Here is a 143,408-nt window from a genome sequence, read left to right on the forward strand (position 1 = left end):
CTTTGGGACTCTGTATTCAGATAGGTATATCTTCCCTTTTCTGTTTTGCCTTTCACTTCTCTTCTTTTTTCAGCTGTTTGTAAGTAAGTATGTGTTAGTCGCTCAGTCATGCCAGACTCTTTGTGACCCCATGGACTGCAGCCCACCAGGCTCCTGTGTCCCTGAGATTTTCCAGGCAAGGATCCTGGAGTGGGTTGCCATTTCCTTCTCCAGGGGATCTTTCTGACCCAGGGATTGAACCAGGGTCTCCTGCACTGCAGGCAGATTCCTTACCGACTGAACTATAAGGGAAGCCCTACAGGGAAGCTGTTTGTAAGACCGCCTCAGACAACCATTTTGCCTTTTTGCATTTCTTTTTCTTGGGGACAGTCTTGATCACTGCCTCCTGTACAATGTCCTGAACCTCTGTCCATAGTTCTTCAGGTACATAGTAGGTGCTCATTTTTGGTGACTCTCTCATATGGATGACCCCACCTTCCAGCAGGGTTGAAATTGCCTGTTTCTTAAGACCAGAGAAAGGAGTGAATGTTCCCTGTGAATAGAGGGTGGTGAAAGCCAAGCCTTCCACGTGGAGCTGTCCACTGCTATGTCCTCTCTCAGTGCCACTGGACTCTCGGACACATTTGCACTGCCTCACAGACTGGCACCAAGAGACGCTCATCTCATGACCTTCCTTCTGGTTTCCCAGCTGCACCTGCTGTCCCCTCCCCAGGGTTCCCAGAGGTTCCCCTGAACTCTCTGGATGTCCCCCCAAACACCTCCCTCTTCACTTTCACAACTGACTCCTTTCTGTGACAAAGGGAACAGAGGTAAGACTCCACCCCTCGTGCCTTCTCACCTGCAGAGGGACTGCGCTCTGGTCCTGCCCATTTCCTTCACCCCTTCTCCAGCCCGAGGCTCATTCCTCCTCACATACTCTGGATTCCTGCTCTTTCTTCCTGTAGTGGGACTTGTGTCATTCAAGCTTGGAGCTCCCTTTCCTGCCCACCCCCACCTTCCCTTCTGGCTGCTCCAGGACCTGGTCTCCTGGGGGAGGGGCTGACTCCAGTCTGGGCAGGATATGCATGAGACAAGCTTCCTAGGACCGTGGTCACCCTGGAAGACAAAGTGCCTGGGTCACATCAGAAGGACCCAGGAGTCAGTTAGAAGAGGCTCCCACTGGCCAAGGAGTGGCCAGTGTGGTCCAGTGAGAGTCAGGGAGGAGAGTAACAAAGGGAGTGCATGCAAACACAGCGACTGTGGCTCCACCCACTAATGCTGAGCGTGAAAACGCAGAGCACAAAAAACTCACGGCTCACTTTTGAAGAATACTAGAAAATCAGCTCATTATTTGGACCACTGATGAATATGGAATTTCACCTTTATCCTTTCCTATATGAACTGTGCCTCAGAGTTAACTGAATAATTGAATGACTGATGAGGGCACATTTCTCTTTATATATATATATATGTAGCACAGCACATTTATATAATTTTATTTATGTATTGTTTACTGTGCTGGGTCTTCGTTGCTGCCCAGGCTTTCTCTAGCCGTGCTGAGTAGGGGTTACTCTTCATTGCAGTACATGGGCTTAGTGCAGTGGCTTCTCTTACTGCAGAGCACAGGCTCTAGGGCACGCAGGCTTCAGTAGCTGTGGCTCACAGGCTCATTAGTTGTGGTTCCTGGGCTCTAGAGTGCGGGCTCAGTAGTCTTGGCACATAGGCTTAGTTGCTCCACAGTATATGGGATCTTCCTAGACCAGGGATTGAACCCATGTCTCCTGCATTGGCAGTCAGATTATTTACCACTGAGCCACCAGGGAAACCCCAGAGGGGATGTTTCTTTTTATAAAAGTATGCTAGCAAATAAAAAAGAAACAATGGAATTCTGATGTCGGCATCTCGCAAGTATGGATTCTATCTCTAATGAAGTAATGAATTTAGGTGCTGCTGCTGCTGCTAAGTCGCTTCAGTCGTGTCTGACTCTGTGTGACCCCATAGACGGCAGCCCACCAGGCTCCCCTGTCCCTGGGATTCTCCAGGCAAGAACACTGGAGTGGGTTGCCATTGCCTTCTCCAATGCATGAAAATGAAAAGTGAAAGTGAAGTCGCTCAGTCGTGTCCCGACTCTCCACGACCCCATGGACTGTAGCCCACCAGACTTCTCCATCCATGGGATTTTCCAGGCAAGAGTACTGGAGTGGGGTGCCATTGCCGTCTCCGGAATTTAGGTGAGGCATGTCTAATACCACAGAGGATGACCCGATGCTTGGTGCCTCTCTGCCTTGAATCAACCAGAATATGATCAGACCTCGAGACCTCATTGCCAGTTTCAGGAAATACAAAGGAAATGCGCAAAGAATGAGTTTGATTATGTCATAAAGAAAGAGTCAGCATAGCACACAGTGTAGGAAACTCCACAAGAAGAAGGGCCCGGCCTCCGTGATGACAGCGACAAATGGCTCGGGACAAAGACAGAGGGGAATCTCCAGACGGAGAGACCTAGGAGACATGTCAGACAATACGCTAACATGGGCTGTTCGTGTCCCCACCTGAAAGTGAACTCAGAGCATGAGGCCACTTACAGGACACGCAGGGGAGTGAAAACATGGGCTGGGGAGTTGATGCTGCTATGGGATTATTCTTGCTTGGGGGAGCCATGATGATGGTAAAATGGTTATGCTTAAAAATGTATCTTTTAGAAATACACATGAAATTGTATAGGTGAAATATAATGTCTGGGATTTTCTGCAAAATAATCCTGGGACAGGAAGTGAGTCAATACAGGAAACAAAACTGGCCATACACTGATCATTGACGAAGGCTGGTGTTGGGTCCCTGGGGCTTTGTTATGTTATCTCTATTTTCATCTATGCTTGAAAATGTCCACACATTTAAAACATATCCCTTCTCCTCCCTAAGTCCCTCTCCAGCGTTGGGCCTTTCCTTTCTTAGTACAGCCAACCTTCCTGGAATGGTTTTCTGCTCCATGTTGTCTCCTTTTCCACACCCACCCCACCCCACACCCATGGAAACTTCAGTCATCCCCTTCCAGGTGAAGTCAGTAGACCCTGACTTCTTTGCAGCCCCCAGTGTCTCCCTCGGGTTCCTGGACATCACAGTCTTCTGGCTTTTCCCTCTGCTCCATCCTCAGCTTCCAGCCCATCTCCCTGCGTGGCCCATAGGTGTTGGCAAGCTTTCTTCCCTCCTGGTCGTCTACACCCACATCCCTCACCAGCCTAGGGTTCTTCCACAGACTCCAGACACACATGTCCAACTCCAGTCAACATCCCCACTGAATGGTCCTTCAGGAACCGATCGCTCAACAAATATAAACTAATTCCCTGTCCCTGCCTCCGCCCCTCGAGTCTGTTTGTCCTCTGTTTGTTCCCTGTCTCTGTGAAGACGCCACCATCCACGTAACTGCCCAGGTCCAACAGTTGGGTGTCTACCCTCTTCCTCCTCATTTGCCTCCTTTCTGTCACCTCTTAGACCTTCCTTCCATCTGCACTCCCAGACAACAGTCAGATTGCTGCCAGAGTCCTCAGCCTTGCCCTCTCACTCACCCCGCTCCATCCCCACTCCCCAATCAGCCTGTCTCGGAGGCTTTTGTACCTGCAGTGCTCCCTCTGCACAGACTTCTCTTCTCCAAGCTTTAGGCCAACTCCTAGTGTACTCCTGACATGTCACCTCCTGTGACCATCAAGTCTGGGTCAGGCAACCCTCTTTGGCACCCATGTCCCCTATTGGACTTCCCAGGTGGTACAGTGTTAAAGAATCTGCCCACCAATGCAGGAGACTCAGGTTCGATCCCTGGGTCAGGAAGATCCCCTGGAGGAGGAAATGGGAACCCACTCCAGTATTCTTGCCTGGGAAATCCCATGGACAGAGGAGTCTGGTGGGCTACAGTCTATGGGGTCACAAAGAGTCCAACAAGACTTATCAACTAAACAACAACAGTGTCTCCTATTATAACGAGAGTTGGTGTTGTGATCGCTGGTGACTTGACACCTCCGCTAGCTGGAAGCTCTTGGCAAGGAAAGGACCACATCTGTCCAGCGCTGCACTGTGTCCAAGGGATTCCCCTGGCCTCTGCCCCCTCCTAGGTCAGGCAGTGGGAGGTCTGGAGCAGAGATGGGGCTGTGGATTCCCTGAATCTTTCCCCCGCTACTCCTCTGCTAAAGTCCCTCTCAGTCCAACAGGTCCCTCTGCAGCCTCAGCGCCCTGGATCCCAGTGACAGCCCACTCCCCTGACTTCCGTGGACCTCAGGTGCCAACTTCCTGATGCTGCTCACCTGGGAGTGCCCTCCCTAGTACTGTTCAGGCTTATACAGAACCTTAAAGCCTTGTTCTGTGTTAAATAATGTTCCCCTCCTGCCCTGCCCCACCCCACAAATTCATGTTCTTCCCTGAAGCTCTGAATGTGGCCTTAGTGGAAATGGGATCACTGCAGATATAATGAGTTTAGTTATAGTTATATATATAGATAGATAGATAGATAGATAGATATAGATATAGATATAGATATATGCTCCCTCTTGGCATTGGGAGCATATATCCAGCATAACTGGTGTCCTTATCAGAGGGAAACAGAGATACAGACAGAGGGAGAAAAGACAATATGAATGCAGACAATCCAGGGGAAGGTAAATACAGAGGCTGATTAGAGCCATGTAGCTACAAGAAGGCAATGGCAGCCCACTCCAGTAATCTTGCCTGGAGAATCCCATGGACAGAGGAAACTGGAAGGCTACAGTCTATGGGGTTGCAAAGAGTTGGACACGACTGAGCAGCTAACACACACACACACACACCCCGACAAGGTCAAAAGCACCCGGGATGGCCAGTGACATCAGAAGCTGAGAGAAAGATGTGAAACAGAAACTTCCCTGGAGACTTTGGAGGGAGCACAGCCCTGCCAACATCTTTTTTTTTATTAGTTTTTTTTTTTTTCTTAATATGGGCCATTTTTAAAGTCTTTATTGAATTTGTTGCAATATTGGTTTTGTTTTTATGTTTTTGTTTTAGTTTTTTTTGGCTGAGACGCATGTGTGATCTTAGCTCCCTGGCCAGGAATCAAGCCTGCACCCATGCACTGAGAGGTGAAGTCATAACCACTGGACTGGAGGGAAGTCCCCTGCCCATGTCTTGGCCTCCAGAACTGAGAGACCGTAAATGTCTATTATCTTAAGTCACCCAGTTTGAGGTCCTTTGTTATGGTTACCCCAGGAAATGAACCTGAGTCCTCCCTCATGCTCACATCAGTTTCCCTCTGAGAGGACCAGCCTGTTCCTGCCACACGCCTTTGCTCTATGAATCCTGCGAAAGCAAGGCCCCTGTTGACTGAGGCCTCCGTGCCTGGCTCAGGGCTGGCTCCGGTAGGCACCCAAGACATGTCTGTTGGATCAGAGTGTTTGTACCTCTCATTGGGTCTGTTCCTCTTTTCTGAAATAAAATCAAAATAAATTTGAACTCAACATGGAAGTTTGAGGTTAAAGCCGAGGGCCACCCAGGCAGGTGTGTTCAGAGGCAGCCCCAGGTCTGGGCACCCTGGGCTCATCTCTCTGGAAGCCCGGCCGTCGGCTTTGGCACCAGCAGCCCGCGGGCACTGCTGTGCTGACCGACATGCTTCGTCATGAGCTTGAAATGCTGGATATGAAATGTCAACTGGGCTGGAAATTTATTTGTTGATTCGCATAAGAAATGTCAACATAACAAGTTGAAAAAAAAGAGTGTCAGATTCTTAAATATAATTTCAACTTTTGGGAAATGTGTGTGATTGTAAGAAAGACTTTCAGGTGATCATCTACTTTAACCAAGAAAGTGTCCCCGTGGTAACATCGCAGCTGTCTCCCGTCCTGAGCTTACGTGCACCCACGTCAAGCATGAGACCTGGTATGTCCACTGGAGCAATTACTTGTTTTCATTCCAAAATGTGAACTGTTTTATTTGGAAATTTCATACAAATTTACTGTCTCCCTAATACTTTTCAAATATTTCTTACAATCAATCATACAAAATAATAACGTAAAAACTGTATTTTGTAAAATATTACTATTTTAATCTTTGTAAAATTAATAGGGGCTTCCCTGGAGGCTCAGTGGTAAGAATCTGCCTGCCAGTGCAGGAGATGCAGGAGTTGTAGGTTCGATCCCTGGGCTTGGAAGATCCCCCAGCGAAGGAAATGGCAACCAGCTCCCGTATTCTTGCCTGGGCAATTCCATGGACAGAGGAACCTGGTGGGCCACAGTCCATGGAGTCACAAGAGTTAGACAGGACTGAGTGGATAAAACAACAACAGCAAAATTAATAGATGGATGTTTTTGGCAAATATTATACAGACCAGCTCAGGTTCCTCTGGTTTCCCCGGTGTGCCACACAAGTATCATCTCTTTCTAGGTGAGGAATGGTGTAGAAACGGAGGGGCTCCCTGTGCTGAGTTCCCCCGCATCTTTTCGTGCTGTTGGCAAACATGGATGAGGCCTTCTGAGTTGGGCAGGACCCTGAGAATCCCTTGGTCCCAGGCTAGGGGTCAGGAGACAGGTTTAGAAATAACCAGTACTAGTTCATTGTGATAGTTAAGTCAGGACCCAGAGGTTCCTGTAGCGCCCTGGGAAAGCAGTAAACCAACAAATACTTGACCTGGGTCTTGAAGTTTGAGCTCACTAGAAAAGGCTGGCCTGGAGGCCCAGGGCAGAGATAGCAACCTGACGTGTGAGAAAGTCTTGGAAACTGAAGAACGGTCTGAGCTTTGGTCCTGAAGTCATGAGTGGGTTTGGATCTTGCTTTCTAGCTAGTAAGGACTGGGGCTCATTCCTGATCTAAAGGGGGGTCTTGAAAGGTTTCCTCAGGAACGCCAGGGTCCAGTCTGCTTTGGGAGGGCAGTTTGAGGTGCTGGAGAAGTGGATTTGGGGAGGGAGGGCTTGCTTGGAGGCTGGGAGCCTGAGGAGCCCTGAGCAGAGCCCTGGGCAGGTGAGAGTGCAGGTTGACTTGGAGGGACAGGGAAGCCAGGCTGGGCAGGCTTGAATCCACAGGAATGGAGAGTTAGGGAAGGGAGGAGAACTGTCTGAGAGAGGAGGTCTGGGGAAAGAGACCTCACCCAGGGGAGGCAGAAATCAGGAGACGGGCCGCCTCCCTTACAGGGTGAGCAGCAGCCGTCCTTCGGCTCAACCTCCGGCTTCAGTGAAGTAGCAGTTCTCCTTCCCACATGGAGGAGGCGTCTCAAAAGCCAACAGAGGTGGGGTATTTGACACCCAGTTCAGCCAGCAGGAAAGAATGGCAAGGTGTTCTCCAGGCACAGCAGGGCCCCCGAGACCCTGGGTGGGTCTCCCGAGACCCAGGTGGGTGCCTGCCCAGAGGCCACAGGGCCCTCTGTCTCCTACAGACCTCTGGGGCATTTACAGCCAGGCGTTGAATTTGTTTTAGCTTCAAGCGATGGTTTAATCGTGCGGACACTTCTGCCTGGAGTTTCTTTTCTGTCTCATGGGCCCTTCCCGGGAGCTGCTTTCCTGGGAGCAGGCACCTGGGCTGGGTTTGGATGCCATGTGTCCACCCTGGGTGCTCTGCAGGTCCCGAGGAAAATAATCAGGCTTGGGCGGGGAGGGGGTGGTGCCAAGGGTCTGGATTAGGAGAGGGGATGTCTAACTGCACAGGGGAGGTTGGTCTAGAGCAGGTGATTGAGAGCAGGTGAGGTGAGCCGCGTGTCACACTTACACAGGTGTGATCAAAGATGGGTCAACACAGTTATCATGGGCCCCATTTTCATTTAATACAACGTCAGTCTAAGTCTGACCCCTGAGAGGAGGCAATAGGAATAATGTTGGGGGCAGGTGGCAGCGGCAAGGCTGCCCCTTTAGTGCCATCCTTTCTCGGAAGCCGCGCTCTGGGTAGGACCTGCCTTGAGGACTAAGCGTCCTTGGGGAACGCCTCTTCGGTCAGTGGGAACTCAAGCCCGGGCGCGCACAGGCAGGTGCTGCCGGGACCTGGGGCCGCGGGGAGGACTCCTGCGCGGCGATGCCCCGGGCTCCGCGTGGGGGCGCCCCGCCCGCCGTCCCCAGGCTGTCAGGGCCCCCGGGCGGCTCCGGGGCCGGGGGAGGACGGGAGGAGGATGAGCCGGAGGGGAGGGGCCCGAGCCGGCGCCCCGCGGTCGCTGAAAGTGAAAGGGCCGCCGGGGCCTCCGCGCCGCCCCAGGAAGTCGCGACAGGAAGCGCCCGCGGCGGCGGGGCCGGGCGGCGGGGCGCGGGCCTTGGGGCGCAGGTGAGGCGTGGGGACCTGGACGGGGCGGGGAGAGGGCTTGCGATGCGCGGACCCCTGCCCACCGCCCGCGCCGGCCGGGCCTGGGAACCAGGGCGCCGGGGCCGAGCGACACCTGCCAGCGCTGGCGACGCGCGGGGAGCCGGGTCCCTGCGCCGGGCGCGCGTCTTTGTGCTGGTCCGGGGCCGGGCGACCACCGGGCCCAAGGGGGCGGATGCAGCCGGGCGCGGGTGGGTCTACGGGATCACCCGGGCGCCCCGGGACCCGGGAGCGGAGGCGCGGAGCCGGTGCCGGGCCGGCATCCGCCCATCGGAGCTCCGGGCGCTGGCGAGCCGAGCCGTCCTCCCGGGCCCCTCCCGGGCCGCCGGGCCGCGGTGACAGCTATGCCGGGGGTCGGGCGGGGAGCAGGGTGCGGGGCCATCGCGCGGCTGAGACGGGGGCGTGCCCGCCTGTCCTCCTCCGGGACCGACAGCGGGGAGGAGCCGGCGCCCGCACCCGGGGCCTTCGGGTTGTTTGTCTCTGAGTGGCTGGTCCCCAGAGCCTGGAGCCTCCGGGAGTGATTTACAGGACCCAGAGCCCCGGAAAGTCACCCGGCCTCGGGGCAACCCCAGTCTGGCTTATTTTTCCTCCTGCCCGCACCCTCCTGCCGTCCCAGCCTCCGCAGCCACCCTGCTGATCCCCGTGACCTGGCGACCCGTGACTGCGACCCCAGTGCTGGAGGCCCCTCGCCCCACCTTCAGGTTTGAATTTCTCTAGCCCGTCTTTCCTTTCCTCTCCCTGAGCTGCCCTCCTGGACAGTGCCCACCTGCCCTTGAATTTCAATCCTCTGAGGATGTCTGAGTTGGTAACTAGATTAAATTTCCCCATTGCTCTTTCTTTAAGGCCTTTTAAAATGAACCTTGAGAACCCAGGACTGGAGACCCCCAGAGTCTTACCACATGGTTTTGGAAGTGCCTTTACAGGTTCTGTGTTGTGCACACCACCTGGGGTGCTGATTGTTGGTGGGAGAAAGCGATGGAGATGGAGGGTTTGCATTTGTACTGAAGCCCAGGAAAGAGATACTGGCTATTGTCATTAATCTTTAATATTGCTAACAGCCTAAAGCACAGACCATAGAAAGTGTTTTCTCTGGAAAGCAAGTTTCCCTCACTCATTATCTTTCTCTCCCTCATAAAAGAAAAATGTATGAAAACTTGTTTGTCTTAAAATAAGACCCAGCTTAAAAGCTTTGCCTTTAGGTAGATTATTTAAGGTATGCATGGGATTGCTTTGACTACTGACAACAGAGCTTCAGTTGTGGGAAGACCCTTTCTGTGTTATTCTCTTCATTGCTTGCCTTTGAGTCTCTTTTTCACCTCCAGTGAGTACACAGGACTCTTCCGCAAGTGGTGAGGCCAAAGGTGGAGCTCCAGAATTCATATTGCCTTCAGGTCATTCCATTTCAAAGTTTTACAGTTTATAGACTAAGTTGGGCTCTTTCACATGATGGGTATAAAAACGTGCTTTGTGGATTGTAACAGAGATGCTGTGGTGGGGTGCTTCTGAAGTTGTTATCTTTGAAACTGGATATTCTTACACTTTTCCCTCCTGTGGTGCTGTGAGTTCCAGGTGTCTATTAAGAGCCATTTTTTAAAAAGTGCATGTTCTTTTTATGTACTTGGGTTATGTGTCAAAAACAAGGCTTAAACCAAGTGATCAGCTCCAGTTCTGCTGTTCTCTCTTTGGAGGGGACCTGCCCAGAGGAAGCAAGGGCGGGGAGGGGACTGAGGGAAACTGGACCAACCTGAATTTGCCCCAGGTGTCCAGCGCCCCGGGCCAGCCTCTGGGCCAGCCGTGGGGCTGGCAGGAGAGCACAGAATTGTCAGCCGTGTCCTCGGAGTTCTTAACCAGCCCCTTGCTGGAATGGTCAGTGGTCACCCGTCAGACTTTGGAGGAAAGGGCCTAATTAAATCGAGCTCTTAACGTCCAACATGTAAAATCAGTATGTTTACACATCTTAACTGCACCAACGGTGAGAATTTATAGCACTGGAGTTCACCCATTTTATAGGAGGAGGAAGAACCGTAGTTTTCAAAGGAAATCGAGATTTTTTTTTTTTCCTGCTGATTTTTCCAATGTCTTCTGGATTTTGTTTTAAAGTTCCAAGTTTTACCAGCCTTGTATTGAGGTTGACTGATGAGTTGGTGTGTTCGTGTGTGCTTAGTAGCTCAGTCATATGTGAGTCTTTGCGACCCTTTGGACTGTAGCCCGCTCAGCTCCTCTGTCCATGGGATTCTCCAGGCAAGAATACTGGAGTGAGTTGCCATTTCCCCCTTCAGGGGATCTTCCCAACCCAAGGACTGAACCCGAGTCTCCTGCACTGCAGGCAGATTCTTTGCCTCTGAGCCACCAGGGCAGTCCCTTAGTGGGTGTAGTAGATGCAGTTGGATACTTCCAGATAAACTGTACCTAGAGAAGCAGTGTCTGGATGGAGGAGGACATTTGCTTCTGACCATCCATTCCCAGGTGCTGTAAAATTCAGACCAAATCCTTTACTTTAAAGTCAGCACCCAAAAATTGTTTCTCAACATATGGGTGCAGTCACTTCAGTTGTGTCCAACCCTTTGCGACGCTATGGACCATAGCCTGCCCGGCTTCTCTGTCCATGGGATTCTCCAGGCAAGAATACTGGAGTGGGTTGCCATGCCCTTCTCCAGGGGATCTTTCCAACCCAGGGTTGGAGGCCTGGTCTCTTATGTCTCCTACATTGGCAGGTGAGTTCTTCACCTCTAGCACCACCTGAGAAGCCCCTTCTCAAAGTATGTTTAGGCCCACTCATTTTGAGCAGAATTTTAATAAAATCTTTTTAAAATCTAGAGATATGAGCAACAACAGTGTTGAAACGCTTGTGGAGCTTAATTCCACACGTCTCCTGGGCGCTGGCTCTGTGCTAGACCAGGGAATGGGGGCTGGGTGGTCGCCTGCAGTCCCTTGATGCCTCTCGTGATGTCTGCTGAGAACAGAACCAGCTCCTCCTGACTGGGCATCTCCTCCACACCAGGCTCTGTGCTCAGGGCTGTCCACAGATCGCACATCTCATTTTTAATAGCAACCCAAAAATGTAGATGCCACCATCCCTGTTTTTTAGCTGGGGCAAGTGAGGGAACAGTAAGTTTGTGACATGCCTGGGATTACCCAGCCCAGGGCCAGCCACGAGGGCAGGTGGCACTCCAGGCAGGATGATGAGCTGGGAGGAGCAAAGGTGTAGTTCTCCTGGCTGAAGCAGAAGGAGGGGCCTCGTTGCCTCTCTGAGAGGAGATGGGGTCAGGGGACAGGTATGACAGCTTGTTGTTCAGCATCGCAGCAGTCATGTCTGACTCTTTGCAACCCCATGGACTGCAGCACACCAGACTTCCTTGTCCTTCACTATCTCCCTGAGTTTGCTCAAACTCATGTCCATTGAGTTGGTGATGCCATCCAACTATTTCATCCTCTGTCACCCCCTTTTCCTGTCCTCTATCTTTCCCAGCATCAGGGTCTTTTCCAACGAGTTGGCTGTTCCCATCAGGTGGCCAAAGTATTGGAGCTTCAGCTTCAGCATCAGTCCTTCCAATGAATATTCAGGACTGATTTCCTTCAGGATTAACTGGTTTGATCTCCTTGCAGTCCAAGGGTCTCTCAAGAGTCTTCTTCAGCACCAAAAGCATCAATTCCTCAGCACTCAACCGTCTTTGTGGTCCAACTCTCACATTCGTACATGACTACTGAAAAAATCCGTAGCTTTGACTACACATACCTGTGTTGGCAAAGTGATGTCTTTGCTTTTTAATATGCTGTCTAGGTTTGTCATAGCTTTTCTTCTAAGGAGCAAGCATCTTGTGTGATGGCTTGCCAAGGTGCATTTTGAAAGCTCACTCTAGAGGGAAGGCAGGTGTGAACATGGGGATCCTGAGGCCCATTTTAGATCCTCTAACTTAGAACTGTTGGCTGTTACTTGTCTGTTATCTCAGGGAAGTTGTTTAAAGACATTGAATACATTTCTAAGCTTTAAATCAAAATCAATGTTCCATCAAAACTAGCCTTCTTTAAAAACACCGTATAACCTGTGACTTTTCCATAAGTGCTAAGATGGAACCGTACATGCTCCCGAGGGCGTGGTGTGCTCTGTAAGGTAATGCATGGGTCCCCAAGATTCCTCCTCACCCAGCGAACATAGGAGAAAAACTGGAAGACAGCACGCGTGGTGAGGTTGGCTTTGGAATGGGCGGCCAGGCCTCCCTGCCGCTTTCTTCCTGTCTTGCTCAGAAAGGGGCCATTTTCCAAGGCCCCTGCAGTGACCACAGGAGTGAGAAATGAGGAGGCTGATTCGAGGTGTTTATCCCCATGGCATTACATGTATTTAGACTCCATTGCAAAGCCACAGTCAAATGATGGGTTTGATAACTCACCACCTGGTCCAGGCCTACGTTCCTCTCTGTTACTGTAGCTCAGATGTGGCCTGGCCCCCAGCGGGGGAATCAGGACCGGCTGGTTGGTGGCTCTCTGGTGACTGAGCACCTGGTGTGACCTCTGGGCTCCTGCTGGTCTCCTGTGAGTATGAACGTCAGCTCTGCAGAGTGTGGTGGTGAAGAGTGAGCAGTTGATCTCTGGATGCCTTCCGGATGGAGATAAATTCAGCCGTTCTCTCTTCATTGCACCCTCAGAACATCATGTGAAGTTCCTTTCAGTGATGGTTGAATAAGCTGCCCCCGCAGGGCACACACTCCACCCCCACCAGGTGGCTGTTATGGTGGGAGTGCCCTATCGCGTCTGGCTCTGCTCTGGGCTGGGTGACCACACTGCGTGTAGTTACTTCCGCCAGGGCCTCTGACGACGCCTGACCTTTCCACCTCTCCTTCTCCTTGTAGACAGCTGAGCCTCTCCTGGAGGAAAGAGAGGAGGCGAGGCCCCACGAGCATCCTTACTCGCTTCCTGGGATTAAGAACCTATTTATGAAGCATCTTATTTTATGACCGAAGCTCCACATCCAGGGAGGCGTCAATGGCCCAGCTTCCCCCTGGCATTCGCTTCATCATCTCGTTCTCCAGGGATCAGTGGTAAGTCGGGGGCACTGTGCCACCCTGCAGCCAGCAGATCCCCCACCCCCAGTTTCCTGATAAGACACATGTGGATGCCCGCCCTCCCCATAACTGTTGAATGGTTTATCCATGGTGGAAGTGGTGACCAGGAACGCTGCTGAGTTGTCCACCTTTGCTTCTGCAGTGACAGACAGACTGAAAACCTCTGGGGTTCTCAGTGGTTTCTAGTCCACTGAATATCATCTTGGTAGGATGAGTAGGCTGCAGTCCATGGGGTCGCTAAGGGTTGGACATGACTGAGCAACTTCACTTTCATGCATTGGAGAAGGAAATGGCAACCCACTCCAGTGTTCTTGCCTGGAGAATCCCAGGGACGGGAGAGCCTGGTGGGCTGCCGTCTATGGGGTCGCACAGAGTTGGACACAACTGAAGCAACTTAGCAGCAGCAGCAGGATGAGTAAATGGCTCTGGGTGAAATAAGTATATTAACTCTGAACTTAACGAGTGGCCTCGCTGAGCTGGGACTTTGGAAGAGAAAATGAAATCTGAACAAGTTAAACACAGACCAAAACACCCCTTTCTCTTCCGAGAGCACCTTGTGGGCTCTCTGAGAGTCCTCCTAGGAGACTTGTGAATCCCACACGCACTCCTTGGAGGAGGCTGAAGGTGAGGGCGGAGTCTAGAGCTGGGATGTCTCGTCTCTAAGCCACACTCTCTCCTGCTGATCTCTGTCAGGAAGAGTTTTCCCTCTACCCTGTTAGGTTGAATGACTGGGGGCATGTGAATTAAACTGACAAAAGACAGATGCACAAGAGAGAAGACAGATTTAGCCACATGTGTGTGGGAGTTCACAGAAAAAGGTGACTCCTGGGGGCCTTAGAATTTGGGGTGTATATACCACCTTAGTAGGGGAAGAGGAGGAGGGCATGTTTGGGAAAGCAAATGACTTTTTGGAAAGGTAAACGGGCCCTTGGGAGACTGGCAGGGGGCCAGGATACAGTTGTGACAGAGTCACAGGGTGTGAGGTGGGTGCTTCCCGCCTCTGGTACTAAGACTCAGTCTCTCCTAGTTGCTCGCAGGGAGGATTGATGACAGTTGAGTTGTTTTGGAGGCTCTGTTTTTAGGCAGATGAGAGATTTCAAAAACTCAAACACCTTCTGCTCACAGTAATGTTTATGCCACAGCGTGTGTTCTGGGTCCCTTAGGCTCCATCTCCCAGCCATGTGCCGCCTACACATCCTTTGCAGCTTCTCTGGCCCAGGCTGGTGGCTGGTGTGCCCACGGGGTCTCAGAAGTGACTTCAGACATCTGGCTCTTCCTAGAACAGTTAGCTTGTCGATTCATTTCCCATCTAGTGCTAGTCTAGACAGAAGTAGTTCAACACTTACCTTTTTTTAGTGGGTATTTATTTTCGTTTTCTTTTGTAACTTTATTTGGATACAATTTTTCAAACTCACAGGAGAAAATGATAAGAATGTTACATAGAACTCCTATAATCACAAATCCACCCCCCCGCTCCCGCCTTTTTTTAGGTTAAACCCTTAGAGATAGAGCATTGCTTCTTACACTGTAATGTGCATGGGAATCATTCAAAACTTGTTAAAATGCAGATCCTGACTCAGCAGACCTGGGGTGGCATCTGAGAACCTCCATTTCCCAGGTGATGTGATACTGTGGGTCCACAGACCATTCTTTGAGTAGCACAGAGATGGCATATTTGTCTTCATTTCTGTTCCATCTCTACCTCAAACTTGCTCTTTGACCTTGAAAGGTTATTTAACCTTTCTAGACCTCAGCTTCCTTGGCTGTGAGAGAATCAGTGTCAACATTCCTGCGAAGGACATTTATTAATATATATTTTTAGCAGCACTCTGATCTTTGGGGAGCTGACTTCCCTCCCTTGTGTGCAGCTGTGATCAGCAGGGGAGTCTCAGGATCTTCTGTCCCCTTACAGAAGCCAGTAGAGACCCCTGAGGCTCCATCCCACTGACCTTCTGCTGTAGCCCAGGTCCAGCAGGAGGCAGGAGAGGGCCTAAGGTGGGCGAACCAGCCTCTCTGTCCTGGGACTTTGAATCTCAAGTAGAGTGAGCCTAGGGCAGAGCAAATGGTGAGGTGTGTCTGGTCTAGCTCTGCCATGTGCTAAGTCATGTCCGATTCTTTTGTGACCCCATGGACTATAGCCCATCAGGCTCCTCTGTCCATGGGATTCTCCAGGCAAGAATACTGAAGCAGGTTGCCATGCACTTTTCCAGGGGAGCTTCCCAACCCATGGATCAAACCCACATCTCCTGTTGAATTGCCTGCATTGCAGGAGGATTTCTTTACTACTGAGCCACCAGCGCAGCCCAGCTGTGGGGCCAGGCTCAATGGTCAGATTCTTAACATTCATCCTCATTTGCTTCTCCCTTCACCTTCTTTCATCTGTGTGTGTGTGTGCAGATGTATATACATACACACACACACACACACACACTCACACACACTTTTTCATGAACCATTTGAGAGCAAGTTGCAGACATTATACCCTTTTATTTCTAAATACGTTAGTATGTATTTCCTGTAAATAAGATATTCTCGTGTAACTGCTTCCCTGGTAGCTCAGATGGTAAAGAATCCGCCCTCAATGGGGGAGAGCTGGGTTCTATCCCTGGGTTATAGAGATCCCCTTGGAGGAGGGCATGGCAACCCACTCCAGTATTCTTGCCTGGAGAATCCCCATGGACAGAGGAGCCTGGTGGGCTATAGTCCATGGGGTCGCAAAGAGTCAGACACAACTTAGCAACTAAGCATAGCACATATAACTGCACACAAAGATCAAGATCAGGAAGTTTAACATGGGTGTAATGCTATTATCTAATCCACAGTCTATGTTCAAATGTCCAATAATGTCTTTTATAGATTTTTATATAGACTTTTGAAATCTTTCTATAGATTTTTATTTTTCTTTTTCTTTTATGGATTTTCCCCTGGGCCAGGATCTAGTGTGTGGGCACACTCGGCATTTACTCATCCTGTGTGTTTCATTTCCTTTAATTTGGAACCATATCTTGGCCTTTCTTTGTCTCCTGTAAGCTTGTCATTTTTGGAGGGTACAAGCCATTTATTTTATAGACTTTCTTCTTTTGAATGTGTCTGTTGTTTCCTCATGGTTAGATTCAGATTACGCATTGTTGTCAGATATAACACAGAAAGGAGACAGCTTCTCCCTAACGGTAATGGAGTTACAGATATCGGTGGGGCTGAGGGGACTGGATGAATCGTGTGGTGCTGGGTTGAAATGAAAGATATCAGGAAAAACTGGAGAGCAGGTAAGCAGAGAAGTATGTGTGTGTGATGTGTGTGTATGTGTGTGTGTGTGTGTGTGTGTGTATGTGTTGTGGGTGCAGGTGTCTTCTCTCGGCTGGAGATAGGCCCTGGAAACAGCAGCATCCCAGCAGCAGTGAGCACCCCTGGTGCTAACTCTTGGTTTCTGTGTACCGTTTCCTATTGAAGGAGCCAGGCAGGCATCCTTGGAGACTGGGATGGTGTCATCACTGGGCCAAGGAAAGTGAGATGAGCTGGGAATATCTGGTGTCAAAAAATAAGACAGTGCTTAAAAATGAAGTGGCTCTCACTGGCCAAATATGAGATGAGATTTTTTTTTTTTTTTTGGCTGTGCTGGGTCTTCTTTGCAACCCACCGGCTCTCCATGGCTGCATGCAGCCTTTCTCTAGTTGCAGCGGGTGGGGCTGCTTTCTAGTCATGGTTCACAGGCTTCTCACTGCTGCAGCTGCTCTTGTCTCGGGGCTCCGGAGCACACAGGCTTCCAAAGTTGCAGTGAGTGGGTTTAGTTGCGCCGTGACATGTGGGATCTTAGTTCCCAGACCAGAGATTGAACCCATATTCCCTGCATTGGCAAGTAGATTCTTAACCACTGGACCACCAGGGAAGTCCCTGGGATAATATTTTAAATAAACAATACTAGTAATGAATTATAGCCCATTGACAGAAACAAGTCCATGCTCCTATAACCAAATAAGCATAAATGGGAGGAGGGAAAGCTCTTTCCCACAGTGGGATGCCAGCCACTGAGTATAGCGCAGGAGTGTCCAAGCTGGAATGTCACCTTCTGAAACCATCAGGAATGCTTGGTTTAGGTAAGGAGCATCAGTAGACACACAAAATTGGGAGAAAGTTGGGTAAACAACTGGGTTAGCTACCTAACCTCAGAGTGTTTTCCCACAAATTGGTTATTAATTACTAGAGAGAAAATGGTATCTTCTCTGACGGGCAATGAGGCAGAGAGCCCCCAAACCAGGTGCTCAGTACTTAACATCACTGACGTCATGGCCCCTTTAGGGTGCTCTGGAAGGACTCCTGTCACGGTATGCATGGTTTCCTTGTTCCTAAAGTAAGATGTCTTCTCACTCATTTCTGTGCCAGGTCATTACTGTTCAGGTATTCTCATCTAAAGCATTTTTTTTTTAACTTCTTATTTGCCTATTACCTAGATAAATAACACTCAAGGAAGGAAGCTGTATTCTCCCCTGAGTCTCTGAACTGGGAGCAGGCTGCCGTTTATCTGGGAATGCAGGCAGCATCTAGGACATTTCTGAGGATGCTTCGAAGGTGCATTGCTGGGAGAGGCTTTCATGGCTAGAAACTTGTGCTTAACCCAAATGCTGCTGCTGCTGCTGCTAAGTTGCTTCAGTCGTGTCCGACTCTGTGCGATCCCATAGAGGGCAGCCCACCAGGCTTCCTCATCCCTGGGATTCCCCAGGCAAGAACACTGGAGTGGGTTGCCATGTCCTTCTCCAATGCATGAAAGTGAAAAGTGAAAGTGAAGTCACTCAGTCATGTCCAACTCTTAGCGACCCCATAGACTGCAGCCTACCAGGCTCCTCTGCCCATGGGATTTTCCAGGCAAGAGTACTGGAGTGGGGTGCCATTGCCTTCTCCGAACCCAAATGCTAGTCTTGTAGTATTGCTAGATACAAAGAATGCACCTATTGTCAGACATAACTACAGAAAGTAAGTGGAACACCGATGAAGTTAAGGATCAAATTATTCACTTTTAATTGTATTTGCTTAATATTCACAAGCCTAAATGTAACACAAAACAGGAATCAAAGTATTGGATTATATTAGTTTCCTGGAGGTGCTGTAACAAGTCCACAAGCTGGGTGGCTTAAGAGAATAGAAATAATTTCTCATAGATCTGGAAGGAGGAGTCTGAGATCCATGTGTCACAGGGCTGTGCTCTCACAGAAGGCTTGAGGGAAGAACACCTTCTCACCTCTTCCCATTTCTGGTGGCTGCTGGCTGTTCATGGCAGTATCTGTCCTGCTCTGCCCTCATTGCCACGTGACCTTTCCTCCCTGTCTATCTCTGTCTCCCCATGGCCTTCTATGGAGTCCCATAGCTGGACTTAGGATCTCAGTGGATTTGACGTCATATGCGAGTTACATGACATCATATGCATGCTAAGTTGCTTCAGTCATGTCTCTTTATGACCCCATGGACCATGGCTGGCTAGGCTCCTCTGTCAATGGGATTTCCCAAACAAGAATACTGGAGTGGGTTGCCATTTCCTCCCTCAGAGGATCTTCCCCACCCAGGGACTGAACCTGCATCTCTTAGGTCTCCTGCATTGGCCAGAGGGTTCTTACCACTAGTACCACCTGGAGTTGAGTATTCAGTTCAGTTCAGTTGCTCAGTGGTGTCTGACTTTGTGACCCCATGGACTGCAGCATGCCAGGCTTCCCTGTCCATCACCAACTCCCAGAGCCTACTCAAACTCATGTCCATCATGTCGGTTGCCGGGGTCCAGCCCCGGCTGATCCAGGGTATTCGAAGCGGGGACGGCGTCGGCGACCTATTTATATTTATTTATTCATCAAAGATTCAAAGAGTAATAGAATGAGGATAGCTCAGTGAAGAAATTCAGTGGAGAAAAGCGGCTGAAATAAGGATAGCTCAGTAGGAAAATTCAGTGGAGAAAAGAAGCTGAGTGGCTTGGTTTACGCGGAAAATCAATATAACCCGTGACACCAGGTTAGCTCTGACCACGGAGGCCGCAGGCGCCCTCTCGAATAGCGGAAGGTGCCCCACCTTAGACACCTTCTCGAGTGGGTCTTAGAAGCCCAGGCAAATAAATGGTCGCAGAGGACATCCACGCTCCAGATGGACGCTCAGCCGGAAGTTAAAGGGAAGAATGACATGGGGAGACCAAGTTTCAGTGAACAAGGCCCGCACTTTATTTTCCAAAGTAGTTTTTATACCTTAAGTTATGCATAGAGGATAATGGGGGAAGGGGTAGAGTCATGCAGCAAGCCAGGCTTTCTTCCTGCAAACTTATCATATGCAAAAGTTCAGGTGATTGACATCATCTTCTGGCCCGGAGGCCTGTTAACATTTTAAGAAACTTATCTTTCTCTAAAGGTGATTATTCCAAAGTCAGGCGCCAGCCTTCCAAAAAGCATTGGACAAAGCGGCATTTTACATTTCTATACACCCATTATATCAATCAATACACTGTCAAGGACACAGTAGGTAAGGAGTATGGAGACTTAGCAGCAAACATTGGCCCAACAAGTGAAAAACCCTTCACCAATACATTTTCTAATCAATCTTTTAACTACTCAAAGGAATCTGTGTTTAGGCAGTTTAGAACATCTCCTGCCTCTCACAGTTGGGAGGCTCTGAACAATCACATGTGGCCGGAAAAACCCATTCAGGCAGGCTAGAGGATTTCCAAAGGAGTTTGTAGGTTGAAACACTGTCACATCCAGGAATTATTAACTGGAGCTGTGAGCTAACTCTTTTTTCAGAGAGAGGTAGTGGGGGACAGCCCCCCGTAAAGTCAGAGGTGTAGGTGAAAGCACAAAGCAGAAAGTAGGCAGACTCTGGTTTTGGGGGTAGATGCTCGAGAATTTCCAGGGGGACTCCTGAGGCTCGATCCCGCCTTTGCGTATGCCGAGCCTCTTTCCTCATGACCTTTGTCATGGGTGGAGTGCCGCACGCTGGCTCTCAGCAGTGATAGAATTCCAGTTGAGCTATTCCAGATCCTCACTCAATATGCAATATGCCGGCTCCCAGCATCTCCCCCTTTTTTATTTCTTAAAACAGCCAGAGGCAGCTCAGTCGCGAGCTTCTGAATGTTCTGCCGAAGAATCCTGACAATACAAGGAAGAATGAATATGAGAAGCAAAATTAAAGCACCAGCAGCGATGTATCTAAGGATATTAGACAGAATGTTTTTTCCTGAAATGAAAGTTAGAGAAGGTGTGAAAAAAGTCATTAGCTGCGGTAAAATCCAGTCGAGAGTGTTTCAGGGTCTAGATTTGATTATGAAGTTTCCCTAAGTCCAGGCCAATGTCAGGGCTGTTCCAAACACCTGAGATATGATTTTTGATTTTTTCCCATTCATAATCTGTCTCATTTATCTTTAAAGATGTCACGCATATCCACCGGTAATCAGCGTGGCAAGACAAAGCCATTTTCACTTTTAAAGCCTGTAAATCAGTCCCAATATGCATTATTGTCTCTTCTAAGGCGTCTACTCTCATCTCTAATTTCCTATCTATAGCTTCCTGTGTTGTTAGAGTTAGTGAAACATTTTTAAACATGGTATCAACATATTGGGCAGTATGCACTTGTTGAGTCAATGATATTGCTGCCACAGTAACAGAAGTAATTGCGGTTATTAAAGCTGATATTCCTAAAATAAGTAAGCCCACAAATCGTCGCAATCACATTAAATCCTGAAGTTGTTGTAATACAGCAAGACTATAGTTATATCAATAAGTGGTTACATTATAAGATAAGGTGGACATTGTAACACTACAAAGGAGCAAACATTATATTGAGGGTTTAAACAAGATGAGAGCATACATTGTTCACAGGTCACTACATTGGGTCCACCAGTTTAAAGTCACATGTACATTAAGTTTTCCAGAATCATTGGTAAAGAGAAAAACATAAGAAGAGGGTAGACAAGCCAAAACAGAATAAGTAGAATTATTTTCTGGTTGGAGTTCGCGCTGCAGCAGCCTCGTCAGTCTCGCCGGGACCTCGATGTTTATCTTGCCTCCCCTTCTGGCGGCTCCTCTTTTGTGATCGAAGCAATGGGTGAACTGGATGTCTGGGGGTCTGCAACATGGTGAATCAGCCTGTCTAAATTGGAGAATCTGCATCCTGTGGAAAAATACAAGCACATCCTCGACCGATAGTTAATAATGGGTCAGGACCCTTCCATTGTCCTGAGAGGGCCTTCCATTGACTAATGGTTTTGCATTTAATTGCTCTGGGCACCAATGAGGAAGCATTGCAGTAGTTCCAGCCAGATCAGTATTTAGAATATTTATTATGAAAAGAGCATATTGCAAGATTTGATGGGGAGAGCTATACTTAAACTCCCCTTCTTTTAATTTTTGAATTTGGATTTTTAATGTTTGATGTGTTTTTTTCACAATGGCTTGTCCCTGTGGATAATAAGGGATGCCTGTATTATGTTTAATTTGAAACTTTATACAAAATTTCTGAAAAGACTTAGAAGTGTAAGCAGGAGCACTGTCAGTTTTCAAAACTTTTGGCAGGCCCAAATATGAAAAACAAGTAAAGAGATGTTGTATTACATCTTTACCTGTCTCTCCAGTACGAGCAGTTGTAATAATAACGTGATAAAAGGTATCTACAGTTACATGAACAAAGGACAGTTTTTCAAATGAAGAGACATGAGTTACATCTGTCTGCCAGAGTACGTTAGGTTTGAGACCATGAGGATTAACTCCCATAGGTAGATTATTATAAACAGTGGGGCAGTGTAAGCAAGAACGCACAATCTCTCGAGCAGTCTCTCTGGGAATTTGGAATTGATGTCTTAAAGCAGTAGCGTATTGATGATGAAGTGAGTGAGAGGCTCTGGCCTCCTCAATCACAGTAGCCACAGTATTTCTGGTTAACAAGTCAGCCAAATCATTAAAGGCATTTAAAGGGCCAGGCAATCTGGAATGAGCCCGAATGTGTCCAATGAAAAATATTTTTTTTTTTTCCAAATTTGTTGTTGTAACTTAGTTAACAAATGAAATATGGTGGTTTTATTTTCAGGCAAAACCGCAGTTTCAATGTGTGGAATCAGCCTGACCACATACTGAGAATCAGAGTAAAGATTAAATTCTTCATCTGCAAACATAGCAAAAGCCTCTATGACTGCTGTTATTTCAGCTCTTTGAGCTGAAGTTTTTTGTGTTTTTAAAACTTTTTGGTGATTTTTAGTAACTATGGAGGCTTTACCGTTTGTTGTCTATCAGTAAAAACTATTTGAACATTTGGAACAGGAGATTGTTTATATCTGACAGGAAAATTAACTGGATGTCTGGATATAAAATTCAACAAAACATGTGAAGGTAAATGATGCAAAAATTTTGACCAAAATAGTTTCCTATAGCAATCTGCCAATTTTCAAACATTAGAAGCACATCAAGTTGTTCTTTATTATATGGAATTACAATTTCTGATGGCTCTTTACCAAATAATTCAATGTTCCGCTTTTTTCCTTTAATATCAAAGTAGCTATCAATCTTGGATAAGAAGCCGCTACTTTTTTAGTTTGAGCGGGAAGATGGACCCACTCTAGGGAGCCGTTTTGCCATAAAACCAATTTTTTGTCTGGCTTCCCCAATTACACCTATGGGGGTTTTATGGCAAAGGAATTGTCAAGCAGTTGTCAATTTAATTTTTTAATTTTTAAAATTTACATTTTAACAACATGAATTTAAAGATATGTTAATTTAGGTCTAACGTTTAGTTTAGGTCTTTGTATAAATTTAAAAAATAAACGTATAACCTCCTTATCTCATTTTAGTATACAGATATACCTAAATGCAAAATGTATTTATATAGTTTATACTTGTTACCATATAATATATATAAATCGATATACTTGAATTAATCTTTATAATTAATATATTAATATATATATTACAGCAATACAATACGTACACAGCTAATACCAACCAACACAAACCAATGCACTGCAATAATACATGTCACACATATATAATAATACAGTATATAGAACATATATCACAGTACATCAATCCATACCAATTAATATCAGCCATTCACACATTATATTACTGTAATATATATTCAATTATACAGTATATATATAATATGCATATATAGTATACATATTAATTTATATACAAATTAATTAAGTATAGATCTATAAATAGAATTAGGTATACCTTCATTATATTTTATTTATACCCATACCTAACTAGGCAAACTGTAATTATGTAAATATATTTATATTATGTATTTATAACAACATATAAAGTATTGTTAATTGTACCGCCTGTTGATGACTAAGAAATTGAGAAAACCCTTTTCTGAGTATCTCTTATTTGAGACAGCACGTCCCTCCCCCATAGGGTAAAGGGGAGCATAGGAACTACATAGGGTTGGAAAGTTCCACAGGTATCTTCAAACTTTCAATCTAACATTTTTGAACTTTTAACTACTGTGGGGGCTTGAGGGCAAATGAAACAAAATTTGACTCCTGAAATCTATCAGGGCAACTTGCCAATCATCACTATTTTGTAAAAGACTTGCAGTTGATCCTTATTAAGTGAAACTATTATATTTGCTACTTCTTTTTTAAAAAGTTCTACACTTCTTATTTCTTCCTTTTATAATTAATTGTGTCACCAAGCTGGGAAAAGATAAAACTATTTTTCTTGGGGTCACTGGTCACAAGCACTCTGTAGGTGTATGTTCTGTGGCAAGAATAATTTAATCTCATCTTTTGGTAATATTAATCTTAATTAACTGATCATTTAAAGTCTCATCTACTTTAACAAGAGCCGTCTGTCTCATTTAGTCAACTTTCTCTTAGAACTGGAATTAGGATTGCTTTTTAAGTAATCAAAGGCTTTAAATCTGCAGTAGTCAGTTTTAAATGTGGGCGTATCCAATTACTGTCCCCTAATAACCCCTAATAATTTTTGGAAATCATTTAAAGTTAGTAAACAGTCTCTCTGCAGCTTCAAATGGGCATTATCAATTTTTAAAACTTTTGGCACCTAAATATGAGAAGCAAGTAAAGAGGTGCTGCACAACATCTTTATAAGCTTCTCCAATTATCATTTTGTAAACTAAATCTGGTCTATAGCTTTTTATATGACAAGTAACCATCTAACTTTGCTTGAATACTTCCAGCAACGGGGAACTCACTACTCTTCAAGGTTTTAAACTCTCCCTCACCTTTTTCTCTATAGCATTCTCACTCCACTTTTTCTAATCTCACCAACTCATTTTCAGTAGTATGTGTTGGCCAGGAACTGGGTCAGTCTTTTCCAGAAATGTTAAGAGACGTCTGTTCTTGTGTCTAATAGCCCTGACATTTTATTTTCTTGAATTAAAAGATCTTTTAAAGGCCTTGGAGCTGTAATTTCCTGGCACCCAAAAGGCTAGATCACTAGATCTAAATGTTTTGTGGCTCTTAGCTTGAGAAGTCAAATTTTTTCCTGTCTGATAAGGTAAAAGCAAAAACTGTGTTCTTTTTTGACCTTTATTAATTTGTACAGTTTTGGTAGGCGGCAAGATCAAAACTTTAATTTTTCCAATATAATCAGAATCTACCACACCATACACCACCGAAATTTTCTTTTTCTTTTTTTTTTCTTTTTTTTTTTTTTTTTTTTTTTTTTTTTTTTAAGAAAGCGAGCTACGCCCTAGCACAAGTCCTACAATGTCCTCAGGTAGGGGCCAGCCACTCTCATTGGAATTGGAGTAACCAGCTCGTCAAGGGTTAATATTGTTGCTAAATCCCCTTACCGTTTTTCTCTTAGCCTGGGTGAGACCCCCCTGAGGGGGTTTTCTCCAAGGAGCACGCTCCGCATATTGTGCAGTCTGTTTTAAAAGCTCCACTGTTTAAAAACTTTTTATCTTCTTCAGGCTTAGGCAACACTTTGAGAGGCTTTGGGGGCAAAGCGGGGAACTCTTGGGCCCTGAAAAGCGCAAACGGAGGCGGCGGCGATGGCCTTAAATCATAAAGTGGTGGATAAGTTTTTTGTTTTTTGTTTTTTAAAGGTTTGTGCAGAGCGGGAGGGAGCTTGCCAGGGCACCTGGTCACAGCGTCTCTTACTGTCTTTTTCTCTCTCTTCCTGCCTTTCTCACTTTTTTCTCACCCTTCTTTTTTTGCTACCCTTCTTTCTTTCGTTTTTTTCTCTTTACCCTCTTTTCTTCCTTAATTTTTTTTTTCTATCTTTTTCTCTGTATCTCTTTTTTTAACTTCCTTTTTCTATCTTGTTGCGTTCTCTAATACTTTTCTGTTCCTCTTTTTCACTCTTTAGCTCTTTCTCTATCTTTACATCTTTCTCTATTCTTTCCTTTTTCACTTTTTTTTTTTCTTTTTTTCTTTTTTTCTTTTTTTTTTTTTTTTTTTTTTATTTTTGCTTGGGTGAGGCCCCCCGAGGGGTTTTTGTGCAATGAGCAGGCTCTGTATATTGTGTATTCTTTAAAAGCTCCTTTGTTTTAAAAAAAAAATCTTTTTTATCTTTTTCAGCTTTAGGCAATGTTCTGGGAGACTTTGGATGTAAACTGGGGAATTTTTAGGCCCTGGGAGGTGCAAGCGGAGGTGGGGTAGTTGCCTTAAATCAGAAATTGTTGGATAAATTTTTAAAGGTTTGTGTAGAGGGGGAGGGGGCTCGCCAGGGCGCCCGGCCGCAGCGTCCTGTAAGCCCTCTCCTTTTTCGGGAGGTAGAGCACAGTCTCCCTCCTTTCTTTTGTCAATGGCAGAAAATATGATCTGCGCAGAAGGTGGAGACCCACTACCATCCACCGCTATAGCTTCTCCCATAGGCTATCCCACAGCCTCATGAGGAGGGTCCAGAACATTTTTAATCATATTTATAGGATAAGTTTTTAGTTGTTTTTTACCTTCACCCAAGTATCTAAATTAACAGTAGCCTCTTTATCAGTTTGAAGATTACTTGTATAAAGAGTTGCCATTCTTAGTTTCAGTGCTACCCATGTCAGAAAATTAAGTGTAATAGAAGATAAAGCTTTTAGCTTTTAAAAGATCAGGCTTTTTTTTGGCCTTTTAACTTCAGAAACCGTTTTTTCTCTCTAACTCTTTAACACTTTCAACACTTCCCACTCTTACTCGCCCTGTCTATCCTACAGGGGGGTCCGCGGCACCCTGAGTGGGGTCCTATCCGTCCCTAAAATTTAACACTTGGGGAAAGGGTTGGGGACCTACCTTCGAATGTCCCCTGTTCGGGCGCCACCTGCCGGGGTCCAGCCCCGGCTGATCCAGGGTATTCGAAGCGGGGACGGCGTCGGCGACCTATTTATATTTATTTATTCATCAAAGATTCAAAGAGTAATAGAATGAGGATAGCTCAGTGAAGAAATTCAGTGGAGAAAAGCGGCTGAAATAAGGATAGCTCAGTAGGAAAATTCAGTGGAGAAAAGAAGCTGAGTGGCTTGGTTTACGCGGAAAATCAATATAACCCGTGACACCAGGTTAGCTCTGACCACGGAGGCCGCAGGCGCCCTCTCGAATAGCGGAAGGTGCCCCACCTTAGACACCTTCTCGAGTGGGTCTTAGAAGCCCAGGCAAATAAATGGTCGCAGAGGACATCCACGCTCCAGATGGACGCTCAGCCGGAAGTTAAAGGGAAGAATGACATGGGGAGACCAAGTTTCAGTGAACAAGGCCCGCACTTTATTTTCCAAAGTAGTTTTTATACCTTAAGTTATGCATAGAGGATAATGGGGGAAGGGGTAGAGTCATGCAGCAAGCCAGGCTTTCTTCCTGCAAACTTATCATATGCAAAAGTTCAGGTGATTGACATCATCTTCTGGCCCGGAGGCCTGTTAACATTTTAAGAAACTTATCTTTCTCTAAAGGTGATTATTCCAAAGTCAGGCGCCAGTCTTCCAAAAAGCATTGGACAAAGCGGCATTTTACATTTCTATACACCCATTATATCAATCAATACACTGTCAAGGACACAGTAGGTAAGGAGTATGGAGACTTAGCAGCAAACATTGGCCCAACAAGTGAAAAACCCTTCACCAATACATTTTCTAATCAATCTTTTAACTACTCAAAGGAATCTGTGTTTAGGCAGTTTAGAACATCTCCTGCCTCTCACAGTTGGGAGGCTCTGAACAATCACATGTGGCCGGAAAAACCCATTCAGGCAGGCTAGAGGATTTCCAAAGGAGTTTGTAGGTTGAAACACTGTCACATCCAGGAATTATTAACTGGAGCTGTGAGCTAACTCTTTTTTCAGAGAGAGGTAGTGGGGGACAGCCCCCCGTAAAGTCAGAGGTGTAGGTGAAAGCACAAAGCAGAAAGTAGGCAGACTCTGGTTTTGGGGGTAGATGCTCGAGAATTTCCAGGGGGACTCCTGAGGCTCGATCCCGCCTTTGCGTATGCCGAGCCTCTTTCCTCATGACCTTTGTCATGGGTGGAGTGCCGCACGCTGGCTCTCAGCAGTGATAGAATTCCAGTTGAGCTATTCCAGATCCTCACTCAATATGCAATATGCCGGCTCCCAGCAGTCGGTGATGCCATCCAACCATCTCATCCTCTGCCATCCCATTCTCCTCCCACCTTCAATCTTTCCCAGCATCAGCATCTTTTCCAATGAGTCGGTTCTTCACATCAAGTAGCCAAAATATTGGAGCTTCAGCTTCAGCATCAGTCCTTCCAATGAATATTCAGGACTGATTTCCTTTAGGACTGACTGGTTGGATCTTCTTGCAGTCCAAAGGACTCTCAAGAGTCTTCTCCAATACCACAGTTCATAAGCATCAATTCTTCAGCACTCAACTTTCTTTATAGGAGTTGAGTATGACCTCAGCTAATTACCTCTGCAAGACCTGATTTCCAAAATAAGGTCACATTCTAAGATTTATAATGGACATCAGTTTGGGGAGTCACAAAGAATCAGACACGACTGAGCAACTTTCACTTTCAGTTTTGGGGAAACAGCATTAAACCCACTGCAAGATGGATAAAACAAATATTATCCAAAATCCTTACTTCGTAAATGACAAAGGAAGAAAGTAGGTGAGGATAGAATTACAAAATGGGAAAGAACTTCCAGAGGGCTATTTAGGCCTTTCATCCCCATAATCCAGGATAACCCCCAGAAGTGAGAAGTCTGCTTGCCTTCCAGGACAAGGGTGTTGCCATGGCCACTAGGAAGGTACCAACCCCACAGCGTGGCTGCTGTAATTTAAAAGTGACCAGTGGGGCCATGGTCAGACCTTCTGGAAGGGAAAACTCAACCTCTAGTGGCCGGCCTTTCCCATCTCCCCAGGGTTCTACGTAAGAAGATGCGGAAAGAGGGAGAAAGGATAGACTTGGAAACAGAGAGAATAGAGTTGATCTGATGGTTTCTAAATAAATGATAGAGGTTCCTCTTCTGGAGACACTTAATTCCGTCTCTAGGAAATGCCTGGTGTGCAGTGTAAGTTGACCTTTGCCCTGATTCTGCAGGGCAGGTTGCCTCCGAGTTCCCTGCTAAGGTCATGGAGCAAGTGGCAAAGTCTGATGGGCCTCCTGAGAGCTGGTGCTATCAGCTGGGCTTACAAGCATCCCCTGATCTTCCTAGACAATATTGGGCCACCTCAGGTGGTAAAGAAACTGCCTGCAATGCGGGAGACCTGGGATCCCTGGGTTGGGAAGATCCCCTGGAAGAGGGAACTGCTACCCACTCCAGTATTCTTGCGTAGAGAATTCCATGGACAGAGGAGCCTGACAGACTACAATCCATGGGGTCGCAAAGGGTCAGACACAACTGAGGGACTCTCACTTTCACTTTCTAGTGCTCTTGGGGCTTCCCAGGTGGCGCTAGTGGTAAAGAACCCACCTGCTAATGCAGGAGACATAAGAGACTCAGGTTCAATCCCTGGGTCAGGAAGACCCCCTGGGGGAGGGCATGGCAACCCACTCCTGTATTGTTGCCTGGAGAATCCCATGGACAGAGGAGCCTGTCAGGCTACAGTTCATGGAGTTCAAAGTCAGATATGACTGAAGCGACTTAGCATGGCAGGCACGGCTTGTACTCTTCCCAGAGGGGCTGATTCATTAGGGTGTTTCACTTCCACATAAAACTGAACTGAAAACATCCAGAGACAAGTTCTCCACTCTGTAGTCCCCAATGACTGTGCTCCGGTCCACATCACCATGCATGGGGCAGTCCTGGGACCTCCATCCACCCTGCAGGCTCTGTGCAAGTGAGCTTCACTTGCAGAACCACCCACGAGAGAAGGAGGCAGGGGTCCTAGAGAAGGAGGCAGGGGTCCCAGGAAGGAGAAAGGGGTCCCAAGGAAGGAGGCAGAGGCCCCATAGAAGGAGGCAGGGGCCCCAGAGAAAGAGGCAGGGGCCCTGGAGAAGCAAGCAGGGGCCCGGGATGACTGGCTAGTTTTCAGTAACCTGTATAGCTGAGACAGCCTAAATATGAATGCAGGTGTATTAGGGCCGCAGGGCCTTTTAGACCTGGACACAAGACAAACTCTCTGTTTCTGGGTTTATTTATTCTATTTAATAGATATATTAAATATATTTTAATATTAATATTTATATTTTAAACATTCTTAATAAAACTAGAATGTTTATAAGTGGGAAGTTCTGGGTAGAGAGTGGCGAACATGAGCCCAAGGCCCATTTAAGTAGAGCCGCTCGCTCCACATCCTTCTGGGCTAGGTGATGATGAGATTCTCCTGGTGGGTAGCACACCTGTAAGCCAGTGGTACATAGCATCCCTGAGGGCTCCGGATCTTTCTCTCAGACTCTGGTTCTGGAGGGGCTGGAGGTGACTCAGTCTGAGAACATTTTCTTACTCCTTGTGGAGGTGAGAAAAGGGAACTCTGCATTCAAATGGGGGCTGACCGAGGTCGCCCCTAGCCTACATCAGCCCTAGCAAGTAGTCATCTGAGTGACCAGTGGATCTAGCTGTGGGTTGGAGAGTCAAGTGTTGAAAGTTCCAGTGGTCCAGAATGTTTGTAAGTTAGCACAGAGGAGCAGTGGGTGGGATCATGGAGAGATACCAGCAAAGAAGTGAGAGCCCCCCACTCCTACCAGGATGACAACTTTCAGAAATATAAGGACAAAGGCTGGATTTTGGTCACCAATCCACTGAACTTGCAGTCTGTATTCTTTGAGGTAGATGACACAGTCATTTTGTTATAGTTGCACATTTTTCCTGTCTGCTCATTGATAGGGACTTGAAGAGCAAAGAAGCCTAGGAAACTCATCAGCAAGCATTTCCTTGCTGAGGAATAGAGCCTGGGGGCATTCATTTTACAAGTGTTTATTGAATAGCTGGTAAGTTGGTGTGGTGCGTACTCGCTGAGCACAGGTGTTCCAGAGGTTGAAGTTTTGAGTCCTATTGTACTACCAAGTCTTTTTTCCCCCATCTGAAATATGACATTTTTTTTTTTAATCTGGAAATATTCAACTCCTACCTTTTCTGGAGTCAGGGCTTCCCTGGTGGTTCACATGGTAAAGTGTCTGCCTGCAAAGCAGGAGACCCAGGTTTGATCCCTGGGTCAGGAAAATCCCCTGGAGAAGGACATGGCAACCCACCCCAGTATTCTTGCCTGGAGAATCCCATGGACAGAGGAGCCTGGCATGCTACAGTCCATGGGGTCGAGAAGTCTCAGACATGATTGAGCAACTTCACTTACTTACTTTTCTGGTGGCCAGAGAGGCAGATACCCCTAGGAGTCTTTATGTTAGTGAAGGAAGCTGACCTTGAGAACTAAATCACAACACTGGAAACGTGGGTAGAGATAGGAGGAAGTTGTTGTTCAGTAGCTAAGTCATGTCTGACTCTTTGAGACCCCATGGACTACAGCATGCCAGTCTCCCAGGGTTTACTTGGATTCATGTCCATTGAGTCGGTGATGCTATCCAACCATCTCTTCCTCTGCCACCCATTTCTCCCAAGGGTCCTTCCATATCGAGGGCCTTAGAATGAGCCGCCCTCCTGGGGTTGTGGCTCCCCTGCAGAGAAAGAGAGAGGTGGCCCCTCCGGGTTCTGTGGCCTCTGCCTTCACCTTGGTTAATGACCAAGTGAAGCCTGCATGCAGTTTGAAGGTCATTGGCATTTCCAGAACAGAACAGAATGGATTCTTCAGGGTTGGGAGCTGGGCCTCAAGACGCAGAGGGCCTGCCTTCCTGGCTGGAGCCCCTTGTCATCTCTTGCCAAGGACTTTTTCCTCCTGACCTGTTTTCTTCCCTGAAGGGTTGTTTTTCTATAGCATGGTTCAAACATTCAGACTAGAATAAACTTTCATCTTCTTGCTAGAGCATCTTGTCTGTCGCTCCATACAGCTCAGCTCTTCCTCTCAAACTGCTTTTCTCGTAAACCCAGGCTCTCGGCCAATAGTTTTTATGTCATTGACCTTATTCATAGCTTGTTGGCATCACTGAGTTGTTCTCACTGAGGTCAGTGAAATATTTATATTTCTTTATTTCTTGTGTCCTTCTAAAAAGTTGCAGAGAAGCTAAAAAGTAAAAAAAAATAAATACGATCTTAAATGCCCAGGATAGCAGGCTTGTAAGTCACTTGCAGTTAATTTTGTTACAAATTAAATAATCTTTTTTTTTGTCTACTTTTTAAACACGTGTGCATCTGGGTCCTAGATTCCTCTTTGATTAGTTTTTCCCATGGATGTTTAATTTCAATTTACAAAGTAAAAATGGCACATGTTTTAAATATTCTATTGTAGTGATATGATATATAGGATTCATCTTTGATATAGGACTGAATCAATAGCATACAGCATAAGGAAATTTAAGAATACAGTTGCAATGTATTCTTAATGCATCTTTTATTATGTTGTTGAAGTATAGTTTATTATGTTGTTGAAGTATAGTTGATTTACAATGTTGCATTTAATTTCTGCTGTCCAGCAAAGTGATATACATATTTATGTTCATTTTCATATTCTTATCCATTCTGGTTTATCATGGGATATTAAGTACAGTTCCCTGTGCTATACGGTGGGACGTTGTTGTTTATCCATTCTGTATGCGATAGTCTGTGTCTGGTAGTCCCAAGCCCCCACTCTGTCTCTCCCCCTTGTGGTTACTGCCATGGCAACCCCAGCTCTGTCCTCTCTGTCTGTGAGTCTGTCTGCATTTTGTAGATGAGCTCATTTGTGTCAGATTCCATGTATAAGTGATGTTATGAGTATTTGTCTTCCTCTTTCTGACCTATTTTGCTTCGTATGATATATCTGGGTCCGTCTGTGTTGCTGCAAATGGCATTATTTCCTTCTTTTTAATGGTTGAGTAATACTCCACTGTGTGTGTGTGTGTGTGTGTGTGTGTGTGTGTGTGTACACACACACACCGCACCTTCTTTATCCATTCATCTGTCGATGGATGTGTACGTTGTTTCCATGCCTTGGTTTTTGTGAATGGTGCTGCTGCGAACACAGGGGAGCATGGGCCTTTGTGAACTCTACTTTTGCCTGGGCATGTGCCCAGGAGTGGGATTGCTGTCTCATCTGGCATCTGATATTATTTTATGTCATCCCTGCCACTGTTTTGTGTTTCAGGTACAGAGCCTTCATTTTTATTTTGACATTTTTGCTGTATGCAAGTTTTCACTTATCTCGAAAGCCTATCAGCATAGTTAAGGTAAGAAATCATTCAAAGCACTCGGTTCATTTCCTGCCTGTAATCTCTATAAGGAACAAGTTACTTTAAGAGCCACTTGTGGGGGAGGGGAGTGTGAGGGAGAGTCGTGAGATAAATGGAGAAAATGGATTGTTTGAGAAGCAAGCTATTTTGCTGCTCTGCTTTTTGGTTTCTCTTTCTCCCGAATCTAAAATCTCTAAACTGGTTTTAGGATTTATAATTTCAGTGGTAGTATATTTTCAGTTATATTCATTGACCGTTCCAGAATTCTAGATCTTGGTTAAATATCTATTCTGTCTTATATGAATTTTCTCTCCAAATATATCTGACCTAAATTGCTCCCCAAATTGCTTCCGCGGTCATTAGGTTTTCATTCTAAGTCTGACAATGGTTCTGCTTCTTCATTATTCTTAGAACACTGGGTTTCTGTGTGAATGATGGGTGGGCAGGAGTTATTAAGCAGGCATTTAACTTGACTTGAAGAAAAGGAGATTAAAGTAGACATTCCTACATAATAGCCAATTATAACTTGGGGGAAAAGCAGGAATCGGAATGACATCATTTTGCCTGCAGACTGTCAGCAGGCTTGAATGACTTTTGACTCTTTATTATAGAATGACGAGGAACTCATCCAGGGCCAAAGAGAGTTCATTTACAGCTCAACTGCCCCCCTCTGCCCCGCAACCCACCAGCCCCCCCACCCCCACTTTCTCCTCGCTGGCGGGGCTCTGGTCCAGGACTGTAATTCCTCTGACCTTTGTGGTCCTGGATCCTCTGCTCCCCCAGGGGCCCGAGTGCTGGACAGCTGCCTTCGTGGCCTACAGGCCAGTGGCAGCGCCAAGGCTGGAGCTTCTCTGGACAGTTCTGTGCTCCCTGCACTCTAGCAATTCCCACTGGATGTGAAACATAGTCCATTCACCCCAAGGAATCTGCCATTCCTCCTTGAGCTCTAGTAAGCAGGAATTTCCCCAGCCCTTCAAGTCACTTTTAATAGTCTCCCTTTTTTTGATATGCCAAGTTTTAATAACTATGGAAATATTTGCAGACCTTAAAATGTGGTTTTCAAAAGAGAGAAAGGGACAGGGCAAGAGATGGTGGGCCTTTATCCACTCTACCAGCATCTTTAAAACCAGTACCAAGGACCAACCGCCCCTGGAAAGTTAAATACAACTCCTTCCTGTCTTCCTGGTTAGGGAAATAAACATATGACTCAAGAAAGGCAAGTTATGAAAATGGGAGAGATGGTTGAAGGGGCCTTAGTGAGTGCTGTGGAACTGAAGGAGCTAGAGAGGTCTGGAGCTTTCCTGAGGTTCAGGATCCAACCTAAAAGGCTGGGTTTGGATCCTGGGGCCAGCGCCCGATGTGCTAGGTGGAGGGTGGCTGTCACCCTGCAGCAGCAGCCTGACAAGTGAAGGGCCTGTGTTTGGACTGGGGTGGCAGCCCACTCCAGTACTCTTGCCTGGCAAATCCCATGGACGGAGGACCCTGGTAGGCTGCAGTCCATGGGGTCACGAAGAGTCGGACACAACTGAGCAGCGACTTCCCTTTCACTTTTCACTTTCATGCATTGGAGGAGGAAATGGCAACCCACTCCAGTGTTCTTGCCTGGAGAATCCCAGGGAGCGGGGAGCCTGGTGGGCTGTCGTCTATGGGGTCACACAGAGTTGGACACGACTGAAGTGACTTAGCAGCAGCAGCCCACAGGTGAGCTGGACACCAGAGGGTCTCCTTCTGATGGTCATGTGCATCCCCTTGTAGCCAGGGCCACTCTCCTGGCTTCCCTGATGGGGGCTTGGGGCTTAATGATGAGACGGTCCTGTGAGCAGCTTAGTTGAGTTTTCATCAGTCACAGTAACTGTGGCTGAGCCCCCAGCCTGACCAGGTGCATGAGTCCCTTGTTTAATATCATCATCACAGTTGTCCTGAGAGTGTCCCTTTGAGGAAATTGAGACTCTGGAGCCTAATTCCTCCATGAAGGCTGGGACCACGCCACGTGAATTCCATGACTTCAGGGTCCCTGCCCTTAACCTCACTGGCTCAGGGTCTCTGTTGTCCAGTTGCTCAGTTTTGCCTGACTTTTTGCGACCCCATGGACTGTAGCACACCAGGCTTCCCTGTCCTTCACCATCTCCCAGAGCTTGCTCAAGCTCATGTCCATTGAGTGGGTGATGCCATCCAACCATTTCATCTTCTGTTGCCCTCAATCTTTCCCAGCATCAGGGTCTTTTCCAGTGCGTCAGTTCTTCCCATCAGGTGGCCAAAATATTAGAGCTTCACTTTCAGCCTCAGTCCTTCCAATGAACATTCAGGGTTTCAGGGCCTCTAGGATAGGTTTAAGTACCTAAGTACATTCACAGCATCACCCCTAGATTTTCCTCAACACACATATGGTCTGACTCAGCACCTTCAATGTGCCTGGTTGTGGATTAGCCTCATCAGAACCCAGGAGCTTCTTGACCTTCTGAGATGGATGACATGGCCCACTACATGTGATACCTTCCTTTGTAATGCCTTACAAGGCTTTCACATGCCTGACTTAGCTCATCTTATGTATAAACCTAGAAGATCCTGTTGACCCACGGGACAGTTTGAATTATCTCTCACCCATATTTATTAAAACATTATGAATAAATAAAAATATATTTGCTTCCCTAGAATTGATCACCAGGGGCGGTAACTTATATAGCGATTCACATTCTTTCATGTCATTTATAGTGACCTGACATGTCATGTCAGCATGAGGCTACTTTGTTTATACTTACTGCTGATATCTGTCATTTTCTCTGATTTTAGTAGATAGCAAAAAGGAAAAATAAGTGATAAAGATGAAAACAGGTCTGGGAGGAGGTGGGGTTACAACCTCGTTCTCTTTTCAGCTGCTCTAGATCTAGCCCCGCCTCCTACCTAGAGGCTGGAGGGACACTCGGTGAGGAAGTCTTCCCTGCCGCCCCCTGCCCTGGGCTGGGCCAGAACAAAAGCCTGAAAGTAGGGGATTCGGAAAGCTGCTGGGATCCAGGTTCTCCGGGGGGCAGAGACCACTCTGAGTGTGAATGTTCAGCTCTCTCTGCACACACGGGACCAGGAGAAGAAAGCTCTGAAGTCCAGAGGCGGACAGAAAACAAAGCCTGAGGGACTGGAAGTGCTCACCTTGGCTTTGGAGGGAAACTTGCTATCTGGAAAGTTCCACTCTTCCTAAGTATTTGTATTTAAATAGGATGCAACTCCAATGAAAATCTCAGCAGTGTCTTTGTTAATTGAATTAAATAACCTTTTATATGGACTTCCCAGGTGGCACTAGTGGTAAAGAACCTGCCTGCCAGCGCAGGGGATGTAAGAGACTCGGGTTCAAGCGCCCTGGGGCGAGAGGATCCCCTGGAGGAGGCACAGCAGCCCACTCCTCTATGAAAAGAATGTCCAAGAATTAATTACCAAATTGTGAAAAAGATAACATTTTTAAGCCCCTATAATCAAATGATTATGGTATTGCATGAAAGGAAACAAGGAGGTCAGTAGAATAGCATAAAAAATACTGTAGAAGCACAGTCGAATGGCGACAGGTGATGGGAAAAGGATAACTCGTCTAATAAGCAGTGATTCATCTGGAAGCTTCATAATATTGAACCTCTATCATATAAAACAAATGGATGAATTAAAGATTTAAATGTGAAGAATGAAAAGTACAAATCCAAGAACAAGATCATGTCCATTTTAGGGGTGTAAAGTGGGGAAACCCAGAGCAACGATGGGCGGAGGCGCTGAAGAGGCAGTTCTCGGGCAAGGGATCCGAATTTCAGGAGCTGCACTGACTGTGTGCAAGCTTGCTGATATCTGCAAGTGCAAGTTCAAGTAACAATGTGTCACTTTATACCCACTAATGGGCAGAGCATATAAGACAGTGACAGCCCTTGCCAGATGCGAAGGCTTTACAACCTTCTGGAAAGTGTCTGGGTAACACCTGTTGACATTAAAAATGCTTGTCCTTCAGTTCCTGCTTCTGGGAACTTTGTCCATAAAGATAAAAGCACTTAGGAATATCCGCATAAGCATCTTATTGCATCTTTATTGTAGCCTTATTGGCAATTAAAAAAAAAGGGAAAAGGGGAGAGGAAAAACCCTGGCTATTATGGGAACTTAATCAGCAGGTGAAAGGTTGAATAAATTACAGTAAATTCATATTCTGATATGTACAACTACTTTAAAAGTTAATTAGAGCACAATCAGTTGATGCAGAAAAATTCCTCGGAGGTATTTTTGAGTAAAAAGAGTGAAAGTGTACATAAGTCCATGTAGAATGATCCCATTAAAAAATAGACAGTGACCCCAAGGCCTCCGGGTGTATTTCTGAACGCCTGTGTAAGTGGGCGTGTGTCCGCATATGCAGGTGTGTGTCTTCATGCGGCGCCTGTGACACAGACGAGCTGACCACCAGCAGGTGCTGCCGTAAGTGGGGCACCGCTTGTCTCTTCCCCCTGCTCTGAGCACTATCTTGTTCACTCTTGCTGCTGTAACAAAACCCCACAGACTGGATGGCTGTAAACAGCAGACGTTCTTGCTCATGGTCCTGGAGCCTGGACTTGCCCAGTCATGGTGGCAGCATCGTCAGTTTCTTCCAGCCTGCAGGCAGCCACCTCGTGTCTTCATATGCTAGAAGGCTGAGGAGCTCTCTGGGGTCCTTTTTTTTTTTTTTAATCTTATTTATTTATAATTGAAAGATAACTACTTTACAATATTTTGTTGGTTTCTGCCTGTATCAACATGAATCAGAGATATGTTCCCTCCCTCTTGAACCTCCCTCCACCTCCAATATCCCACCTTTCCAGGTTGTCACAGAGCACTGGTTTGAGCTCCATGAGTCATACAGCAAATTCCCACTGGTTGTCTACTTTACATAGGGCAATGTATATGTTTCCATGCTAGAGTAGCACGCAGGTCCCTTTAAAAGGGCACTTAGCAGTGGCCACAGGACTGGAAAAGGTCAGTTTTCATTCCAATCCCAAAGAAAGGCAATTCCAAAGAATGCTCAAACTACCGCACAATTGCACTCATCTCACATTCTAGTAAAGTAATGCTCAAAATTCTGCAAGCCAGGCTTCAGCAATACGTGAACCGTGAACTTCCAGATGTTCAAGCTGGTTTTTGAAAAGGCAGAGGAACCAGAGATCAAATCGCCAACATCCACTGGATCATGGAAAAAGCATGAGAGTTCCAAAAAAACACCTATTTCTGCTTTACTGACTATACCAAAGCCTTTGACTGTGTGGATCACAATAAACTGGAAATTCTGAAAGAGATGGGAATACCAGACCACCTGAACTGCCTCTTGGGAAACCTATATGCAGGTCAGGAAGCAACAGTTAGAACTGGACATGGAAAAACAGACTGGTTCCAAATAGGAAAAGGAGTACGTCAAGGCTGTATATTGTCACCCTGCTTATTTAACTTCTATGCAGAGTACATCATGAGAAACACTGGGCTGGAAGAAGCACAAACTGGAATCAAGATTGCCGGGAGAAATATCAATAACCTCAGAGATGCAGATAACACCACCCTTATGACAGAAAGTGAAGAAGAACTAAAGAGCCTCTTGATGAAAGTGAAAGAGGAGAGTGAAAAAGTTGGCTTAAAGCTCAACATTCAGAAAACTAAGATCGTGGCATCTTAGTCCCATCACTTCATGGGAAATAGATGGGGAAACAGTGGAAACAGTGGTTGACTTTATTTTTTGGGGCTCCAAAATCACTGCAGATGGTGATTGCAGCCATGAAATTAAAAGATGCTTACTCATTGGAAGGAAAGTTATGACCAATCTAGATAGCATATTCAAAAGCAGAGACATTACTTTGCCAACAAAGGTCCATCTAGTCAAGGCTATGGTTTTTCCAGTGGTTATGTATGGATGTGAGAGTTGAACTGTGAAGAAAGCTGAGTGCCAAAGAATTGATGCTTTTGAACTGTGGTGTTGGAGAAGACTCTTGAGAGTCCCTTGGAGTGCAAGGAGATCAAATCAATCCATTCTAAAGGAAATCAGTCCTGGGTGTTCTTTGGAAGGACTGATGCTAAAGCTGAAACTCCAATACTTTGGCCACCTCATGTGAAGAGTTGACTCATTGGAAAAGACCCTGATGCAGGGAGGGATTGGGGGTAGGAGGAGAAGGGGATGACAGAGGATGAGATGGCTGGATGGCATCACCAACTCGATGGATATGAGTTTGAGTGAACCCCGGGAGCTGGTGATGGACAGGGAGGCCTGGCATGCTGCAGTTCATGGGGTCACAAAGCGTCAGACATGACTGAGCGACTGAACTGAACTGAACCCCATTTATGGACTTTCCTGGTGGCTCCAACAGTAAAGCGTCTGTCTACAATGTGGGAGACCAGGGTTCGATCCCTGGGTTGGGAAGATGCCCTGGAGAAGGAAATGGCAATCCACTTCAGTACTATTGCCTGGAAAATCCTATGGACAGAGGAGCCTGGTAGGCTACAGTCCATGGGGTCGCCAAGAGTCGGACATGACTAAAGGACTTCACTATCTATAACCCCACTTATGAGGGCTCTACCCTCATGACCTAATCACCTCCTACAGTCCTCCTGTCCTAACACTATCACCTCAGGGGTTAGGTTTCAACATATGAATTTGGTGGGACACCACTACTCAGAGCACAGCAGGCACCAGAACTTTCACTTTTCTTCTAGAACTGCTTTTGCATGTTGCTTCCAAGAGTTCTCTTAACCCAGAGCTTTATAAAAGGAGCGTGAAGGACTAGTTAGAATAAATGGCCCCACACAACCTAACAAGCACTAGAAAGTTTTCTAAACATATGCACTTGGTATGGAGGATGTCATACTTGTATGTGCACATGCGTGCATCTATGTACACGCACACACTAAACTCCACATGTGACCCAAAGGTGGAATGAAGCAGACACAACCCCATCCTCCTGATGAGGCCTGAGTCCCCCGCTTGATTCCTGCTCCCCCACCCCATTGTCACCTGTCAGCATCTTCTGGACCCCTTCCTGATTCCCCCTGGGTTATCTCCTCCATTAGAATGAGCAGCTTCGATGAGGCCTTGGCCAGAGAACCCAAGAGCAAACCCATATTTTTGGAACGAATGAGCAAATAGAGTTTCTCAGCGTATAGTTGTTCAGGTTCAGAGTTTAGAGCATAGGGTCTTCATTAATGTACATTTATATAAAAGACAATTATGCCTAAGTGGCTGATGGGCAAGTGCGTGCGCACCCACCTTGTCCCCGCCCCTCCCCCGCACACAGTGCTGCGTGATGTCATGGCTGTTCTCTGCCTCCTTCCGTCATGCTGATAACCTGTCTTCTCTTGCTCCCCACCCCCCACCTGCCAATCATTGTGGCAGTTCATTTTGTTTTGTGGTTTATTTCGCTGTTCCCATTCCATTGTGTATCACACAGACATTTATTAAACCGTCATGAGCCCTGAGTACCAAGAAGCTTCCATTCTGCTCCTCCTCCCTTGGCATCTCACAACTTTTATTTCTCAGCTGCCACATTGTCTCCTGATTGATTGACTTTTAATAACTGCCTGCTGTGTTTTGATTAATTTCGTGTGTAAAAAATTTGCAAAGGAGACTGCCTTTATGAAAACAGAAGGCTAGCTACCCCCCCAAAATGATTTTATAATATGATAAGAATCAGTTCACCTGGTGAGTTTGTTTTGTTTTTACAAACTAAGATAATCTTAGTTTTATTAATCCTTATCTTCCTGCAAACACCAAGTTTCAGGAATATCCTCAGAACTCATTATACTCAAGTAATCTTCAATCTTTTATTGCTTTTGCTGCAGCCTTTCCATGGGGTGGGGTGGAGATTGCATTTCTCATGTGAAAGAGCCGGGGGAGAAGGGGGCTGAATAAGAGGAGGGGCAGCTGGAGGCGTCAGGGTGCCTCAGTGTGGCTGGACCCCAAACTCACAGCTTAGCCAGTTTCTGAGTGCTTCTGAGGACTGAGCACCCCAGGAGGAGCTCTCCACATACACCTCCACGTGCTCACCTTTACAGCAGCTCTGGGGTGGGCTGCACTGTGCTGGCTCCGTAACGGACGGTGGGAGCTTACCTCCCGTGACTTGGCCGAGGCTGGAAGCCAGAACAGCGGCACCCAGATCCTGGCTCAGAGGCTGTGCCCCTGACCAGCAACACCAAACCAAAACAGGAACCCTCTCCTGCTTGTTGATGAAACAAAAATGGGTGCTTTCTAATCCTTTCCATCCCCTGTGGATGGTGAAAGAGGGTGTGGACCTGCCGTGGGAGCTGCATCTACAATGGTCCTCTTCGCAGACTTCCGTGAGAGGCAGGTGTTAGGAACCCCACATCAGCCTTGCTCACAGGTTTCCGTGCCCCACCCCCAACACACAGCCTACAGGGTCCTCGCATCCTGCCGGGGGCTCCTTCAGTGAAGGGTGAATAGACAACATCAGTGGCACCTCTGGGCCTGGCCCTGATGGCTTCCGAGAGAAGCATCAGGGGAAGGTGGGCAAACACACCCAGCTCCTGAGGGCAAAGACAGGAGATGCTTGCATCAGGTGGGTGGGGAGGTGCTGAAATCCAGCTTCATGGAGAAGGACAGGGCTGCAGGCTCCCCGGGCCCTGTCCTGAGTTCACAGTCATGCCCTCAGCTTCTCAAGTGGCCCGAGGGGGCCCGAGGACACCAAGGTGGTGGCGCCCCACCCCACGACCAGGCAGATGAGCTCAGCTAAGGAAAGCTCTTTGCTGAGTGTTACCTTCAGTTTGGAAACCAGAACCTTGGCTAGTTTTAGGGCCATGTTTATGTTATAGCAAGACAGCCCAGTGATGACGACAAAGCCATGTGACCAGAGTCGCTGGGTCCTGTGTGCCAGGCCAGGTCTCAGGGGTGTGAGTCTGTGTAAAATCAAGAGATGTCCACTCTAGCTAACCACGGCCCTGGCCAGGCGGCCTCTTAAAGGACATCAGCCTCTTTGGTGACTCCCTTCTGAAGAGACAGGGTGTCCACAAAGCACAGGTGGTGGACAGGCCTCCTGGCTGTCCCCACCTTGCAGACTGGGGTCCACTCCACTGCAGTCCTGCTGCTGTGCGTCTTGACCCCGGGGTAGACGCCCCCCCTTCCTGACATCCGCCCAGGCCTGGCCCCTTCAGGCTTCTGCTCCCCCTGAGGGACACCTCCCTTCTACCCTCACTCATACCAGACTGATTGGTTCATCTGAGCCATGTGTAGCAAAAACCCCAGAAAGCCCACAGCAGGAAAGAAGTGGGAGCCGGGGGCCATCTGGGGAGGGACACTGTGTGACCCCCAGGCTGCCTGGGCAGATGCATGCAGTCCTGTCTGCCACTTCTTGTGTTTCAAGGAACAAGTCACCTGTTTCAGGTCCCCATACCATGATGGCCCGGGCTGCCATATGGCACTTTTCAAACGTGCGTGTTCCTCCCTAAGGAGCACCCTGAACTGGTTTTAGGCATGTTTTTGAGATACAATTAGCACAAAGTAAAGTCCACAGACCTCAGTGTCTGGCCTGGCAAATATTTGAGGTCTGGCCCCTGTCCAGCTCTCGAGAGCGCCCTGTGCCTGGCCCCTGTCGTTACCCCACCGTCGCTAGGTGACCACGATCCTCTCAGTGTCACCTGGATTCTTTTCCCTCCTCTTGAGCTCGTGAGCAGAGTCCTCCCACGTGTGCTCCTCTGTGGAAGGCTTATTTTGAGATTCAGCCTCGTGTGGACCTGAAACTTGTTTCAATGATATAAATACAGCAAGATGGATCCATGCATCTGTTTTGGGCACGTGGTCCTGGGTGCAGCCCGGCTGCTCTGAGCAGTGGTCTCTGGGTGGCCGTATGGGCTGTGCTGGCCGTATCTGTGCTCAGGAGGGGCCCGGCGCTGTGGAGCTCAGGAAAGGTCCTCATCAGCAGACATGCAGTGGGTCCTGCAGAGACACTGCCCCAGGAGTGCCTTATCCCCTGAGAACACAGTCACCCTAGGATGGCTGCCCCCACACTGCACCCCTGAACCCCACTGAGTTCTCTCTCTCTCTCTGGCTTCTGTCCACCCCACGGGTGTCCCAGGGTGAATTGCACAGCTACTGCACGGCTTCAAATGATGGGAAAGTCAGATTCAGCAGCCAGAGCCAAAAAGCTAGAGATGCCCCTGCTCACCAGCTCCCAGACAATGGGACCGACTGCGGCTGGGCCCCGTTTGGTGAGTTCTCTGTCTGTTCCCAGCCCCCACCCCCGCCCCTGTGCTCACCCCAAAGCCTTCCTCCACAGGTGGAGACCCCAGAGCTGGCTGGCTGGCCTGGCTCCCCTGGCCCAGCTGATCTTAGCAGCGGTAACAATGCCCTTGGATAGATGCAGCCACGCCTCCGGTTGCAAACTGGTCCCTCCTCCCAGCAAACCAGCCTCCCGCCTTCAGCTGCTGCTGTGTCTCCAGTGCCCTTGTGAAGGGTTGTCCCTTAGCGCAGGGGTTCCCAGCCCCCAGGATCTACTGCCTGGTGATCAGAGGAGCTGATATAATAATAATAATAGAGACAAAGGGCACAATAAATGTAATGCGCTTGAATCATCCTGAAACCATTCCCCCATCCTGGTCCGTGGGGAAATTATCTTGCATGAAACCAGTCCCAGGTACCCAGAAGGTTGGGGAACGCTGGGTTAGTAATTAGATCTACTGAAGTTTGGGCTTCACAGGTGGCGCTAGTGGTAAAGAACCTTCCTGCAAAGCAGGAGACATAATGAGATATGGAATCGATCACTGGGTTGGGAAGATCCCCTGGAGGAGGGCTTGGCTACCCACATCAGTATTCTTTCTTGCCTGGAGAATCCCATGGACAGAGAAGCCTGGCGGTCCATAGGGTTGCCAAGAGTCAGACACAACTGAAGCAGCTTAGCATGCATGCACTACTGAAGGTCATTTGCAGGTTGCATTTGTCCAAGCTGGAAGTCAGGACCGAAAGGGCATAAGCTGTGGGCGGAAACAAGAAAGCTGTGCTGCGGGGCTGGCTGGGGCAGGACTGGGGGGTGATGGTGCTGAAGCAAAGCCAGGGTAACCGTGAAACAGAACGAATAAACTGCAGGCTCACCCCAGTGATTGGGATTTGACCTGATGGGAGGATATTTATGCAGCGATAATTTGCAACGTGGCGACTTTATTTCCCATTGCTGCATTTTCTGTGCTACCATCTGAGGACACCACCCAGCCCTAGTGAGCAGAAGTCAGGATTTCACTGCCCCTTTCCTGGACGTACGCTGACACTTAGTGAAGGCTAAGCAGCACTCTGGCTCTCCCATTGCTTCTCGACCCATGTAGATCAGGACAACTATCAACAGCTGCTCGGAGCCCTGGACTACTCCTTCCTGTGCGCGTACGCCATCGGCATGTACCTGAGGTAGGTCTAACTGGGACTGCAAGACCGAGCTGGTCCGCTGGGTGCAGAGGGAGGCTCAGGCATGCTGAAGATGCGGCCCGGTCCACAGGTAGTGGTCCTCTCGTCTCTTCTCAGAGATGAGGTGAGGTGGGAGCCAGCGCACGCCCCAGGTGTCCTGCTGACCAGGCAGGCTGTCCTCAGATGACTTATCCTGGCCCGGGGTTAGACGCATGGTGAACCCTGCAGGGACCTGGTCACTCTGGAGCAGGGTGCTGGCAGCTCCCCACTCAGCGAGCCCAGCAGAGCGCCCTCTCCTCTGGTTTCAAGGGCTGTCGTCTGTTTACTAACCTGCCTGGCATCCGAGCAGTTCACACGGGGTGTGCCTGGCGTGTTCACTGGATGCCCAGGTTAGCCAGACCAGTGCCTCCCCTGCCTGCCAGAGGCCATCCTACCTGGCCGTTGGGGGTGTGGACTCCAGGGACACGTTGCTGGAATTTGATCCTGGCTTTCTTTGACTACTCACTCAGGTGGCTTTGGACAAGTCACTGCACCTCCTCGGGCCTCGGTTTCCCCTTTACTAAACTGGGAAACCAGTAGTTCTTAACTCAAAGAGGTGTGATGAGAGTTAAATAAGTTAGTATATATAGGATGCTCAGAAGAGGGCCCATCTGTGTTCCCAGCATCTGTTGCATATGATCATCATTACCCCGTTCTTGATCCAGTTCTGAAGTGGCCTAAGAAGGTGGTTAAATGTTAGCGGGTATAGGATATGTGATTGGCCAAAAAATGGCTATTGTGTCAGTCCAACCAGGTTTAACAAAAAAAAAGAAAAGGCTTATAGGGACCAAGGCCTTTAGTCCAAAGAGACTTTTGTTCAGAGAGAGAGATTTTAGAGCTTTGAGGATCTCTGCTTTCCCTATAAATGTTTACCTTCTTTGCTGAGACCCACCCGGACTGTGTTATTATCCAGCCCTGGGCCCCACCTCCCCAGCTCAGGACCCTGTGGGTGGCTGGGTGTCTGGTGCCCAGACAGGCAGTTTCTGCTGAAACCCCGTGTTGAACTTGCACATCTGTAGAGCAGCAGGGCTTGTCTGAGCGCAGCTCAAATAGTAGCAGACGCAGGACAGAACTCGAGCCCAGCCTCAGAGAAGGACGGGGTAAGCCTCAGGCTCCCGAGGGCCTCGACCGTAACCAGCCAACCAGCCATATCCTACCCTGGGGTCGAATGTTTATGATCTACAGACTACAGTTTTCCTGGACACCAATAATGAATAATATAAAAAGACCCAAAGGTTGAGTGTGTTTTTCTGTTACTGGAAAGCAGTGTTTAAATGTGGTTCTCAGCTGGGAGTGACTGGAGCCATTCCTGGTTTTCTCAGCTGGAGAAGGGGAGCGCTGCTGGCATCGAGTGGGCAGAGACCCGAGTGCCGCTAAGGGTGGGACAGGACCCAGGACAGCCCCTCACCACAAAGAATTACCCACCCAAGGCGCCAGGGGTGCTGAGGCTTAGAAGCCTGGTTTGAATAAAGTGGTTTTTTCATGGCTTATTTATTGGCAAAGATGGTTCTTCATGCACTTCGCCAACAAAGGCTATTATGAAATAATATTACTTTATTATGAAATACTGTAGCACTGTGAAATTCACAGTAGACTTGTGACTCGAGGGTTTACCTGCTTCCTTGTGTGGCCTTTCAGTGACCCCATGGCACATGGCTAGTGATGTGGACGGTGCTGGTTTAATAGATACATCAGACACAGTGGCACCCGCATTGACCCAGCTCAATGCTGGCAGCTTCAAGCATGAATGGTGTGGCTTTCATTACCTGTAGGAGCCTGATAAAATGTGGAATGCTGCCCCTTCTGTTAGGTCTTTTCTTTAAATACTTTTAAACGGAGACCAGATTGAGGCTTAGTATTATCTAGCAAGACTGGAGGACATTTGAAAGCCCAGCAATGGCAGTAACTCTCTGGAGGCCCATCTGACTCTACACTTGCTCTGTGACCTTGGACACCTCAGCCAGCGCCCCACCAGGGACATGGCTCCTCTTCTCTGAAGTGAGCAAGATGAAGTAGATAATTCCTTTAGCTCTAGGGTGCTCTTGAGTTTGTACGTGATCAGGTTTCTACTCAGCTTGAAATTTGACCTGAATGCTGTTTATAATTTTAAATCACTTTCTCTGTTTTTGTGTTTAAAAGGTCACTTACATGATACTGGGTAGATCTTTTTTTTTTTTGTAAATTCAGAAGGAAGAGCTCTCTAGGGTATTGGTTCTTGAGATGAAAGACCAGAATTTTGGAGTTTGTTCCCAGGGGAGGCAGGTGTCATTCTTCATTACGTTTCATATTTATCTGACTCATAGAATGATTGCATGGAGGAAAATGAGACCCATAAGGTTGAGTGCAAGAGGCTCATAATCGTTAATGATTGTTCTCCAGCTTTTTTATTCACTTAATAAGTGACACCATCAGGCTGTTCCATGGTGACATTTCCTATAGGGAAGTAATAAAGAGTGTTTCCTATGGCATTGGGCAGCGTGGTGTGATGGTGGTAAAAACCTGTTAAATATATATGCCCTGGTATGAAATTTTCACCCTCCCCAGAAGCACCAGAGCTATTTTATTGCTCACCCACCACCTGCCAGGTGCTTAACCAAATTTACTTGTCTGAGCACCTAGGCAACTCTAGGAAGCAGTTCTCTCGAAAGATTAGCTCTTTATTGAGTCATCCTGTTGTTTAGAAGGAGGATGGAGCATGGAGGCTCTGCCCCCGTGTTTCAGGCTTTGCCTTAAAGAAAAGGCTCTGTCGGTCTTTAAACCAGATCACGGTGGTTGAGGCAAGAGGGTCATCAGCAGAGCCCCTTTCGCTGCTCACGCACAGCTCAAGGTCACAGGTGGTCCCTTTTCCTGCCACCTGTCTACAATCCAACAGTCGGAACTTTAAGACACTATATATTCCCTGGCTATTGTTTTTATATAAAACAGGATTAAGCCAGCAGGACAAGTTTTTTGCTTTTTTTCATTGGCAGTCATCCTTTCTGTCAGAGTGTTTGAATTTTATGATTTGACAGTTCCTTCTACTCTAAATAGAAAGTCTTAAAGGATGTCTCTGATTTCTGGTAAATAAATGCTCCATTGAGAAATAATTGTGATTGAAACTTCCTGGAAATTGGAGTGCTTTCAAGTTCTAAAAGCTCAGAGAACAGCCTGAAAGCATCCGGAAAGCAATGGCCGGGTTGTTTACGTTGTGGGTGTGTGCATTTTCTCTTGTTTGTGTTTCTTTTTTCTCGTCCTCAGTGGCATAATAGGAGAGCGCCTCCCCATCCGGTGTTACCTAACCTTCGGGATGCTGGCCAGCGGCGCCTTCACTGCCCTGTTTGGGGTAGGGTACTTCTACAACATCCACAGTTTTGGGTTCTACGTGATAACTCAGGTGAGGTCCGGTTCATGGCTCACCACATGTTGGGTTTCCACCATGAGCTGGATGGGGTGTTCATGTCACCTCTGCCAAGAGAGTAGATGGCGGAGGATGGGAGAGGCGGCAGAGCTGTGTCCTGTCTGAAGTCAGGATCAGCACTGGACCACACGGCCTCTTCTCTCTCCTCTGCTCTGAGATGCCAGCAGCCACGAAGTGTTTCTTAGTGTCAGGAGTTGCCACTTAAAGAATCCTATCTGTTTTTACCCCAGCAGGGGGATTGGAGCATGAAGCCCTATGAGTCCTTCTGCCTTCGTTTGGATGCGTTTGAGATGCTCTGTCCTGTCCCAGACTTGACTGCTCCAGAGTTGGGGGATGTGGGTGTGGCAGGGGCAGGAGAGGGTTGAGGGGCCTTGGGGGCAGTCGGTGGGGATGAAAAGTGAGGGCCTGACAGAGCTGCAGGGGATCGAGGGCCAGACGGGCCTGCGGCCGGCCCCTTCTAGCGGGCCCAGTGCTGCCTGGGACGCTCGGCTCTGCCCCTGCCAGCAGCCCTGTGGGTAATACTGACTGGACATGCAAGAGGACTCAAAGCAATGATGCTCAACTTCTGAGGCTCTCCAGACAGTCCAGGAGGATGTTCTAAGATCATGGGGCAAATTATATGTAATTTGCTCGTACAACTTTCGCCACAGGACTTCAAAAAGTTTGGCCATTTTTGGATTGTCATTTCCTTCTCCAATATATATATATACATATATATAGGGCTTCCCTGGAGGCTCAGTGGTAAAGAATGTGCCTGTAATGCAGGAGACCTGAGTTCATTTCCTAGGTTGGGAAGACCCCCTGGAGTAGGAAATGTCAAACCCATTCCAGTATTCTTGCCTGGGAAATCCCATGGACAGAGGAGCCTGGCAGACTACAGTCCATGAGGTCACAAACAGTCGGACATGATTGAGCAACTGAGCACACACATACATATATATAGTTAAAATGCACGTTTGGCTATGGAAGCTCCCACTGAATGGGCTTCTGCCCCTTCTTCCTGTGAGGTCCCTGCTGTGCACCCAAGCCCTGAGCATGGGCTCCCTCCGTGTGCGTGTCCCCCTCAGTGGTCCTCTCCTTTGCCCTCTGTTGCAGATCATCAATGGGCTTGTGCAGACCACCGGCTGGCCCAGCGTTGTCACGTGCCTTGGGAACTGGTTTGGAAAAGGCAGGTGAGGAAGGCAGACTGTTTCCAGCAGCTTTCATTCTTCTGATGAAAACTAGACCACTTTATTTTTAGTTTTTCTTCAGATTGATTACAGAAAAAATCACCTTAGTCTACTCTATGAGATAAGATGCTTGAAACCTCTGGGACTTGGGGGTCTGAAATTCAGATGGGCCTTGGTCCCAGGAGATGCCCCCCATTGCAGGCAAGAAGGAGTCTGAGTCACCCTCTCAAGCCCACCAGCAGCCTGGGCTTTACCCGGCCTCCCGGGAACCTGGAAGAAATGAGTCAGGGCCTCGCCGCAGGCCTTTGGAAGCAGAAGCTCCATATTCACAGACTGGAAGGTACAGGCAAGTGTTGGCAGGTCCTGTCGAGGTCACCCAGCACCTGGTAGCAAAGCTGTACTCACCTCTGGACCTGACTGGAGTCAGAGGCCATCCCAAAGTTCGTGTGACACACAGCACAGCCAGGACCACGATTAGAAAGTGGTTGGAGATGCTGGACAACATAGGGAAGCTAAAACAGGAAACCCACTCATCCAGCTTTATTTAGCCATGTTCATCTGGCGGGTTCATCAGCATGAACTTTTGTTAACAAGATGTTTCATCAGATGATTGTATTCAGATTGCATGCTTGCTAAGTTGCTCGGTCATGTCCAGTGCTTTGTGACCTTATGGACTGTAGCCCTGGGGGCTCCTCTGTCCATGCGGATTCTCCATGCGAGAATACTGGAGTGGGTTGCCATGCCCAATTCCGGGGGACCTTTGCCATGCAGGGATCTAACCCACGTCTTTTATGTCTCCTGCATTGCAAGGGGGTTCTTTACCACTAGCACCACCGGGGAAGTAAAGTGAAGTGAAGTAAAAATCGCTCAGTCGTGTCCAACTCTTTGCAATCCCATGGACTATAGAGTTCATGGAATTCTCCAGGCCAGAACACTGGAGTGGGCAGCCTTTCCCTTCTCTAGGGGATCTTCCCAACCCAGGGAAGATCCCAACCCTGGGATCTTCCTAACCCAGGTCTCCCACATTGCAGGTGGATTCTTTACCAGCTGAGCCACAAGGGAAGCCCTGTATTTAGATTGCAAAGGCACAAATTTAAATTTCAGGCTTTCCAAGAATTTCAGGAAAAGGCCTCTTTCCTCTTTTAATCATAAAATGAATAAGCTAAGAGAGATGTAATTATACAGCCAGAGTAAGTGAAGATACAGCCGTCTTATAAACACCCCAGTCCCGAGCCTTGCAGAGATGGTGTATGCACCGCCTGTTTATTTCTGGGTGAGTGCTCAGTCACTAAGTCATGTCTGACTCTTTGTGACCTCATGGACAGTAGCCTTCCAGGTTCCTCTATCCATGGGATTTCCAAGGCAAGAATATTAGAGTGGGTTGCCATTCCCTTCTCCAGGGGATCTTTCTGACCCAGAAATCAAACCTGCATCTCCTGCATTGGCAGGTGGATTCTTTACCACTGAGCCACCTGGGAAGCTCCTTTTATTTCTACTTTTATTTATATTTTATACTACTTTTATATTTATTTATTTATACTTTTATTTCTATCAGCTCGTGCACTGTGCAGGCACTGTTGTGAGCTCCCGTGCTGACCCACTGAATCCCTGAGACCTCACATGCCATCTCTTGCTGTGTTGCAGGCGAGGTTTGATTATGGGAGTCTGGAACTCTCACACGTCCGTGGGCAACATCCTGGGCTCCTTGATCGCTGGCTACTGGGTGTCCACGTGCTGGGGCCTGTCCTTCATCGTGCCCGGGGCCATCGTGGCTGCCATGGGGATCCTGTGCTTTCTGTTTCTTATCGAACGTAAGTACCATGGATGATGCCCCTCCCCAGGGTGGGTGGTGGCTTCTGGGGGATGAGTTTAGAAGAGGCTGTTGTGGCTTCATCCCGGGCAGGCATGGGGTTGCCTGGCTCTCCCAGGCCAGGCAGACTTCCTTCTTAGGTACAGGCTTCCCTGATGAGCTGTTGTTCTCCTGGTCTGGTTGGATTTTCTGTTGTTTCCTGATTTCTGGAGTAAACTGATGCTGAAACTCCTCCTGCCCTGTCCCCCCACTCTGCAGCATCAGGAGTACGTGGTCTATCTCCGCCGGCCACGTTGCTCACTGCCCAGCCCATGCGGCTGTGCCCACTCACCCCAGTCTTGCTGCCACAAACCGAAACGGTCCTTGCCAGTTGTTTGCTCTCTGATAAGATATATCCTTGACAATGTTTTAAAACCATGGCCTGACTTAAGCTCATGTATCTTAATTAGACAAGAGTGTTCTACCAGAAAATCCAATCCTTTGTTCCATCCTGGACTCAATACCAGACTTCTGTTTTAACTGCATGTGAAAGTAATTTTTAAAATCATGATTGGCAGGACAAGGATCCTAACAGTTACACTAACCGTAGAGAAGCAGGGGCTGCTTTAGCTGTTACATGTCAGGGTGTTCTAATCCCACAAGCTATTCTGATGGGTTGTATTTGGCATTTACATCTTTAATTTGGTGTAAAGCTAAATAAAATCATATGGTACTAGACAGCGCCCCACTGTCAGCTCCCAGGTAGAGATGCTCCGGAGTCAAATGACTTCATCCCTGTGCAACATTAATTGCAGCCTCAGCTTTGCATTCGGAGCAGTTTCATCATCCAAGAGATTAAGGCATATGACGTTTCTCACTTCTTTTTTCTTGTTTCTAACGGTAAGCTTTGCGTTTTTAAGATAACTACCCATTTAGTGGTGCACACAGGAGGCTCTCAGGCCAACAGTTGTCCTGTCAGTGAGGACAGAAAGTTAGATGAGGAATTACCGCCCTGCAGCACCCAACCCTAGCCGCCACCCACCCACCCCATGCAAACAGGGGGGGCGCTGCTCACCTCCCAGTTTCACCGCTTCCTCAAGGGGCTGAGTAAGCTTTTAGCAGCATCTCGAAATGGCCCAAACAAGTGAATTGTTAAACAGCTTATGGGCGGGGAAGCTTCCTTGCAGACCTGTGGAATCAGCTATAGCTTGCGTGTCACCGAAGTTCCGGGAAAGCCACCACGTCACCTGTTTTCCTCCAGGCTGTCTCCCCAGCACCTGGTGCTGGGTCATCTGGACTCTCCCGGGACTCCTTCCACTCCGTCACCTGACTCACAGGCACCCCCCACCCTCTCCGTGAGTCACTCTGCCCAGTGTCCAGAGTCCACAGTGGCTTTTATTCTCCTCCTTAACTGACAAAGGGTCGGTTCTGGGGGAAAGAGGCAAGGTGATGAGGGACGGAGTGTGTGGCAGTGGACAGGAGCTTGTTTGCTGGCCTGGCTGGGGCTCAGTCATCCAGAGTGGGACAAGTTTTCCAGGAACAAGGAAGTCCTGATTTCATCTTTTGTAATAAAATGAGAGCATCCTCCCCAGAGCCACAGCTTCTGTGGTTTCTGAGGGGCGATGCTGAGAGGGTCTGTGTGGCAGTGACTGGGGGAGGGGGTTCTCCCAGAGGTACTTTCCTACCTATGCACCATCCTCTCACCCCCTCTCCTGTTTCCGTGGTGACCCGGGGCTTTGCATCCCTTCCCGCCTCCCACCCCCGGCCCACTCTGGGATGAAATGCACCTGCCCAGGTCCCCCCTAAGGTGTTGCTGGGAGATGTATTGACACTGACTTGGGGCACGCTGAGCACTCATGTCCCCCCTCCTTGGCCTGGGGGGAGACGGCCCTCAGTGGGCCCTGAAGACTAACAGGGGTCTTGGGGTGCTGCAGGCTGGGGGGAGGGTGCTGTGGGGCTGAAGTCCCAGCCACAGAGGCCCCTCCCCTCCTTTCATCACATTCGTGTGGTCAATGCCAGGTCTCCTTACATGCCGTCTCAGCCTTTCGCCGTTACCGGTAAATATGGTCAAGGTTGTGCAAGGCCATCCACTGAGTTCCTGATCCCTGTTCTTCACAAGGCCCCCAGGAATGTCCTCTCACTGCTCCTCCTCCTCTGCCCCACACCTGCCCCCTCCCCTGCACTCCTCCCGGCTGGGGCAGGGGTCTCTGCACACTCTGGTCCCCCCCTCCCCTCGAGCATCGCTCAGGCACCCACTCCTGCCCTCTCTGCCTTGGGCAGCTCCTCTCTCCACAGGACTGGCCGTGCTTGTCTAGAGACCACCCTCGGTGGCTCCCTCTGTCCTCGCCTGGCCTCCGCCAAGGTCTCCAGGGCCTAGCTCATGGGGGTGTGCACGCCTGCTGGGCGTGGTGTTTCCCCACCTTCCCACTGACTGTCTTCCTCTTGAGATCGAGCTCTAGAGCCGCTGCTCTATGCACACGGCTTTGACAGGATGCCAGTTGGTTGTGCTCCTGACACCTCCCCCTGGGCAGCCCCTGTAGCCAGCCTCATGGGAGGAGGCACTTCTGTGGCCCCTGACCATGCCCCCGCCCCCAGCGCTGGGACCACGAGTCACAACAAAGAGAGAAACAGGTGGGCAGGCTCGACCCGAGCCAGGTGCTCACGAATGAGTCTTTTCCTCCTGGCCCCCATGTCACCTGTGAGCCGAGTCCACTGTTGACACTGTCACTCTGACAGGCCGCTGGTCGTCCTCTGCAGCAGAACAGAAGACCACGGGGTCCTTTCTGTCAAAGGGATCGATCCTGTATTCTTCCCCATAACAAGGACATGGCATTTGTGTGAATGGCAGGAGGCAGCTGTAAGCACATCCTGTGTCTAAGGGCAGACCACCTGCAGAGAGGAAAGATCAGGTCCACGTGCATCTTGGTGATTTATTTCTGCTCCCTCATCGTCCCTGATCCCTGACTCTGGGGTGGGTGGCAAAGCTGCAGCTGTGCCCCTTCTTGTGACCAGCAGTGAGGGACAGGCCATCCCTGCTCGTCCTTCCTGCCCAGGGCTGAGCCCAAGGACCCCGTGGGCACCCTGTCCTCTGGTCCCACTAGGGCTGTCTGGGAAGGTGTCCTCAGACATATCCCAACCAAGGGGTCACATGTGCCAATGTCCTACAGGTGAAAGCCCAGGAAAAAACACATCCTGGGGACTGGCCATGCCCATAAGGATGAGCCATTGGGACTGCCCCAGGGGCTTCCATTATGGGCGTGGGAAAGCTAGGGGTTGAGGGGAGCTGATGTCAGTGCATATCCCCAGAGCCACCAGGCCCACCAGGGCTCCCTGGGCCTACCCTCAGCAGAGGGTGAGCCAAGAGGAGCCTGCAGCCCAGGATCACATGTGGTCCAGGGACCCCTATACTATGTCCCCCTCTGTGTCTTGCAGGAGGGAACTCCGCTGTGGGAAGTTTAAAGTCCTGTGGCTCAGTTTGTGTTTCAAGGCAATGAAACTGTCTCACCATCTTTTTATAAAAAGACCCAGGTTCTAAGTGGTGGTGGGGGAGCAGAGCTGTTGAAAGGTGGTTTTCTGGATTCTCAAGAAGTGGGGTTTGCTTCCCAAGGCTGCTGCTGCTGCTGCTAAGTCGCTTCAGTCGTGTCCGACTCTGTGCGACCCCATAGACAGCAGCCCATCAGGCTCCCCTGTCCCTGGGATTCTCCAGGCAAGAACACTGGAGTGGGTTGCCATTTCCTTCTTCAATGCATGAAAGAGAAAAGTGAAAGTGAAGTCACTCAGTCGTGTCCGACTCTTCGCGACCCCAAGGACTGCAGCCTACTAGGCTCCTCCGTCTATGGGAGTTTCCAGGCAAGAGTACTGGAGTGGGGTGCCATTGCCTCCTCCATTCCCAAGGCTACTCAGGACAATAAGCTCAGCTCTTGTTCCCAGATCACTTGGACATGGTCTTAAATTAGGAAAATGAAAAAAGCCTAGCTTCTGGATTTGTTCCTTTTCATGTCCTTCCCTCCATCAATGAAAAATTAATCAGTAGATTTAAGAAAGAATTGGAAAGTTTTATTTGAGCCAAATTTGAGCGTTACTATTAATCTGGGAAGAGTGTCTTAGAATGCTCTGAGAACTGTTCCACCAGTTAGAAATCAGGACACAGATCAGGTTTTTGAGATAGAAGACTGTACATCAAATGTCGTGTTATTGACAGATCACAAATCCAGGTCTGAGCGGCATCGTGGTGGGTCCTGTGACCCCTGACCAGACCCAGAAGGGATGTGATCTTTAAGGACTGTTCTGTGGATGCTGGGAGAATGTTGTTCTTCCTGGATGAGCAGGTGATCCTGCCAATGGGGAGATTTGAAAAGTGAAAGTGTCAGTCGCTCAGACATGTCCAACTCTTTGAGAACCCATGGACTATAGCCCACCAGGGTCCTCTGTCCACGGGATTCTCCAGGCAGGAATACTGGAGTGGTTGCCATTCCCTCCTCCAGGGGATCTTCCTGACCCAGGGATCGAAGCCTGGTCTCCTGCGTTGCAGGCAGATTCTTTACCAGCGGAGCCACCAGGAAAGCCCTGATGGGAAAGTCTGGTCCATGCCTAATCCAGATACAGAATTCACAGTGAGGAGGAGAAGTCTCCAAAGGGCAGAGAAGAATCTTCATGTTTAAATTTTTCTTTGCTTGCTATAAAATATGACTTATTTCACACCTCCTTGCATTTCAGTAAAAGGCATTTTGTTCTATTTCAAGATAAGTGTTTTGTGACCACTAATCTTTCCTTCTTATTCATCCCATAACATTAAATGACTCATCCTAAATGTTATCCGAGTCCCACTGCTCAGATCTACTGGTCATGTTTTCTCTTTCCTTCTGACACTTACCCTTTAAATGTATCTGACAAGGCTGGTCTCCACAGTACACGTATGTTCTGCTGATTTTTGTTTGTAAACTGTTTTCTGTTTTGCAAAGCGGGCTTCAGATTCATGATGACCTGCATTTGCTGGCACTGGTTGCCTGTTCTCCCAGCTTCAGTGTGCAGGGATCAGGCAGTCTCGGGGCCTGAGTGAGGGAAGGGGTGTGTGCATGTGGGTTTGTGCAGGGGTAGCCAACCTCTGCTCTCACCCACCAGACATGCTGCCTTGCACATTGTCTATTTTTTTTTTTAATGGTTGTTAATTTAGTAAAAGTGTCAGATGGTGCCTTGTTCTGGTTTAATTTCTTGTGTCGGAGGAAGCACCCAGCCCTGATTCACACTGTTCCTGTTTGGTGTTTCAGATCCAAAGGACATCGCCTGCTCTTCCTCCCCGGCCTCGGTAAGGACATGCTCTCTGCTTCTCCTGTCTTCCAGGACTGTGTCTGGTTACTGTCACCAGCCTGACCCTGTCTGTCCTGTCAGTGGGTAACAAATGTGCACACCAGTCCCACCCTCAAAATATTGGCAGTTTTAGAAAAAAGATTACTTATAATGATAACAATCATCATTGTCCTCATGTGTAATCGTCCTTGTGCACAGCTCAGACATATGGAAGAGCATCCCTGTGCTGGAGGCGTTCCTGCACTTGTGTGTGTGACCTGGGCCGAAGCTGAGTCATTTCCCCTGCTCAGTCCCCCTGACAGCTCGAGGAGCCCCTGGGGTGCCAGCTTCTCCAGGTCTCATGGGGAATCGGGGCTCCCCTTCCTCTTTCCAACTCTCAAAGGGATTCGGTCAGAGGGAGAGACTGGACTGATTTCTGGGGACGTTTCATCAGATTCTACAACAGTGTCAAAGTTCTCTTTCCCACAGGAATTCTGCTTACTTCCTGTAGGGCCCTGGAGAGACCCATGGGTGGGGGGAAGGGAGGGCTTCCCGAGGGGCCCCAGAGGCCAGGGGCTGGGGCTGAGCTTGGCCGCTTCCCCATCGGCTCTGTCCCTTCACACCTGCCCCTCATCATGAGCAGAGCTCTGTGCAAAGCTGCATCTGCAAGGCCTTTCACAGGTGCTGACTTCCGGGCACAGCCCCGTCCTGGGAATTTCCCATCCGAAGGTCTTCTTTTCAGCATGCAGTTTTTCTTTTTCCACTTCTTTAAAGTTTTTGTTATAGAAATTTTAAAACACGTAAGAAAGTAGAAAGAATAGTATCATGAATGTGCATGTACCCATTACCTGCTCATCTCATGTTATCAGTACCCCTTCTAAGACCCCCCCTTCTCCTCAGGGTTTATTTTGTATGCAAATATTGGTCATCATATTATAACATTTTGTCTCTGACTATTTCAGTGTATGTTTATAAAATATAAGGATTCTTTTTTTTAGTTTTTTAAAATTTATTTATTTGGCTGCTCTGAGTTTTAGTTGCAGCATGCAGAATCTTCTTGAGTCATGTAGTCTCATAAGTTGTGGCTTGCAGGCTTAGTTGCTTCTTGTCATGTGGGGTCTTAGTTCCCCAACCAGGGATTGAACTCATGTCCCCTGCATTGCAAGGCAGACTCTTAACCACTGGACCACCAGGGAAGTCCCATAAGGACTCTTTTATTAAAAACGAACAAACAACAACAGAAAAGAATAGAAAAACAATAGGGAAAATCAATTAAACTTGTCAACAGAAAAAACACACCACCTGTAAGTTGTGAGCAATGTCTTATTCAGAGAACTCACTGAGGACTGAAGCCTCTCAGTGGCTCTGAGGAAGTGTTCCAAAGAGGTAAGGGAGGGGCCAGGATGGATAGGAGTTTTTGCTGAAACAAAAAGCCACATGCTTCAAAAGATTATTGCTAATCACAAAAAACCAGACATCTCAAGTAGATGACTTTATTGCTCGTGTCTGTATGGTAAGATGCAGGAGACTGGGCTCATTGAAATTATTCCTTAGATAAGCATCCTAGATATCCTAGCTCTCTATGGCTAGGACCTTTTTCATCTTCCTGAAACCCCTCAGGGCACATAGAAGGGGGCTATTGTGGCTGTTGGCTTGGTGGCCGCAACATTCTTTGTTTACTGAAACTGGGAGGCAACATTTTTTTACCATAAGTCAAAAGTTGGTTCTTTGAAAAGATCTATAAAATGGAGACTCCTTTAGACTGATCAGGAAAAAGACAGAAGATTCACATTACCAAAATCTGGAATGAGAGAGGGGATGTTACTACCAACTTTATAGAAAGAAGTATAAAGGAATTCTATGGACAACTGTATACTAACAAGTTAGATAGCTTAGAATAAATGGGAAAATTCCTAGAGAAATATAAATTGCCAGAACTGACTTGAGAGAGAATCTGAATAGACCTATAACAAGGAAAGAAACTGAATTATTAATGAAAAGTTTTGATATTAATACAAAGATAACCCCAGGACTAGATGACTTCACTGGTGAATTCTACCAAACATTCAAAGAATTAATACCAGCTATTCACAAACTCTTCTAAAGAAATAAAAGAGAAAACTCGCCACTTATTCTATATTATCCTATAATATAGAAGACAAGACATCACAAGAACAGAAAACTGCAGACCAAGTTCTCTCATGAGTGTAGATGCAAAACTTAACAAAATACTAATCCAGCAGCATATAAAAAGGGTTAAGCATCATGATTAAATGGGATTTATTCCAGTATACACCTGGTTTAACACCTGAACATCAATTAATGTAATACTTACCTCGATAGAATAAAGGACAGAAACTCTGCGGTCATTTCAATAGAAGCAGAGAAAGCCTTCAACAAAATCCAGCATCCCTGAATGATGAAACACTCAGCAGACTAGACATAGAAGCGACTTGCCGCAACCAGATGAAGGGCATCTCTGAAAATCCACAGCTAACATCACACTTGATGAGGAACGATGGGATGCTTTCACTGTAACGTCAGGAACAGAACAAGGATGACTGCTCTCGCCATTTCTAGTTAACGTACAGGAAGTCCTAGCCGGAGCATTTGAACAAGAAAATGAAACTCGAGGCATGCAGATTGGACAAGAATAAGTCAAAAGTGCCTCTTTGTAGACGATGTGATCTTGTCTATAGGAAATCCCAAGGAATCCACCAAAAATCTATTCACACTAATTAAAAAATTAGCAAGATTGCAAGATACAAAATCAGTATATAAAAGTCAGTTGTATTTCTATACATTAGCAATGAACAATCCAAAAATGAAATTAAGAAGGCAATTTTATTGACAGCAACAGCAAAAGGAATGAAATACTCAGAAATAAATTTAACTAAGGAAGGACAAGATTGATACATTGACAACTACAAAACATTGTTGAAAGAAATTGAAGGCCTAAGAAATGAAAATACATCCTGTATTCACTGCCAGGAAGACTCAGTGAATATTGTCAAGATGGCAGTATTTCCCTAAATGGACCTACTGATTGTGTGTAATCTACATCAAACTCCCAGCTGGCTTCTTGGAAAAAATGGATAAATTTATCCTTGATTTCTTATGAAAATTCAAGGAATCTAGAGTAGCCAAAAGAATCCTGAAAAAGAGTGAAGTTGGACTCACACATCCCAATTTCAAAACTTACTACAAAGCTGCTCTAGTTAAGGCTCTGTCTATGTTACTATCATAAGGTTAGACATATAGATCGATAGACTAGAACTGAGTCCAGAAACAAACCCTCACGTGTATGGTCAATTGTTTTTCGACAAAGGTGCCAAGACCATTCAATGGGAAAAAGATAGTCTTTTGAACACATGGTGCTGAGACAGCTGGATAGCCACATTCAAAGAATGAATTTGGAACACTTCTTCATACCATACACAAAATTAAAATGGATTAAAGACCTAAAGTGAAAGTCACTCAGTTGTATCCAACTCTTTGCAATCCCATGGACTATACAGTCCATGGAATTCTCCAGGCCAGAATACTGGAGTGGGTAGCCTTTCCCTTCTCCAGAGGATCTTCCCGACCCAGGAATCAAGCCAGGGTCTCCTGCATTGAAGGTGGATTCTTTACCAACTGAGTTATCAGGGAAGCCCCAAAGACCTAAAGGTGAGAGCTAAAACTATAAAACTCTTAGAAGAAAATACAGGAGGAAATCTTCATGATCTTGGATTAAGCCAGCCTCCTTGGATATGACACCAAAACTACCAAGCATGGAGGTAAAAACAGATAAATTGGACTTCACTGAATTTAAAACTTCTAGGCTTCAAAGGATACCATCAAGAAAGTGAAAATACAACCCAAAGAATGGTAGAAAACATGCACAAATCATATATCTGATCACAGACTTGTATCTAGATTATGTAAAGAGCTCTGCATTCAGAAGGGTATATCTTTCTGTTTCTTCTTTGCCTTTAGCTTTTCTTTTCTCAGCTATCTGTAAGGCCTCCTCAGACAACCGTTTTGCATTTTTGCATTTCCTTTTCTTTGGGATGGTCTTAATCACTGCCTCCTGTACAATGTCACGAACCTCTGTCCATAGTTCTTCAGGAACTATCCTAAAGGAAATCACTCCTGAATGTTCATTGGAAGGACTGATGCTGAAACTCCAATACTTCGGCCACCTGATGCAAAGAACTGACTCATTGGAAAAGACCCTGATGCTGGGAAAGATTGAAGGTGGAAGGAGAAGGGGACGACAGAGGATGAGATGGTTGGATGGCATCACTGACTCGATGGACATGAGTTTGAGCAAGCTCTGGGAGTTAGTGATGGACAGAGAAGCCTGGAATGCTACAGTCCATTGGGTCGCAAAGAGTTGGACACGATTGAGTAACTGAACTGAACTATATAAAGAACACTTAGAACTCAGTAATAGAAAGACAACCTAGTTTAAAAGGGTTAAAAGAATCTGAAGAGGTGTTTCTCCAAAGAAGATAAGTAAATGGCCAATAAGCGCATGAAAAGCTGTTTAATGTCATGAGTCATCAGGGAAATGTAATCCAAACCATAATGAGATACAACTTCATACTCATTGCACTGGCTGGAATCAAGAAGATAATAGCAGACTGGAACACTCATACACTGCTGGTGAGGATATTAAAATGGTGCAACCACTTTGGAAAACAAGTCTGGCAGTTCCTCAAAACGTTAAGCATAGAGTTATCAGATGACCCAGCAATTTCACTCCTGGGTGCATCTGAAAGAAATTAAGTGCAGTGTGGTGCATGCGCGCCCAGTTGCGACCCCATGAACTGTAGCCCACCGGCCTCTCTGTCTGTGGAATTTTCCAGGCAAGAATACTGGAGTGGGTTGCCACGCTCTCCTCCAGAGGATCTTCCCAATCCAGGGATAGAACCCAGGTCTCCTGAATTGCAGGTGGATTCTTTACCACTGATGCCACCTGGGAACCAAGAGAAATTAAAACATATTTACTGTATACACACACACACACACACCCCAATACACATGCGCGTGCGTGCACACACACACATACACACCATAATTCCAGTGGCTGAGCTGTATCTTGTCCGACAAGCCTATGTGGAGAGTGTTTTCTTCCTTCTGAATCTGCTGGTGTAAGAAGGTCTCTTTTTTTCCACTTGTTAGAGAAAAACATGGGCCTATATTATTTCTGAAGGCCTTTCAGTCTTAAAAATGTGAAAGCCATTCATAAAAGTTAAGTTGCCTTAACCAGCATCTTTACGTTTTTTTATTCTTCGGTCTTGTCACTTTGCCGACAAAGGTCCGAATAATCAAAGCTATGGTTTTTCCAGTAGTCGTGTATGGATGTGAGAACTGGACCATAAAGAAGGCTGAGAGCCAAAGAACTGATGTTTTCAAATTATGATGCTTCAGAAGACTCTTGAGAGTCGCTTGGACTGCAAGGAGATCAAACCAGTCAATCCTAAAGGAAATCAACCCTGAATATTCATTGGAAAGACTGATGCTAAAGCTCCAATACTTGGGCCACCTGATGTGAAGAGCCAGCTCATTGGAAAAGATCGTGATGCTGGGAAAGATTGAGGGCAAAAGGAGAAGGGAGCAGCAGAGGGTGAGATGGTTGGATGGCATCACTGACTCAATGGACATGAATTTGAACAGACTCTGGGAGATAGTGAAGGATGAAGGAGCCTGGGGTGCTGCAGTCTGTGGGGCTGCAAAGAGTCAGACAAGACTGAGTGATTGAACAACAACAGTTGGAGTATAGCTGATTATGTGGGCTTCCCAAGTGGTGCAGTGGTAAAGAATTGACCTGCCAATGCAGGAAATGTGGATCCATTCCCTCGCCAGGAAGATCCCCTGGAGAAGGAAATGGCAACCCACTCCAGTATTCTTGCCTGGGTAATCCTATGGACAGAGGAGCCTGGTGTGCCGCAGTCCATGGGGTCTCAAAGAGTTGGACATGAATTTGCGATTGAACAACAGCAATGTTCTTCAGTCTTGGATGATTCTTCAGGAAAGGATTTCACTTTTACCCTCTGTTATTCTGAGGGTCTGGAGTCTTGAGAATAAACTGAGCAGCCTTTGTTTTGTTTAAACATTGGCCTTCTTTTCCCTTGGTAGCATTTTCATGAAGACGGTATCCTTGCTGCAGTGAGCATAGCTGTCATTTCTGGTCATTGATTCAGTAATTGCTCTAATTAACTTTATTCCCTCAGCATCCAAGAGGCTACGAGAATGGTGCACACAGGTTCTGGCCGCAGAAGCCAGTCCCAGCTGAGGAGAGGAGCAAGCCTCTGGTGAGTTCCACGGGCAGGCAGTTGGGGTCCTGCCTCAGTGACACCTGGTGCAGACACCCAGGGTGTTGTATTTCTTCAGTTCACATGTGTTCATTTTGTTTGGATGGTGGGCTGTGCTTACTTTAAGTTTGTGACTCAAATTTGTGAGCGATTCATTCATTGGACAGCCATCTGCAGCATTTGGGGTTGCAGCCCCTCTCCAGGTGAGACTGTGCCAGGGGCATCATCCCCTCACCCAACATCCTGTCACCCCTGTGGACCTCACATCCTGGGGGAAAGAGGGCAGACGTGGGGTACAGAGAGAAAACCAACCAGACAGAGCTGCCCAGGGAGGACTGAGCAGGCGCTAGTTCTGGCCTGGTCTTGGGAGCTTCCCTGAGCCAGTGGCCTTGGACAGAGGTATCTAGGAGGTGAGGGCTGAGTCTGCACGTACTGATCCAAGGGGGTTTCAGGTGGGGAGAGCATAAGGTGGGCTGGGAATTAGAGGGGGACCCAGAGACAACATAGAAAGTCAGCTTCCAGCCCCTTCACTGCCTGTCCATTATACAGAAGAGGAAGTTGAGGCACAGATGGGCTGAGCTCCCTGCCAGGTTCCCCTCAGAAATGAAGAGGTTAGATGCAGTCCAGGGCTCTTCCCTGGCCTGGGCCTCACCTGAACCTCTCCTCTTAGGATGCAGTCAGTCCTCCATATCCAGGGGGCTGTGAAACCTGCCCATATGGGGGCCGAATGTTCTTAGCCATCGAATGTGAGGGACTTGAGTATCTGAGGGGAATCCTGATACCAATCCCCTTCCCGGGTACCAAGGGAGGGCTGTGCTCCCAAGAAATGCCTTGCATCGCTTCTGCCTAGCTGACCACACCCAGCTGCAGGGTCAGTTTATATTTGATTATAATCCTTGAAAGTGTACAGTATTCTCAAGTCAGTTAGCTTAAAGGATAAGTGTTCTAAACAGACTCCCTACATTTTTTTTCTTTATTGCCCAAGGGAACTATTTCAGGTGGTTGAAATAATGGAAAAAGGAAAAATAATGCCTCATACAGTTTGGTTCTTGGATTTTAGTGAAATTCAACTGAAATGCTTTCAAATCTCTACTCATTTCTGAGTTTCCATCAAAATCAGGTGTCTCAGATTGGGCTGATGTAACAAAAATATCATAGACTGGGTGGCTAAAACAATAAACATTTATTTCTCGCATTTTAAATGTGTATTTCTGGAGGCTGGGAAGTCCCAGATCAGGGCTCCAGCAGATTCGACATCTGGAGAGAGCCTGCTTCCCGGCTGGTGGGCAGCTCCCTTCCCCAGGAACCCTCACGTGGTGGAGCAGGGAGGGAAGCCAGCTCTCTGCTGTCTCTTCCTATATGGGCACTAACCTCCTCACCCAGTTCCCCCTATGTGGCCTAATCACCTCCAGGAGGCCCCACCTCCTAATTCCATCATGTTAGAGACAGGAGTTCAACATACACATTTCGGGGGAACAGGAATACTGGTATAAAGCATCGGGTCTTAATCAGTGTCCAGATGGCTCTAATTCCTCTCCATTTGTTGCTGAAGACTTACCCTTTTCTAAAGGTGCGAGCCAGGCCCTGTGTTCTGATGTAGTTTTGTGTGTGTGTCTGTGTGTGTGCTCAGTTGTGTCTGACGCTTTACGACTCCACGGACGGTAGCCCATCAGGCTCCTCTGTCTATGGGATTCTCCAAGCAAGAATACTGGAGTGGGTTTCCATGCCCTCCTCCAGGGGATCTTCCTGGATCCCAGGAGGATTGAACTTGGCTCTCCTGCATTGCAGCAAGATTCTTTACCATCTGAGCCACCAGGGAAGCCCCTTTAATTGGTATGTCTTTTTTTTTTTTTTTTTTGATAATTTTATTTATGACTGTTCTGGTCTTCACTGCTTGTGGGCCTTCTCTAGTTGCAGAGAGTGGGGCCTACTCTTTAGTTGCAGCTCAAGGGCTTCTCACTGTGGTAGCTTCTCTTGTTGCAGAAATGGGCTCTAGGGCATGAGGGTTTCAGCAGTTGCAGTCCCCAAGCTCTAGAGCACCAAGTTGTGGTTAAAGGACTTAGTTGCTCTGCAGCCTGGGATCTTCCCAGACCAGGGATTGAACCTGTGTCTCCTGTATTGTCAGGCAGATTATTTACCACTGAGTCACCGAGGAAGCCCTGGTATGTTTATTTTTTATTTTATTTATTTCTTTTGACCATGCCTTGTGGCTCGGGGGAATCTTAGTTCCCCAACCAGAGAATGAACCCAGACAACTTCAGTGAAAGTGCCCAGTCCTAACCACTGAGATCAAACCTGCATCTTTTGCATTGGCGGGCAGATTCTTTACCACTAGGGCCACCTGGGAAGCCCCTCAAATGTAGTTACTGGCCAGGAAAGCTAGCCTTGTCTTCTAGATGGGACTTCCTCTTCCTTTTTCTTCTACAAACGTCTATTTACCAACATGTCACCTAAGAGACACTGACATATTCCGAGGCCCCAGTAGGTCCTGTTTCAGGCTGACCTTGACGTGCATACAACCAGGCAGGCGTCGGCCGCGGTGGAAGGGCGTCTCCTTTCAGCTGGCCCCGGTGCACTAATCAGGCTTGGTCCCCTCCCTTCTGTCATAGGAAGGGCTCACGCACTAGGTGGCCCTCGGTCAGCAGGCAGGATGAGTCACAGGTTTGACAGCACACCCTGGTGTCCCCTTTCACAGAGTGACCAGCTCAGAGCTGAGCCTCACCCAGGCCCCTGACCACGATGGCTTTTCAGCTGGGACTGCTTAATCCTTTTCTTCCCCAGGCATGGTTCTTAATGACTTCATGGAAAAAAAAATCATAAAGAAGGGAGTAGGGCGAGGACAAGAACGTGAACAGAGAAAGAGGCTCTGGGATCACTTCCCACGTGGTGACCTGCATCCAGTTTTGTGGGTTTTCATGATGTCATGTTGGGGATGGTTGACATTTTTCCTCCTTATAGCTATGTGTCTTTTTTGTCATCTTTGGCTTCTCTAAGGGTCTTTTGTTTAATAATTCTTTCCACTTTCTGTTTTTTATCTTTTTAAATTTTATTTTTATTGAAGTATAGTTGAATTACAATGTTGCGTTAATTGCCTGCTGTACAGCAAAGTGACTCAGTTATACACACGTATATTAACACATTCTTTTTCATATTCTTTTCCATTATGGTTTATCACAGGATATTGGATATAATTCCCTGTGCTCTACAGTAGGAGCTTATTTATCCATTCTATATATTCCAGTTTCCATCTGCTCATCCCAAACTCCCAGTCCAGCTCTCTCCTACACCTCTGAGGGTCTTTCTGATGGGTGTGGCTCAGCAACCACTTAAAGGGTGCTGAGCGGGTGTTTAGATGCTAAAGGTTAATGCCCGAGATCGATGGGATTGGGGGTGGGGTGGGAAGGAGGTCCAAATGGGAAGGGGTATATATACATATACATACAACTGATTCAGTTTGTTATACAGAAGAAACTAGCACAACATTGTAAAGCATTTATACTCCAATAAGAAATTCTTTAATAAAAACAGAAATAAAGGTTACTCCATCCGACAGCTCCACGTGGGGCCAGCACAGGCTGAGGCTGGGCTGAGCCGTCACGCATGCAAACTCCCGCATGTGTTGCTTTCATCACGTGGAGCCCTTTTGCTTTGTGAATGTGTCAACCTCAGAGTGTGGGTCCTCGGCTAAACAAGCCCCCAGCCCACTGAGGGCTCTCTGTCCCAGCAGATGCCCTGGGGGCTCCAGGCACACCGCTTCCCGTACCCACTTCCCCCAGAGGGTCTCTGTTGGTTCCAGAAGGAGGCAGCCTTGCTCTCCCGGTTCGCTTTGGAACCGCCACCCCCCCATGACCTCACTGATCCCTTGTCCAGATGCTGCAAAATACCAGACCTGGGAGGCTGGAACCACCCCCTCCTCACTCCCCTAGGTTGTGCATAGAGGATGAGCAGGTGTGGGCAGGAGGCCTGTCTTAAATGAAAACAGGGCTTCCCGACCGGCCTGAGGGGGCTCCTCATGGCTTAGGGCAGAGGGGCTGGACTGGGGCTTTGAACCCAGTATACAGAATGTTGTACCTAGTGTTCTGAAGAAGGAAGGGCCAGTGCCAACCCTGAGCTGTGACCAGGTGGATTTCTGTGCTGGACCTGTGATTACTACCCTCCTGATTGAGCAGTCTTTTCTTTTCCTTTTTTCTCGTTCAGTTCAGTTCAGTTCAGTCGCTCAGTCGCGTCCAACTCTTTGCAACCCCATGAATCGCAGCACGCCGGGCCTCCCTGTCCATCACCATCTCCCGGAGTTCACTCAAACTCACGTCCATCGAGTCGGTGATGCCATCCAGCCATCTCATCCCCTGTCGTCCCCTTTTCCTCCTGCCCCCAATCCCTCCCAGCATCAGAGTCTTTTCCAATGAATCAGCTCTTCACATGAGGTGGCCAAAGTACTGGAGTTTCAGCTTTAGCATCATTCCTTCCAAAGAACAACCAGGGCTGATCTCCTTTAGAACGGACTGGTTGGATCTCCGTGCAGTCCAAGGGACTCTCAAGAGTCTTCTCCAACACCACAGTTCAAAAGCATCAATTCTTCGGTGTTCAGCTTTCTTCACAGTCCAACTCTCGCATCCATACATGACCACCGTCTAATCAAGCCATAGCCTTGATTAGACGGACCTTTGTTGGCAAAGTAATGTCTCTGCTTTTGAATATGCTATCTAGGTTGGTCATAACTTTTCTTCCAAGGAGTAAGCATCTTTTAATTTCATGGCTGCAGTCACCATCTGCAGTGATTTTTCTCGTTATCTGGCTGCATTTCATGGTTCACCTGTCAGAACATTTAGTGTTAAAAAAAGTCTATCCTGCGGTTCTCAGCCTAATGACACAAACGGCTCTCTGGGGTCCTGCTCCCAAGATTGCTGTGTTGGGTCTAGGGTACAGCCTGGGAGTCTCTCAGAGTGCCCAGGAGATGCCAGGGTTGAGAACAATTGATTTCATTTCCTACATAGGACAGCTGGTGCTAGTGGTAAAGAACCCACCTGCTAATGCAGGAGATGTAAGAGATGCGGGTTCAATCCCTGGGTTGGGAAGATCCCTGGAGGAGGGTATGTCAACCCACTCCAGTACTCTTGCCTGGAGAACACCAAGGACAGAGGAGCCTGGTGGGCTATGGTCCATAGGGTGGCAACCGACTGAAGTGTGTTAACACACACAGGACAGCCGTGTAACTCTCCCGAGAGAAGTTTATCTCCAAACTCAAATAGAGGGTCTCTGTGTTCATATACCTCTGTGGCATTGTCTTCAGGAGGATGCTCTGGTTCCAAGCCAGGGCTTGTCGTCTGCATCCTGGAGCATCAGAGCACACAGTTCACTGTGGCCATGCTCACCGGAGGCCAGCTCTCGATGTCCGAGCCATGCATGGCGGGAGCCAGGCTTCTCAGCGACACGGCCAAGAGGGAGGTGCTGGGTGCTCAGTGCCCGAGGGGCTGCCCGTGCTGCAGCCTGCCACCCTGTTTTCCAAATTTCTGTTCTTCACTAGAAGAGAATTCTGATATCAAGAAAGAGATGTGGCAATGCTTTGTCGTTTTCTTTCTTTTTTTTTTTCAATTTAACTGTATTTTGAATACTGCTTGCACAGTTTATAGTGTGAGTGAGTGATAATCACTCAGTCTTTGTGCCCCAATGGACTGTAGCCTGGCAGGCTCATTTGTCCACGAAATTCTCCAGGCAAGAATACTGGAGTGGGTGAGATAAATCAATAAAACCTGTTTGATTTTGTGGAAAGTCTGGAATACATAGAAACCTCTCTTGTTAAATCTCCAACCTTCATAGTGCCTTTATGAAGGACATTTTTCAATCATCCTTGCTCTGACTTGATGTCCCACCCTGAGTTGGGGACCACTGTTCTTTGCTTTAATGATGATAAACTTTAGGGATGTCCAGAATCAAAATTTATGAAATATTGGAATTAGTTTATGAAGTTTAAAATAATATTGTTTGTGATCATGTATGTCCTTTGTGAACTCCTTAAAAAATACAGGATTGTGTAAAAAATTAACTGACATTTCATACAAATTACACATAATTCTGGGGCTTCCCTGATAGCTCAGTTGGTAAAGAATCTGCCTGCAATGCAGGACACCCCAGTTTGATTCCTGGGTCAGGAAGATCCCCTGGAGAAGGGAAAGGCTACCCACCCCAGTATTCTGGCCTGGAGAATTCCATGGACTGTAGAGTCCATGGGCTCGCAAAGAGTCGGACATGACTGAGCAACTTTCACTTTCACACATAATTCTACCACTGAGTGATAACTATTGTCAGTTTAGAATTTAGCTTCTTTTTCCCTATAAATAAATCCAATAGTTAACCTACTTAAATAGGTTTATATTTAAACATTCAATGAAATCATAATGAAAATGCTTTTGAATGATGTTTTATTGCTTAATGTATCATAAGCACTTTCTCATGTCTTCAAATCTCACAACCTTTTTTTTACAACTGCAGAATATGTTGGTTATGTGGCTGTTCTTTAGCAATTTTTCTCAATAATGGTGTGAAATTAATTTTATCATATAAGTATTTTTCTACATCGAAAAGTATTTTTCACAAATAGAGTCCTAGAGTTCAGTCAAAAGATTCTGCATGTCTTTGATTAGTGTTTCCCAAAACCACGTGGATGCTGATGGCCGTAAAAACAGTGGCCATGTGAGAATGTTGTCCAAGGCATACCCACCTCCCAAGTCGACTGCCTGATAACACGTTTTCTTCTCTTCCTTTCTCTTTTTCTGTGGGATTCGTCTCCAGGACCCAGAGATGCAGCGTCTACTGCTGTCGGATGGGAAACACTCGGGCCATCAGAACCACGTGGTCATCCTCCCGGCAGACGGCGGGGGCGGCATGGCAGCCATCAGCTTCACAGGGGCCCTGAAGATTCCCGTGAGTACACGACCCTCCCAAAAGGGGGCATTTGTGAACAGTGTCTGTTTACTACAAATTACACATAATGCAGTGAACAGACACTGGGCTATTGATAAGTTTAAAAAGAGAAATCCATGATCATATTATCTACACATTAGAAATCCAAGTGCTGTCCTTAGTGGCTCAGTTTTGTTCAACTCTTTGTGACCCCATGGAATGTAGCCCGCCAGGCTCCTCTGTCCATGGGATTCTCCAGGCAAGCATACTGGAGTGGATTGCTACTTCCTCCTCCAGGGGAATCTTCCTGACTCAGGGATCGAAACTGTGCCTCCTGCCTTGGCAGGCAGGTTCTATACCACTGAGCCACCTGGGAAGCTCATAGAAATCCATAGCATGAACCAGAATTGCAAGCAGATCAGCTCAGGGCTGAATAAGGCTGCAGTGTTTTGTTCACCTGTTAATAGTTATAAAATATATATGTATATTATGGATGTGAAGTCCATGAGCTGCCAGAGCAGAGCATGCTGGGAGCTGTGCAAAGGCCTGGGAGCAACTGTGTTCCTCTGACATGGAGCTGTGGAGGGGGACAAAGGCAGGGAGCCAAGAGCAGAGATGGGAGGAGGGGGAGAGCGCACTGGCCCCTGGGGGCCACAGTCTAGAACACCTGGCTCCTGCCCTTGGGTGCCTGTTCAGGGGAACAGATGCAGGCAGGGGCACTTCCCTCATGCTGGCCTCAGGGAGAATTGGAAGAGGGAACCCAGAGGCTCCATAGCAACTGTGCTGAGCCAGAAACCCAACAGTGCACCCAGAACCTCAGCATCATGGCACCCAGTGAAGGAACTCAGAACTGCTGCTTTAAACAGCGAGTTCTGCCTGCTCCCAGATGCAACTGGGCTGCCGAGGGCCCGGGAGCTGCTCTCCTGCCAGAAGAGACCACTGAAGGTCCGGCCTGGACTCTCCAGGGTCCCTAACAAGGATCTATGGGGGTTTGGCCTGCAGGAGATGCTAGTTCCAAATAAAAGTTATTTTTTTAATTTGTTAATAACAAGTAGTAACTTTTCTGTTGTTCCTTTATTGTGTAGCTGAGTCAAATACTGTTGCTAAAATTAAGGTGCCCACCATAAATAGGAGTTGGGTGGAGGCAAGAACAGGCTTCAGAGCCCTGGCCTGGCCTGCCCTGGGAGGGCTGGTTATGCCCAGCACAGGTGGTACCCACTCTAGGCCTCTGTTTCCTCACCTGTAGTGCAGGCTCGGTGGCTGTACAACGAGTTAGTGCTGTTCTCGGGATCAAATGAGATCATTAAGTACACAACAGGCACAATGCCACGCACTTGGTAAGCATGAAGTACATTGTACACACCGCCCATACTGGGTGTGACTGTGAAAACGTTGTTTAACTTCCAGAGCACTGACATGAATTGCATATTGTGTCCTCTGCTTGGATTTGAAGGGCGTTCATAGCTATGCACTGTGATAGCCTGGGAGAAGCAACCGAGGTGTCGGCAACCGAGGGGTCGGTTCCTTAGTGTTTACCCGATTTCTCACGCTCATTTCCCAAGCAATACCTGGACTTACTATCTCACAAGGGCCACCTCTTTCTAAACGTAGTCACAAAATGGAACATGTAAGCATTTCTCAATAGCCACAAGACCCCGAACCTCAGTTTCCTCATCAGAATCTACGTTTCTCTTCTGGGTATCACTGAACTCAGGTCCAGCTGCTCGCTGCTTGAACGCAACACTTGAGAAGCAAATGCTGATAGAAAGGAAAGTTGCTTTAACCAGAGTAGCCAGCAATCAGGGAGGAGGACTTGTGTCCCCAAAACCAACTCCAAGGAGGCCACAAAAGTTCTTAAAGAGAAAAAGAGTAATCTCGGTTTATCACTGAGATGAAAGATCAGGGCCGTCATCACCCCCGCTGCCTGCAGGCTCGTCAGCTCTTTGTGATCTTCCTCCAGATGCTGTATTGTTCACACGGTTTGCTTGTGAGAGTACTGAAGGGGAAGCCGAGGAGGAGATCTGGTCATCTGTTAATTATTTATTCTTCATGTTTACTTCTTTGATCTAGGAAAGAACTGACCAGTTAGGCAAAGTATTGTGTGAGCTAAAAGATTTGAAAGATCTGGCCTTGGCCAGAAATGAATAGAGTATGTGAGCGACTGGTTTAAGTTTAGTTAAAATGTAGTGGACAGTGACTGCAGCCATGAAATTAAAAGACGCTTGCTCCTTGGAAGAAAAGCTATGACAAACTTAGACAGCATATTTAAAAAGCTGATGCACTGCTTTGCTGACAAAGGTCCATATAGTCAAAGCTATGATTTTCCTGGTAGTCATGTGTGGATGTGAGAGTTGGACCGTAAAGAAGTCTGCACACCAAAGAATTGATGCTTTTGAATTGTGGTGTTGGAGAAGACTCTTGAGAGTCCCTTGGACTGCAACGACCAGTCCACCCTAAAGGAAATCAGTCCTGAATACTCATTGGAAGGACTGATGCTGAAGCTGAAGCTCCAATCCTTTGGCCACCTGGTGCTAAGAGCAGACTCATTGGAAAAGATTCTGATGCTGGGGAAGGTTGAGAGCAGGAGAAGTGGGTGGCAGAGGATAAGATGGTTGGATGGCATCACTGACATGATGGACATGAGTTTGAACAAACTCTGGGAGACAGTGAAGGACAGGGAAGCCTGGCAGTTTACCATCCAACGAGTTGGACATGACTTAGGACTGAACAACACCAATAACAACACGTTATAGCTTTGCTAAAGTGACAAGATATAAGGGGCCTCCTGCAGAGAGCTCCTCCCTGCCAAAAGCTGCTTACAAATCCTCACTTGTCAGAACATAGCTCCATTTCTATGGGATCATGCGCCAAGGTCCGTCTTCTGTCCTTCCCTCTCTTTTAGGGCGTGATAGAGTTCTCTCTGTGTCTGCTGTTTGCGAAACTGGTCAGCTACACGTTCCTTTTCTGGCTTCCGCTCTACATCACAAATGTAGGTGAGTACCATTGCTAGCAGCGCAGCTGGTTCTGTTCAAGGGCTGTGATCAGGACTCCCTTTTATCCACCAGTGTCTATAAACTTGGAAAGCAGAGAGATGCATGATGCTCTTGAATCACATAGCATGATTAGTAGAAACGTGCAGACAAAGAGAGGTAGATGTGGAGACAATGAGATGGTTAGATGGCATCACCAACTCAGTGGACAAGAATCTGAGCAAACTCTGGGAGAAAGTAGAGGACAGAGGAGCCTGGCATGCTGCAGTCCCTGGGGCCTCGAAGAGTCAGACACAACTCAGCAACTGAACAACAACAGGCAAAGAGAATTCAGACGGGAATGTTTTATTGCCATGATGAGAACCTAGATGGAGTTTAAAGGGTTGATATGGTGTTCTCCAGCTGTGGCTACTGGTTCCCCAAAGGGCTTCCTATCTGGGGCAGCCTGCTTTTAAATTTAGGCTGCATCTGACTTGGTCACAGCAGCTGGTGAGCAGGGAGAGAGACCCTGGGGATCTCAGATAATACAGCCTTCATGACTGACCTAGAAATCGCTTCCTGGAGCTGAGCTCTAACTCCGGGGAAGCAGACAGCTTGTCCTGCATTTCAGAAGTCCAGCAGGGGCTAAAGCTGTAGGTTACTACACAGCAGACCCATTTGTAGTAACACATACCCCATGTCCTGGGCGTGAACACAGGGAAGATGAGAAGGACCAGCAGTTCTTGGAGGAGAGGTCCCTGTGTAGGGGCTGCAGCCACAACTGGACAGGGACCCAGACAGTCAGCAGGGTCTCTGGGCCCCAGAGTCAGGGATTCTGAGGACAAAGCAAAGAAACCAGGGAGGTGTGTGCCCTAGTGAATGTGAAAAGAGGAGAAATTTGGGACGTGGAAGCTCCAGAGCACAGACCACGTGTCCCCAGTGTAACTGAAAGCGGGGTGGAGCTGCTCACTCCTCAAAAGCTAATAAAGAGGCAAGGTTGGTGGAAAGGAAAGTTTGTTCTATTTTGGATGCTGGCAACAGGGGTTGGGGGGGGTGGGGTTGCCTGTCCAAAGGCTAACTGTTGGCCAGCCAGTGGGCAAGAGCTTTTATAGATAGAAGGAGGGGCTACATGCAGAAACAGCACAGTCAGCTCTGACAGTCATCTGGATACTGATCATCGGTGATCTGACCAGGGTCATCTTGTTTTCAGTGCAGTTAATCTTCAGTTAAAGGTCCGTCTAGTCAAGGCTATGGTTTTCCAGTAGTCATGTGTGGATGTGAGAGTTATATTATAAAGAAAGCTGAGCACCAAAGAATTGATGCTTTTGAACTGTGGTGTTGGAGAAGACTCTTGAGAGTCCCTTGGACTGCAAGGTGATCCAACCAGTCCATCCTCAAGGAGATCAGTCCTGGGTTCACTGGAAGGTCTGATGTTGAAGCTGAAACTCCAATACTCTGGCCACCTCATGCAAAGAGCTGACTCATTTGAAAAGCCCCTGATGCTGGGAAAGATTGAGGGCAGGAGGAGAAGGGGACGACAGAGGATGAGATGGCTGGATGGTATCACCGACTCAATGGACATGAGTTTGGGTGAACTCCGGGAGTTGGTGATGGACAGGGAGGCCTGGCGTGCTGCGGTTCATGGGGTTGCAAAGAGTCAGACACGACTGAGTGACTGAACTGAACTGAATCTGCAGTTCCAGGATTGGTTTGTTCCTGTTTCCTTGAGGCCAGTTCTTGGAATTGTGGCAGCTTATGTCACAACTACATTCTGGTCGTCATTAGCCTCTTTCACCTGGTGGGAGGTTCGGCGTCTGTAACACAGCTCACAGGAGATGGCCCGAATATTATCTACAGTCCTTGAGGAGGTCCTTGACTTTGCTCAATAGCTGCATTATTATTGTGTGGTCTCATTTGACTGTGTTCTTTTGTTTCTGCGTTTTCTCACTGCTCTGATTAAACTCACTCTTTGGCTAAAGCTTTTGCACAGACAGAAGGCAGGCGGAGGACACGGGCTGGGGGAAGGACCATAAGGTCCTGCTCCGTTTCAGCAGCAGTGGTGTAAGGACCAGCAGAGAGGGATGTGAGCCCGAGGCAGCAGGGCAAAGTTTCTCGGGATGGGAGTCGGAGGCAGTGAGGGGACCATCCAGCGTCAGCCGAGACCCAGTCTAGGTGGGAGTTAGGAGACACCGAGTCCTGCGCTGAGCATCCTGAGACCTCGGCCTCCTTCTCTGGGGGAGAAGGTTCCAGCCCCTCCCAGGTCTGAAAGCGGGGGGGTCATACAGTCTGTGTCGAGGGGTTCCCATGGGCCAGCCCTTCCCCAGGCCATGCCCCGCAGCCCTGAGTCTGACCTCACAGCTGCCCTGAGAGGACACAGAGCAAAGGCGGGGTGATTCATAGACAGAGCCACCCTCACCTTTCGGTTAGGAGTGTTCATTTTTCACACTTTCTGTGTGTCTGCCCACAAAGCACACTCCTTTTTTCCATCTACTCTGGTAATTACTATTTTAATGCTAATCTGATCTGCTGCTACTGCTAAGTCGCTTCAGTCGTGTCCGACTCTGTGTGACCCCATAGACAGCAGCCCACCAGGCTCCCCCGTCCCTGGGATTCTCCAGGCAAGAACACTGGAGCGGGTTGCGTTTCCTTCTCCAATGCATGAAGGTGAAAATTGGAAGTGTAGTCTCTCAGTCGTGTCGGACTCCTAGCGACCCCATGGACGCTAGGCTCCTCCGTCCATGGGATTTTTCCAGGCAAGAGTACTGGAGTGGGTTGCCATTGCCTTCTCCGCTAATCTGATCATGGATCTCATAATTGCTGTTTGGTTTAAATCGTGCTTGTGAAACAAAAGAATGTTGTGTGTGGCTTGTGCACTGCTGCGGCCTTCTCACGGTGACATTCTGCCATCATTTTTTCTTTTAACTTTTAATTTTGATTTGGAGGGTAGCCAATTAACAATGTTGTGATGGTTGCAGGTGAACAGCCAAGGGACTCTGCCCTACACATACATGTGTCCACTCTCCCCCAAACTCCCTCCTATCCAGGCTGCCACGTGGCAATGAGCAGAGTTCCCTGTACTGTACAATAGGTCCTTCTTGGTTACCACTTTAAACCCTCTGCTGTCATTCCAACAGATCACCTTGATGTCAAAAAGGCGGGGGAGCTCTCCACCTTGTTCGACGTGGGCGGGATCTTCGGTGAGTTCGTTTCCTCTTGTCCTACTTTGACAAAAGCCTTCACCACCGAGGTGATGCGTGGACACCCTCAGCCTGGATGCTGTTTGACTTGACTCCCTACTGGCCTCTGATAGCACATCACGCCCCATCCTGGGCTCCCTGGGGACCAGGGTACCTGGTGGGCGACAGACCAGTGATGCTAGGATGCTCCCAGGCAAAGGGGCTTTGGGGCCAACCTGCTCAAGGGCTGGAAAGGGCCCAGGGAAGAGGTCCTCCTCTCCTTGCTGCTGCGGCAGTGAGGGCCCTGCTTCCTCTCCATGGGGCCCCACTGGGCATGTACACCCCTCAGGACCCTCCCTCTGCCTTGCAGGTGGGATCCTGGCAGGTGTGATCTCCGATCGCCTGGAGAAAAGGGCCTCCACCTGCGGCCTGATGCTGCTGCTTGCGGCCCCGACGGTAGGCCCGGCAGCCCCTCCGCCTCGTCACGGCCCCCGCACCTCCGTATCAGCCCCCCTGTCCTCCCACCCGCACACCTGCAGCTGCTGGCGCTGCTCCTCTCGGGGCTCTGGTTTCCAGGACCTGGTGTCGCCTCCACCCCGCTCAGTGCCCCCCACTCAGCCTCCCCTCCCCCAGCCTCCTGCTCCCTGCACACTACGCACCAGCGCGGCTCCTCCCTCCTCCCTGCCTCCACGTGTGCATGTGTGGGCTGTTCATTTTGGGGTGCCCTTCCCCTCCTTTCCCCTCCCCCCAGCAGGCTCCTGCTCATTTGTAGAACCCCCACGATGGCTGCCCTACCCGCTTCCCCAGGGAGCACCACCCCTCCCCTCATAACCCAGGTTCCATTGCTTTTCAAGTGTTTAGTTGTGTGTGACCTCGGGCGGGTGACTCTCCCTCTGAGCCCCAGTTTCCTCATCTGAAAAACGAGGATGCCGGCAGCACCACCTCACAGGGTGAAGGCGAGGGTCAAGGGGAACATGGTTATACCATCACTGTTTCCTCAACATCATATGTAGTATTATTGCTCATCAACTTGCACTGACTCCTTTGCCCATCTGCCGCTCCACTAAGCTGAGCAAAATCCAATCATCAGTCGTCCTGGGGCCCTGGACATTGCACAGCACAAACTCTCCAAGAACCTTGATGCAGAAGCACTGACTGGGGTCCCCTCACCACCCGGGCCCTGGCGTTCAGGGCTTATGGCCCAGGAGGAGACACGGGGCTCAGGGAGAGCTGCGCCAAACCCAGGGTCTTCCCCCAGGAGCTCAGGGTGGGGCGCTCCCGGGTTTCCAGCTCACTGGGCGATCAGACCCTACATGTCTGCGTCCAGCCTGGGGACAGTTTGCAAGCGTCTGGACACCTGTCTTTGGACAGCCTGCCAGGGCATCATGGCCTTCCTTCCACTGTCTGGTTGCTGCCCAAGAGCCACTTTTCAGAAATACACATTCCTGGGAAATCTCTCAGCTACTCATAGTAAACCTTTGTTCCTCTCCTGTTTTGACACCGTTCACAGCTCTACGCTTTCTCCTCCATCAGCAGAATGGGGCTGGAAGCCACCATAGGTGAGTCTATGAGGTCTTTCTTTCCTTCAGCCATTTTTTTGGTCCACACGGCTTTGTGAGATGAACTGAAAAATCCGCAAAGAAGCAAAGATGTGGCTTGCGCACTGTGGCTAAAATCATCCTTGTGTTCCTCCTTGGAGGGGGTACTTTCAGAGGGGCCCACGGGGATCCTGCCTGCAGAACTGAGGCCGCAGGTTTAAGGGCCAGTGTGGGAGAATTCAGGCCCCGGGGCTGGCCTGTGAGAAGCCCTGGGTGCCCAGTGCAGGAGCCACTCAGAGAAGCCCACATCCCCTGAAAGGCAGCAGCTGGAGCAGCTGTCCCCAAGTCCTGCACCCCCAGCATCACAAGCCCGGGGGCGGCCTGCACTCTGAGCTGCTCTATCAGCTGCCACTCTGGGCACAGTCTCTATTTTTAACTTTCCATAAGCAGCTCTATCAAATTAAGGCTCTGACACTGAGTAAATGCTTCTTTTGGTCTCACAACCCAGCAGAGAGGATTGGTAGGGATCCCATTAAAAGTTACCCAGAGGGCAAATTCCGGATGCAAGGGGCCCATGAAGTGACCCATTAGTCCAGGAGCTTCCACTCAGAGCAATGTGACCCAGAGGGTGGTTTGGGAACGTGAACCTGGGGTCAGGTTAGGAGACTGCATTTCAGGAATGGGCATGGTGGTCCCGCCCATTGGGGACTGGGCTGTGCTGGGGCCCCAGGTCTCCTGGGGGTGACCGTCATTGGCTGTGGGCAAAGAGAGGAAGTCCTGTCCACTGCAGATGAGGCTGTGGTGGTGGCCGCATCGGGTGCTCACACCTGTGGTCACGCCTGTGGTCACATCTGTGCTCGAACGTCGGGGTTCTTGCTTCCTCTCAGTACGGCTTCTGCTCTCCAGGTTCAAGGAAACAGGGGCCAGGTTCTCTGAACTTGGCTTGAGTCTTTGGGAAAATGTGATTAGACCTACAACCATTTCGGGGCAAGTTTAACAGAAGATGTTTATGATGCTTGCTCCAGCCGTGGCCGCTCCCTGGTGGTGTGGGCATCTTCCCAGGACCGGCCCGTGTCCAGCTCAGGGCAGGGCCAGCGTGCAATGCCAGGATGCCCAACAGGGAGAAGCTTAGACAGTGGAAGCTCCCCCAGGGGCCTGTTCTGCTGGCTGACCCCTCTCTGGGTTTCTGTCTCCTGCAGCCATGCTGCTCCTCAGCGGGGCCCTGGTCAGCGGGCCATATGCGCTCATCACGACTGCCGTGTCTGCTGATCTGGTGAGTACGCGCAGCTCATCACAGAGCCGGGGCCAGGTGCTGGCGGGGCGGCCACCTCTTCCATCACCACTGTTGTGATGGGTGGTCTCTGATAGTGAAACGGTCTGTTTCAATGAGCACTGCTGTGCAGACGGCCAGTAAGGATGCTAAGAGTCTTCTGAAGCAGATAAGGGGACACGGCCGCCCCGTCCTGTAAACCAGCAGCCCAAGGCCTGATGCCAGCATCTGGCTCGCTCCTCTGAGCCACTCTGGCAGCCCTGGAAGCCAGTGGCCGTGACCCCTGGAGCCCACCCTTAGGGCCTCAGCAGAGTCCGGCCCGCCATGGGTGTCCCACTCTGTGCCCAGCCCTCTGCTGGTCTTGGGGACTGCAGGGACAAGCCAGGCGGGGTCCTGGCCCTGGGAGGACATGCTCCAAGGCAGAGGCCAGGGTGGTAAAGAAACATTTACTGCACAGGGTGATGAACTCCACTCGGGCCTGGGGATCCATGGCGGCTCCTGCCCAGTTCTTCCAGGAGGAAGCACTGCTGACAGGTGGCCTTTGACTCCAGGCCAGAGGGACCCAGAGGCGGCAGGGCCGTCTCATCTACCCTACAGGAAAGACGAGACATGTCACATGGGAGCCACTTGTGGACATCGGCAGGATACACGCACTGCACTGAAGTACAAAGTCCCCTGCTAGGAAGTAGTGTCCATGAATAACTGGGAGAGGAGAGTCAGTGTCCTGTACAGAAGGGTGTAGGCAGGTCCTCTGCCCGGGGGCAGGGAGCCCACCTCCCCTGTCCTCAGGGGTGGGCTGAGCACAGAGGACAGCGTGGGGAGGGGGGATCGAGTAACTTCTCAGGGGAGAAAGTCAACAGCCCCGCCCTCCGCTGAGGTCACGGTCAACACCAGCAGGGAGGCATCAAGCTGATGCATGGATGCAGGGTGAGAGGTGATGCCCACGGCCCTTCACCTCTGTGATCTCCCTCCTAGAACCCACACCCATCCAGTCACGGGAAACAAGGAAAGCCCCAGAAGCAACGTCTGCAAAGCTGTCACAGCCAAGAGGAGCCCCAGGAGACACACGGACTGAATGTCCTGGGTGGGCTTCTGGGACACAGATTCAGTTAGACACTAGATAAAAAGCCAGAGGTCTGAAAAAATCATGGATTTTCATGATGAGGCATCAATATTGGGTCATTCATCATGAAAAATGTAGCCCAGCAGGGCAAGATGTGAACACAGGGCAAAGCGAGTGCAGGGCTCGTACCAGCTCTGTCCTCTCTGTGCTCATTTTCTGTGAATCTAAGATTGTTCTAAATTAAAAGCTTATTTAAAACCACAAGCAGTCCCCCACACGTGGGGCACAGACTTGTGGGAGGGAGGCCAGGCTTCTCAGCGTCTGTCCGGCATGCCGTCCCCACCCCGGCTCCCGAGTGCCCTCGACCTTTTCTGCCGGCTCTGGTGGTCAGCCTGGGGACGGGACGAGCCCCGTTCGTCTTTTCATTTTCCATGCTGGATGACACGGTGCCTCGGTGATGGTGCCAAGGAGAGGCTTGTTTATTGGAAAGAATTCTAAGAGTTCTTTTAACTAAAAACTAAAATACACTTGAAAGTGTTAGTCTGTCAGTCGCGTCCGACTCTTTGTGACCCCATAGACTGTAGCCCACCAGGCTCCTCTGTCCATGGGATTCCCAGGCAAGAATACTGGAGTGGGTTGCCAGTCCCTCCTCCAGGCATCTTCATGACCCAGGGGTCAAACCCGGGTCTCCTGTATCACAGACAGATTCTCTACTGTCTGAGCTACCGGGGAAACCAGAATGAACTTGGACAAGTATTAGTATCTCTGATGGTTTTTTACTATTAAAAACATTTGAAGCTTTGCATGCTTTTCCAAGATGAGTCTGGGATGGAGTAGAGCTTCAATCTCCTAATGGAAAGACTCCACGTTTTGCTTTGCACAGTGATTTGGGTGGATTGTCGTGCAGGAGGTGTAGGTTTATTTCTCACTCTGCCATTGCTGGGGCGTGTTTCACACTGATGTTCCTTCTCCTCCAGGGGACGCACAAAAGCCTGAAGGGAAACTCCCATGCCCTGGCCACCGTGACCGCCATCATCGACGGAACCGGATCTGTAGGTATGTGGATGTTTTAGCCCAGAGAGGTTCATCATGGTCCAAGGGGAAACCATGTCATCACGTCTAGCTAGCAGACGCCCTGGATTCCACCTGCTTTTGTGTTATCAGGATCAGCTGGCCTTCTTCTTTTATGTACTTGTTTATTTAATATTTATTTGTTTGGCTGTGCCAGGTGTTAGCTGTGGCATGCAGGGTCTTTAGTTACAGCATCTAGGTGTGGGATCTGGTTCCCTGACCAGGAATTGAACTTGGGCCGTCTGCACTGGGAGTGTGGAGTTTTAACCACTGGACCACCAGGAAAGTCCCAGTCCTCCTTAAAACGTGAGCAGATCCAAAGCACATGCAAGCCCTGGGAAGTGAGCAGCTGGCCCTGCCAATCGTCTCTGACGGGAGGCTCCCAGAGGAGACATGGTGTGTGGCTGGCAGGTCAAGGTTTCTTCAATGTGAGAGGACATGGCCCCAGGTTTTCCTCCAAGCCAGCAGTGGGAAAACTGGCCCACAGGCCACTGGGCTGCTGACTGTTTATCACTGTCATTTCAAGGGGGATGGAATTCTTGCATGAGTGCATGTGGGCTAAGTCGCTTCAGTTGTCCGACTCTTTGTGACCCTATGGACTATGCCCCGCTGGGCTCCTCTGTCCATGGGGATTCTCCAAGCAAGAATACTGGAGTGGCTAGCCTGCCCTCCTCTAGGGGGTCTTCTCAACCCAGGAATCAAGCCTGCATCTCTCTCTTACATCTCCTGCATTGACAAGCAGGTTCTTTACCACTAGCGCCACCTGGGAAGCTCGGATAGAATCTTACTGAGAGGTAAATGACAGGTGAGCTGTGGGTCCCAAAGCTCATGAGACGCGTGTCACCAGCCCCATCAGGAGTCTTGGAGAGAACACGGCAACATGTTCTGAGGAAAGAAAGGGGGCGAAACAAGCCCCTGGCCCCTGTGAGCTGGGCACATGGGACCTGGTGACAGCAAGCCTGTCCTGATCCGAGTCAGGAGGCTTACAGGGATGTCCTTGAACTTTCCTGAGGCTCAGCTGGGGAGCTTGCACTCTGGGACCACTCCTGCCAAGACCCCGAAGCCGCCTGTGCTCTGCAGACCCTGGAACTGGAGGCGGGATGTGGGCTGGTGTGGCCCTTGCAGCTTCTCTGGGAGGTCTCGGGTTGCATCCTGGCATTTCGCTTCCCACCACAGGTGCCTGATGCCAGGGGGGCAGTGAGAGAGAGGGCAGGCCAGGTGGGGCAGGCCCTGGGGGCCTGGAACACCCTCTAGCAGTAAACCAAGCATTTGCTGGATGAAGGTGGCTCTGTGAGTTCCACCAAATGCTGGCCTCTCTTCGGCCCACCTTGTCTGGGGCCTGCAGACCCCTCCCCACCCAGACTCAGGGCCTGTCTCCCGGCCTACCCTCCTCCGGGGCCCCGTCCACTGTCTGCTCTGTACTGTCCTCTCCCTGCTCCTGGTGGGAAGCCCCAGGACAGGAGTTGGTTTCGTTTTCTGCTGTGTTCTCAACCCCCCCAGCAGAGCCCAGGAGCGGGTGCTCAGTGAGTGGGCAAGGAGGGCATTGCTGGGTGACTCTAAGGCAGGAGATTGCAGACAGGTCTGGGGGGTGGGCAGAAGGTCTCCCATCCAGGCTGCTGGGTTTGCAAGTGAGGGCTCAGGGGACAGAGGCCGGGGGCCCCCTCAGCCCTCACGGCTCATGGAGATAGGGCCCCTCAGCTCCTACTCCTGCCACACTATGACAGTGGTCACCACTCTGGTGTCTTCAGGGAGACCATTCCCTTTGGGGGCTCCTCTTGCAGCCTTTGAGACAAGTCCGGGGAAAGGGCTGTGGGGGCAGGGTCGTGTCATGTGACAGATGCCCGTTGCCCACCAGCCTGCTATCCCGGCTCTCGCAGCACACGAAAAGCTTCTGCAGCCTGGAAGATGTGAGGTCATCGGGAGACTCCTGGGCCAAGCACAGCTCTCGGGGGCTGAGCAACCCGGCAGCATCCTCCCACCTCCTGCCTGCAGAGCCCTCCGTCTGAGTCCATCCCTGGCTGCCACTGTGACACCCTTTTCTGAAAGCAAACAGAGCTCGGCGGGTAGTGCTGACTGATTTTAAAACAGAAGATGAGGAGTTGAAAAAGAGGAAATGATGAAGCAGTTGGAAGGCCACATATTTCTTGATTTCCTTCCCAAAACAAGAGGGAAACAGAAGTCCTTGGCCCAGGGTGGAGGCTCAGCATCTATGCATGGGGGCAGCTCTGAGCCGCAGGAGAAACCAAAGCCCAGCTGTGAACTCCTCCCACCCCCACGGAAGGACTGCAGGGGGCGACTCAGACTGCCTCGACCTCTATGCTCCTCTGTATTCAGTGCTGACCATCCAGAGTCATCACTCCCACCCCGGGCGACAGGGTCTGGCTGGACTCGAACTCCCCCAGGCTGTGCCAGCCCCAGTGCATGAGGACCCGGAGGTGTTCGCCATGGAAATGGCATGCAGGCTCATCCACCGCTACGTCTGCCTCGTTGTTTCTCTGCTTAAGTGCTGCCCAAGGACACCGAAGCCGAGCAAGGCTCAAGTGGGAACACACAGTTTCAGCAAAATTCCGATTCTCAAGGGCATATGCCTTGATATGTTTGTTAAATGTCGTAAATGTTGGTTCCTTTGGAGGCAGAGTTTGATTATAAATGAGCCGAAAGTGCCAGCCTGCTCAGTCATGTCTGACTCTTTGCGGCCCCATGGACTGTAGCCACCAGGCTCCTCTGTCCATGGAATTTTCCAGGCAAGAATACTGGAGTGGGTTTCCAGCTCCTCCTCCAGGAGGTATTCCCAGCCCAGGGATCGAACCTGACGGGTCCACTGTATCGCCTGTTTCACTGGCAATCTCTTTACCCGCTGAGCCGTCGGGGAAGCCTAATGAGCGGAACGCCTTCTTGCAGTTCACCAGAGCTGACGGTTCCAGGGACTCCAGCTTATGTGTGTGATGCGTTCACAGCGCTGAGCGCTGCGCCCCAGGGGCTGCAGGCTGGTTGTTTCTATATGTTTATGCAATTCATTAGAGCCCTGACGTTCTTCAAGTTCATTTTAATTTTCTCAAAGTAACACATGATGTCACTTGAGAAACCAGATAGCCTTAGAAACCATCCTAAGTCTAAACTGAGAAACTATCTAAGAAAATATCTAAACTTAGGAACTGTACAAAATGCAAAGCGACAGCCCCCTGCCCACGCCCCCTCCAGAATTTCCTCCAGAGTCAGTGTCTTCCAGCTGTGCCATCACCTCAAGAAAGCCTCTTGTCACCCTGAGCAAGAACTCCACCTCTGACCTCTGGTCTTCCCCCTCAGAGGTCCCCAGCTCCCTGTATCTCTGCAGCCTCTCTGCATCCCTGCTCCCACCCCTGTGCCCTGGGCACCCAGGACCCACCCAGCCTGGAAACGGATGCCCTTGATCCCTGGGAAACTGTGCTGTGTTTTCTCTCTGACAAGTTTCCTCCACTGTTTGTCTTCCTGGAAAACTTAACAGTCAACGTTTAGCTTTCTGGAGTCATCCTCTAGTTCTCTCTTGTCTGACTGTCTTTGTTCTTTTCCTCCATCTTCTGAGATGCTCTTGGCTTTCCTTTCCCACTTCTGCACTCGACTTTTTATCTTCACCATCACAGTGTTCTGTTCGTTGGTGTCGTTCTGCCTTTTTAATCCCTCCCGTTCTTTCTTCATGGACGCGGTGCTATGAGATTGAATCCTGGGCAGTTGCTGGTGTTAGATGATTTTCAGACATAGACGCGGGGGTTTCACATGTTTCAACTTCATTCTCTGTGGTTCTCGTGGGTGTGACACGCTTTCCTAGGAATGTTTTTCTCCCTGGTTTGTTTATTTCCTCCAGGTTCCCCTCAAACCAGATTGTTTTCTTTCAGGTCGAGGCTTTCCTCTGATACGAGTGAACCTTGGCTGTCCCCTCATATATTCACGTTTAACACGGGGCTTAATCACTCATTAAAAGGCTTTTCTGTGCAGCAGGCATGGGGGAGTGTGTAAACTGTTGGTCTATGGGGTCTGAGTGGGGTCTGCAGGAGGAGACCCCCAGTACCCATGGGGGTGTGCCCCAGCATTCCTGCTGTTGTGAGGGAGGGGGCCGTGTGAAAGATCATAGTTCTCCAACCAGGGATCGAACCTGGGCCCCTGCAATGGAAGCACAGAGTCTTAAGCACTGGACCACAGGGAAGTCCCCTTAATGTGTGTGTGTGTGTGTGTGTGTGTGTAATTATGAATAAGGTGTTGAGGACTTCCTTATGTTTACTGGGCCTGGGTATTTGGGTGGTTGCTGTCCAGGGTCCTCTGCACACACCATGTATGTCCATTTCCTCATTCCAGGAGCAGCGCTGGGCCCGCTGCTGGCTGGGCTCATCTCCCCATCAGGATGGAACAACGTGTTCTACATGCTCATGTTCGCAGACGCCTGTGCCTTACTGGTGAGTCGCCTCGCTTTTCCTCCAAGGCTTTCACAAGTGTCTCTGTGGTTGTCACGATCAAACGCTGGGGATGCTTGTTGCTGCGGACTCCCGCCGCTCCCAGGGGACTTTGGGCCGATGATGCGTCCCTCAGGCTCCTGGGCCAGGGCTCTTTCTCCCTCTGGCTTTGATGCATCCAGAGCAGCAGCAGGCAGTTTCCAGCAGGATGGGCGAGAGGTCAAGAGCAGGGGCTCCCTGGCCTCGGATCCTGAGCCCGTCAGCTGTGAGTGGCTGGGCTCGTGTATGACTTGGGTGGTTCCTGAGCCTCTGCTGCAAAGCGTCCGCCTGTGAAGTGAGCAGCACGGGGACACCAGAAGCATGATTACTGTGTTGCTGTGGGGATTAAAGGTCACGGTGCGCCGAGTCCTACCCGGTGCCCTGACCTTTCCCACACCCCTCCTGTCCGCGATCAGCTGCACTGGGAAAGCACCTGATTCCCACATCCAGAAGACCAGAGGTCAGAAGAGGAGCCGGGGCTGCTCAGGCAGCACTGAGCACTCTGCTCTCTGGGCCCCGTGGCCTGTCCCCTCCTGCGTGAGAGGAGAGGAGGGTTTCCTGGGGATGGCGAAGGCCCATCCGCACAGCACAGTCCTGCAGGGGCCACCCATTAGAGCGGCCACCACGCTCTCCCTTACCAGTCACCCACACCAGGCCCAGACCCAAAGCCACCGTCTCCTCTCAAGTCACCTGGAAAAGTGAACATTTACCCCAGCACAAATGAGTTGAGCACCTTGGAAGTTTATATTTTCATTCCCAGAAGCCCTAAATCACAGCTCCCCAACTTTATACACAATCAAATACCAACTCTCAGCTTATGAACCTGTGAGGTGGGCAAAGCAGTTCCTCAGTTAAGCCCCCAGATCATTTCTGCCAGGTAGCAGTGAAACTTCCATAATTATGGCTATTTAAAGATGGAATATTCTTCTATTTCAGAAATAACGTGTACATATACATTAAACTCCCTTTTACTGCACAACTAAACTCGTAAGAAAGGAAGGGACATCCCCAGGAGCCAGAGATGTAGAGACTACATGAAGTATGTACCAAACTGATGCTGGGCGGTTATACCTCCCCCACCACAGTCCCTAGCCCCAGGTGCTGGGCCGGCCCAGGACGGGGAGCTGGAAGTGGAGCTCCCCCCCACCTCAAACCCAGACCCTCAGGGAGCTCTGGGTGCAGTGAAGGCAAAAACACGCATGCGTACTGGCACAGGAGAGAAGCAGGATCTGCGACCTCTTAGCCTGCTCACCAAACTGGGGAGAAATCTTCCTGGAGGCTAAAAGTTAACCTTCAGTTGAGGGCTACAGTAACCTTCAGCTTTTTAACTTATATTCTGTAAATATCACACAATGAGTATGTAATATTGCCAAAAAATGAGTAAAAAATGGTATTAAAATACTCAAAAAGCGAGTATTACAAAAAAGTGAGTAAAATTGGTCCCAGGATGCTGATATACCCGGTTCTTCGGCAGAAGCAAATCCCAAGTCAACTGAGAGGGACAGTCCTCACCCCAGTGGCACTGGGTCCCACGGCTGTCACCCCGCTGCAGACAAGCTCTTACCCCAAATCAGGAAACAGCAGGAAATGGTCTGCTGTGATGGGGTGACAGGCACAACAGACAGACCCCCCCAAAAAAAAACCCAGGTAAAAGGATTACCAGACAAACTAAAACATATTTAGCATTTCCCTGGTGGCTCAGTTGGCAAAGAATCTGCCTGTGATGCAGGAGACCGAGGTTCAATCCCTAGGTCAGAAAGATCCCCTGGTAAAGGGAATGGCAGCCCACTCCAGTATTCTTGCCTGGGAAATCCCGTGGATAGAGGAGCCTGGTGGGTTACAGTCCACGGGGTCACACAGAGTCGGGCACGACTTAGCGACTAAATCACCAAGATTATCATACTCAGTGAAGTAAGTCAGAAAGAGAAAGACAGATACCATCTGATGTCACTTATATGTGGAATCTAAAATACATCACAAATGACCTATCTATGAGACAGAAACAGACTCACAGACATGTGTTTGCCCAGGAGGAGTGGTGGGAGGCAAGCACGGGGAGTTCGGGATTAGCAGAGGCAACCTATTATGTAGAAGACAGATAAGCAACAAGGTCCTACCCTATAGCACAGGGAACTGTATTCAGTCTTCTGGGATAAACCATAATGGAGAAGAATATAAAAAAAGAATATATGTGTATAAACTGAGTCACTGTACTGCACATCAGAGACCGGCTGCTGCTGCTGCTAAGTCACTTCAGTCGTGTCCTACTCTGTGCAACCCCATAGACGGCAGCCCACCAGGCTCCCCCATCCCTGGGATTCTCCAGGCAAGAACACTGGAGTGGGTTGCCATTTCCTTCTCCAATGCATGAAAGTGAAAAGTGAAAGTGAAGTCGTGTCTGACTCTTAGCGACCCCATGGACTGCAGCCTACTAGGCTCCTCCATCCATGGGATTTTCCAGGCAAGAGTACTGGAGTGGGATGCCATTGCCTTCTCCATCAGAGACCGGCACAACACTGTAGATCAGCTATATGCGTGCGTGCTCAGTCGCTTCAGTCGTGTCCAACTTTAGCCCTCCAGGCTCCTGTCCATGGGATTGTCCAGGCAAGAATACTGGAGTGAGTTGCCATGCCCTCCTCCTGGGGATCTTCCCAATCCAGGGATCATGCCTCAATTTTTAAAAGATGATAAGAACAAGAAAACACTACTAAAGATGGCAAAGAAGAAACCAAATTCATGAGAAAAGAACAAGAGCTAAAAAAGACAGAGCTGGTGAGATGCAGGTATAAGGAGATCATCCGGAATGCAGCCCAGGAAGAGATGGAAAATACTGGAGAGCAGACAGAGACTGGAGGCCCTGTGCTGTCCAGGAGGAACTCTAAAGTAAGAGACTGCAGAGACCAGGACTCTCTGAAAAGAGCTGAGAACAGAAGCAGCCCCTGCCATCAATGATGTGCAGACATGGGGTGGATGCAGGGAATTTGGGGGAGGATCCAAGCAGAAGCACAGGCTGGCTGACGCACCCCTACCAGCAGACAGAAGACGGGCTTGGAGACCCGGACCCCAGTTACAAGAGACACACCTGAAATGTCAAAACACAGAGAGGACAAAAGGGAAGACTCACACACACAACAGGCAAATGATAGCTTTGAGGCTGCGGGACCAGCCAGGTTAGATGAGAAACGAAAGCCGCAGTCACTGCAGGAGAGACAGAGGGCTTCCGCAGGCGGCTGGGCGGCTCACCGAGGGCAAGTCTTCATCCTTAAAGACCAGACGCGCCTCCTCTCTTTGCGGGTCCACAGGCCAGTTTCCCCTCCTTGCAGGTCTGAGCCTGGACCTCAGTGAACCCGGCAGGTCAACCTGGGGGCCTGAGGACTGTTCAGCCGCACTCATGCCTGGGGGCTGTGCTCCCCAAGCCTCGGGCCTGCTCCTCAGTCTCCAACTTCGGTCCCATGGGGCTGTGGCCACCCAGGTGGGCTCTGGGCCTGGAAGGTCCACTCACTGCGGGCATTGTACACAGAGGCCACTTTTGTCCTGTCTGGGAAGCTGGTGTTTGCCCTTCAGAATTGTCGCTGTGGCTCACAGGGCTCCCCGGCCCAGAAAAAACACTCGAGGGTCCTTCCTCATCTCCTTCCTCTTAAGGATCTGCTTTCTGTGGTCACAGGCCCTCCCTGATACAGATTTTCATGTATTGGACTTGGAATTCGTATTGAGGAGACTCCAGCTCAAACTCAGCAAGGCAGTGCTAGACCATGGGATCTAGAGATTCAAGTTCACAGGATCAGTGTTTTTAGCCAGAGTGTGACATAGCCACCCACAGTGCTCGGAGCATCTGTCAAATCCCCACTCTCTGGCTCAGCCGCCGAGATCCCAGGAGCCCTGCGTGTAGGTCAGTCCTCGAGGAGAAACACCTGTTGTCTTCAACCTACACAGCCACCATACGATGCACAACTTAAGCTCCTTCCTGAATCTTCTGCATCTAAGAAAACAAACGTTTCTGCTCCCAGAGTCTGCCGGTAGACTTGGTACTTGGCAGCTTGTGTTTTATTGAAGGAGCCCTCCAGGGGCTCCTCCAGCACCCCCACTGCCAGGGCCTCCTGGGCCCAGGGTGCCTGCAGCTTCCCTAGAGGAGGGGCCACTAGAGCCAGGACTTCCTCGGGAGCCCCTCTCGCAGCCCTGAGCAACTCACATCGTAGGGGTTCTTCCCGGGGGGTGGGGGTGCACAGCGCTTAGGGAAAGACTAGGTCCACAGCTGCAGATGGTTCCGCTGAGGGCAAGACTTCACCGCAGGTCGGGATATGTACACGGACTCCGCCGTCTTGGCAGGTGAGGGCCGTGAGGGAGACGAAGGCAGAGCTTTTATGGGTCTACCCTGAGACCGCAGGGTAAGCACAGGCCTGGGGCTGGGGCCCAGCTGTCCCAGGAGCTTCCCCAGGGGTGGCTGGGGCCTCTGGTGACAGTGGCCAGTGAGCACTGGCTTCAGAGTCCCCCCGGGCCCCCCAGTCTCACTGTGATGGTAAGTCACCTTGTCCTTTTTTCCCTTGGATATTTTATGACTAATCTAGTTTCATTTAACCAGACGTCCTTCTGGCTGAAATCTGGCCTAAGGGCCTCATTCCCAGGAGCATGGCCTCCACTGTGATGCATGGGACTATGTGGCCAGCAGCCCAGCAACCCTGCCCTGAGACCAGGTCGGCAGGCAGCTGTACCTGAGGTGGGGTTCGGGGGTGCCTGCTGCTCTGCTTTAGAATTTCACATTCAGAGGCACGGGGCAGCCCCCCGCCCCCATCGTGTGACTCGGGGAACCGCAGACGTGACGAACTGGAACTTGAATGCTGAGCTTGTTGGGCCGGGGAGCTGGCAGAGTGGGGAATGGCTGTGCCAGCCCCTCCCCAGCGGCAGCAGGGCGCCTGCCCAGGGTCTCCCAGCAATAATGTGATCTTCTCTTTGCTTTGGGCACGTGCAGTTTCTGGTTCGCCTCATACACAAGGAGCTGAGCTGCCCAGGGTCGGCGACAGGAAACCAGGTTCCGTAAGTGTCTCCCCTGCCCGCACCCCACCCATGCCCATCACTTACTGTCCACTGCCACCCCGGCTTCTCCTGAAAGGCCACACCTCACCCATGGTCCCTGGCACTCTACACCTCACTCACTCTCATTTCTCCTTTCCTAATAAATACCAGGTGGGGATGCGATCCAGGTAAATCTTTTCTCAAAATAGAGTGAAAAAATGTATGGGGAGTTGATTCAGTTGTTCCCTTTGGGCTGCAGCTTTGGAACAAATAGCAGCTCCCGGGCTCTGCCTGGCTCTGCCCCCCTTCCTATGTCCTGTCCCCTCCGCTCTCCCCAAGGCCAGGGGAACGGGAGGCCTCAGGAGTCCCCGGCAGAGGGGGAGAAGCGGGCACCTGGGCTCTGCGCTTTGGCAGTGAATTGAGTGCTGCTGGCCGGGTGACCAGCTGCTTTTTCTTCTTCCTCTTCCAGGTTTAAGGAGCACTGAGTCCTCGAATCCCATGAAGGAGGGCTGGGCCCATCCTTCACAAACTGTTTTTCAAGAAAAAGTTCAAATAAAGGATCCTGTGTTGAAAAGAATGATTTTACCCTTGCCTTTTGCACATTCACCTGGAAAAGACACACAAGCCACCTTGAGAATTCCTGGTACCGTGTCAGCCGGGCCGTGGGGTTCGGGCCACGGGAGGGGAGCCCATGGGCAGTGCTGGCTGCCACCTTCTGAGCCCCTCAAGCAGACACCTCCCGGGTGCTGGGCAGCCCCTCCACGTCCAGAGTGACGGCGGCCAGGACTGGTGTGGCACCCAGGCCAGCCCTGGTCTCTCAGGTTTTACAGCGCTGATGTCGGAGCGGGTGGAGCTCTGGCTACAGGAAGGCACCAGGGGACAGTAGGGCTGCTGCAGGTGGTGGGAGAGCACGCAGCAGAGACGCCCTGCAAGGCCAGAGCTGACACCTGCGTTCACAGCAACACGGAGCTCAGACCAAGGACGTCCCCAGCGCTTCCTCCTGCTCTTCACCCACCCAGAAACAGTCCAGGGTGGACTGCGGTGAAACCATCAAAGCCTTCGGACAGGCTGGAGGGCCACCATGGAACCCCAGAGGTTCCTGTCACTGGAACCCCAAGGGCCATGACGCCACTGGCCCCATGAGTGATTGCCAGGATTGCCTGGAATTGGCCAGTCCCTCCGCCCAGCCCTCTGTCCCCCCCAGCACTGCAGACCTGGGCCTGTCCTCGGAGACTCGGCACTGGAGCGGATTTATTTATTGAAATGTGTGAGGTGTTATAGAAGCTTAGGAGACGCAAGTGGCGCCTTGTTATTTATTAAGACAAACTCCGGTTGTTCTCTGGCCACTTATTTCCTCAGTTGTTGCCCTTTGAAATAAAATGTTAAAAAAATAAAACTCAGGCAGAATGTTGGTTATTTCTGCTCACATCGCCATTATATTCAAAAAAGAAAACTTCCAGGGAGAGCACGTGCCCTTGGTTTTCTCAGGGTTGGATCCTGACTGTGGTTTGGCAGCTAGAAGCGGAGACCGTTTCCAGCAGAGAAGGGGTCACCCCGAGGCAGGCTGGGACCTGGGACCCTTTACTGCAGAGCTTGCACCTGGGTGAACCTCTTCTCCAGCAACAACACAGAGAAACTGTAAGGGACTAAAAGTAACTGTGTGCCTGACAGTTGGGGCAAATTCTGGTCAAAAGATACAAAAAGACCAAAAAACCCAATTGCCACTCCTGAAGAGCAGGGAGCAAAAGGAGGAATGAGTGTGCCCCTGCACTCAACACCACCTAAGGGGTGAGCAAGCCAGCTAAGCCACCCCTCCAGCCTGAGCCCCGGACACTCCCCTCCCCACTCCCCTCACCCTAGATAAGAAAGCAGCGAGCAAGCAGGTAACATGTTACTCTTCTCACTTCCCACTGCTGTAGGAGGGGCTCCAACAAAGCCTTGCCTGAGGTTCTTGTCTGGCCTCTAGTCAATATGTATTGATCATGGGAGGCCAAGGACCCTGGTCAGTATCAACCCTGCTCGGGGACAGCCCCCAGTCTGCACATGGTCCCCACTCTCCTGGGAAGGGAAGGCAAGGTGAGGGCTCTTCTGAACACAGAGGTCCTCACAAGGAGGTTTGCTATTTTATTAACAAAATTTACACACTTGGAATGTTTCCTCCTACGAAAGATAAAATTCCCATTTGTTAAAATGTTAGAGAAGACTTGAGAGTCCCTTGGGCTATAAGGTGATCAAACCAGTCAATCCTAAATGAAATCAGTCCTGAGTGTTCACTGGAAGGACTGATGCTGAAGCTGAAGCTCCAATACTTTGGCCACCTAATGCGAAGAGCTGATTCATTGGGAAAGACACTGCTGCTGAGAAAGATTGAAGGCAGGAGGAGAAGGGGATGACAGAGGATGAGATGGTTGGATAGCCTCACGGACCCTATGGACATGAATTTGAGGCAACTCCGGGAGATAGTGAAGGACGGGGAGCTTGGTATGCTGCAGTCCATGGCATGGTAAAGAGTCGGACACAACTGAGTGACTGAACAGCAACAAAAAGTGGATTCCATACAGTTCTGGGCACAGTTCACTCAGCACATCCTTCTCTCCTCCGCTCTTCCCATCCTGTCTCCTCCTCCACCTCTGGCCCTCAAGCCCAGAGCCTTCTTGTCCTCCCTCCCTGGCCTGGGCTATAAACACCCTCCCCTCCTGACTGGTCTCCAGGAATCACAGCTGCCTGAGTTTTCTGTGCCCTGCAGACTGCAGGCCCCCTTGCTGCCACATAGCCCCTGTCCTTCTTTATTTATTTATTTTTTTTCCTGTCCTTCTTTAGACACTAAATTGCACAAACAAGGCCAGGATGAGACTGATATAATCGTGCCGTTAAGTGATGCCCAGGGAATTCTTTTCTAATAAAATCTGGAAACCACTGCCCTCGCCTCAGAGCACAGTTCTTTGGGGCCTGAGCTGGTCAGACAGCCAGATGAGGGCTCGAGTTGACCCAATTCATTTCTGCACCTTCCCCGAAGAATAGCCATCCTCTGCTATGGTTCAGCAACAGGAAGTTTTGAGAACGCGGTCACTGTTTTTCCCAACTCGGGAGACTAAGGTGTTTAAGGAAATCTTCCATGACCCACGAAGGCAGGAGGGCGGCCTCCTGAGCCTGCTGAGGGACAGAAGACAGCACCCTTGATGGCCCTTTTAGAGAAGGACGTGCACACACACTTTCTTAAACCAGTTTAGCTGAACCATCCTCTACCCGTGAATGGAAGAGTTCGTCCTGACTTTTAAGGAAAAAAGTATATGATTTCAGTATAAAAATGCATCATCATTTCACCCGGAGCAGTAGCTGAGATAATATCCTTCTGCAAACAGCCTGCCCGAGGTGCCTGCCTGCTTGCATTCATATGGAAATAAGACTGCCTTTCATGAATATCTATGTCAGTGAGATTTTCCTATTCAAATCCACAAAAAATGCCCCATATTGAAATGCAAGCTTGTGAGAGGGACAGCAAAGGAGCCAGAGAAGTCCTTCAATCACAAAGGAGAGAAAAACTGCTCCCAGAAATTCGCCATAATAAAGAGCCCCCCAGATCATAAAACCAGAGCCCCCTCCAATTGCCAGCTTATAAAATCTAGTAGAAATAAATTACCAGGAAAAAAATGAGCTAGAAAAAAAATACGTCATAACTTTTTATCATTAGATTCAGTACACATAAAACCACTCTGCCAAATTGCTGTGGAAGTTTGTGAATGCTTTACTCCTGTCTCTGTTTAGCTTTTTTTTTTTTTAATTTCATTGGCATATAGTTGATTTGTAATGTGTTAGTTTCATGTGTCCAGTAAAGTGATCCAGTTATGCATATATTCTTTATTTTTCAGATTCTTTTCCCACATAGGTTACTACAGAATACTGAGTAGAGTTCCCTGTGCTATACAATAGGTTCTTGTTGATTTTTTTTTAACAGATTTTTTCAATGTAGATCATTTTTAAAGTCTTTATTGAATTTTTTACAATATTTCTGTTTTATGTTTTGTTTTTTTGGTTGTGAGGCATATGGGATCTTAGCTGCAGGGACTGAACCCACACCCCCTGCATAACCACTGAACCACGAGGGAAGTTTCCAATTATTTTAAATTTCGTAGAGTCGGACACGACTGAAGCGACTTAGCAGCAGCAGCAGCAGCAGTGTGTATGGGCTTCCCCGATGGCTCAGCAGTAAAGAATACACCTGCCAATGCAGGAGATGCAAGTTCGACCCCTGGGTCAGAAAGATCTCCTGGAGGAGGGCATGGCAACCCACTTCAGTACCCTTGACTGGAGAATCCCATGGACAGAGGAGCCTGGCGGGCTACAGTCCATGGGGTTGCAAAGAGTTGGACACAATTGAGCACCCATGCAACAACTCAGCGTGTGTATGTTAATCCTAAACTTCTAATTTATCCCTCTCCTCATCACAAGTTTCCCCTTTGGTAGCCATAAGTTTGTTTTTGAAGTCTGCTTCTCTTATCATGAACTGTAACCGATGGCCCACCAGCCACCCCTTGGATAGGAGATAAACTTGCCAGTGAGGGTTCTGCGGCATGGTGTGGCTTCGCCCCGGGGATGGGGTGGCAGGGTGGAGGGCTTGTAGGCTGGCCGTGGGCATGCCGGAGCTGCTGTGAGTGGCTCACACAGGGCGTCACGTGAAGTGTCCCCACGGAGCCTCAGCAGCCTGGCTTCCAGGGCACCCCGGCACACTGGGAAGTGCCAGCAGTTCCTCTGTGGACTGGCCCGGCAGCAGGCTTCCGTTTCTCCAAACCAGAGCCCTTGTTCAAAGTCAGAAACAAGTGCTGTTCGAGGTACTAAAATATAAGACATTTTCCCTCTTCCCGGGGAAGGGGCAGTGGGAGGCAGGGTCCTGGGGCAGCCGAGGGTCCAGGCCCCAGCCCCACATCACTGTCACAACCAGCTTTGCTATAAACCATGGACCCCAAAAGAACACCCTCCAGTACTCCACACAGCACGCGCGGAGCAGTCAACCCAAGGGCAGGGCCCGGCGACTACAGTGATCACAACCCGTGAAGCCGCTGCTCACCCCGGGCTACGACAGGGCCCGCAAGCCTGAGGGAAGGCTGGCTGCTCTGAAGGACCTGGCATCAGAGTCGGCTGAGGGAGCCAGCATGTCCCCGCAACCCCCAGCTGCCCTGCATGTTGGTCATGCAGCCCCTTCAGGCGTCTTCCTCCAGGGTGTCCAAAATGTCCCTACCGCCAGGATGCAGGTTTGGGCTCATCCTCCACGAGCTGGGAAGGTCTGGCTCGCCAACTCCAGTCAGGCAGTCCCTTTTAAGCTACCCTGTCACGGGTCGGCCTGGTGTCTCTGCCCCTGCAGGCCCAGACCTTCTGATGTTCTTCTAAAGAAGCATGGTAAGTGTTGTATCCCCAGCCTGTCTCCACCCCGCCGTGGCCGAGGGTGCTGACTGATGGGGGTGCTTCACCGAGGCCCCGGCAGCGGGGCTCCAGGGCAGTGACACTTTCATGGGGAGCGAGTTCCCCACCAAGAGCCGGACTCCCCACCCCAAATACAGCACAGGAGCTGGCGCCCTGCACCCACACAAAGCCCGACCCTGAAACTGGTGAGTCGCTGGTCCAACTAAGATGCTCCCATGACAGGACAGAAGCATCACCTCCAAACTCACTGGGAGGACCTCAACTGAGGACCTGGATGTCTTAACAAAGTGCTGGGTCTCTGCTAAGCCATCGCAGGGCGACTCCTGCAGCTTGGAAGGTGGAAGACAGGCAGGCTGCGAGGGACTTGCCAGTGTTTATGGGTCAGACCCCTCTCCTTTCCGAAGGTCTCAGAACCTGTGTCCTAAACATTGTTTCCTTGCCTTTTCCCATCAGCTTTACTTACTGCTGTTTATTTCCCAATAGCACCAAATGGCTCACGTCTGGCCAGGACGCATTGCACACGTGTGAAAGTGTTCACAGATCTACCAGCATTTAAAATAGATCAATTTAGATTATTTTTACTGCTTTGAGTCAATCTAAACTTACAACCTAAAGCAGATAACTCTGGCCAAAAGATGTCTCTTGCCTCGAAGTCGATGTGACTAGGGTCCCCATGTGGGTTGCGTTTGGCCAGGAAACCCAGGTGCTTTGTGGTCTGTAGGAAAAGCAGGCAGCTTGCTCCAGAGGGCAAGCGCTACAGCGGTCACTACACATATGCACCAGACCCCAAAGGCCGAGACCAGCACTGCCTTGCCTCCACCCCGGTACCCAGAACCAGCCCAGCCCGGGGGGAGCCCCTCACCCCTTCAAGTCCAACCAATCAATGATCGTCACTTCACAGTCGTGTAGCCGGTATCCAGGGCAGAAGGTAGAATGTCACCCCCCACCCCGGAAAGAGCCTGGGGCCTCCCTGCCTTAAAAGCCAGCGCTGTTCTGACCTCACTGGTTTCCTGCACGGCGATGAGCGAGGGTGAGTGTCCTGTCGTGTGCCAGCGCCGCTGGGCTCTTGTGCAAGCCCTTAAGAACTGTTGTCTATTGCCCTGTTGGAATGCTTGCCTTTTCTTTCTGATTTGCAGAGGGCTTCTGCAGTTGGTTCATGTCTCTGATGGTTGCTTTTGCGCTTGGCTGGTTGCCAGCGCCCACTTGTTTATCAGCCACTGATTCAGGTGCTGCCAGGGGCCTTCATGGACGTGGTTTGTTGTTGTTCAGTAGTTAAGTCATGCCCAACTCTTTGCAACCTTATGAGCTGCAGCGTGCCAGGCTTCCCTGTTCTTCACCATCTCCCAGAGTTTGCTCAAACATATGTCTGTTGAGTCCGTGATGCCATCCTTTTATATATACACACATGTGTGCATGCTAAGTCACTTCAGTTGTGTCCAATTCTTTACAACTCTATGGACTGTAGCCTGCCAGGCTCCTCTGTCCATGGGATTCTCCAGGCAAGAATACTGGAGTGGGTTGCCATGCTCTCCTCCAAGGGATCTTCCTGATCAAACCCACATCTCCTATGTCTCTTGCATTGGCAAGCAGGCTCTTTATCACTAGTGCCATCTGGGAAGCCCTATATATATATACACACACACACACACACGTACATACATACATATGTATATATGTTTTTTCTTAATTGGAGTGTTGCTTTACAATGTGCCAGTTTCTGCTGTACAATGAAGTAAATCAGCTTGTGAATCCCCTCCCTCTTGGACCTCCCTCCCACCCCCCCCATCCCACCCCTCTAGGCCATCACAGAGCACTGAGCTGAGCTCCCTGTGCTCTACAGCAGCTCCCCACAAGCTGTCCTTATGTGTCTGTGTGCAAGTATGTATTTGTGTGTCTGTGTGCATCTGTGTGTGGTTTATATGTCCATGTGTGTATGGTGTGTGTCTATGTTACATGTGTGTATGGTATATATGTGTGTCTGGCGGAGGGTGGGGGGAGGTGGGGAATGCACATCTAATCCCCTACCGGTTCTGTTTCTGTTAGAACCCTCACCTGTACAATACCTTCCTCTATTGTCTACATGTTTGTTTGAAGGGGATGTTTCTTATTTTTATAGTCAGCACAAGTGGTAATTTTGAAAGCAGGGGTAACACTAGAAAGAGAGTCCACTCTTGCAGGGTTATGTTTCAGCGCGTTTTCCCAGGGGCTGCAGCAGAGGCAGGGCTGTGGAGCCCGGGGCCCTGCCACAACCTCAGGGACCTCAGCATCACCAACTGCTCGAACTTGGCCTTCAGAACCCCCAGCCCGGGAGCCACACCCGTGGAGACACATCTCAGCTGCCTGGAGTCGTGACTTCAAACCTATCAGTAGGCTGATGTCCTTCTTTCATCCAACACGCACATGGCCGAGTGTGGAGAAAGGCAGTAACACTCGGGGTGAGAGCATCCTCTGCTTCATGGGGCCGATTCCATGGGCCATGAACCATGACAGCAGACAGACCAGCAGTGTCCTGGTGGGGGTGGGGCAGTTCTAGGAAGAAACCAAACCTGCGGGAGGGGACAGGACAGCAGGGTTTACCTTACATCACGCGGCCGTCTTTGGGGAAGGGGTCGTTGAACAGAGGACTCAGTGACAGGACGGAGCGAACCATCCAAGGACCTGGGGAGAGGGCGGGATGGTCAGTGGGCACCGGCCACAGAGGGCTGCCGTTTTAACCAGGATGGGCCGGGCCAGGGAGGCAGGATGGAGGGGCAGGGGAGGCGGGGAGAGGGGACAGGACCCTCAGTGGGTGAAGGGGTGGGTGGCGGGGATGACAGGGGAGGTCCTAGGGACTGGGGATCTGCTGGAGGAATGGTGGTAGGTGGTCTGGGGGTCAGTGGGCCTTGGCGCAAAGACTCAGGAGATGGTGCTGATACGAGGCTGAGGTTGACCATGGAAACAGGGACAGATGTGGTGGGGGAGGGGTGAAGTTGGGAAGTTACTGGTTAGCCATCGAGGATGAATTAGAGATGGAAGGGTCAGAGGAAAGCGGACCTGGGTGAAGGCTTGATTTGGGCCACAAAATTGCAAGCTCAGAGCTGCCAGAGGTCACTTGACAGTAGAGGACACCGAGGGCCAAGGAGAGGCGCACAGGACACCCGTCCAGGTGTGCTGGCCACTATCCCTGCCCACCGTCCCCTGTAAATGCTGAATCCAGGTGACCTCCGGTCACTGAGTGCCCTGGACATGCCCTTGTCTCTATGGCAATCGTTCCGGCCACCGTGCCTCATGCCTCCACACCCATGGGACCAGCCATGTTCCAGGGGTTCTGGTCACTGGTGGACAACCAGGGACTCCCCCACAGCTAAGGGGTTGGGGGGTAATGGGACCTGAAAGCCTGCAGGTCTGAGAGGCAAGACCTGTTTTGTTTTCTTCAGTTCTCTGTTAACAGAAGCCAGAAACCTTTGCTACCACTAGAGGGCGTCCCCGCGCTGAGTCACAGAGGGACCTGGGGAAGGATGGCCATGGCCCTGGGGTTGGGGGTGGGGCTCATCTGCAGGGGCTCCCTGGGCCCCCAGCCAACCCCCCAGCTGCCCCCTGAGCTGCCCTCACTGGCCGGGTTGTCAGAAGGTCCCTTTGCTTCCATGTCACACTTAATATGGTACAAGGAACCAAAGGGCCAGTGCCATGTGTCAGGTGGCCAGACTGGCAAGGGGATGGGCAGACCTGGGGGCAGGGGGGAGGAGGGTGGACCCTGTGCAGCCAGGCGGGCTGATGGGGGGCCTAGGAGACCCCGACCTTTGTGAAGCTCAGCCAGGTGGGGGTCGGGGAGGCCCCGACCTTTGTGAAGCTCAGCTCCGCCTTGCAGTGGGGTGACGCTCCATCACATTCAGTCACCACCCCTGCTCCCAACACTTGTGAGCCCTCGTCTTCCCCTCCATTTAAAGAAGTAGCAGAGGGGCTGACGTCCAGACAGTCACCTACTCAAGCTCCCTGAGCCCCTGAGCCAAGATTAGCATCCACATGTCTGACCAAAGCTCACTGTCGCTCTCTCCTTCTCCAGGGAGGCCAGAGAAACTCAGGCTTCCTTGTGATTTTTTTTTTTAATTTTTACTTTTCTATTTTCTAACACCAAAAACATTTTGTGCTGGGATATAGCCAATTACCAGTGTTGTGGTAGTTTCAGGTGAACAGCAAAGAGAATCAGCCACAGGCATATGTATATCCATTCTCCCCCACACTCCCTTCCCAACCAGGCGGCACATAACATTCAGCAGAGCTCCATGTGCTAGGGATTTGGGGAAGGTCATGTATACGCTGCTGTATTTAAAATGGATAACCAACAAAGACCTATTGTTTTTTCTTTTTTTAATACTTCTTACCAGGGAATTTTCATGCTTGCATGAAATTGACATAGTAAGTTCCACACACCCATCCCCTGGCCTCAACAAGTATCACCGCACATTTCCTCTCTGCCACTGCATTTCTATTTTCCTCTAATAATGTTACGTATCTTTAGGCAAATTTTAGAATCACATCCTTGAACACAAACACCTTCACTGCCTCCATCAGCGGCTTGCTCAGCTCTCTTCTGTAGGAGCAAAGATCAGACACTGGTCTCCACCATCCAGACAAGTCGCTGCCACCCCGAGTGGCACCAGCCAGAGTGACAAGGATATGGCGCTAGTGGTGAACCCACCAGCCGATGCAGGAGATGCAAGAGACCTGGGTTTGATTCCTGAGTCAGAAAGATCCTCTGGGGGAGGGCAGGGCAACCCACTCCAGTATTCTTGCCTGGAGAATCCCATGGACAGAGGAGGAGACTGGCGGGCTACAGTCCATGAGGTTGCAAAGAGTCAGGCATAATTTAGTGACTGAGCACACAAGCACACACCCCAAGGATCAGAGCTGGGAGCCCTGGGTATGCAGGTCCTGCTTGAGACCTGACCCCGAGGGCAAGGAGCAAGCCAGCCCCCACCCCCGTACCAAAGTGGTCTCACTTCTGCAGGTGATCACAACTGAAGCAAAACAGGAGGCTGACAACATGAGTTCTGCGTAACTTGGTCTTCCACTTACCTCCTCAGCTGCAGGATTTCACATATCCGATCGCCTGGTGTTGAAGAGAAATGAGTAAGAAACTCAAGTTACCACTAAGTTCATTTTTAGAAACTGCAGCATGAAATGAAAAATGAGTGTCTCCGGAATACCAAGTAAGGGGAAATGATAAACGATGCCTCCAAATCACAGGAAATGCAAGGAAACCGTCCAAGTGCCCATGACTCAGAGATGCCCGGGGGTGGGATTTGATAGAACGGGGACCCACTGGAGGGCTTCCGACTCAGTGACAAATTGATGGTATTAATGACACTCTCGAGGATAGGTCAGCTCTCATCCAAAGCCAACACAGCGTGGAGCTCGGTACTTCTGGGGCCCTCGAATCAAGTGGGAACAAAAGCCCAGGCCTGTTCCCTGAGCTGGCACTCAAGCAGGGACCCCAAAGGGCTTTCAGGTGTGTGACCAGGGTTGTGCCAGGGGTTACTCAACCCCAAGAGCTTAGTCACCACCTCTCAGACACTGTCCTGTGTGTGGACAGCACAAGCCAGAGCTGGACCATAACACTGAGTGCTCAGCTCAACGACCTCAACAAGCCCACTCTTCAAGTCTCGCCCTCCCAGCCCTGAGGCTACATCACTGGGCTTTGTGATCCATCTGCTCCCCTGGAGTCTCTAAACATCCTCTTATCTCTTTAGTCCTCTGCAGCAGTAATTTGAGTTTTCTACCAGATATTCTTGCCCCTTCTAAGCACCAGGAAAATCCTGGTGGCTCAGATGGCAGAGAATCCGCTTGCAATACAGGAGACGTAGGTTCAGTTTCTGGGTCAGGAAGATCCCCTGGAGGAGGAAATGACAAAAACCCACTTTAGTATTCTGACCTGGAGAATCCCATGGCCAGATAGCCTGGTGGGCCACAGTCCACAGGGTCACAAAGTGTCGGACACGACTGAGCGACAGCACACGCTGCACACACTGCCGAGTACACACAGCTGTTGCACCACCAGCTCCCTGCCTGTTCAGCCAACGTGTTGTGAGGGGGGTGACCTGTGTCCCTTCCGGGCTGGAGAATTTAATTGCCCGGGTGTGACCCTCCAGAGCACTTTTCCCTCTGCCATGGTGGCTGATGATGTTGAGATGTGGTTGCTTTGTGAACCTGGCTTAGATGTGAGCAGAGCCCCTGATGGGCCCAGGGGTCCCCACAATGAAACCTACACAACCAAGGGGCTGGCAGGAGGGTCAAGAAAAGATCATCAGAGGAAGGAAGAGGGTCCTTCTTGGTGGGTTGGTTGCTCATTTAGTAAAACTGCCACCTGTGACCCAGGGAGGCAGGTCTTCCACCTAAGGACACCATTGCTCTTGGGGACACAGCTGGAAACTATATTTTAGGGTGTGGGGATTGGTCACTGTTGGATTCGTTGCAAAGACGTTATATGGAAAGACAAGCTCAGAAAATAATCCTCTGGTTTATAAGCAGGTATGAAAGAGACAGAGACTCAAACTCAGGAGCTCACAAGATTAGAAAGAAGCTTCTGGCCTCCCAGGTGGCACAGTGGTACAGAATCCACCTGCCAATGCAGGAGACGTGGGTTCAGTCCCTGGGTGGGGAAGATCCCCTGGAGGAGGAAATGAAAACCCACTCCAGTATTCTTGCCTGGGAAACTCCATGGACAGAGGAGGCTGGTGGGCTACAGTCCATGGGGTCACAAAGAGTCAGACATGACTTAGTAACTGAACCATCACCACTGATTCTCAAACTCCAACAGCAAAGTGATGAAACTGAGAAGTGCCTGGAGCAGCAGCCGCGGGAACCTCAGCCACGACCGAGAATGAGATCAGGGTGAGGTCAGTGGATCAAGGCGACTCTCGGAGAGTCACAGCAGATGGACCCATGGGAAGAGAAGAGGCCGTGTCTCCCAGGTCAGTTCACAGGCTTGGGGACCACAGCCATATCTCCTCATTGTGGAGGTAAGAGGACCATCCACCAAAGAAACTACAAACCGGGAAGAAAACAACCAGTGTCCATTGTCTGCTGTGGCTACACTGTGTGAAGTCCCTCTGAATTAGTGAAGTCCAAGCCATGGCTCCCAGGAAACACGGGATGCTGCAAGCCTCTGGTCACAACGATTTCATCAGTCAAAGAGCTTGTTTGAGCTTGTTTGGTGTGTGCTTCTGTGCAAAGACAGCTAATTCCATACATGTTGTTGATTCACTAACCCTGAGCTCCCGCCAGCAGCTCCAAAGCTCACTCCTGTAACCAAGCTCCTCTGACGCCCGTGCTTTCGCCAGAGGGCACAGCGCAGCCTCCTGCATCTGGGACATGAGACAGCACTCCCACCGTATGAAAGTGTGGGAGTGTTAGTTGCTCAGTCGTGTCTGACTCTTTGCGACCCCGTGGAATGTAGCCCACCAGGCTCCTCTGTCCATGGGATTCTCCAGGCAAGAATGCTGGAGTGCGTAGCCATTCCCTTCTCCAGGGGATCTTCCCAACCCAGGGATCAAACCTGGGTCTCCTGCATCGTGGGCAGATTCTATACTGTCTGAGCCACCAGGGAAGCCCACTGTGCTCAGGGCCATTTAGAAAGCAAAATCACCAGCAAAAAGCACAAAAATGTAGAAAAACTGGCACTAAATAGGCCAGGAAAGGAGGCTGGTTTACCACACAGGCTGAAACAAGAAGGCGGAGTCATCCTTTTGCCCTCGGCTGGGGGCATGTCCGGGCACTCAGATTCTCTGCCCTTCACTGCCCCCTCCCTGGTGCATGTCTGAGAAAGACGTCTTAAGTTCCTTGGGTGATGATTTGAGGTTACAAGTAAATTTTCTTGTCTAGATGAATTTAAAAACACAGAATTCACAAGTAACAAGGCACAGTGGTAGTTGGGGCTGTTTGAGAACTTGAACATACCCATTGGCCATGTTCTCATGGAGCAGACAGGCTGGGAGAAAAGCTGGAGGGTCGCTCCCCTGGGTCCTGTTCAGACATGGCTGAAGAGAGGGACAGCAAAGGGAAGACCCCCAAAAGGCAGGGCCATGGCCAGAGCTCGGTGGACTGGGCCCCTTCCTACCCCACTGGGGCTCCAGGATGGCACAGATCCATGGCTCCCACCTGCCCACCCTCCTGCCCCTTTCTAGTGGGTACATGGATCACTGTCATCCTACCCAGTTCCAACATTTTATAGTAAATGTGGGGGGATAATGTGTCTTTTCATCAGTCTCCGGTTCCTGACATGATGGGGACCCCTGGGCATCACCCCTGATGCAGAAACCCCACACACACATACCACCCAGAGAGCCAGAGAGCTTGGTCTAGGAATGACCAGGAAAGGGGGGTGGGGAGGGGAGGAGGGGTATTCCAAATGTGAGGAGGGCAAACCCAAGGGAGCAGGCGGACACATTGGCATCAGTACTGCTCAAAAGGACCTTGCTTCTCTCCAGTCTGGACGTGGTCAGTGTCCAGGCAGATTCCAGGGAGCAGACCCTAAGATGGAGCTGAGCAGGCGGGACATCTGTTAGGACTCCCCCTGGAATGGACGGCCATGAAAAGGAGGGCTGGAAGAGGACATGGCAAAGGGAGGGAGGCGAGGAGCCGCCATGCAGACCAGACCACAGCCTTGGTCCCCGGGCATAGGTCTGAGCAAGAATCGCCCAAGGTCCCAGTGGGCCAGGCTTGTCCTCCTGGCTGGGCTGCCAGCTGCCCTCTCCGGGCTCATTGCTGCCCAGAGAGCCTCCTTCTCATGCCCGTCTGCCCACCAATGCCTCCACTCACTTTTCCCTGTTCCCGCGTCTCAGGTCCCCTGCCCCCTGCCTTAGCTCTGCTCAGCTGGCCCATTCCTTCCCCATCCCCCATAAACTCCTCACCTGAGGCTGCTTCTCTGTCCACACAGAGCAGAGGACCAGGTGGGTTCAGAGCTCTACCACGGGGAGAATTTTCCCTCTTCACTCTCTTTATTTTTTATTTTTACTTTTTTCTGTTTTTTGGCCACATATGGCATGGGAGATCTTAGTTCCCTGACCAAGAATCAAACCCATGACCCCTGCAATGGAAGTGCAGTGTCTTAAAAACTGGACCACCAGGGAAGTCCCCTTCCTCATTCTTTTAAAGCAACCTGAGTGAGGCTGTAGGGCGGCGGCCGTGCCATCTGGGCTGGAGTGAACCCGTCCCTGAACCAGGCAGGCCTTCCCCTCCTGCACAGGCCCACTGAGAGGGAACCTCCCTCCAGCCGAGGGTGTAAGCTGGGCCTAGGGGTGCTGGGTGACTTGCCGCCGGCAGGCCCTCTGCCCAGTTCTGCTGGTCTCAGATGCTCGCTTCCATCTGTGATGGGTGATTTCTGAGCCCCCCAACCTTATGATTTGTGGGGGTGACAGAGCCCAGCTCACCCCAGATGAGTGACCAGATATCCCATCTCCGCCGGCCCTCTTAGCACATCAGCATTTGTGCCTTGAAGGCACAGGATCCTTTGCTGCAGATGGCGCATCCTTCCTCCCGAGTCTCGGGGACCGGCGCTGTGGCTCTGCCACGATGGCTGGCCGCAAAGGCCACGTAGCATAGTCCCACTGGTGACTCCGCTGATGGTACACGGTGGGCCTGGTTGTACGTCTGGAGTCTCAGGGCTGCTCGCTCTCAGCACAGCCCGGCTGCAGAGCCCTTTCCTGCTCTGGGCTGACTCACAGCTGGTGCAGTCTTCCCAGGGGTGGAACAGGCCGCCTCCAGAGTCTACAAGGGCCTGGCCAGGCATTGTCTGGGGGCTGATACAAGATGCAGGAACTGGTGGGAGGTCCAGGTCAGTTCCTGGTTAGGGGCCCCTAACCAGGATTAGAATTGTATTGGGGCTTCCCTGTTGGCTCAGCTGTTAAGAATCCATCTGCCAATGCAGGAGACTCAGGTTCGATCCCTAGGTTGGGAAGATCCCCAGGAGGAATAAATGGCAACCCACTCCAGAATTCTTGCCTGGAGAATCCCATGGACATAAGAGCCTGGTGGGCTCCAGTCTGTGGAGTTGCAAAGAGTCAAGCAAGACTTAGCAACTAACCAACAGTAAGAAGAATTGTATTGCTGTGGTGGTTCTAAGTCTCCTTAGAGTTTCTCTTCCACCTGCTGGAGCTCAGGTACCTCCCCAAGACTCCCAGAAAGCACACCTCTTCTTATTGCGTATCACCCAGGTAGCATGACGTCATCAATGTAGTAGAGCAGGGTGATGTCCTTTGGGATGTCCGGTCACCTGGATCTCTTGGGACACAGAGTGTATGAGGTGACAAGGACATAGACCTCAGACTGTTTCCTCACCAGCAAAGAAAAGCCAACTTTGGGGGTAACCACATACCTGAGGCTGTGCTCACCTGTTTGGCAAACAGCCACATCTGGACGGAAGCTGCCATTGAGGCTGCTTCCTGGTCACTTCAGGATTCTCCTGCTTCTGCAGGAGCCAGATTGGCCCATCAAATGTAAGTTACGTGGAGCTGTGATGGAGCCCTCCACCCCTGCGTCCCTCAGATCCTTGGGTGTAGAACTAATCCCAGCCCCACCCCCACCTGGGGTGGAAGAGTGGGTTTTTTGTGTGTATTGTCTTGACCAGGGTTGGGGGCATTTCCAAAGACTTCCACCTGTCATGTCCCAGTTGTTCCTACCCCACAGACTGAAGACCGAAAGCCAGATTGCATCGTTTGTCTCTCCTAATTATAATCTGGGGTCTGGGGACATGACCATAGCAGGTCAGGGTCCCAGTGTACCTACTGTAAGCCAGTCCTTGGCTACAACGACCTGGAAGACCACTTGGCTGTATATATACCCACCTCAAGAGGGGGCTGCTGTGAAGCTTGGGATCCTCAGGTGCCAACATAAACTCTTAACTTATGTCTGAAAGTAAAGATGAAAGTGTTCATCGCTCAGTCATGTCTGACTCTTTGTGACATTATGGACTGGAGCCCACCAGGCTCCTCTGTCCATGGGATTCTCCAGGCAAGAACACTAGAGTGGGCAGCCATTCCCTTCCCCAGAGGCTCTTCCCAACCTGGGGATTGGACCTGACTCCTGCATTGCTTGTGTCTAGTGATCATTAAAATGTTTGGATCCTCCCACAGTGTACGACCACCCAAGGGAGTGGCTCAAGTCATAACAAGCTCATGTGTGGCATGTTCAGTTCTCCGGGGGACCCAGGCTTCTCAGATCCAGAAGAGGACAAAGCGTTGTGACTCTTGAACGGGGCAGCTGTTTTCACCCTTCAGAGTCCATCCTTGCTTTCATCTCGTGATCTACATCCTTGTTGGCTGCAGGTACATTTTGCTCCTGAGGATGCTACGCTGTATTAACCATGCAGTTCCGCAAATTGCCACACTGACCTTTCTGTTCGCCGCAATGAGAAAGGAAATGCTGCAAAGAAATGCTGCAAAGGACAGCTGCAATGAAATACTGTCTGCGTGCGTTCTGATTGGTCTGCACCCACACCGGCCCCTGTGGGTTTTATGTCTTTGTCTCTGTTGCTCTCGATGATTCTGGTTTCCATGGCCCCTCTTACAGTGAGTCTTGATGAGGCCACCACTGACTTCTTCCTGAAGTGCTCATCTCATCAATGCATTTCATGTGCCTTTGGTCAACAGTAAGACCTGCAGGACTTCCCATGCAATAGCACCATCTCGTGGGTTTGGAGCTTACACAGTTTATCCATTCCAGCAAGCTATGTTACATCACCCACCAAGGTATCCCATTGTATTTGGAGACCTTTCTACTTATTTTCATTCCATCAATTTTTAAAATATGTTTTGGTATTATGTTACCTGATGCTGGGAAAGGTTGAGGGCAGGAGGAGAAGAGGGAGACAGAGAATGAGATGGTTGGATGACATCATCAACTCAATGAACACAAGTTTGAGCAAACTCCAAGAGATGGTGAAGGACAGGGAAGCCTGACGTGCTGCAATCCATGGGGTCACAAAGAGTCAGGCACAACTGAGTGACTGAGCAAAAACAATTATGTTATTAAGTGCATATGAATCTAGAATTGTTATACCTTCCTGGTGAATCATGGCACCAAATGGCAATCCACTCCAGTATTCTTGCCTGGAGAATCCCATGGACAGAGGAGTCTGGCCAGCTAAAGTCAATGCGGACACAAAGCGTCGGACATGACTGAGCAACTAACCCACCTGGTGAATCGAAGTATCCCTCTTTGTCATTAATAAATGTGCTTCTCTCTAGAATCTCTATTTTAAGCTTTTAAGTATCTATTTTAAGCTTAAAGTCAATTTTGTTTGTTAGTATATGTACAGTAGGTTTCTTTTCTGTGAGTATTTGCATGGCATGTTTTCTTTTTCCATTATTTAATTTTAAGCCATTTTTATCCTTTCTTATTTAGTCGCCAAGTCATGTCTGACTCTTTTGTGACGACATCGAGTGTAGCCCGCCAGGCTCCTCCGTCCATGGGCTTTCCCAGGCAAGGATACTGGAGAGGGTTGCCATTTCCTTCTCCAGAGGATCTTCCCAACCCAGGGATTGTTCCTAGGTCTCCAGGATTGGTAGGCAGATTCTTTACCATTGATCCAGCTGGGAAATACCTTTCCGATACTGTGGAATGCAACAAAGCTGTGTCTAGAGAAACATCTTGGGTCTTAAATGCTTTTCTTCAATGAAAAGAATTCTTAGCCAATTTTTTTTCAAATATTGCTCCTGCCAAGTCTTTTTTTTCCTTTTCCTTTTCAGACTCCTATAATTATTTATGAAATCTTCTCACAGTAACCTTTGTGTATTTATGCCCTATTTGGTATGTTCAGTCCATGCTTTTATTCTGGGTGTTTGCTTTGAACCTGTTTCAAATTCACTCTTTTTCTCATCAGCTAATCTCACATTCTGTTAAACTAATCCACTGAGTTTTTATGTCAATAATTGAATATTGTAGTTCTCAAATTTGTATGTGGATGTTTTCATTTGTGTTATGTCATTTTTTTATAGCTTTCAATTCTCACTGATTTTAGCATTTTGCCCAGCTCATTCTAGGATCCAGAGTTCCTGAGGGTCTGTCTGATTTTATTACCCTTTGTTTATGCTGGTTCTTATTAACACTGTCCTCTCTCTTAGAGAGCTCAGTTGTTTCTGGATGGTGGGCTAGACATTTCACCTGGGGAAAATATTTTGTAGAAATAACTGATGCTAATGTTTTTCTCTGAGAATTTTTTGTGACTGCCAGGCACCTGGCTGGCTATCTTAGCAAGCTGGAATCATTTTCATCTAATTGTATAAATTGAGATTCTCTGAGACATCGTAATGTCTGAAAACTGGATTTTGAAATTTTTATGAGGGTTTCTTTATTTTCAGTTCACTTTTTCCCTTGGGGGCTTCCCTGCTGGCTCAGATGGTGAAGAATCCACCTGCAATGTGGGAGACCTGAGTTGGGAAGAGCCCCGGGAGGAGGGCATGGCAACCCATTCCAATATTTTTGTCTAGAGAATTCCATGAGCAGAGGAGCTTGGTGGGCTACAGTTCACAGGATCGCATTTCCTTAGATGCAAAACTTAGGGGTCCTAACCCAAGGAAGAAGGCTTGCTAAGACCCCCAAACGTGAAGGCTGTTGAACTCCAGACCTTGTCCCCTTTTGCTGTGGGATGGCAAAGGCACCTCCCTACTGAGATGGCAAAGGCCTCTCAGCGGCCTCTTCGTGATCAGCAGGGAACTGTTGCCCCAGATGCTGGGCTCATCTTTCCAAATTTTGATCTCTCTTTGTTGGCCTTGTGGATCAGTATTCAAGAATACTTTTTCCAGATATTTTGTTAAAATATATCTTGTCCTCAGAGGGAGGGTTGGTTCAAATTGCTTAGGTCACTGTTACTGGAAGCAGAAGTATTTATGCTGTTCTCACCGTAAATTTAGTCACTCTTTTGACACCAAGAGATCAAAGCTTCAAACAAACTCACTTTGGCAGCCTGACTTCGTCATTCTATACTCTGAATACAAATGGGAAAAAACACAGTCAAACTTTCTGCAAAGTTCAGAAGTCTGAGTACAAGCTGACCCAGAACCCTGAATAGGTTGCTTTTCAAAGCTTGCCTGCCAGTGGGTTGTCTAGAGGTCAGAGTGTGTGTTCCCACAAGGACAGCCCGCCCACAAGAGCCCCATCGTGGGGATGAGCCACTGAGACCACATGAATTCTGTGTCACAGGCTCAGAGGTGGGGATGGGAGGAAAATGACAGGAGGCAGAGACAGGACTCCATCCCTCTGCCGGGCACGAGGAGGCCCCGGGAGAACACGTTTTATAGGCTCACTCTGCTTATGGCAGAGCTTCTCCATGTTCTGAGCACTCCGCTTCCAAGCACCCTGTGCCTTCCCGGGTCCCCAATGCCCTGCGTCTTCCTGGGTCCCCAGTGCCCTGCGTCTTCCTGGGTCCCAAGTACCCTGTACCTTCCTGGTCTCCAGTGCCCTGTGTCTTCCTGAGCCCCAGTACCCTGCGTCTCCTTGGGTCCCGAGTGCCTTGAGTCTCCCCAGGTCCCGAGTGCCCTGAGTGTCCCCGGGTCCCCAGTGCCCTGTGTCTCCCCAGGTCCCAAGTACCCTGTACCTTCCCTGGTCTCCAGTGCCCTGTACCTTCCCTGGCCCCCAGTGCCCTGTGTCTTCCCAGGTGCCCAGTGCCCTGCATCTCCCGGGACCCAGTACCCTGCGTCTCCTTGGGTCCCGAGTGCCTTGAGTCTCCCCAGGTCCCGAGTGCCCTGAGTGTCCCCGGGTCCCCAGTGCCCTGTGTCTCCCCAGGTCCCAAGTACCCTGTACCTTCCCTGGTCTCCAGTGCCCTGTACCTTCCCTGGCCCCCAGTGCCCTGTGTCTTCCCAGGTGCCCAGTGCCCTGCATCTCCCGGGACCCAGTACCCGGCATCTCCCCGGGTCCCGAGTGCCCTGTGCCTTCCCAGGTGCCCAGTGCCCTCTGTCTTCCTGGGTGCCCAGTGCGCAGTACCTTCCTGGGTCCCCATCACCTTGTGCCTTCCTGGGGTCCCCTGCCCACTGGAGAACCTCACCCAGCCTGTCACCCACCCGACCTGCCCCGTGCTCCCACTTCACCTCATCGTTGTCCCTCACACTCCTCCACTGTGGGCCATCTCAGCTCATAGTTGACGGAGGGAGGAATCTGCTCAGATTAATTTCGTGTTTTTAAAGAGGCACCTGTTGGAACAGGCAGCTTTATCGTTTCAGGGAGCAGAGGTAACAGAGCGGACAGAACACTTGCAGAGAAACTTGGTGAAGTAATCTGGGGAGAGGGTACAACGGGAGAGACCATCTCCGAGGTGCCTCTGCTGTAACTAGTGTGTGTGTGTACGTGTAGAGTTGCTTCACTCGTTACTCTTTGTGACTCCTGGATTGTAGCCCGCCAGGCTTCTCTGTCCATGGGATTCTCCAGGCAAGAGTACTGTAGTGAGTTGCCATGCCCTCCTCCAGAGGATCTTCCAGACAGGGACTGAACGTGCATCTCCTGCATTGCAGGCAGATTCTTTACTGCTGAGCCACTGAGGAAGCCCACTGTAACTATTTTATTCCCTTAATTAGGTCCTACTTCTCCAGCTCTTTCCCTCCTATTCTGAATCCTAGGATCTCTCCAAGTTCCAAATCTCGGTATTTTTTCAGTGGCTCCCAGGCAGAATGGTGTCTGTGTTGTATCAAGGGGATGAGTGACAGACGGGGGAGGGGAGAGGGCAGGGCCGGCCCCGAGGCTTCTAGACCTTCTTGTTCTACTAAACCAGAGCATCCATCAGGCTGGGATTATTTACAGTCACATTTTTTAGGTTTGTGTCTTGACTGAATCAAATTTGGTTTACATGCTACAGTGTTGTTGCTCTATTTTTTTGTTTGGTTTTTGCTTTTATCACCAGTTTTAAAACAAATCAAAGTCAAGCTTCCATTCCTGGCAGGTCTCAGCTGCCTATGCTTTACTTTAACGGACAGTTGTGCTCCATTTTTCTAGAAACAGAAAACCTTCCTAGTTTTGTTGAAGCCACAAGAGGAGCCCACGCTGTGAGCCGGTGGAAGGTCATTGGAGGACCTGTGAGTTTTACAGCCCTTGGTCTGTTGGCCAAGCTTGGTCCCCCACCCCGCACATCAGCTTGGCCTTTCCCATTTACAGGTGAAGGAGTGAGGCTACCTGAAGGTCGTCCCTGCCGCTCACGGCCGCCCCAGGCCTCCACCTACCGCTGTATGACACTGTGCATTTCTCTGCAAACCCCGTTCTCACAGTCTATGGGGGTCTGATCAAACTGCCTGTGGTAGAAAACCACTTCACCAAGGGGCTATTTTTGGACAACAAAACTTTGAAATTTTTTTTCCCCAGACGGACCTCTCTGGGCTTCTCAGGGATGAAAGGACATTTGACACGCATGACCCACTGCAGGTCTGGGTAGTTTACTCCCTGACAGTGTGGTTTTTGAATCAGAGGAGAGGACAACGTCTTGTGGACAGAGGCCATATTCCCAGGGACCGTTCCTGCATTTCCTAACGGGCATGGCCTCAGAACTGGGCCTCATCTGAGGTCTGCCTGGCCAGCATGAACTACAGGTCCCACAAGGGGGCAGGCTCTGTAGGTACCCTGGCTCCGTATGTATCAGCCCCTCCATAGCAAAGCTTATCCCAGCACTGACCCATCCCTGAGGGTCGCAGAACCTGAGACCTGAACTAAAGAGGATTTTAAGGGCTTCAGATACAGATGCTTAAATGATTTGCCCAGGACACCAAGGATGCCGATTTGCCCAGGACCCCAAGGACTTCCCTCTACCCATTCCTGTCTCCCCTCCAGCCCCCACGGCCGCCTTGCCGTCCCAAGGTGGCTTGGATCTCCCTCACGGACACACGCATACACACAGTCCTGTGCGTGTACGCTCAGTCCTTGGCCAAGTCCAACTTTGCACTGGTCAGTAAAGGTCTCTCTAGCTCCACCAACAGGTGTCACTGTGACTGGGAACATCGTCTTGCTCCTCCCGGGTATGACATCTCAGTCAGCAGCATAACAGGTGAAATCCTGAGTCACCACGCTCACCAACAGGTGTCACTGTGACTGGGAACATCGTCTTGCTCCTCCCGGGTATGACATCTCAGTCAGCAGCATAACAGGTGAAATCCTGAGTCACCACGCATCATGAGTGCACAGGTGACATGTAAGATGTTCGTGAACAAGAAGCAGCAAAGCTCACCTGATGTTACAGTAACAGAGGGACCGAGATAAAACAAGCACGACTCAGAACTGTGACTGGGAGAAATAGACTTGAAGCCTTCCAAGCCGCATGCCAACATCTTTAAAAAAAAAAAAGAAAAAAGATTTATTTGGCTGCATCAGGTCTTAGTTGTGGCACGCAGGATCTTTAGTTACAGCTTCTGGGATTTAGTTCCCTGACCAGGGATTGCACCCCAGCTCCCTGCATTAGGAGTAGAGTTTTAGCCACTAGACCATCAGAGAAGTCCCCCAACTTCTCCTTAATCCTCGAGTGTCTGACAGGTAAAGGATGGGACACTTGGTAAGGCAGAAGGTATCTTTACAGGTCCCTCAGAGCCTGCATATCTCAGTGGATTCCTCCTTCCTGCCCTAACCCTCTCTGTACAGCTTGTCTGCTGATCTGCAAAGCTTTTGACATTAACTCCATTGCAATCACTGATAAGCTTTTGCCATAGCTGTTGGTGATTTTTTTCTAGGTATCCTAAAAATGTACCCGAGGGATACTCGTGGTGAGCGGTGGCTGGCCTCTATGGGATGGGGCAGATGGTGGGTTGGGCTCTCAGCCCCAGGCTCCCTGGTGATCATAGGAAAGAGGGTCCTGGAAGAACAGGCCTGGTGGTAACAGACCAGTGGGCAGAGAAACGCATCGCCATGTGGTCAGGGATAACGGACCCTGACCGCCGGGGGCTGTAGGGCTGCTGACACGCAAGCCTGTGTCTGACCCCCATCTGATCCCTTAGGGCATCTCACATCCTCCTGTGTCCAGTTTGGTCAACAGACACGCACAGCAGACAGCCTGGCAAGAGTACAGTGACCTCGAGGATGGCTCTGGCTGACTCCACGGAGCCAGTGACCTATACCCGGGCACTGACGGGGAGAGGGGTGTCCAGCTGTGCCGTCACGGCCCATGTCTGAAGGCAGCGGTGTCCTAACAGACTCTCCCCAGGGAGCACACCATCCACGCTCCCTGCTGCGGGCTGCAGGGTCCCTGCTCCCTTCCACACCATTTTTCCAGCTTCTCCTAGATTCTGCGCACGTTGGTTATTCAGGGAGGGTTGGTTTCAAAGCAAGAATCCAGGCTGGTATCCACCACTGCAACCCCAAGCATATCCCCCGACGGCACACACACTTTACAGCCACAGCGCTCTTGCTGACATCCTGAAGTGACTGGCTCTCTCTTTCTTTCCAGGCTGCAGCCCAACCAGAAGACCTTGGTCAGTATCTTTGACCCTGCAGTGTATTTATTAAAGAGATTTTTGTCACACGGGTGCCTTCTTGTGGGGGATTATTTTTCTCATCAGAAGAAGGGAAGCTGCCACTGTCTGTTAAAAGGTGAGGCTCAGACCGCCTCCCAAACTGCTTTCTACCCAGAAACCATCACTCTGCTCATGGCCCACTGCAGTTCCCCACCTGCTGTCTGGGGCTGAGGCTTGCATCTTCGCCATGGGCATTACCCCTTGAAAACCTTTCACAAAGGAGGCTTAAGGACTTGGTGGCTAATTTCGGTGGCTTTCACCCCTTGAGGGTCTCTGCAGGGTCCCTGAGCTGCCGACCCCTCCCGCAGGGACCAGGGCGCCCTGCGCATCTGACAGCAGCCTCCTCGTGTGTTCAGTCCCCTCCTTGTCACGGTGGGTCCATAAAAAGAAACACTTCAGGTTATTTTAAGTTGTTGCCTTCAAACGGCAAGACCATGTACCCAGACAGGACCTTGTGGAGAGCTCAGACGGGCACAGAAGCAGAAATTTGAATAGGCCCATTTTCTCTCTTAGAGTCTGAAACTGGAAAGTCCTGGCCCTTGTACATGAGGAGTGACCCTGCCTGGTCCCCACGCCAGCAGGATACCCCATCCACTGCTCTCTTAGCATCCCTGCTGAGACTTGACTTGTCCCAGGGCGCCTGTGGTAGGAACACCTGTGAGTGGGATTCATGCAAAGCTGGTATTCCAGAAAGCCCCCACCTCTGTCCAGAGGTGCCTTAAGGTGAGGATGGACTACGCCATGCTCACTGGAGTAACTGCCAACTTGAGTTGACAAGAGTTAATTCACAGCCTCCCAGGAAATGGCACCCTAGCGCACATCTGGGCCCTGTGAGCCAAACCCTCATTTCTCATTCCAGGACTTTCATGTTCTATGTAACACTAATGAAAAATCAGATCTCCATCCCTACTTCAGAAAGATTATGAGGCACCGGTTCTGGCAGCAGACAGCGGGTAGAAACAGCAGAGCTCAGGCATGAATGTAAACATCTGCCCTGAAGCACACCATCTTCCAGATGGTGGAGCGAAAGCACGTCCAGAAATGTAAACCAGCTCTTTTGTATCAGCATCGCGATGAACGCAATTAAAAGCTAAAAATAGGAAGACATCTACCACGAAGACACAAAGACATTTAAAAAAGGAGAGGCATCAGCCCCTGTGCAGGGTGGGCAGGTGGTGGGTATTAAGCTCACATATTCATTGCTCTCCAGCAATTTTTTGGGAGCTTCATGTAAACAAGACATAGGTTAGGAAGCAGAGATGACTAAACTGGTTGTGAAAGACCCACTAAACATCCCTAGCTTTCTCTACACTTGACCATCAGGAGCTAGGAAAGCCCACTTGTTCTTGTCACCGAAGAGGAGTGGTTTAGGGGCATTCTGAGTAGTTTTGTGAAAGGTACACATTTATCCCACTTCATCATAAACTCAGAGTCCAGTACTCTCGTTTGACAATTCTGTGATTCAGGGTTCTGCATAGATGCTCTAAAGCTTCACACACACACACACAGACACACATCACCCCAGGCCTGCTTCCCACTGTCATAAAACCATGACCATAGCCTGGAATGTTAAGTGGTCAGAAAGCTAGAGAGCAGAAAGCCCTTTCCCGTCTTTGCCCCAGCTCCTCGGGATCAAAAATGCAGCAGGATGTGGGTGTGCCTCTTGCAGGGGCCCCAGAGCTCCTGTGGTCCCCACGCACTGTCTGCATCCCCTGAATGGAGTTAGAGTTGCTTGTGGCAGGTCTGTCTCCACACTGGATGGTAACTCTATGAGGGCAAGTTGTGGCCCCTCAGCCCGGGTCACTGGGGTCCAGCTCAGCACCCAGAACATCCTGATGCTCAAAATAACACTGGAAGATGAAGGCATGGGTGCGCAGATGGTGCCCTGGCCTGTTTCCCATCAACCTTCATGAGGGCATTGCACAGATGTCTCAGATGCAGGATTCAGTCATCAGGATGCGCCTGCCCCTGATGAACTTAAAGACCTGACTCCCCTCCATATGCTCTCCTGTCGCACTCCAACACCTGGACTCAGTGCGGGATGGGTCACCACCCTGCTGGAAACACCAGCAGGCATCTGTCTGTCTCCCTGGCCATCCCGAGGCAGCAGGAGCCTCAGTCCCCAGTAAGATGGGCCTCCCGTCACCTTGTGGAGGCTGGTTTCATCGTCTACCTCCCAGATATCACTGCTTTTATCCACTCGTTCCTCAAAAAAAAAAAAAAAAAAAAGACAGAGAAAGTATTCCCATCGTGTGTCTGACATCACACTGGCTGCCATGGAGATGATCGAGGTGAATAAGACATCGTCCCGGCCCTGGGGGAATGCGCAGTCCACTGGGGGTGGGACATCATCAGTCGGGCGCACTGCAGGGAGAAGTCCCAAAGCACAAAGCTGCAAGCCACCCCCTTGGCCCCGCTGAGTCACGTGCCCCCAGCTCAGCTCACTGACTCAACGCCACGTCGACGGCATCCCCGGTGCCAGCCGTGCCTCAGCGTGTGGGGTCTTAAAAGCTCTGCCTCTTCTATTTTGATAGAGTGTCTGTCACCTGCATTTCCATTTCAGGACAGGCTGTCAGTCTCTGCTTCCCTGCAGTGCACATGGAGATGTGTGGACTAATTTGGGGGCAGTCAGATGACTCACGCAGAAGAGGAACTGAGGAAGGCTTGACTGTTAGAGGAGCAGTCGAGATGGAAGCATCGTCCTCTTTACAACTCCCTGTACACTCATCACACGACCTTTCATGGGTGCTTAGCCCCCCAGCTAATCCCAGTTACCAGGCAAAGAGGATGGGGGCTTCCCACTGTGCCTGGCTGGGAGGCTGACCCACATTTCCTCACCAGTCATGCCCACCCAGCCCCCACCACAAAACTCCTGGCACCAAAACAGTTGAATTCTGACTTTGCAGCAATCAGGAAGCTACATAAGTCTTCTCAGCACCCACCCAGGTGCTGTTTTAGAGAAAATGTGGCAGGCCCACCCTCAGAGATTCTGATTCCTGTGGTCTTGGGGGAGCAGAGTCAGGCATCAGCATTTTTAAAACTCTCCAGGAGACATTCAGAGTCGAGAACCCCACTCTGCAGAAAGAACTTCTCTACACTGAGGACTCAAAGCCCCAACAGAGGGTCTTCTTTCTCCTGGATTCAGCTTGTACCCAGCCCGGGAGCACCTTCTGCAAAACATCTTTGTTTGAATTAAAATAGTGACTTCGGAAATTCTGGGATGACTTCAGCCTATTTCACATGAGAAGCTATCATTTGTTTTCCAGAACTATAGAGTAAAATATCTGTTCTTCTCATCTACCAATTTACAAGGTGAAATTTTGCAGGAGACCGAAACCCATGTGTGTGTTAAGTCACTTCAGTAATGTCCAACTCTTTGCAACCCTATGGACCAGAGCCCGCCAGGCTCCTCTGTCCATGGGATTCTCCAGGCAAGAATACTGGAGTGGAGTGCCATGCCCTCCTCCAGGGGATCTTCCCAACCCAGGGATCAACCCCACATCTCTTACATCTCCTGCATTGGCAGGTGAGTTCTTTACCACTAGTGCCACCTGGGAAGCCCAACAGACACCCATTCTAGTTATAAAATTAGCCTGAAACTATATTCTTCCCTGGAGCTAGGGTTGAGTACATGGTCATGGTCAGAGCTGCCCTCCATGACCCCTGCCACATCAGAGGGTTCTGGTTTGTCCCCACTGTGCTCTAAGCTCCCACAGACCCTACAAACATCTGGTCCAGGGATCAGGCCTCCTGGTCCTGCCAGGGGGCAAGACACAGACCAACATGGCCTCAGTCACACAGCAAAGAAAGCGTTGTGATGTTCACACCTTCTAAACACATATGATGTGGGGCCTTCAAGAGGAAAGGAGCTGGAAGCCGAGCTTTGTGCTATGTCTTCAACCTGGAAGGTTGTGGAGGCTGCCGGCAGGGCCATTTTTGGTGCTAAGACTTCGATATTCTCTTATGTCCCAGGAAAAGGCTTCTCCAAGCCCCGAACTACTTGTTTCTGTCCTTTCTTTTTTTGGCTGATGCTGTTCATGTATGATGATCACCCTTCGTGTCCATCATGGTACTGATCACAGACTGACCCAGAGGGAGAGGAGAACCCAACCACGTGGCCTATAGACAGGTCCCCAGCACAGACACCCGGTGCCCCCACCCACACCTCCCTTCCCCATCAGCCTCCGCAGACAGTACTTGGGGCTTCCCTGGTGGCTCAGAAGACAAAGAATCCGCCTGCAATGCAGGAGACACGGGTTTGATCCCTGGGTGGGGAAGATTTCCCGGAGAAAGGAAATGGCAACCCACTCTAGTCTTCTTGCCTGGAGAATCCCATGGACAGAGGAGTCTGGCGGGCTACAACCCATGTGGTCACAAAGAGTCGGACATGACTGAGTGACTAATACGTTGACACCGTCAGACAGCACTTGGCCTGGAAGGAAGAGGGTGGACAGTGCTGTTGCCACTGCTCCCGCAGGCTGGCTGCCGCCGTCCTGACATCAGACATGGCTTCTGTCCCCTCTGGCCCTGCTTTGCACTCTCAGACAGTCATTGGGGTGCCGAGAGCCCAACCTCTTCCCTCCACGGTCGAAGCTTTCCCACCTTACAAGCAGCGGAAGGAACTCCTGTAACGCCTTCCTCTTCCAGATGTGCCCCCTCAAGCTCCTGCTTCACACAACACACTCTGCGGGAGCCACCCCAACCCACTCACACTCCCCTCATCCGCACTAACACAACTAGATCTGCCACATAGACCAAGGAGGTTGTACCCCCCACAGCGGTGCCACCAGATGGTTGAATGGGGCTGAAACCGGGCTAATCTCTGGGCAGGTCAGCTGGGAGCTCCTCCTCCCACCCTCTCTCCCCAGGACACAGTGAAGTCTCCCTCGACCTCTGTGGATTGAACCTGAGCCTGTTGAATAGAATGAGAGGTGGGGACTCAGCCTGACTGTGGAGCTGGGGCCTTGGTCTCCTCCTGCCCTTGGGCTGGGGTTTGCACCATCAACTTCTCCAGTTCTCAAACCTTTCAGTTCAGACAGGAGTGCCTGCCAGCCATCCTGGGCCTCTGGTTTGCAAAACGGCAGGTCCTGGGACTTCTCAGCCTCCCTCACCATAGAAGCCAGCTCCTTAGAATAAATGTTCAGGCACCTGGTTCTCTGGAGAACCCTGACACGTCTGGCCACCCCACCCGGATTCCAGCCAGTGTGTCCATGCCCCAAGTCTGCTCTGCATGCCCTGAGAAGACACTGTTTAGAGACCAGCATCCAGTAGCAATGGAGGCTGATGAAACTCTGCTCAGAACCTGGAGTCTGATGGTTCATGTGGAAGAGACGCAGGACAACTAGCAGCGAAGGATGGTCTTCCGAAAGAGACCTTTTCAGTCTCTGCAGTTGTTGTTCAGTCACTCAGTCATGTCCGACTCTTTGCGAACCCATGGACAGCAGCATGCCAGGCTCCTCTATTCTCCACTATCTCCTGGAGCCTGCTCAAACTCATGTCCGTTGAGTCAGTGATGCCATGCAACCATCTCATCCTCTGTCATCCCCTTTTATTCCTGCCTTCAATCTTTCCCAGCATCAGGATCTTTTCTAATGAGTCGGCTCTTCAAATCAGGTGGCCAAAGTATTGGGGCTTCAGCTTCAGCATCAGTCCTTACAATGTTGATTTCCTTTAGGATTGACTGGTTTGATCTTCTTGCAGTCCAAGGGACTCTCAAGAGTCTTCTCCAGCACCACAGTTCAAAGCATCAATTCTTCAGTGCTCACTCTCTACAGGGTTTGATCAAAAGTGAGTGACTTTATCTTTATGCAGGCAGCAGGCCTATCTCTTGTCTCCCTGAAAGACAGACACAGTCAACTTTCTCACCCTATTTAAAACGTCCCTGCAATAAAATGTGAGCCTTGAAAGCCAAGGTCTAGAGGCAGGTGTTGCTGAGAATCTATGAAACCCAAGACTCGTTCCAAAAAGGAGACACGGGAAAAAGGGTCCCCATCAGGCCCCCATGAGTGGGTTGGAGGACATCCGCTGCCATGGCCTTGGGGGGAGGGTCAGCGAGGAGTCCTCACTCGGCCCCTCTAGCTTTCCCCCAAAGCTGATCACAGATGTGAGCCCGGCTCTTTCCAGCTCTCCTGGCTCATCTTCAGTGCCACGTGATCAGACAGGTGTCAGCAGGAAGAATAGACGTGTAGACACATTTTCCGCACTGATGCTCTTCTCTTCCTAACACTCCAAGCAAAGGGCTCCATGCCCCACACCTGCCCCACTGGTACGTGGAGCCACGCTGCGTCTGCCTTACTTGGGCATCCCCCAGCTGAGTCTGGTCCAGGCTGGCATCTGAAGGGAACGGACGCCCCCCTTCCCGCCCTCCCCAGGGAACAGCACTGGTTTGCAAAGAAGAAGGACCTGCCTGAAGCTGAGGCGCAGGCTGCCTGGGAGCAGGAAACAGAAACTCTCTTTACATTTTCATCGTGCCCATAGGAGGTATCTTTTTTCCTAAGTTTTTAGATTTTTTTTTTTTAGACTAATTCAACAAATTCTAATTTATCTGGGCTTGTGACAACCATCTCACTATTTGTTTTCCATGTGTCCACTATTTATACAACATTTCATCTCCTTTTATCTTGTTTAAGATTTTGAAAGTATTTTCTATGATCATTTCCTCCTCTCATTGTTGGAGTTGTAATCAAATAGGAAAGAAAAAAAACAGGAGGAAAAACCAGAATTGACTCATAATCTCTTTAAGAGAGAAAGAAGAAAGATTGTGAAAAACTGCAGGAGTCTATAATGGTAAAGGTCAGTAGAAATAGATGAAAAATATTTAAATAGCTTTGCTATTGTTGTTCAGTCGATAAGTCATGTCTGATCTGCAACCGGATGAACTGCAGCACGCCAAGCTCCTCTGTCCTCCACTATCTCTCGGTGTGTGTGCTTAGTCACCCAGTTGTATCTGACTCTTTGTGACCCCATGGTCGGTAGCCCACCAGGCTCCTCTGTCCAAGGGTATTCTCCAGGCAAGAAAACTGGAGTGGGTTGCCATGCTCTCCTCCAGGGGATCTTCCCAACCCAGGGATCAAATCCAGGTCCCCCAAATTGCAGGCAGATCCTTTACCATCTGAGTCACCAAGGAAGCCCACGATCTCTCAGAGTTTGCTCAGATTCATATCCATTGAATCGGTGTTGCTATCATTCTCTGCCACTCCCTTCTCCTCCTGCCCTCAATCTTTCCCAACATCAGGGTCTTTTCCAATGAGTCAGTTCTTTGAATCAGGTGGCCAAAGTATTGGAGCTTTAGCTTCAACATCACTCCTTCCAAGGTTGAATATTCAAGGTTGATTTCTTTTAGGATTGACTGGTTTGATCTCCTTGAAGTCCAAGAGACTCTCGAGAGTCTTCTCCAGCACCACATCTCAAAAGAAACAATTCTTTGGCACTCAGTCTTTTTTATGGTCCAACTCTCACATTTTTACATGACTACTGTAAAAATCATAGCTTTGACTAGACAGACCTTTGTTAGCAAAATGATGTCTCTGCTTTTTAATACACTATGTAGGTTTGTCATAGCTTTCCTTCCTTTTAATTTCATGGCTTAAATGAATAGAAATTAAAGATGGAGACAGGAGGTTCATTGTTCTCTCTACTTTGTGCATATTTGGAAATTTTCAAAATTATAATATCCTGAGCACCAAAAAGAGGCAAGTCCCTCTGAAACCTGGAAGGGGTCCAACAGTCATGGTGGAAATTGACCATTCTGTGAATGGACAGAAAACATGGGTCATACACAGTTTTAATCTTTGGGGCGTGAAGACAAGATTTACAAGAAGAAATTTCTGTTACAAAACCATCCCCTCTATAGACTAAGTAGGGTTCTATACGTCCAAATGTGCTGTCAAAATTAATTCACTTAGAGTCCTGGCCAATGTAGACAGTGCACACAACTGCAGCAGGATAAGGCTCTACTCTCCCCAGGTGTTTGGGGGACAAGTCATTGTTTCCATAGTGACCTTTATCAGTTAACATTTTAGGACCTTCCCACATCAGAAATATTTGAAATTACGTACCAAAATTTTAGGGCTTCCCTGGTGGCTCAGTTGGTAAAGAATCTGCCTGCAATGCAGGAGACCTGGGTTTGATCCTGGGTGGGAAAATCCCCTGGAGGAGGGAATGGCAACCCACTCCATTATTCTTGCCTGGAGAATCCCCATGAACAAAGGAGCCTGGTGGATTGCAGTCCACGGAATTGCAGAGTCAGACACAACTGAGAGACTAAGCACAGCACACAGACATTTTAAGAAAATCAAACTCATAACCTAAATGTTTTCAAGGTAAGGAATTTATGGACAGTTGAAGTTTTATCTATTCATAATTTGGTCCATTGCAATAAAAGTCCTGCCTAGCTTTTTCTTTCAATTAGTATAGGAGTAATTTATTGGGACTTGGGATATTAAATAGAAATTTTACCAAATTTATTATCAAAATTGAACCATTTCAGACAACTTGAGAATCACCATGTTTAGAAAGCTAATTTCTTTGATGATGAGATCATTGGTAAAGTTTGGTTTGTTAACCGAAAAACTGAAGCCCTTACCAAGAAAATTAATTTCACTAAATTTACACCCAGTTTAAAATACCCCAAAGGGTTTGACATTTCCTTCTATTGATTAAAGTCTATTAAAAGGAACTGTTTCCAGTTACCAAACGTATAAATAAGAGATCTTATACAAGGAAGAACTAGCTATTCAGGTTCTCAACTTTGATAATATGAAGATTATTTTTTAAATCCAAAGCCAATTTCTGAGTTGTGTTTTCTGTACCAAAGCCAACCTTGAGAGAGCCAAAACTCTCACATTTAACACAAGAGGGAAGAAGGCAGACAGAAGCAGCCGTCTACAACAGCAATTGTGCTGTGACCACAGTGCTTTGTGAAGTTCTGCTGGCCTCGAGCGGGGCTTTGCGAGGGTCGCTTAACCCTAGAGCCTGGGAACTCAGGAGGTCAACTCTGTCCCTCTCTCTGCCGCCTCCTCATCCACCCCTTCATGCCTCACCTCCACATGGAGCTGCCCAGCGTGCACTCAACAGTATCTGGCTGCCCTCTGCTCCTCTGCCCCTGACGCCCCGCCCCCGCCACTGCTCACTCCACACTAAGCCCCCACCCCACTCCAGCCCACCACGTGCTTCTTCCTGGGGCCCTGTGAATCACACACTTTATCTCCGGTCCTCAGGATGGCCAAGCACAGAGCATGGCTGGGCCGGCTGAGGCCACCCTCCTGTTCCATTCAGCTCGCAGACACTGAACCTGTCCTCGAACCCCACTCTCCCAGGGAGGGGGTGAGCTTGCAGGGGACATAGGTCCACCAGAAATCTAGCCTTCTCCAGAGTCAGGGAGCCTCAGGGGTGGGGTCCCCAGCCCCACCTGCACAATTGCATGTTCCAGCATCTTTTCATGCTGACACCTGGGGCCCAGTTTATAAAATCAGAACAGAGGCTCACCCAGCCTTCACAAGTCCAGCAGAGAGTCAGCTCAGAGTTGAAAACTGTTCAGATGTCATCACCCTGCATGTCTTTGTGTAAAATTCCCCATGTTCCTTCCCCACTGAGAACCATGAGGCACTCCCTCATCTGTGTGGTGCTCTATGACCTGTGCCCAAGGAGCCCTGGCCCTTGTCTGTCTGGGAGCACGGCTGGCCTCACTGTGTGTTCAGTGTGGGATCTGCCCGACCCCACAGGGCATCCGTCAGGTGACTGCGTCTGTTCCTGCAGCCCTGGGAGCCCTGGGCTGTGCTAAGGGCCTGGCTCCATCCCCCTGTCTGATCTGGGAGTCTTTATCAGCCGCCCCCACTGCACTGTAGCTGCCAACACGGTGAGGTGCCTGCACAAAGGCAGCAGGGGTGGAAGCTCTCATCTAAGTGTAGCTCTCGGGGGCACGGACAGATGTCTTCCATGCCGGCCTACCCATCTGGCTGTTGGCATAACTGACACCATCTTGGGCCCATTCAGAGCCTCCTGTCCTTCTGCCCACCCTACCCAGGACTGAACTGTGCGATAAACACCTCTCTGCCATCAAAGGCTCTGGGGTTGGGACTTTCCTGGTGATTCAGTGGCTAAGACTCGGTGCTCCCAAATGCAAGGGTTTAGTCCCTGATCAGGGAACTAGATCCCACAGGCCACAATGAAGACCCGGCACAGCCAAAAAAATTAACAAATAAAAATAGATTTAAAAAAAAGACTCCGAGGTGAACATATATGGTTTGATGAAGACCTTTGCTGGTGTCTTCCTGGCTCCATGAGACTAGTGACCAATCATCATAACTTAGGAAAGCACACCCTATTTCCAAGAGTGCACCCCACACCTTGGGTTAACTGTAAAACTGTCACAGACCCCTCAGGGGTGCAGAATACAGTGGAATGCTTCTGCTCATCTTCTGCCTGATCCCACCCTGCTGGTTGTTTTTGTTCCATCACTAAGGTGTGTCCAACTCTTTGGGGCCTCATGGACTGCAGCACACCAGGCTTCCCTGTCCTAGTTGAACAAACTGTCTCACAAGGTTTGCTCAAATTCATGTCCCTTGAGTCGGTGATGCCATCCAATCATCTCATCCTCTGCCACCCCCTTCTCCTTTTGCCTTCAGTCTTTCCCAGCATCAGGGGCTTTTCCAATGAGCCAGCTCTTTGCATCGGGTGGCCAAAGTACTGGAGCTTCAGCTTCAGCATCAGTACTTCCAAAGAATATTCTGAGTGGATTTCCTTTAGGATTGACTGTAATTTGATCTCCTTTGTGTCCCAGGGATTCTCAAGAGTCCTTCACCCTGCCAGTAAATTACCTAATAATAAACTGATCCACTGATTAGATGGAGCTGCTTGCCTCATTTTTCATCTTAAGATACCTTCTCAGTTGAGTGGGCACTTTTCCTCCCCTTTGTCCTCCAACACCACCTCCCTTTGCCCCCTCGGGGCATCCATCGGAGGTAGGGGGTCAGCCTGACTTCCTGCTGCTCCACCTGCATTTTGATAGCTGAGCACTGTTGCACCAACCAAAGTGGAGCCTGAGACAAAAGGAGAAACATGCACCCCAATTCACACGTTTTATGTAGTATTGTATGGGCTTTCTTTCTTTTTTTTGCTGAAGCATTAAAATAGTTGCAAAGACAAAAAGTCAAAAGTCAATGTATTAAACTCACAACACTATTTTATTTATATCAAAACAGAATTACTCATAATTTTTTACTTCAATTTAGTTCATTTAAAATTATTGAAGATAATTACTTGGGTAAGAAAAGTTGTCAAACATGGAAAATCTCAAGTAGAAAAAAGAATAGTCTGAACCAAAGACTGTGCCATACCAAAAATGAGCTGTGGGGTAAATTACAGACTTAAGTGTGACGCGTGGACCACTCAGGTAGAGGGTGTTGTTAACGAAGGGAGGGGGCTGTGCATGTGTAGGAGTGGGGGGGGGTGTGAAATCTCTTTTCCCTCAATTTTGCTATGAACATTAAACTTCTCTAGAAAAACTGTCTTCATGACAATAATATCTGAGAAAACCATAATACAAAAGATACACGCACCTCAGTGTTCACTGCAGCACTATTTACAACAGTCAAGACATGGAAGCAACCTAAATGTCCATCAGCAGATGAATGGATAAAGAAGACGTGGTATGTATATACAATGGAATATTTTTCAGCATAAAGAAGAACGAAACAGAGTCATTTGTAGAGATGTGGATGGACCTAGAATCTGTCATACAGAGTGAAGTTATCAGAAAGAGACATACAAATATCGTAGTCAAAGCTATGGTTTTTCCAGTACTCATGTACGTATGTGAGAGTTGGACCATAAAGAAGGCTGAGCACCGAAGAATTGATGCTTTTAAATTGTGGTGCTGGAGAAGATTCTTGAGAGTCACTTGGACTGCAAGGAGATCCAACCAGTCCACCCTAAAGGAAGTCAGTCCTAAATATTCACTGGAAGGATTGATGCTGAAGCTCCAATACTTTGGCCACCTCATGCAAAGAGCCAACTCATTGGAAAAGACCCTGATGCTAGGAAAGATTGAGGGCAAGAGGAGAAGGGGACAACAGAGGATGAGATGGTTGGATGGCATCACTGCTTTGATGGATGTGAATTTGAGCAAGCTCTGAAAGATGGTGATAGACAGGGAAGCCTGGCATGCTGCAGTCCATGGGGCTGAAGAGTTGGACACGACTTGGCAATTGAACAACACATCTATACGGAATCTAGAAAAATGGTATTGATGTACCTATTTGCAGGGCAGGAGTGGAGACGCAGAGGTAGCGAACAGACTTGTGAACACTGAGCTGGAAGGAGAGGGTGGGAGAAACTGAGAGTAGCACTGACATACATACACTTCCACGTGCAAGACAGCGAGCTGGGGAAGCCACTATAGAGCAGAGGGGTCGGCCTGCTGCTCTGTGATGACCTAGAGCCGTGGGATGGTGTGGGAACTGAGATCCAAGAGGGAGAGAATGTGTGTATGCACATAGCTGATGCACGTTGTTTACAGCAGAAACTAACATGATGCTGTAAGGCAATTACACTCCAATAAAATAAATAAATAAATATAATTTTTTTTAAAAAAACAGGTATAAAATAATAATACACCTAAAAAGATAAATTAGTGAACAAGTAGATTTTTAAAATACCATTGATAAGTCTGCCTCCAGGTGAAGCGCGTTGAATGGTGCCCCGACTCACCCGAAAGGCATGTCCATCTGGAATCCATGACTGTGACCCTGTTTGGAGTAAGCGCCTCTGGAGATGTAACAGACTTAAGGAGCTTAGTATGGGGTCATCCTGGACTAGGGTGAGCCCTGAATCCAACAACAAGTGTCCTTATAAAACACCGGAGCGGGAGGAGACACCCAAGATGATGTGAACATGGCTGGACACCAAGCCAAGGATGCCGAAAACTGCCAGCTGCCATCTGAAAGCTGGGAGAGACACAGACAGACCCCCCGCTCAGAGCCTGCAGAAGAACCAGCCCTGCGTACACCTTGACTTCAGATTTCCACCCTTCAGACAGGGAGACAAAAGCTTTCTCTTGTTCTAAGCCCCCCAGGTTGTGGTCATTTGTTACAATAACCCAGGGAACCTAACAAACCAAGGCCTCACTTTTCCCTAGGCTCAGTTAGATTTGGTGCTGCACTGGTTTTCATTTTAAATTTTGATATTTTGTTGATGGAGCATTTTTTAAATTTTAATTTTAATTTTTAGAAATGTTGCTTCTTTTGTATGGATCCAGTGAGCAAACACTGGGCTAATGGAATTAACAGGCTGGTATCAGTAAGATGGACTGCCCTAGGTGCCTTGAAATATGCAGTCACCCCCGCAGCCCCAGTGGGTATGGACAGGGGCCACAGACGTGTTCCCACATGCCCAGCCACGAGATCTACTAGTGCCTCCCTACGACCCACCTGGTCACCAGGTCTCCATCCGTGCTCCTTCCATGTGTCTAGCTGAAAGGCTAACCCTTTGCCTCCCACCATGAATCACCTAAGATCAGCTCCTCAGTCAGCTGCACTCGCAGGAAGTGGATGAGGACCAGCTGCTCCTCGCAGAGTCCTACCCCACCAACCGCAGTGTCCCTTCATCAGTGTCCCCCGGGCCGTACTGTGAAGACAGCCCACCGACTGGGACTCCCAGCTGGTGGCAGCAAATAGCGAGACCCTTCTCTTCACCATTAATTGCTCACAGGCATGCTGGGGGTAGGGGAGATGGAGACGGAGCAGACAGGCCCACAGGGTCCCTGTTCCCCACTCAGGAGGGTTCCTGGTGCCCTCCAGGCTGCTCTGGCCCGGTTGTCCTATGAGAACTTCCATCTGCCGTGGGATTCCACTGTGAATCTTCAGTTTCACGGTTGGGGCCACGTGGTCCTGGCAACCTCTTTCAGGAGCGGTGGCACTTCTTGCTATGAAATATCTTGGCTGTTGAGGATGATGCAGTGTGAAGACTGTGGTGATGGAGGAGATCCTGCAAGTCCAAGAGGGTGGTGCTGCCAGCAGACTGAGGGCAGGAAGGGGAACCTGTTGTCCACATGAGGACAGAGAGCTGCGGCTCCGAGAGTGACAGTCAGTCTGTTCAGTCACTCAGTCATGTCTGACTCTTTGTAACCCCGTGGACTGCTGTATACCAGGCTTCCCTGTCCATCACCAACTCCTGGAGCATGCGCAAACTCATGTCCATTGAGCTGATGATGCCATCCAACCATCTCATCCTCTGTCGCCCCCTTCTCCTCCCGCCTTCAATCTTTCCCAGCATCAGGGTCTTTTCCAGTCAGCTCTTTGCATCAGGTGGCCAAACTATTGGAGCTTCAACTTCAGCATCAGTCCTTCCAATGAATATTCAGGGTTGATTTTCTTTAGGATTGACTGATTTCATCTCCTTTGCCATCCAAGGGACTCTCAAGAGTCGTCTCCAGCATCACAGTTCAAAACCATAATTCTTCAGTGCCGAGAGCGACAAGGCTAGTGTAATTCACCAACCATCAGGAAGTCAGCTAGTCCCGCTGGGGGACACGGGTGATGTAGCGTGGTCCAGGACTGCACTCAGCAGTGGGAGAGCCAGGCTGGCTTTAGTGGAAGGAAGACCACATGGTTAAACTGTGCAGACCCTCCACTCTGTATGAGTAGACAGATTATGCTGCTCTTCCTGTTCAGGATGGAGAAGAGGCTTTCTCCAGCCAATGGCCATGTAGCTGCTGCTGGGGGTTGCACTGACCCCCACCAGTAAGGACTCAACCTCTGGATCAGTGATCACGTTTGTGAAAACTCTCTGTCATGCTCTGGGATCCTTTGGACACCTGCTAAACAGGTGTTACCTGGGCATGCCCCAACCTCTGTCTAGTCTCTACTGCTTTCTCCTGGGTGCGCTGTGGGGCTTGGCTCACTATTTCGCAGGGCTGTGGTGTGGAGGGCAGCTCCAGGTCTTCCTCAGTCCCTTCTGCTGAGTGTGCATTCAGCCCGTTGCTCAGCACATTCATCCCCTCTACATCCCGCATCTGGGAAAGAATCAGGGCTGGAGACCGCTCTGCAGGTGGAGGAGGCTCATGGAAACTGGAAGCTCAAAATGTTCTGCTCACTTAGCCTCAGGCCTTGTCTCAGAACCCCTCTCTTTACCTCCAGGGCCATTGGGGCCAGATCATTCTTTGCTGGGGAACTGTCCTGCACTGCATCCCTGGTCTTCACCCTCTAGAATTCAGCAATATCCTTCTTGCTGTGACAACCCCGATTATCCCTGGACTGTGCCCACTGTCCCTGCGGGTGAACTGGCTCCAGCTGAGGACACAAGCTCGGCTTCAGAGCCCCGGCCATGCTCAAGAACACTCTCTTGCTGGCCTCAAAGCCAGATACCCAGTCCTGGTCCTAAGACTTCAGGAGCCACGAGGCTCCTTCACAGCTGTCCCTCTGGGTCTTCAATGCTTGATCAGTAATCTCAATGTCCCTTGTTTGCTGTGTAGGTAAGAGGAAGCCTAGAGACTAAACTGTCTTCAGTCACCACTAGGAAACCATAACAACCCGCAGTGCCTTGTCTGTCTGCCCACCCACCGCTGTCCCCGTGATTATGGGAATCATCAAGGTGCCACCACGCCCATGTTTACCTGTGTCCTGTTTCCCCATCCAGGGGGTTACCTTGAATCTATGACCAATCCAACCCCAGCCTCTGAAGATCTGCTTCCTGGGTCCCTCCTTGTGCTAACTACTTTATTGGTCAGGATTTGGGGGCTCTTTGTAAAGGTGTGAGCAGGGTACAGGGAAGCCTCAGAGATGGAAGTCTGGAGGTCATCATGGTGGAGCCGTTCCCGCCAGACCATGGGCTCGAGGGGTGATCCCTTACCAGGAAACTGAAAGAAACTCACAAACAGGCCACCATGAGAAGAGCGGTGACCTCCAGTCAAGGGAGACACTGGCCAGAGGCTGTCTCCCTCTCCCCCAAGCTTCTGCCAGGGCTCCCCGTTGACTGAACCCAACCAGAAGCCAGAAGCCAGGGGCCTGGTGGTGTGTCCATGTGGGTCAGCCCCAGGACAGGTGGAGAGAAGGGTTGAGGGGCCCTGCAGGGGTGGGCCCCATAGCACAGGGGTGGGCCCCAGAGCACATAGCTGCAGCCTGCTGCAGCCCTGCAGGCCCGTGTAATGCCCTCCACAGTCACCAGACCGGTCCCTGTGCTGGAAGGCATGGCTGCACCTGCTCAGGGCTGGCCCCTCTTCATTCGGCCCCAGGTCAGAGCCACCTCCTCAGAAGCCTTTCTAAGTCTCTAAGATCCCAGTGGACCCTACTCCCTAGAAGGTAAGCCACTTGCAGGCAGGAATTGTGTGCTCCCAACACCCGGAGCAGCGTCTGTCACAAAACAAGTACTCAATGAATGTGTGTCTATCTGCCTGCTAGACTTGTGAGTGAATGACATTTGCCCAGCCCAAACCAAACATCTTTCTGTATTAATTCATCCCTACATACATCTAAGTTTCCATGTGTCCATCCAATCAGTCATCCACCATATATACATACATCTAAGCATCCATGCATATAGACAGGCACCAATCCATCCATCCATCCATAAATACATACATCTAAACATGCATGTATCCATCCATCTGTATGTACATACATCTAAGCTTCCACTCATCCATCCCATCAGCCACTCACCATATATTCATACATCTAAGCTTCCACTCATCCATTATCTACCATCCATCCATATATACATTCATCTAAGCATTCATTCATGCACACATCCATGCATGCATCCATCTGTATATATGTGTATATATATATATACACATGTAAGTTCCCATGCACCCATTCAGTCATCCATCTATCCATCCATGTACACATTCATCTAAGCATCTGTGCGTGCAGGCATGTATCCATCCATCATTCACACACCCATCCATACATAATTCAACCATCCATCCATGCACCCATCCATCCCCTCCATGCACTCATCCAAACAGCTGTGATTCACACATACGTCCAAGCATCCATCTGCCCATTCATCTGTTTAAGACATGTTCTCCTATCCCTTTCAGCACCAATCTCTCTCCATCCAGTGCCTGTGGCTTAGGACAGTCACCTCATCTTAGATTCCCACCCCCTTTCTGGGTTTCTTTTCCCAGAGATTACATGTGGAAACACACACAGCGACCCTGAGATGTAAATGCCACGGACGGAGGGAGCGCTGCTTGCTATAAGGTCACCGTAGCTCACCTCCTCACTAACGCAGAGGAGTGGTCACACAGATGGAGGCTCCAAGGGGGGACATTTTCACAGCCATCGGGGTGGCCAGGGAACCCTGACTGACTGCAGCCATGTTTCTTATTTGCTCCCATTTAAAGCAAAGAATGGAATGCGGAGAACCCTGGATTTGTTTACTCAAAGATAGCGCTTTTCCTTTCTTTGTGAGGCAGGTAAACACATGTAACAGTGATTCCTTAAAGTTCTGTTGCAGAACATCAGATCAGTCATGGGAGAGCTTTACATGGACTCAGATCACTACATATTTATTCCACATGGTGATAAACTTTCAACCTGACTAACTCCTCCACAAGCCAAATGCAACAAACCCCGGCAGACACCGTGGCTTAGCTGAGGAGCCCAAAGAGGTTTACCTTTTCCATTTTTCTGCCATTTTGTACACCATTTTCTGTTCTCTTTTTAAAGTTAGAGAGTGGGTGGAAGGCCAGTGTGGAAAGGAAAAGCTACTGGCAAACAAGGATGACAGCATTTGAGAAGCTCCTGGTCTGGAGTCGTTTTTGTTTTTTTTTTTACCACGAACACAATTACATCAAACCCACCTGCCTGACAACAGCATCTCTTCAGGGAACCCATCTGGACTGCAGCATTAGAAAAATGATTATTTCTAGAAAATTGAAAGACGGTGCATTTTCATTGGCTGCTATGAAAAGGGTTTCATGGAATTGGCCTTGGAGGCTGTTTGTGTCCTGTGTCCCCACAGGGAGGGTTAGATTAACCAGCACACACCTGAGAGGGATTTGTGTGGACTTCACACTGGTGCTTAATGGCTGGAATAGGATTTTACAGAGCATGTGCACACACACCCAGGCACACACGCACACACTCGAAGAAAGCTGCCTCTGACAGCCCACACCTGCTTCCCACAGCCATCAAGCTCTGGGCTCTATGACCTCACTGGCAAATTCTGAGAAGCAACGTCTCAGAGATGGAGAGAGGAACACGTGACATTGAGGTGATATAGGGTCCTGGCTACATCTGGGTTGGGGTGGGGGAGACACAGAAGTTGGAATCTTCTTCATTTTCTTGGCAACCTACAAGTGTCCACAGAAAACCCATCCTATGGGGGCCGGGTTATAGGGGACTTCTTGTGTCCACTGACAATGTTGAACTACTGTAAAAAATTTGTTTTAATAAATTTTAATTTTAGAACAGTTTTAAATTCACAGAATTATTTCAAGTTAATACAGAAATTCCCGTATACCCAATATCTAGTTCTCCCTATTTTTTTTTTTTTTTTTTTTTTGGCCATGCTGCATGGCTTGCAGGAACTTACTTCCCCGAACAGGGATCAAACTCATGGCCCCTACAGTGGAAGTGCAGAGTCTTAACCACTGGACCTCCAGGGAAGACCTGAGTGTTGAGCTATTTTTGAGCAAAATATTCAAGCCAGCTCTGCTGATCCAGGGGCTCATGGCTGTAGTGTGGGATGACCAAAGCCAGCAGGTAGCCTGCCCCAAACTCAGATTCCCTCCAGGGAGGGCAAAGCGACAAGAGGGCTTCAACACTGGCTACTGGGAGCCCTGTACCAGGGGCAGACTCCAGGCTGAACACGTAAGAAGCCACTAGTCTCATCAGCTGGGGTCCTGGGGGTCCTGCCCATGCTCCCAGGGTCTGGCTGGGGGACTTTTCAAAGGGGAGGTCGCTTTGGATGAAGATCAAGACAAGGGCTACCTTTCAACATTTTTCAGTCACCATTTCAACCTCAGGCTTCTCATCAGGAGATTCAGTGCTTAGTTTGAAATTAACTCCTTCCTCTTCTAGCATGTGGGCAGTATTTTTTTAATTTATTTTTATGTTTTGAAGCATGGTTGATTCACAACATCATGTTAGTTTCAAGTTTACAGCACAGTGATGCACTTATAGGTATATACAAATCTATTCTTTTTCAGAATCTTTTCCCTTACAGGTTTTTACAAAGCATTGACTATAGTTCCATATGCTATACGGTAGGCCTTTTTTTCTGAGACTCTTTATTCCTTATACATCCTCCCTGGTTTAAGATGGTCTCAGGCTGGTCTGATACAGGTCCCTTCCTGCATCTTTATTTACTCTCTCCAGCCTTGGATGGTTTGCCAAGCTGTGCATGCCTCCTGCTTCCGCACGCAACGTCTCATCAAAACTTCCTTCTTATCACCTCGCTCTTTCAGCAGCCACTGCATTCTGCTTGGGCAGGAGGAAGAAATGAGCATCTGTCCAGGCCCCTTATCAAGCTCTCTGCAGAGAAGCAGCTCCATCGTCTGTGAATCCACAGCAGACGATAAACTCCTCCAACATTGCTGGGCCTCAGCCTCCAGGTTGGGGAGCCTGGATTGCTCGGCAGCTGCAGTCCTGGAGTGGGCGGCTCACAGAGTCTACTGGTTGCCCAGCCAAACTGCCCAGCTGGAAGCCCCGTCTGGCCCTTCCTCACCTCTGCATCCAGATGGCCAGGTCCTGAGAGCTGCCCGCCAACCCTGACCGACCCTCCAAACATGCTACACATGGATACTGGAGTGGAGCAAGCAGTGGGCGGTGGGTGGTGGCTTTCTCACTGGGGGAGTAAAGGCTAACTCCCCCAGTTACCCTTTCAACAAGCAAGAGGAGAGGCAGGAAGGGTCCGTGTGGAAAGGACCAGAGCTGGAGATATAAACATGGTCACATGTGCCTTCACATAGATACCAAGGTTGTAGGAAATATTTGTAGATATCTGTGCATACATGGTTAGATAGCATCACCGACTCAATGGACGTGAATCTGAGCAAACTCTGGGAAATAGCAGAGGACAGAGGAGCCTGGCGTGCTGCGGTCCATGGTGTCGCAGAGAGTCGGACTCAGCTTAGCGACTGAACGACAACATATAGGAGTCAGTATATCACATGTACTTCCTCACTAGGTCAGCTTTCAGGAGGGCCAGAAGCCACGACCCCACTAGCAGTGAGCACACTCAGGACCAGATGCAGGTTCTTAATACCATTCTCCTGTAAAAGGGACCAGGGCTCCTAGGAGAGACGGCTGGTGAGGAACAGAGTGAGAAATACGCAAGGTGAGCTGGAGCACCTTACGGCCTCAGAAAGTAAAGAAGTGCTTAAAAGCAGGAAAGAAAAGCACACGGCAGAACATTAAAGGCACACAGGAGCTCACTGAAGGAGCTCTCAATGGTGAAAGTGGGAACACTTAGAGCAAAACAAAAAAAGGCGGGGGAGTATTGGACTATAACCCAAAGAATAAAATAAATATCCATGAGTCCGTACAGGTAGAAATAAATGGCTGAATGAACACATACCCAGGATAAGGAGATTTCCCTGCAGCAGAACTCAGAAGGATTTATGCGGATGGATCCTCTGCCCTGGAGGAAGGAGCCCACCTCCCCTCTCCTCAGGGGCGGGCTGTGCACCGCACGCTCCAGAAGATGACAGTGCGGGGAGGAGGAAAAGGTAACTTCCCAGGCAGTGCAACGGTAAAGGATCTGCCTGCCAGCGCAGAAGGCACAAGAGACACAGGTTTCATCCTGGGTCAGGAAGATCCCCTGGAGGAGGAAGCAGCACCCCACTCCAGTATTCTTGCTTGGAGAATCCCCATGGACAGAGGAGCCCGGTGGGCTACAATCCATGGGATCGCAAAGAGTCAGACACGACTGATCACACATGCATACATACCCGTACGCATACACGCAGGGGAGGCACCCCACAGCCCCGCCTCCGCCAGGGTCACAGTCAACACCAGCAGTGACGCGCAAACTGGACGCACAGATGCCGGGTAGGAGGTGATGCACGCGGCCCTTCCCCTCTGCGGTCTCCCTCCCGGAATGCACGCCCAGCCAATTACAAGAAACACATCACACAGACCACCAAGCGGGCGACATCCTGCGAAATAGCTGACCAGTCCTCCTCGAAACTCTCAAGGGCATCAAAACCCGGCAAAGTCTGAGAAGCTCTCACAGTAAAAGGATCCCCAGGAGACAGGATGACTGGCGTTATGTGGTTTCCTGGTTGGAATCTTCAAACGGAAAAAAAGAAAACATGAAAATCTGAATAAAGTATGATCTTTTGGCAAGAATATGTCCCAACACCTATTGGTGGGGATGTCAACGGGCACACTCACTATGGAAAACTAAAGGTAGAGCTGCCTTGTGCTGCACTGAGTCACTTCAGTCGTGCCTGACTCTTTGCAACCCTGTGGACTGTAGCCCTCCAGGCTCCTCTGTCCATGGGATTCTCCAGGCAAGAATACTGGAGTGGGTTGCCATGGCCTCCTCCAAGGGATCTTCCCAACCCAGGGATCAAACCTCATGTCTTATTTCTCCTGTATTGGCAGGCAAGTTCTTTACCACTAGCCCCACCTGGGTAGCCCCAGAACTACCATATGACCCAGCAATCCCACTCCTGGGCATACACCCAGACAAAACTGCAATTTGAAAAGATATATACACCCCTATGTTCATTGCAGCACTATTTACAATAGCCAAGACATGGAAGCAACCTAGATGTCCATTGGCAGAAGAACAAATAATGAAGATATGGTACATTTGTACAATGGAATATTACTCAGCCATAAAAAAGAATGAAGTAATGCCATTTGCAGCAACACAGGCAGATCTAGAGATTGTCATACTAAGCAAAATAAGTCAGAAAGAAAAAGACAAATACCATATGGTATCACTTACATGTGGAATCTAAAATATGACACAAATGAACAGATCTATGAAATACAGAGTCACAGACGTAGTGAGTGAATAGACGTGTAGTTGCCAAGGGTAGAGGGGAGGAAAGGATTGTGAGTTTGGGGTTAGCAGAAGCAAACTATTATACATAGGATGGATAAGCAACCAGATCCTACTGTATAGCCCAGGGAAGTGTATTCAAAATCCTGTGATAAATCATAATGGAAAAGAATATGAAAAAGAATGTGTATATATATGGATAATTGAGTCACTTTGCTGCATAGTGGACATTAAACACAACATTGTAAATGAACTATACTTCAATAAAATTTTTTAAAAAAGGAGAATGTGCTCATATCTGTTCGTTAATTGTGACAAGTGTAACCCATCCCTTGGTCTGCAAGGAGATCCAACCAGTCCATTCTGAAGGAGATCAGCCCTGGGATTTCTTTGAAAGGAATGATGCCAAAGCTGAAACTCCACTACTCTGGCCACGTCATGCAAAGAGAGTTGACTCATTGGAAAAGAGTCTGATGCTGGGAGGGATTGGGGGCAGGAGGAGAAGGGGATGACAGAGGATGAGATGGCTGGATGGCATCACCGACTCGATGGACATGAGTTTGAGTGAACTCCAGGAGTTGGTGATGGACAGGGAGGCCTGGCGTGCGGGAATTCATGGGGTCACAAAGAGTCGGACATAACTGAGTGACTAGACTGAACTGAACTGAACCCACTAAAGTAGGATGTTGATCACAGGGGAAATCAGTGCTGGGTCCATGAGAACTCTGTGTACCACGCTTGTCATCTCTCTGTAAATCTAAAACAGATCTAAAGTAAAATTTTATTTAAGAACATATAATGAGCATATTAAGCCTATGACTCATAGATGTTGTGAAGCAACCAGGGTACCGCAGTCAGAGTGCCCGGCTCCTGCTGAAATGACTCATGAGGGACCCAGGGTGGCCCCACGGGGTTCTCTCTCCAGTTCATTTCCCACCAAGCTCTCGTTCTGCGTGGGTGGCAGGACTGGTAGGATGTGAGCTCTTGGCTGTCAGGCAACCACAACACCAGCCACATGGGAGAAGCCCACTGGGGAAGGGGAACGGCAGAGACAGACAGACGGATGTGGATGGAGACCCTGGATCCACGGGTGCCTCTAACGCCATGATGACTCCCGGAAGTTTTGTTTATGATTAAAGCATCACCTTCACTTATATTCGAGTTGAGATTCTGTCACTTGCAAATGAAGCATCTAATGAGCCCTGGACAGGACCCATATTTTGCTGGTCTTATGTTTTAGAAAGAAAAGAAATTTGTGGAACCATGTCTTTGCTGTTGTTCAGTCATTCAGTCATTTCCAACTCTTTGCAACCCCATGGACTGCGACACACCAAGCTTCCCTGTCCTTCATCATCTCCCAGAGCTTGCTCAAACTCATGTCTATCAAGTCAGTGATGCCATCCCACCATCTCATCTCTGTCATCCCCTTCTCCTCCTGCCTTCAATCTTTCCCAGCATCAGGGTCTTTTCTAAGGAGTTGACTCTTAGCATCAGGTAGCCAAAGTATTGGAGCTTCAGCTTCATCATCCGTCCTTGCAATGAATATTCAGGGTTGATTTCCTTTAGGATTGACTGGTTTGATCTCCTTGCAGTCCAAGGGACTCTTAAGAGTCTTCTCCAACACCACAGTTCAAAAGCATCAATTCTTTGGCGCTCAGCCTTCTTTATGGTCGAATTCTCGCATCCATACATGACTACTGGAAAAACTCTAGCTTTGAGTATACGGACCTTTGTCAGGAACCATGTCTTATGTCATCAAAAATCAACATGTATACCTGTGGCGGATACATTTTGATATATGGCAAAACCAATACAATATTGTAAAGTTAAAAAATAAAATAAAATGGTAATGCATTGTTGAAAAAAAAATCAACATTTTTATGGGATGCCTCACAGATGAAAAGCTCAAATCTATTTTCTTCTGAAGCAGCAAAGTTCCCGTACACAATGGCTCAGCACCTGTGTTCTCTCACCCTGTTTGGGATGTGGGGAGAACCAGCTTGCCTAAGATGAAGACAATTTGAAATTTTGCTGGCAGGCTGTTAGGCTCATTTCTACCTTTGTGCTTAGAAGAAGGAGGGGGCAGCAAATTCATGTTGAAAGAGCAATAGCAGTGACAGCCTGGGCGGGTTTCATCACCCCAGCGCAGAGCTGCTGCTGTACAAATGTCGTGTGAATGTGGACGGCTGGTCGCCAGGGAGATAGCCTTGAAGCGGGTGGCTCTGGGCACACACAGAGTCCCACACATGCTCTGGTTGATGGTCAGCAGGACCAGCTCCTTGCTGGAAGGCAGGAAGGAGAGATGCGGGGAGTGGGGGTGGGGGGTCAAGAGTCTCCCATGAGAGATGGATGCTGGCCTGGACTCCCAGCCCCACAATTGGATGCTGTGACCATCTCAGGGAGGAAAAGCATTGCCAACCACCCCAACACAGGAGTGGAAATTTTCTTGAGGGTATTCAACGCTCTGAAGGGGCTTCTTCAGCAGTTCTTAAATCTACACTCCCAAAGGGAAAAAAAAAAAAGACAACTGCCATAGCAACAGTGATCTAATGCTTGTTTTACAGAAAGCAGAACAGAGAGGTAAGAAGAAGAAGGCGTGGATGAAGTCATGCTACGGGGGGGCCAAGGGCTTCTCACGCATTACACCACTGATCCTTGCAAATGCCCTACACACTCATTTCACAGAGAAGAAAACTAAGGCTCAGGAAGGGTGAGCAATCTATCCAAGGTGCCCAGCAAGAAAGAGCCTGACTCTAACGCCAGCTGACCACATCCAGCTGACTTAGCCTTCTCACACACATGTGTCCTGCATCTAAGTCAGCTCAGGTCACTTCACAGCTGTCTATACTCCCATGGCTCTGGTTACACGTAGATTAAACCCCAAACCCTGCAAGCCCATCCTATTCTGATCTCCGGCTGTCCTTCTGTCCCTGCTCCACCAACTCCCCCCTGCAGCTGCCTCCAGCCTTTCCTCCCTCCTCCTGTACAGTCTCCCTTCGAACCAGTCTTCTCCTTCATTTGATTTATGTCTCTGTGGAAAGGTCATCTCTGCCATGGTGCCTTCCCTCCTCACAACATCTAAACTATCAGCCTAAGGAATCCTCTATCCTCCTTCTTGGTTTTATTTTTTCCTTTATAGGTCTTATCTTTGTCCATAATATATTTATTATTTGTTTATTGTATATCTCCCCACCAGAATATAAGTCCCAGATACGTGTTTGTTGTCTGTCTTCCCACTAGAATAAAAGTCCCAGATTGATTGAATTTTGCCTGTCTTATACACTGATAGAGCTTTTGGCAAATGTCTACTAGAAATGGCATTTATCATACTGTTTGTATGTCCAGGGTAGGAATGAGGGGAGATGTGTACTAGCTCTTGCTTACGAATCTTCCTCCTCTGTCTGCCTGTGAGTTTGTCAGAGAGCAGGACCCAGCCACACAGATCTTTGCCCCAATCCCTGCTCCCGGCTCCCAGAGCCTCACTCCTGGCCCAGTGCTTCAGCCTGATCTGTGCTCAGTGAGCATTTGTTTGCAACCATCTAAATCTGGGTCAGGTTCAGAGGTACGGAGACCTGACAAGTCCTGCCCATCCACCTGCTTCAAGGTTGGCCTTCACAAAGATCTGATCAGAAACAGGCCATTGTAGTTTCCAAACTCTGGCAAATTCTTTTTTCTTGGCAGTTTCTTTTCAAAGCTCCAGCCTCTTCTGTCTTTAAGAAAAGCATTTTCCCTCATATAAGGGTGTCACGGTGGTACGAACAGGCTCACCCTGAGGGCCAGGCCACTGGGGTTCTGGGTCTGAATCCACAGCCTTTCCCCAGGGCAGAAAGCAGAGCAGGAGCACAAGAGGTGAAGCCCCAGGTTAGATGGAGTTTACAGAACTAAATCAAAAGAGAGCAGAGTGTAAGAGGGGTGGAGTCATAGAGCTGTGGGCTGAAGGATACACAGACAGGGGACCCCTACGGAGGGGACATGGCTGACAGCTGGTCTCCCAGAAGCCGCCATGAGGAAGATGCCCAGAGGATCATCCACATGGCATGGCTCTCAGACCCAAAATATTTAAGTAAGAAAATGTCAGTCATGGCTCAACTGCTAAGAAAGAAAAACCAACAACAACAGGAATTCTCTACCGTTAAGGTCTCTGTCTTCCATTCTGTAACTTTCCAAATCTAACCTCTCTCACATGCTATAGGAGGGGCACTCTTGGTCTGTTCGCTGGCTTCAGCAGGAAGCAACAGAAGAAATGGGCCGATGACGGCCTGCCCTCTCCCTTAGGGAAAGACAGAGGCCCTTCCCTTTGACCTTGGTAAATCCTTGAGGTTTGGGACATGGGGGAGGGAGAAGGACACTCTCGGGACACAGGACAAGGACTTCTGCTGATTGGACAGGTGGCTGCTTAGGAAATTAGTCACAGATTTACAAGAGGCATGGCCCCCATCCAACTCTGAGTTTACAGAAAAGTCTCTTCCCCTGAAGGATACACCAGCTCTGGCCCCTACACTAGCATTTGGAATAATTTTAAAGCTTTCCTAGGCACTGTGGAAGCCACCCAAAATAAGTGGGACAGTGTCCTCCTTGCAAAGAGCTTACAGTGAAGTCGGAACACTGGGATCTACATGTGTTTGCTGCTACAGATAACCCTGTACAGGTCTGCATATGAATTAGGCTGTTGTGTCCTATTTCTGGAACTGAGATCATCAGTTTGCAGGGGAATCTACTCACAAAGGCAGACTTACTACTGAGTCAAGCCAAGCCAGGAGGTCATTTGAGTGCGTGAATCAGCTCGGTATCGACTTAGGTTCCCGAAGTTGCCAGGGCAGTCACCTTGAGACCCCTGGATGAGAACAGACTCTGATACCCACCCGGAGGCCCACACAAAAAGAAGCCAACTTGTAGGGCTGGTGTCTGGCGGGCGGCCATACCCATTCACCAAAGAACTGGGGTGATGAGAGAATGAGATTCTCACAGGAGTGAGGTGGTAAGCAGCCTCTCCCAGTGGCAGGTCTTAGCATCGTCACAAGTGAAAGTGAAAGTCGGTCAGTTTTTCCAACTTTTTGCAACCCCATGGACTATACAGTTCATGGAATTCTCCAGGCCAGAACACTGGAGTAGGTAGTCTTTCCCTTCTCCAGGGGATCTTCCTGACCCAGGAATCAAACCGGGGTCTGCTGCACTGCAGGCAGATTCTTTCCCAGCAGAGCTACATGGGAAGCCCCATCACTGCAGGTGGCTGGACCTAAAGCAGGCAAACCCCCACCTCACCCCACATCGTCCTACTCAGAGCAGCCTCAGCTCTGATGACGTCACTCTGTTCCTCTCTCAATTGGGCCTGTGCACCAGGACGAGCTCTGAGCACAAGGAACATATGATCTAGAGAGAGCCAGGGTCCTGGTGCAGCAAAAGGGCCTGAGTCCCCCAGGGCATGTGTCAGTCACTCCCCAGTACCAGTTCCTGGGAGCCCTTACCAGGTGAGTGACCTTAAGGGGCCAGCCCGGGTCACTCAAAGCTTTGCAAGTGGAAGGTCAATTAGAGGGCTGGAAGTTTGACAGCAGCCACGGTCCTGTGGGAGAGACAGGTTAGAGGTCCCCCAGAGAGGGGACAGGAAGGGCCCAGACTCAGAGCCCTGGCCCCAGAGGCTACTCCTGTTCCTGGGGTGGGTCTGGCCTCCAGCGCTGAGCCAGGTCCCCAGGGCTGCAGAGCCAACTGCTGGGGTCTCCCCCTGCCCACATGGGCTGCATGGGGCTCCAGCTTCCAGAGGCAGCTGCATGGGGCAGAGGCCTCCTAGGGTCAGCCCCAGGCAGCCCTTTCCTCCTCAGAAAAAGTACCTCTTTTCATGCTAATTAAGCCAAGGTCAAAATTTCAACACAGGCCACCAGCTTTTTAAAGGAGAATGGGACTGCCAGGTCACAGAAAAGCATTCACCCCCTGAAGACTGTTGGATGTCCACCCGGCTCCAGGGGAAGGGGCACCCTACTGAAGATCCCCACAATTGCCTCTTTCCCCCAAAATGGCATCATTTAGTGGGCAGACGGCAGCTGCAACAGGGCACAGTGGAGCAAGGGTTATAGCAGCGCTGCTCCTCCTCAGGGAACAACAAGACAGCCCCAGGCTCTGATGATGGGCCAGACCCGGGAGGATTCGCCAGGCCTGGGCTAACGGTTGCTCTCGCATTATCATATGCTTCCATCAACTTCAGAATGCCTCGGACCAGGGGCTGCCACTCTTTTTGATCAACAAGGAGGCAGGCTCGGGAGGACATGCAAATCACCCAGGTCTGCACAGAAGGGATCACAGAGGATGCGGGGGTTCAGGGACTCTGGGGAGGAGCTCCCCACCCCTGGTCCAGAGATCCAGGTGTTCAGGAAGAAGGTGTAGGTGACACCTGAATGGATGGCATGTAAGAGCTGATCTGGGGAGGACAGAGGGAGGGACATTCTTGGCTGAAACGAGGAGCCAAGTCACAGACATTACAGCAGAGTGTCTGGTGTCTTTGGGGGATGTGGGTGGAGAAGGACAGGACAGATGGTAGATGCCCAGTGTGCCACCCTGGAGGTGGCGGGAGGTCCCCAAGGAGGCTAGCCAGGGAACTGATGGGGGCAGGAGGGCCTGATAGAAAGATCCAGAAACCCACACTCAGGAAGGATCAGGGAGAGAGGGGAGGCAGGGGACCAAGTAGGAGGCCACTAAAATGGACAAGAGAGGACAGAAGAACAGCTTGACCCACCAAGGCAGTCAGTGTCCATGAGAAGGTGACAGGGGAGGCCAGCTGAGGACCCTGGAGAGCAGGGTGACTCCGCACCACCAAGTAAGCAGACCTGAGTGTCTGTCTGGGCCCCGAAGGCTCCCGGCACCACACCCAGGGGGAAGGCCTGCTCCTCCCCATCCAGCCAGTTCTACGAAAGCAGGAGGAGTGCTGTCCCTTGCACACGACTTACCATTTAACTCTTCCTCTGTTCCCCATTTTATGGCAAAAATTCCATCACAGCATTTGAAAAACGCTTTAAAAAAACATGCTTAGACCCCTACCACCCCAAGCAAACCATTTTGCCTTCTTTTCCTGAATTGGTTCAACCCTCTGCTAGGTTTCACAGAGCTTACTTAACATGGCATGTAAACCCCGCAGAGCAGGAGCCGGTTCCGTCCACAGCCAGGCCTGCGGCGCTGGGCATGGGGTGCGTGCCGACAAACAGGTCAGGCCTGGAACGAAGGACCTGTGTGTCCTGACCCGCCGCCTCTGCAGACCCTGCCCTGACACTGGAGGGCCCGTAACTTCCCTCGGCCTCGACAAACTCGTCATCACTGTCGGCCTTGATATTCCCTCTGGCAAATGCGCCACAATCTAATTAGCTGTCCCAATCTTTGGAAATTCAGGTCACATCTTTATTTCTTTTTTTAATCTTTCTATTATAATAGATACCTCTTTTCTAAGCAGACAAGAAATCCAGAAAGCTGGCGGGAAAAGCAGAAGAGTTTTGATTACTTAAACGTGTAAAGCCACATTAGGAAGATATTACAAATGAAGAGAAAAGCTTGTAGAAAATATCTGTAAAATATACGATAGTCAAAGGGTTACTATCCTTTGTATATAAGGAGCCAGTGGAAATCAATGATGAGGAAAATCTCAGCGCCCAGCTCATAGGCAACAAGATAAGGTAAGAGCAGGTGAGGGAACCTGTGTCTCCACAACCCCCTGGGATGACCATTGCGAAGGGGTGGATCTCCACCTCTGACCTGGTGGGGCTGCGCCTTCTCTCCTGTGCCACTTGAAATATTTACAACTAGTAATAATTTTGTAATTAACAAAGCCATAAAAAGA

The 143,408-nt window shown here is 49.5% G+C and overlaps 1 protein-coding gene across 1 annotated transcript; it reads left to right on the forward strand.

Moving 5' to 3' along the window:
* The first annotated feature begins 8,123 nt into the window (after nucleotides 1-8,123).
* SLC37A1 (solute carrier family 37 member 1) lies at nucleotides 8,124-90,587 on the forward strand. Its single transcript, XM_055569743.1, has 20 exons — nucleotides 8,124-8,235; nucleotides 13,119-13,307; nucleotides 32,865-32,946; nucleotides 43,008-43,140; nucleotides 44,248-44,326; nucleotides 47,600-47,735; nucleotides 48,855-48,931; nucleotides 50,573-50,739; nucleotides 55,985-56,022; nucleotides 62,225-62,305; nucleotides 69,095-69,226; nucleotides 72,108-72,198; nucleotides 75,309-75,371; nucleotides 75,721-75,806; nucleotides 76,861-76,909; nucleotides 78,088-78,161; nucleotides 80,199-80,277; nucleotides 84,622-84,719; nucleotides 89,722-89,786; nucleotides 90,235-90,587. Exons 2-20 carry the CDS (start codon nucleotides 13,252-13,254, stop codon nucleotides 90,248-90,250), a joined length of 1,602 nt encoding a protein of 533 aa, XP_055425718.1. The 5' UTR covers nucleotides 8,124-8,235; nucleotides 13,119-13,251; the 3' UTR covers nucleotides 90,251-90,587.
* Nucleotides 90,588-143,408: the final 52,821 nt, after the last annotated feature.

Source organism: Bubalus kerabau, chromosome 2, assembly GCF_029407905.1.
Source record: "Bubalus kerabau isolate K-KA32 ecotype Philippines breed swamp buffalo chromosome 2, PCC_UOA_SB_1v2, whole genome shotgun sequence".
Taxonomy (NCBI): domain Eukaryota; kingdom Metazoa; phylum Chordata; class Mammalia; order Artiodactyla; family Bovidae; genus Bubalus; species Bubalus kerabau.

Bases quoted from the DNA above. Each gene is read 5' to 3' on its own strand.
- SLC37A1 (XM_055569743.1), top strand. From the start codon at position 13,252: ATGGCCCAGCTTCCCCCTGGCATTCGCTTCATCATCTCGTTCTCCAGG. The intron at 44,327-47,599 runs GTAGGTCTAACT...TCTCGTCCTCAG, and splicing joins GCCATCGGCATGTACCTGAG to TGGCATAATAGGAGAGCGCC. The intron at 76,910-78,087 runs GTGAGTCTATGA...TGTCTCCTGCAG, and splicing joins GGGGCTGGAAGCCACCATAG to CCATGCTGCTCCTCAGCGGG.